General features: G+C 41.6%; 1 protein-coding gene across 2 annotated transcripts; it reads right to left on the bottom strand.

The window, feature by feature from the left end:
• Positions 1 to 32,855: 32,855 nt before the first annotated feature.
• Positions 32,856 to 138,075, bottom strand: KITLG (KIT ligand). Of its 2 annotated transcripts, none has more exons than XM_074941924.1 (10): positions 137,796 to 138,075; positions 107,689 to 107,802; positions 89,019 to 89,081; positions 79,156 to 79,326; positions 76,437 to 76,599; positions 74,262 to 74,345; positions 64,879 to 64,988; positions 59,026 to 59,102; positions 56,133 to 56,213; positions 32,856 to 32,910 (listed from the first exon to the last, which is right to left on the bottom strand). In XM_074941924.1, the coding sequence occupies exons 1-9, from the start codon at positions 137,808 to 137,810 to the stop codon at positions 56,174 to 56,176; spliced, it is 837 nt and encodes a 278-aa protein (XP_074798025.1). In that variant the 5' UTR covers positions 137,811 to 138,075; the 3' UTR covers positions 32,856 to 32,910; positions 56,133 to 56,173. The 2 variants fall into 2 exon arrangements, with proteins under 2 accessions (XP_074798025.1, XP_074798024.1); XM_074941923.1 differs by lacking the exon at positions 32,856 to 32,910 and adding an exon at positions 50,373 to 55,012 and having other exon boundaries at positions 137,796 to 138,074.
• Positions 138,076 to 144,179: the final 6,104 nt, after the last annotated feature.

Here is a 144,179-nt window from a genome sequence, read left to right as displayed (position 1 = left end):
CTAAAACAAAGGTTCTGTATCTGAGACGCAGCCCCATCCTGGGATACCCCTGCACCCCATTTGTGGTAGAACCCACTTGTTCCTCCTTCCTAAATGGTTCTGTGTCCCATCTTAGGACCAGTGGGCCCTAGGTTTTCTGTGCTCCTTAGGCTGATGGCAGCTGTACTCAGCTTGCTGGAGCTAACCCGGATTCTCAATTTGTGGTGCCTTCACCTAGTGGTCAGGTGAATAAATTAATAGGCAGTCCCTATGACCTCTAGGACATTACAAATCAAAAGCAATAGAGGACCAAACAAGTTTAACAGGAACAAACACTTCATTATGGGAAAGGACAGAGTTTAGTCAAAAGCGGGTAAGGATAGGTATTTGAGAGAGGGAAAAGAGGAACCAAGAGGAACAAACATGTTAAATTCCGCAACAATATTAGAGGGACCATCCTTCTAATAATTAAATATAGTCAAAATCCCACGCAGACTACTAAATCAAATAGCTGCTACCCCAGAGTCTGCTCATAGGGTCCCAGGTGGTAGGTGCAAACACTGTTCTTATGTTGGAGCACTATAGGGATGGCTGAAGAGAAATCAGAGACCTAACAAGTGAGGCTGGCAGCTGATTCTTTCCCTCTGAAAATGGAGTTTGAGGGCTCCTTCTCTCCCTCCGGGTCTGGCCTGTGATCATATGAGTAGACGGACTGGCTTCTCTCCCTGCCCAGTGCTTTCAACAGGCAAGCTGTTTCAGAGACAGTTCTTTTACTGCGTAGTTCCGGTTGGCTGGGCTCAGGAAAATGGGGTTGTCTCCCATATTTGGCAGAGAACTACTCAGGAACTGTGTCTCATTCTGTTGCTCTAAGCTGATGCCCCATGGCTGACTCCCTTTCCCCCAAACACTGTACATGTCCAAGTGCAGTGCACGTTTCTGGGCAGCCTCAGATATGTGCAGGCAGTTGAGGGCCACAGTTGGTTGTTCTAGCATGCCTGTTAGACCTCTGGCCCAGTAACTCATCCTTCTTTCCTCTGTCTCAGCCCCCAGCACTGGTTGGGGTCCAAAACACAGGCAGTTCCAGTTTCTGCAGCCTCTGCGCTGCTCTCTGTCTTTATGAGCTGTATATGTCAACCCCCCAAAATAGCATGGGGGCTACAGAGACGTTCTGAAGTCTTTCAAAATATTATGGAGGGCTTGTGTTCTGGAATGTCAAACAAATAACAAGGATAAAGGCTTTCCTGATGGTGGCCTCAAGCCTGTGTTTCTTCAGAGAGTCCTGTGCTTATAACTTTTGCACACGTTGATCCTGATCCTCAGCTGGTGTGAGTCAGCAAAGCTCTTTTGCCTTCAATGGAGCTACACCGTTTTACACCAGCTGAGGATCTGGCTCTTCATTTCATACATACATTTACAAAACTCATTTGTTAACAACAAGGCACCTCGAGATTCTGAGAATTCTCCAGTTGATCCGACAGAAGTGTAAAAACATAACATGTCTGGTATTAATCTGATCCACAGCCCAGTCAAAGAAATGTGCCAAAGGAAATCCCAAACATAAAGGTAGTGTTTGGCTTTTGTCTCACAGCTACTGACATTTTTTGCCTCCTGTTTCTTTTCAAGTGGAGGAGACAGTCAACCCTGACTCACTTAAGATGATTCCCCATGCTGTAAAATATGTAATTTTACTATTACGTTTTAGGATGACCTGACATGTTGCTTTAACATCTCAGGACTATGTAAAATATTGCAAGCCACGCATCTGTACTTTAGAAAAACAACCATCTGATGGAGAATTCTGATGACTATTTCTGAAGTGACTCTTTATTCAGATGGGTTATATGTAGTACAAGAGATAACTTCATGAACACTTCTAGACAAAGGTATAATGCTTTCATTTCTATCTAACTACTCGATGACCAGACAAAATACTTATTCTAATCAGATTAAGGAACCTGCAGTTATCTCCTTTGCTGTAAGAAGTCTATTAATCAAAATGAATAATTAATAGCGTTACCTTCAATTACTGTACTATCCCCTACTAGTCTGAAACACTAAGTTGCCCTCACTTCTATCCTATGTAATCTCATTGAAGTTAATGGGAGTTCTACCTAATGCTATGTCTATACTATGGACCTTACAGCAGCACAGCTGTACCGCTGCAGCTGCACCCCATAAGGTCTCCTGTGTAGTCGCTCTATGCTGGCAAGAGAGAGCTCGTCCATCAGCATAATTAAACCACCCCAATGAGGGGAAGTTGCTATGTCGGTGGGAGAGCATCTCCTGCCAACATAGCGCTGTCTGTACTGGTGCTTTTGTCGGGGAAGCTTATGTCGGCCAGGGGTGTGTTTTTCACATTCCTGACGGACAAAAGTTTTGCCAACAAAAGTGCTAGTGTAGACAAAGCCTAAGAAATGACCACGTGATTGGATCCCTGACCTTTTTGAGCCAAAATGTAGAATCTTTGCCAGTGTAACTAAGGGGGATTTGCAAACTCATCCTCTCTAGTTTGTAAGTATCATTATCAGCTTTTTGGTAAGAAGTCTGTAGCTGAAGTTGTGTAGATGACTTTGCTGTAAACATAATTGAATCAGGATCCCTTCTAAATCAAATAAACATATTACTGGAAAAACAAAGATGAAATAAGCTTAGATTATAGACCAAGAGTGTTTTTTGTAAGCCTCTTGCTAAATATTAGCAACACAATATTTCTACTTTCTACTCTGAACAGTCTCTGTCAACCAGGACAATGCTACAGCTTTGTGATACTTTGAAAATGAGTTACCTGACTCAAACTGTGTGAGCCAGCAATTATGATTAAGATTAGGAGTACTTGTGGCACCTTAGAGACTAACCAATTTATTTGAGCATGAGCTTTCGTGAGCTACAGCTCACTTCATCGGATGCATACTGTGGAAATTGCAGAATACATTATTATATACACAGACACCATGAAACAATACCTCCTCCGACCCCACTCTCCTGCTGGTAATAGCTTATCTAAAGTGATCATCAAGATGGGCCATTTCCAGCACAAATCCAGGTTTTCTCACAATAAATGGACACAAATCAGATGTCAAGAATTATAACATTCATAAGCCAGTCGGAGAACACTTCAATCTCTCTGGTCACGCAATCAGAGACATGAAGGTCGCTATCTTACAATAAAAAAACTTCAAATCCAGAGTCCAGCGAGAAACTGCTGAATTGGAATTCATTTGCAAATTGGATACTATTAATTTAGGCTTAAATAGAGACTAGGAGTGGCTAAGTCATTATGCAAGGTAGCCTATTTCCCCTTGTTTTTTCCCCCCCCCGGCCTGCTGGTTAAACTTGGATTTATGCTGGAAGTGGCCCACCTTGATTGTCATGCACATTGTGGGGAGAGTGGTCAGTTTGGACGAGCTATTGCCAGCAGGAGAGTGAGTTTGTGTGTGTGGGGGGGGGGTAAAAAAACCTGGATTTGTGCTGGAAATGGCCCACCTTGATTTTCATGCACGTTGTAAAGAGAGTGGTCACTTTGGATAGGCTATTACCAGCAGGAGAGTGAGTTTGTGTGTGTGAGTTTTTTTGGGGGGGGTGAGAAAACCTGGATTTGTGCTGGAAATGGCCCACCTTGATTTTCATGCACGTTGTAAGGAGAGTGGTCACTTTGGATAGGCTATTACCAGCAGGAGAGTGAGTTTGTGTGTGTATGGGGGTGGGGGGGTGAGAAAACCTGTATTTGTGCTGGAAATGGCCCACCTTGATTTTCATGCACGTTGTAAGGAGAGTTTGTGTGTGTGGTTTTTGGAGGGGGGTGAGGGGGTGAGAGAACTTGGATTCCTGCAGGAAATGGCCCACCTTGATTATCATACACATTGTGAAGAGAGTGCTCACTTTGGATGGGCTATTACCAGCAAGAGAGTGAGTTTGTCTGTGGGGGGGCGGAGGGTGAGAAAACCTGGATTTGTGCTGGAAATGGCCCATCTTGATGATCACTTTAGATAAGCTATTACCAGCAGGAGAGTGGGGTGGGAGGAGGTATTGTTTCATGGTGTCTGTGTATATAATAATGTATTCTGCAGTTTCCACAGTATGCATCCGATGAAGTGAGCTGTAGCTCACGAAAGCTCATGCTCAAATAAATTGGTTAGTCTCTAAGGTGCCACAAGTACTCCTTTTCTTTTTGCGAATACAGACTAACATGGCTGTTACTCTGAAACCTATGATTAAGATTATTTGTGTAACTAGTCAATGGATAGTTAGTAAAATGATGTGACATTTTTAATTTTCTACCTCTCTCTATCTGGAAGAAAAAACAGCTCTGTTGCTAATACAATTTGGAAAGGAACACACTTTAATTGGTATTTTGCAAGATCAGTCAGATTAGTTTGGAGATTAGTTTATCACTAAATCAATCTCTTAAACCCTGGCTGCTGTCTCTCTGGTAACAGTTCCATCATTTTTGTGCTAGTAAAGGTCCTGCTGCATCCAAATATTCTGCATCTTTTATTGCTGCTTCTTTCCAAAGTACAGCACGAGTAGTACATCAGGACCGTTACATAGAATCAGTGGATACTTGGCCCATAGGCAGTAAACTTGAAAAATCCTGAGTAAGCTGTAGGAGCTAAATAACTGGGCGCAGCATACAGCTGAGCACAGGGTTCGACTCAGTAGAAACCTATTCTATATATCTATGCATCTTTCCAACGTGGGTTGTCTATATTGGTAAATACGATAGGGGAAAATGGATTTCCTGATCTGACTTGACTCCCATCAAATGAAATTATATGACTACAATTATACATGTGTTATCTCTATAAGTTTATGCTAATCCATGTTGGAGATACCTCTTGCAGCTGGGCGCCACCATGTACTTAGTGTTAAAATTAGTACTTACTTTAGCAGCTGAGTTGTGTGACAACAGAGCTCAAAGCTGCAGGAAACTCCTCTAATTTCACTACAAATTCAAACTTGGGCCATTGAAAGTTTTGCTAAAATTCACAAATGCATTGAAATCCGATCACTTCTGTACTGCGTGTGGTTCTGCCAAAGCCTGGTAAACTTTAGTGCTTTCAACTGAGTTTCAGGCTGACACTTTGAATTCATTCAAACACAAAGGGGATGGTGGGCACTACATAGGGTCAAAACTGAAGAAAATATTCCCATGAACCTCTGCAAACTAATACTTTATATTATCTCCTAGTTCTGCTTGGAAATTACAGTAGATCATCTCATCCTCAATTTGTACTTCAGGCTGACAGTGAAGTACATGATAATTTCTTGGGCCTAATGCTACAATCCTCATTCAGTCAACATTCCCATGTTCCCCAGTGGGAATTCTGACTAAGCACAGTATGGCTTGATCCCTTTTTATAGTGTGTTATTACCAGAAGCAGAATATAAAAAGATGAACTGTATTTCACACTTCATTTCCATGACATATTGCTTGGAAAAGGCAGAATAGCATTACTGGCCACAGCTTCAGGCATAACCTACAGGTTTTCACTCCACAGAATGTTATAAAGATGATATAGCCAATTACATTTTATGGTACAGGAGGAAAGCTGCTAACTATGAACATCCTCTAATGCTAAAACATTGTGGAGCTCCTGTTCACAGATATTGGCCTTTGAGGAGTGGGTGTTGTTTAGCATTCCTCCTTGACAATGAAAATAATTTTCTTTATTACCTAGAGGAAAGCAATTTAATATAAAAAAGTGTTTGACACACTATAAATATGAGATACATAAGACCCCCATCTGGATCAGTCTTGCTTTGATTTATTTGTTAGTTACAGCCACAGCAGAAGAAAAAACAATGATTGGTTTGTGTCCTTGGAATAGAGTGGAAATGAGCATATAAATTACCTCAAGAGTTGGGCTGGAAACAGTTTTCCTGTCATTTGCAAATTTTCAAGATTTCAGAAACTGGGCTAGAGAGACTGACTCTATAGTTTGGTGGTCAGGGCACTCACTTCAGACTCAAGCAAAGTAGGGGTTTGAACCTGCATCTCTCACAGCTGTCATGAGTGCCTGTAAGTGTGGTTTCTCACCTCTAGGGCACAGCCTCAAGCCCAGGCATGGCACTGTAGATTATTTAATCTCTTACGCCCCTTTTGGTGGCCACTTCCTCAGCCTCACAATGGCCAGTTCCAGTTAGCATCTTCTCCCAACTCCTTCTCTGGGTCTTCTGTGGCTCAGCTCTCTGGCCAAGACACATAACAGTCAATTCTCCTTCAGGGTTAATAAAGGCCCATCTTAAAGTTCACAGTGTCTACACTTATACTTTTTCTGCCTCTCTCAGTCTCAACCGAAATCTTCTGCTTCCAGGCCTCTGCAGAGATTCCCTTGAACTGCTTCTTCCTCAGCAAGATTCTCCCACTGCTTCCCTTCACCAGGGATGTCAGCAGCTTGCCTCTAAGAATCTCCCTGTTCCTTGTAAGCCCTATGTCAGGCCTCCACCACAGCAACCTACTTTACTCCCTGAGAGTCTCTTTCTCCTGTTGCAGGTCCTAACTGAGGGCTTCCCGCCCTAACAGGAATCTACCTCACATCCAGTGGCTCTTCCCAGAGGAGAACTCCCATTGTTTCTCCCTCTACTGAGTTCCAAGCTCTATTTAAGAAGTACATGTCCTGCTTCACCACCACAGCAAAGTCATGGGCAAGGCTGAGCCCAGCTTGCCTGAAAGGGCCAGCTAGAGTGTAACAATCATAGAATCATAGAAGATTAGGGTTGGAAGAGACCTCAGGAGGTTATCTAGTCCAATCCCCTGCTCAAAGCAGGACCAACACTAACTGAATCATCCCAGCCAGGGCTTTGTCAAGCTGGGCCTTAAAAACCTCTAAGGATGGAGATTCCATCACCTCCCTAGGTAACCCATTCCAGTGCTTCACCACCCTCCTAGTGAAATAGTGTTTCCTAATATCCAACCTAGACCTCCCTACTGCAACTTGAGACCATTACTCCTTGTTCTGTCATCTGCCACCACTGAGAACACCCTAGCTCCATCCTCTTTGGAACCCCCCTTCAGGTAGTTGAAGGCTGCTATCAAATCCCCCCTCACTCTTCTCTTCTGCAGACTAAACAAGCCCAGTTCCCTCAGCATCTCCTCGTAAGTCATGTGCCCCAACCCCCTAATTGTTTTCATTGCCTTCAGCTGGACTCTCTCCAATTTGTACACATCCTTTCAGTAGTGCGGGGCCCAAAACTGGACACAATACTCCAGATGTGGCCTCACCACTGCCGAATAGAGGGGAATAATCACTTCCCTCAATCTGCTGGCAATGCTCCTACTAATACAGCCCAATATGCCGTTAACCTTCTTGGCTACAAGGGCACACTGTTGACACATATCCAGCTTCTCATCCACTGTAATCCTCAGGTCCTTTTCTGCAGAACTGCTGCTTAGCCAGTTGGTCCCCAGTCTGTAGCCATGCATGGGATTCTTCCTTCCTAAGTGCAGGACTTTGCACTTGTCCTTGTTGAAACTCATCAGATTTCTTTTGGCCCAATCCTCCAATTTGTCTAGGTCACTCTGGACCCTATCCCTACCCTCCAGCTTATCTACCTCTCCCCCCATCTTAGTGTCATCTGCGAACTTTCTGAGGGTTCAATCCATCCATCATCTAGATCATTAATAAAGATGTTGAACAAAACTGTCCCCAGGACCGACCCCTGGGGCACTCTGCTTGATACCGGCTGCAACTACACATCAAGCCGTTGATCACTACCCGTTAAGCCCAACAATCTGGCCAGCTTTCTATCCCCCTTATAGTCCATTCATCCAATCCATACTTTTTAAACTTGCTGGCAAGAATACTGTGGGAGATGGTATCAAAAGCTTTGCTAAAGTTAAGATATATCATGTCCACTGCCTTCCCCATATCCACAGAGCCAGTTATCCCATCATAGAAGGCAATCAGGTTGGTCAGGCATGACTTGACCTTGGTGAATCCATGTTGACTCTTCCTGATCACCTTCCTCTCCTCCAAGTGCTTCAAAATGGTTTCCTTGAGGACCTGCTCCATGATTTTTCCAGGCTGACTGGCCTGTAGTTCCCCAGGTTTTCCTTCTTCCCCTTTTTAAAGATGGGCACTATATTTGCGTTTTTCCAGTCGTCCGGGACTTCCCCCAATCCCCACGAGTTTTCAAAGATAATGGCCAATGGCTGTGCAATCACATCAGCCAATTCCCTCAGCACCCTCAGATGCATTAGATCTGGCCCCATGGACTTTTGCATGTCCAGCTTTTCTAAATAGCCCTTAACCTGTTCTTTCACCACTGAGGGCTGCTCACCTCCTCCCCATACTGTGTTGCCCAGGACAGCAGTCTGGGAGCTGACCTTGTCTGTGAAGACCGAGGCAAAAAAAGCATTGAGTACTTCAGCTTTTTTCACATCACCTGTCACTAGATTGCCTCCCCCATTCAGTAAGGGTCCCACGCTTTCCCTGACCTTCTTCTTGTTGCTAACATACCTGTAGAAACCCTTCTTGTTACCCTTCACATCCCTTGCTAGCTGCAACTCTTGCGTTTTGGCTTTCCTGATTACACCCCTGCAAGTCCTAACAATGCCCTAACTAGCAGTCTATTGCTATTCAAGAATGGGGCTCCCTCAATCTCTTCTATTGGAGCTGCTTCACTTTGTATATATAATTAAATATTCATTGGGATAGAGTACACGAATGATTAATTATATAGCCTGCTGATTAGGGCATTTCAGTAGGACATGGGAGATGAAGGGGCTTGAGCCTTGTGAGTACTCTAACCACAAGGGTATTGAATATTTTTGGATAGGATTCTCTCTCTGGTTTTGACCAGAAATTACTTCCCCATAAAAGTTTCATAGAAACATATATCCCCACGAACAATTTTGGTTTCAACGAATTAGCATTTTCTGACCAAAAAAAAAAAAATTGAAAAATTTCAGACCAGCTCTTTATTCCCTCACTCTCCCAATCTGAAGAAATCTTGTATACATTTCAAATTCAAACATTAACTCATGGAAAATATTTTGGCTATAAATGGAAATGCAGTTTGATTGCAATCAAAGTATCATACAATTTAATTTTGTTTGCCATATAATCAAATAATAGAGCAAAACATGCATCAACAATGATTCTTGCACTTTTAAGCTTGTTACAGAAAAACTACCTTACAAATGTTGTAGAGAATTTAAAACCAAACCCCAACTATGGGTAACTCACTGGGAGACAAAAATGTAAATGAAAATAATTAGAACACTTCCAAAAATGCCCTAAACCAGTTTTTATATTCATGCTAAGGTCATGTCCTTAGGACCTGAAGAAGAGCTCTATGTAAGCTCAAAAGCTTATCTCCCTCACCAAGAGAAATTAGTCCAATAAAAGATATTATCTCGTTCACATTGTCTCTCTAATATCCTGAGCCCAACATGGCTACAACAACACTGCATATGCTTTTAGGGTGACATTTTTCAGGACCCTCCAGAACAAGGGGAAAGTGCTGAGGATATCCCCTTTTGATGGTTAAAAAGCTCCCATTTCTAGCCTTGCAGGGCCATGAGATGTGTATAGAGAGGCTATTACTGAAGCAGCATTAATTTTGCCCATCTGAATTCTCAGGCAGGGGTAATTTTGGGGGGGAAATGCAGATTTGCTGGGAGAAGAGAAGGAAAAGAAATTCTTTGGCAATTTTTTCCCCCTCATGGCAGCTACTTGAACTTGCTTAGAGGTTTCAGATGATATGAAGTAAATGCTAGGAGTGATAGATTAATGGGCAGAGGACAGGTGAAGTGATTAATACGATATGATGAATGAATTTATCATAAGGTCCTGCATTTTATTATATGGTTATCATCTCCACCTATGTGGTGTTTGTGTGCAAACCCACATTTGAGTCTGGTTAACTATATATCAAATGACCCACAATACTACAGAGTGAACTTAATCATAGGCTTTTTGAAAAATAAAACACAACTCTCATTATGATATTGACACCATCATACAGGATCTGTGCGATACATACTGTCAGTCAAATACTTTATGCCTAGTCCTGTTGAAATCAATATACTCCATAAAATATGCGGACTGTGCCACATTTTACTTTGAAGTTTAAAATAATAATTTGTCAATGTCACTTTGTATGTAAAGTCAACCCACTTGGTTTTAATAAGCTAAGACATAGTTTAACTCCTTGCATAGGTTCAATGCATTATTATGCCCAAAGTGCAATCCCAGTTGTATTGAAATGGCACGTATAGGGTCTTAGGCCTGGTCTACACTCAATAGTTAGATTGACATAGCTATGTTGCACAGAATTGGGAAAAAGTCACATCACTCGGAGGCGACCTAATCCAGTTTGTAGACATGGCTACACCTGCTTGAGGAGGTGCATTATCTACATCAACAGAAGAACCCCTTCTTTCGCTGTAGGAAGCATCTACACTACAGTGCTACAGCAGCATAGGTGCAGCACTGTAGCTCTGCCACTATACAGCCCATAGTGGAGACATGGCCATATCCTACATATTCCTACACAAACAAAGGACCTTCTTGCAGTGGAACTGTCAGGACAGGAGTTTACAGCAGCTGAGCAGCTGCCCCTCTGCGTATGGAATGAGCGTGGTGGTGTGGCAGGCAGGGTCTGGCAGTAACTCAATGATGCAAAAACATCAGAAGCATCGCTGAACTGAAAATTTTCAGATTCCATTTTTTACAGTCTGCTTCTGGCTATACAAATACACCATCTCTACGCCGCTAAGGATTGCACCTGTGTATTTGAGAGCATCACTGGGCCCGTGTGCCATATGCATAAACTTATAAACTATGCTGTGGAGAGCAAGGAAGGAGTAACTTCCTCTCTAAAAATTACACCTATAGTTTTGTTCCTCCCAACTTCTTTTATCAAGGTCATTAGGTCCTAACAGACCTTAAAGAAGAAGTGTTGTTATAGCCGTGTCAATCCCAAGCTATTAGAGAGACAAGGTGGGTGAGGTAATATCTTTCACTGGACAAATGTCTGTTGGTGAGAGAAACAAGCTTTTGAACTACACACACCAATCTCTTCCTCAGGTCTGGAAAAGTTACGTAAGGCTTGTCTACACTACAAAATTAAGTCGACTTAAGTTAGGTTGACCTACAGCCACTGCAGTAATTAAATCGGCTGTTCATGTCCACACTACCCTCCTTCTGCCGGTGGTGCACATCCTCCCCGGGAGCGCTTGCACCGACTTAAGTGGAACATGGAGAGAGGCTGACAGCATGCGTGGGACTGACCGCTGGAGCCCTGCTACCCCATGCTGACTGCTAGACCTCTGCTGACCTGGGCTGACAGCCAGAGGTGTCAGCTCTGCACAGGGTTGACCACTGGAACCCCACCACGCTGGGGCTGACCGCTGGAGCCCTGCTGTGCTGGGCTGACTCCTGGAGCTGTGCCACCCCAGGCTGACTGCCAGAGCTGTAAAAGGCAGCTGCAGTCGATGTAAGCAACGCAGTGTCTGTGCGTTGACCTAACTACATCAAGCCAAGCGCTACACCTCTCGTGGAGGTGGAGTTATTATGACAGTGTAGTGGGCAAATAATCAGTGGGAGGATCACTGTCGTGTAGATGCTTACAGAGTTAGGTCGAACTCTGTAGTGTAGACCAGGCCTTAGAGTGTCACAGATAAATACAAGATCAAACAGATAGTTTAGCATAAGTGGCAAAGAGTCCTGTGGCACCTTATAGACTAACAGACTTTAAGGGACCATTCAAGATGAAGTGGCCTGTTAACACCCCTGCAGTCACAGGACAAAAAGGGGGCAGGGGCTAGTGGGTTACAGATTGTTGTAAGAAGCCATAAATCCAGTGTCTTTATTGAAACCATGATTTTTAGTGTCTAGCAAAGTTATGAATTTAAGCTCCCAGGCTTGTCTTTTGAAAGCATTGTGCAGGTTTCCTTTGAGGATGGGGACAGATAGGTCAGCTATAGAGTGATGGCTTTGTGAAAAGTGTTCACACACAGGTTTTATGGCATGTTACAACAATATGTAACCCACTAACCCCCATTTTTGTCCTATGACTGCAGGGGGGTTAATGGCCCACTTCATCCTGAATGGTCCTTTACAATATGTGCTAACTATTTATGCTGATAAAGACCCGAGGAAGGCTCTGTGTAGCTCAAAACCTTGTCTCTCTCACCAACAGAAGTTGCTCCAATGAAAGATGTTGCCTAACATACCTTGTCTCTCTTAAGGAGGAAGCAATTTGCAAATGAGTTCATGCATATATACAAAGTATCAGAGGGGTAGCCATTTTAGTCTGTATCCACAAAAACAACGAGGAGTCTGGTGGCACCTTAAAGACTAACAGATTTATTTGGGCATAAGCTTTCATGGGTAAAAACCCAACAAAACCCCTCCTTGTTTTCATGCAAATATAGTGTCATTTTAGCCAGAGGGGTACAATTTGGTTATCTTTCTTAGTTAAATGATTAGAAAAGCTGGGATTTGTGGGGATTACTCTGAATGTCTTAGGAGGCTACAGAAATCTTACACTGATAAATCACAGTGAATACGTTATCTAACAAAATCTGAAAAACTGCTTATGTCATCCAATGGCAACCGCAGCTAGCACTTCTGTAGTTTCAGGAGACAATCTACAGAATCCTAAGGAATCTACATTAGTGCCTCTAGGATTTGGCTAGGCCTTGTGTTCTTTGCAATCTGCTCTGTGGATTGTATACACTTAGTGCCAGTATGTTGATGGATCTTTTGTGAAGCTCTATAAATATTTTCTTACTTTTTGCGCATTATGTTAAACATTACAGGTGGAGAATGATCTTTCTGTGTCTGAACAGCAGTGCTTTGTGAAAGTCCTTATCAGTGAGCCCACATCAAATACATTATGTTTTTTAACTGTTCACCCCATCTAGTGACTTTTAAAGAACATCAGTGAAGAGAATGATTTATCTCATTATTCTCTGTGTGAATAATGGGCATTTATGTTTTGGGGTGGGTAACTTTCCCCAAATCTTCTATTATGGACTGATATAACTAGAACTACTGTTATGCTACATGACAGTTTTATTTATTTTACAATAAATGCGTTGGTCTAAATTTTTAAATTAAAATAAGGCACTAGATTCTATTTCTGTAGAGCCACAAGTACAGGATTTCATAGTGTTATTTCCTAGGGAAGATGTGTGGGAAAAATTGTAATAAATGGGTTCTCACCGTTGTACTATACAGCAGAGCATAAAAAGCAAACAAACAGGGCTTTCCTTTATTTTTGTAAAACTGACAGTTGTTTATAATATTGTTGCTGAATCACTATACATTATTGGTGCTGTCAGTGCATAAGGCATTTGGAAAGATCTGACCATAAACAATGATGCTGTGTTCAGACACACATGACAGAACTATGAAAACTGTCTCTTTAGAGTTTGTTTTCTACATAGTGGAACTCTCAAGTGACATAATACTTATGAATTGTGCCAGTTCATTTCAAAGGATGTACTTTCAAGTTAAGTTGACAACCCTTACTTTTAATCCCCATCCCTTTAAAATGTGAATTTAGGTAGTTCTTTTTGGCTTCAACCTTCCAAAACCAAAATTGTAGTATGAGTAAAATCCCTTCTCCACAAATGACCCTGCAAAAAACTAAAACCAACACTAATCCTTTGCTTTAAGAAAAGTGACATTTAAAAATAAATACTTTGCACTTCTATAGTCATTCCATTTGAGGATTTGAAAGCATTTTCCATTAATTCTCACACCACTAATTTGAGGTATTGTAGGGAAGTACTAATAGATGGAAACAGTGGTGAAAATGGCACATACGGACCTCACATCCCATAATCTCTGCTGGGACTGGAATGGGACTGGAAACCGAATCCAACTCTTTTTCAACTTGAAAAGTCTTTTTATTAACAGACCCCTCCCACCAAATATGAATTACCTTGTTTTCTGAAAAATGCTATATAGAAAAAAGTGACAGTGAGATATGTCTGCGTTGTTTTTTAACTCTATCTTGTTCTATGTGGAAATGTTGAACACTGTGACTGCACAAGCCTTGGCATGCACAAAGACAATCTATTGTAATACATTACAGACAGCTGCCCTACTTGGGAAGCATGCATGACATCTCACTTAAGGACTATCATCTAGATGCAATCACGGGCCCTCAACTTTGATGGGCTTTCAAATACCAATGCATCCCCACATAACACTTTCTACACAGAGCCCACCTGGGGGTGAAGCAAGCGTGAGTGGGGGAGCCTGGAGCGTCTCAGATTGCTCACACGATACGGAGAGGAGACCCTCCTCAAGATCAGAATTTTGCTCTGTGCAGGGGGCTGACGATCACCACAAAGACACAAAGGATTTACAGGAAAGGTTGAGCTGGGGATACTCTGCCTAGCCTGAAGCACTGACAAACCTTAGATCACAAGAACGGTTGAAAGCAGACCAGAGGAAGGTGCGTGTCAGTACTTTTGTTTTCAAAAAACTTAATTCTTAAGTACGTTAAGAGAAATTTCTGTGCTTAAGAAATTCCTTTGTTAAGCCTATGTTCTTTGCTTTCCCACCACCTTATCCCCAAAGGGGTTAAACTAGAAGCCTGGAGCATCCAGAGTGGAAAATTGTTCCTGGTGGAATTCCTCAAGAGCCTCCTTCCCATGGGTTCAGATGATGAAGATGTCATCAATATAGTGCAAGTAGAGTAGGGATGCTAGGGGATGAGAGCTGAGGAAGCATTGTTCTAAGTCAGCCATAAAAATGCTGGCATACTGTGCGGTCATGCGGGTACCCATAGCAGTGTTGCTGACTTGAAGCTGTAAATCGTCCCCAAATCTGAAATAGTTGTGGGTGAGGACAAAGTCACAAAGCTCAGCCACCAGGTCTGCATCTGATGAAGTGAGCTGTAGCTCACGAAAGCTTATGCTCAAATAAAGTTGTTAGTCTCTAAGGTGCCACAAGTACTCCTTTTCTTTTTGCGAATACAGACTAACATGGCTGCTACTCTGAAACAGCTCTGCTGTGACATTATTGGGGATACTGTTCCTGACAGCTTGTAGTCCATCTTTGTGCGGAATGTTGGTGTAGAGGGCTTCTACATCCATAGTGGCCAGGATGGTGTTTTCAGGAAGATCACCAATGGACTATAGTTTCCTCAGGAAGTCAGTGGTGATTCAAAGATAGCTGAGAATGCTGGTAGCATAGGACCTGAGGAGAGAGTCCACATAGCCAGACAATCCTGCTGTCAGGATGCCAATCCCAGAATTTCCAGGTTTATGGATCTTGGGTAGCAGATAGAATACCCCTGGTCGGGGCTTTAGGGGTGTGTCTGTGTAGATTTGTTCCTGTGCTTCTTCAGGGAGTTTCTTGAGCAGATGGTGTAGTTTCTTTTGGTACCCCTCAGTGGGATCAGAGGGTAATGGCCTGTAGAATGTGGAGTCAGAGAGTTGCCGAGCAGCCTCTCGTTCATACTCTAACCTATTCATGATGACTACAGCACCTCCTTTGGCAGCCTTTTTGATTATAATGTCAGAGTTGTTTCTGAGGGTGTGGATGGCATTGTGTTCTGCACATCTGAGGTTACGGGGCAAGTGATGCTGCTTTTTCACAATTTCAGCCCATGCACGTCGGTGGAAACACTCTATGTAGTCTGTTGTTTCGACTGTCAGGAGGATTCCATGCAGAATCCTTCTTGTAGCGTTGGTAGGAAGGTTGCTGTGGGTTAGTGTGCTGTTCGGTGGTGTGGTGGAAATATTCCTTGAGTTGGAGACAGCGAAAGTAGGATTCCAGGTCACCGCAGAACTATATCATGTTTGTGGGGGCGGTGGGGCAGAAGGAGAGGCCCGAGATAGGACAGACTCTTCTGCAGGGCTAAGGGTATAGCTGGATAGATTAACAATATTGTTAGGTGAGTTAAGGGTACCACTGTTGTGGCTCCCTTCTGGTATGTAGTAGTTTAGATAGTTTAGTGTCCTTTTTCCTCTGTAGAGAAGCAAAGTGTGCGTTGTAAATGGCTTGTCTAGTTTTTGTAACGTCCAGCCACGAGGAAGTTTGTCCGCTGAATGGACTCCATCGGGGGGCAAACCAGCAGAGGCTTATTGCAGACAGTCATATGCTTTGAGGATGGTGGTGGGGCATGTCAACTTCAGTAGTCCCATTCAGACCAAAGAAGGTCCTGGGTAGTAACAGTAAGCACAATAACCTAGCCTGAAAAGCAACCACAATAGTCTGAGGTAATAAAGTAAACGCAGTAGTCCTGCTCCAGGCCTACCTTCCCTCAGGGAAGCTCTGGCATCTGTCAGTAGGTTCTGACCCCACTCAGGGAGCTAGCGTGAGAAATCTGCTCTCCTCAACTGACCTAGTTCTCACCAGTGAAGCAAGGCAGAACTGACTGAGTCCAGTGTGGGTTTGGTGCACTCCACATCTCTTTCCCATCCTCTTGCCCCCATTGGCTGCTTTTCACTGTCAGATTCTGGCAAGCCTCCACAAGCAAACTATACTCCGAGATTAGAAAGCCAGTCTTGGTTTTGTAATTTAAATCTTTTTCCCACAATGGTGATTCAATTAAAAGTTACTATCAGGAACCAAGTCAAGGGGAGTCTTGCCTAGAGCATGGAGCAGTAGTCCAGCCTATCAGTTAGAGCTGAATCCAGCCAGGGCTGGGTCCTACAGCAAGGCTACATGTCAGAGTCAAAAGCCAAAATCACAGTCAGAAGGCAGGGCTGGGACAAGCACAACCACAGACAAAGAGCAGTCAATACAACACTGCTACTGAGCTTAAGTATAAGCCTGCTGACTCCTGCAGCCAATCAGGTGTCTCAGTCAATTGGATGGCTTCTGTTAGGGCCAGCTGCACTCCTTTGGTTGCCAGGAGACTGGCTCTGTTGCAGCTGGGCAACTGACAATTAGATTTTCTAGCAGAGAGACAAGGTGAGTGAGGTAATATCTTTTATTGGACCAACTTCAGCTAGTGGAAGGCACAAGCTTTTGAGCGATACAGAGCTTTTCTTCAGTTTGTATTATGTTTAGACAATCCCCAACAGCTAGTTGCCTTGGAAAAGAGCTACCTTATACAGTAACTCCGCACTTAAAGTCCTCCCTGTTAACCTTGTTTCGTTGTTATGCTGCTGATCTATTAGAGAACATGCACGTTTAAAGTTGTGCAATGCTCCCGCATAACGTCGTTTGGCAGCTGCCTGCTTTGTCCACTGCTTGCAGGAAGAGCAGACCTTTGCAGCTAGCTGGTGGGGGCTTGGAACCAGGGTGGACCCGCAGCCCCCCATCAGCTCCCTGTTCCCCTAAGTTCCCTGTGTGACAGCCGCCCAGCAGGCTATCAATTGCTGGCAGTTCAGCTGTCCCTCCCCCCACTGCCATGTGCTGCTCCTGCCCTCTGCCTTGGAGCTGCTCCCAGGAGCCTCCTGCTTGCTGTGCGGGGGGAGGAAAGAGGGGCTAATGTCAGGGTGTCCCCCTCCCCCCTGCTCCTGCCTCCCGCTTACCCCTTCTCCATATAGAACAGGGTGGGGACACAACAGGGCTCAGGATGGAGGGAGCTTGCGGGCCACAGCTGCTGTCTCAACTTCCTGATCTACTTAAAAAGGCAATGTACTTAGAGTGGATGTCAGCATAGTTAAAGTGTCAATGCGCATTTCTCTCTCTCACACGGGATGTGTGTCTCTTTCTCTTTCTGCCATGCTGTCTCCCCTCCCTCCATTCGTGCTGCCTGGTAGAGTGTGAGGCTACATTAACAACAATGTGTTAACCTTTGTGGGCTCAGCCGAATGTTAGTTCATCATTTAGCAGTAAGGCATTCCCTGGGAAATATCCTACCCTCTTCCAGGCTCTAATTTCACCATCTCAACCAAGCTTCACAATCATCATTTCTGTGTACATCAGTGGTTCTCAAAGCCGGTCCGCTGCTTGTTCGGGGAAAGCCCCTGGTGGGCCAGATTGGTTTGTTTACCAGCTGCATCCGCAAGTTCGGCCGATCGTGGCTCCCACTAGCCGCGGTTCACTGCTTCAGGCCAATGCGGGCTGCGGGAAGGGCGGCCAGCATGTCCCTTGTACCGTGCTGCAGCCCCCATTGGCAAACCACAGCCATTGGGAGCCGCAATTGGCTGAGCCTGTGGATGCAGCAGGTAAACAAACCGGTCCGGCCCACCAGGGGTTTTCCCTGAATAAGTGGTGGACCGGCTTTGAGAACCATTGGTGTACAGTATTAAATTGTTTGTTTAAAACTTATACTGTGTGTGTGTATATATATAATATAGTTTTTTGTCTGGTGAAAAAAATTTCCCTAGAACCTAACCCCGCCCCCCCACCATTTACATTAATTCTTATGGGGAAATTGCATTTGCTTAACATCGTTTCGCTTAAAGTCACATTTTTCAGGAACATAACTGCAATGTTAAGAGATGAGTTACTGTAGAATAAAATATAACAGATTATTAGACTCTTTCGATAGAATTTTAAATAGTTTGTAAATAAAATTCTCTAAAAGGGATATATTTCCTTATTCTAGAGACACGATTTTTTCAGGTTTCAGAGTAACAGCCGTGTTAGTCTGTATTCGCAAAAAGAAAAGGAGTACTTGTGGCACCTTAGAGACTAATGAATTTATTTGAGCATAAGCTTTCGTGAGCTACAGCTCACTTCATCGGATGCATATTGTGGAAAAAGATCTTCTACACTTTCCACAGTATGCATCCGATGAAGTGAGCTGTAGCTCACGAAAGCTTATGCTCAAATAAATTCGTTAGTCTCTAAGGTGCCACAAGTACTCCTTTTCTTTTTATGATTTTTTCAATTTTTTAGTGTAATCTTTGTAGAACTCTATTGGTTTCATCACTATTTATTTCTCTGGGCATTTTAAATAGGGATAAGAGAAGCATCTTGAAATGATCTTCTCACCAACACAACTGTTCTTCCAGACTGGCTGATACTGCCATCCCAATTCTTTACTACACGAGCTGGTGCCAGTTATGGGATGGAGCAAAGGCAATTGTGAGAACTTGACACCAAGCTCCCATACTTCCCCAAGAGGAGTGTTCATATCCCACAATGCACTGCAAAAATGTCCTCCAGGGCAGCATACTGAGTCTAGTGGACACTGGGATGCCTACCCACAGTACAGCACATATTTTTCCAATAAAATCTCTTGTGTTGAGGATGCACAGCACCAGCAAAGGCAGACAAGTGTGCACACGCTCTAGAGATATTACAATGTTGGTAGCTGTATTCTGGCAAAAATGTTACTGGTAAAACTTTCTAAAGTTGATATGACCTTTATAACAGGGTGTACATTTTTTCCTTTCATATCTCGAACTAGACAAGTTAGGACAAATTGTTAATTTTATATGCTAAGTGAATTTTTGGAATATGTTGCTTCGGGGCGTTTCCATGCCAAGTTTCATTTAATTAGGACTGATAAGAAACAACTTTGATTATGATGATGCTAAGGAATTTTTATAATGTCAGACAAAAGCTTGTGCAAATTAGTAACTCCAGTACAACCTCTGTATCCTTTCTGATTATAATTGAATGATCCAGTTTGTGAACCAGAAGATCAAGTTTCTGAAAACTTGAATGGGTCAGAAGAAGATATGGTAGCTGAATAAATATGTCTTCAGTAAGAACATATTTATTTGGGGCAGTGGCAGAGGTTTCTTGGGTATTTTTTTGGTCAACTGAAACCCACATTCCAGAATACAAGATATATATTGTATAGAGGTACTCTGTTTTCTTTGGATATCTTCTTAACAATTCCTTAGTAGTTTAGAGGACAATTTGGATGATATGTTGGATATTTATATACTTTCCCTTCTGTTCTCTATAGGGCTATTTTATCAGTTTATAAATACATTGTTATTAATGGAGATCTAAAAAATTATAAAGAGCTAGAGGTGATCAAAAATGTTGACATTTTTATTACAAATTTAGTCAGAATTGTGAACATTTAAAAAGTTTCAACCAGCTCTAAAAATAATAATAACAGGTTATTGTGCTGGAGTGCACATTTTCAACACTGAATAGACAGGAAGAATTAATCATCTGACTTGCATTTGAAGAGACTACAGTAGTATAAGGGGCCTACCATCAATCAAACGTAGGCTCTGCCCCGTATCCATCAGGCCACGCCCATCTGTATCCTTAAGACCCGCCCCCGGGGGTATTACTTCCAGAGTCATGAATGACACATGACCAGAAGCAAAGGGTGTCATGTGACCCCTCTAATAACTCCTCCCACTGCCCTCTACCAGTCAGGATGGGTTTCATCCCCATAGGACTGCCCTGAGAGGAGATTTGACCAATTGGGGTGTTCTGGGGTGGGGTGACTGGGCTGGAAGAGGGCCGTGTGACCCCTCCAAGAATTCCTTCCAGCTCCCTCTACCAATCAGGATGGGTTTCAGCCACAGAGGACCTCCCTGAGAGCAGATTTGACTAATCGAAAGGAGTTCTGGGGCGGGGTAACCCGCCCAGAAGAGGGTCATGTGACCCCTCTAAGAGCTCCCCCTACTGCCCTCTACCAATCAGAGTGCAGCACCGCCCCTGGAAGTCCCAGCGCTGTGCAGAAGAGTCTATTTTGTTCCAAGAATGCATGTTTTAGAAATCGTGGAAACGCTGAGAGGAAACATGGACTTCATCACCTCCGTGAGAACTTCGGACTTTGTTTTCTTTCTGAGGGCCTTCGACCACCCACAAAGGACAAAATGGAAGAATGAACCAGCTCCTGGTAGGGGTCATGGCATCCATTTTCACAGGCAGCTGTAAAAGTTCATGTTAAACCAGGTGATTAATAAAACTTGCTTAAATTTGTCAATATGAACGTGTCCCCTCCATACTCATGTTAGTAAAAGACGGTACAAGTAACAGTCATGTCTATGCAGATGGCTCTGTTAAAGAAAATATATTACACCTCCAGGGAAGTTGGGAGCTTCGATGGGGTGAACCCTCTTTTTCAAGTGGCCAAAAAGCATAGTAAATCTTTAAATAGAAGACAGGTAACAGCTTACCTTTCAGACCAGTACACTTACGCTTTACACAAACCAGTTTGAATACATTTTAAAAGAAACAAGACCATTGTTTCAGATGCACATACGCAATGGCAGGCAGATTTGGTGGATATGCATTCGTTCTCCAAACACAATAGCAGTTTTAAGTACATCTTACCAGTGATAGACACCGTATCCAAATATGCCTGGGCCTTAGGCCTAAAAGATAAGATGAGTGGTGAGGTATCCAAAGCCTTTAAAGCTATTTTCAGTGAAGGTCACGTGCCTCAAAAATTACAAACCGATAGGGGGAAATAATTTTTAAACAAACCTTTAAGCAGAGTGTTAAAGCAGCATGGCATTCACCATTTTGTTACTAATAATGAAGTCAAAGCAGGGGTTATGGAGCAATTTAACAGAACTTTAAAAACTAGGATGTGGAGATATTTTAGAGCCCATAACACCTTTCGCTACATCAAGGTGTTACTGACTTTATAAAGAGTGACAACTGGAGCTTTCACAGAACTATACCTACCAGACCCGCTGATGTTAACCCTTCAAATTCTCTAAAGGTATGGAAACCAGTTTACGGAGATGGTTTTAAAATAAAACCGGTTGTTGCCCCTTTTAGAAAAGGCGACCACATGAAACTATCTAAAACCAAAGGAGCTTTTGAAAAAGGTTATGAACAAATGTTTACCAATGAGATATTCACAGAGGATGAAGCCTTAACCAGGGGTCAGAAACCTGTGTACCAATTAAAAGATTACAAGGGTGAGATAGTTACTCGATCTTTTTATTCTTAAGAATTACAAAAAGTAAACCCAAACGAGACAGGATTTACAGGATTGAAAAAGTTCTAGTGGAGAAAGGAAAAGGGAGAAAAAAGCAGCTACTGGTGAAATGGTTGGGGTGGCCAGATAAGTTTAACAGCTTCTCAACTATGTGACATTTAGACACAAACAAAAACAGTTCCTCCTGCGAAGAGAGAGAGAGAGAAATGAGCGACGGTGGGTTTTACATTACTTTGCCCCGTGTTTTTCCCCAAAACACCATCTCGAACTTTACAATATGTCTAATTAAGCCCTTGGATGTCCTGGCTGTCTGGGAGGTGTGATTAGTTGAAATACAATACCCACACAGCTGGAACACTATCAACAAGACACCCGTTTCAAAATCACCTTTGGAGATATGGAGTGGAGTTTTGACCTACGATGAGGTTATTACTCGTCCATACCTGAATTACTGGATCATATGAACAGTACCATGGCTCATCATCCCGGACTGCCTGAGGTGCTCATGAACTATGACCCTGTGGGTAGAAAAGTTAGACTTAAATCCACCTATTTTACTTATATGTTTTCTACCAGCGGGGAGCTAGCTAACATTCTGGGTTTGGGCCCCAAGTGCAGCATCCAAAACATCCCCTTCTCGGCAGACATCACAGAGGGTTTCAACTCTTTGTATCTATACATGGATATCATAAAACACCAGTTTGCGGGGGACTTTTCATTCCCCTGTTACGCTGCATCCCCATCCAAGGAAGTAACAATGAGTTTGTCACCATCACCTACGATAAACCTCATTACGTCCCTGTCAATAAACACCACATTGACACTATCATCACTGAAATAAAGACAGATCAGAACAGACACGGCTCACTTCGTTTCGGCAAGGTGATCATCAAGCTGCATCTGCGTCCCCGAAGAGAGTGAGGTTTCTAAAAAGCAAAGCGGTATGGTGACCCTAAAAAATTACGGCAACCCCACCGTCTACAGGAACTATTACAAAGCCCAGGCTGGATACCCCTTCCTGGATATCATGGAGCCGCCGTGATGTCCGGGGCTGATATGGGCGGAATATTCCATAGCCTCTTTCAAAAAGCCATACCGCTTTTGAGGAGGGGGCTAGAGATTATTAAACCTCCCGTAAAAACCGCCACTCAAAACATAGCTACCACATCTCCCATGCTGTTCTGGAGAAGGTGGGGAATCCAGCTGCACAGGAGGGATTGGGGCTGATATACATTAAAAGGAGGAAGAGAAATGGGTCCCCCAAAACCCTTTAAAAGAAGGGCTTTGATGCTTAGTGCCGGCCATAAGCAAAAGTCCAAGAGGAAGCCTGGGTGAAAGAGGAGACACTCTCTATCTGGTAAAAGAGATATATTTTAATCAGCATGGCTTTTGTTCACAGCGGGTCTGAAGAGTGCACCAAGTCTGAACTAGACTTGTTCCAAATAGCCCCTATGCAGACCAGCACTGAGAAAAGCATATACATTGAGGTAGTGCCTCTATTGGCCGTTACAGAGGCTGCCCCCATCAACGTTTTTATAGCAGGGAATGGCACAGATTATATGGATTTGAACAACACGCTGTTGTACCTATGTGGCAAGACTGTAAAAAGAGACAGAACTGAACTCACCAGGGACGCCGAAGTGGGCCTGGTGAATTGCCTCTATTTTCAGTCAGTTGGATGTCTCTCAGGGAGACTGCCTCATAAGCCAAAGCAACAACCGTTACCCTTACAGGGCCTTTATAGAATTGGTGCTCAATTACAGTGATGACACCCTCGCCATGCAATTTTCTGCTGGCCTGTTTTACAAAAACACTCCCGGACAACACAAAGAAACAGAACTGGATGGCGGAAATCTAGGGTTTGTGAGGCGGGCAAAGCTGACGGCCCTGAGCAGTACCATAGAGCTGTTGGGTCATCTACACAGCAACCTGTTTTTTCTAGAAAAACTTTTGTTGAACAGAGTGGATGTGAAAATTAAACTGATGCACAGTAAAGACACCTTCTGTTTAATGGGCAGTGCAGCCAAAGGCTTTAAACTGCACATTGTATCAGCATCCCTTTTTGTGAAGAAAGTATGGGTGGCCCTGAATGTCCATATGGGGCATGCAGAGGCCCTGTTTACCACTAATGCTAAATACCCCGTGGGCCATGTGGGAATGAAAGTGTTTAGCGTCCCCATGGGCAGCCGGGCCAGTAACCAGGAGAACCTCTTCTTGGGACAGTTACCCAAAATGCTTGTCCTATGGTTTGTGAATAATGATGCCTTTAACGGAAGTTACGGTAAAAACCCCTTTCATTTTAAACATTGCAATATTAATTTTGTGGTCTAGTATGTGAATGGTGAAGACATACCAACTAAGCCTCTGCAACCAGACTTCGAGGCTGGACGCTGTGTGAGAGAATACATGAATCTGGTACAGACGGCTGGTAAACACATGAAAGATCGTTCTCTGTTAATCGACCATGAGCAGTTTGCACAGGGTTACACCTTGTTTGCCCTTGACCTGTCTCCTGACTAGGAATGCACCAGTCACTATTCCCTGATTAAAACTAGGAACCTGAGAGCAGAAATACATTTTGGGAAGGCTTTGATTATTGTGTATGGGGTTTTTGACAACGTCATAGAGATAAATCGGAGGAGAAACGTTCGTTTGACAACATGTGAATATGGACACCGTGCAGCTCTCACGTTTCTTATCAGCCAACCCTTACACAAAAAAGAATTTCTTAGATGTGTTCCCTTGCGATTGGCTCCCTGGCAGCAAGCTGTCTCAGAGACCCCTAGGTTTTGTGGTCAACACGCATCCGCACAAACAACTGTGTGAACACTGGCTCGCCTTGTATCTGGCAGAGTGTAACCGTGGAGAGTTTTTTGACTCATATGGGCATCCCCAGAACAGCGTTGTTTCCTAGAAGCATTATGAAATTTTTAAACAAAAATGCCACTGACATCATGTTTCACACTACATGATTACAAGACCCCCGCTCCATCACCTGCAGCTATCAGTGCATGTTTTTCTTACATCATCGTAGCAAGGGTTTATCTTTTGACCAGATTTTAAAATTGAATTCTAATGACTTAGTGCAAAATTACCAAATGGTGATGAATTTTGTAAAAAATATAAAATGTAGATACTCGGGCATATCTAGCCTCACTCAAAACATGGTTCAACAAACCCAGATGTGAGTATCTTACAAGATGTTCATAGCCATGTTACCCAATAAAGCACCCCAGGTGAGGGGTTTAAAGACAATTGATGTTTGGTGGGTTTTTGTTCTTTTTAAAAAAACCAACCCAATAACCAATTCAGAAAAAGAACACGTAGATATTAATATTTTTTGAGAAGTATAAAAATGTTTTATTTAAAGCAAAACATTGCCAGTTTTAATTTTCTTTTTAGAACATGAAAAAATTACATACTGATCTTTTAGCCAATTTTTGTTATTTAGACGGCAAAAATCGGGTCAGTGTTTCTCAATCAGCCCCCGTGTCAGCGGCTGAGGCCTTCAGGCATTCCAGAAGATCTCTGGTGGCCGAGTTGCCCATGACGGAAGATGGTACGTTCAGTTCCACCATGGCATTCATAAACACATCCCACCCATTAGGTACATGTCTGCTAGGAACAGAGCGAGTCTGGGTGATGGCCCTGACTAAGTCGAGCATGTTAGAACCGTTAAACACAGAGCCTTTGTTCACAAAAGCCCCTTTATTGTTCCATGAAGAGATATTTTTATCCTGGCCCTGCTTATTTAGCAATACTAATGCATTTTTCTTATAACGCTTATTCACATTATCCAGCACCTCCTGAGCAACAGAGTCTGAGGTCTTTGGTGTTTCTGGGAGTTTGGCAGTCACACTCTGTTCCAGTTCCGGTAGAAAGACCCTTTATCCGCATCGCTCTGCTTCATGTATGTTAGGTACCTTTGAAGCACAGAGCTGTAAAATTTAGCCTTTTCATATTCGGCTAAGTCAGTCCTTTGAAGAACAGACTTCATTTCAGCATCCCGTAAGCGAGTTGTGGTCATTCTGATATTTTCCTCTGCTGGAGGGGGAGCCCTTAATTGCTCCAGCTGGTGGCTGGGCACCAGGTGCATTTTTTTGGCATACTCCATTATCGATTAGTCAAAAGCCCCGTTATCAGAGGGGTAGCAAAACTTAACAGAGGTCCGACAAACCCCCCCAGACTGCTTCACCAGATGCTTCTTTCTTTTAAGTGAAACCCTTTTATTACACAAAGTTTTTATAAGTGTGCATCTCTTTTTCAGCATGTGCACTTGATTCATGCCAAAAGTAGGTTTCCTTTTAAGGTATTGAGTGCTATTTCTGAGATGGCTGCTACTAAATCATCAGAGGCTGAACACAGTATAGCCCTCCTTTGCTGCGGGGATTTCTCTTCACGCAGCTAGACATGTTTTCGGTCAGCAACCCTGGCAGTTAAAAAGGGCCTGCTGATAATTCATCTCTTTTTATACCCGGCTGTTGTTCTTTTCAAAGTATAAACCACCGGCCAGTCTGGAGGGAAAAGACCAGTTCTTAGTCTATAAGCTTCTGGTGTGGAAGCATTTAAATCCACCACCAGGTAGCATACGTTCTTTTGGGAGCATACTCAAAAACTTCTAGAAAGAATTGTGCTTTGCCAGGGTACATTTGCCGAGCAAGCATAGCAATTTGTAATTTATCCCTGTGGGTTTTGAACAAAACCATGTACTTTGTGTTTAGATTAACTGTGCGACTCTTTTTTCCCTGACAAAATATGTTCTGAACTATTACATAATGCTCAGGTTCCTGTGATGCACGTACTTGGTAAAGGCTTTCTTGATTTCATGCTTTCGCAAGAAGAGTTCATGAGATCGTCTACGATAATCATATTTACTTTATTAATAGGAAACAAACGGTCAGTGTCAAAAGCATCGGGCAGCCCCTCCACAAAATTGATAAAGAGATATTTACTGAGCAATTCTTTATACAGAGGTTGCCAGCAACTGTTACACCAAACAATGTTCTCAGGCATAAAAGACAACATTTGGTTGGCATTATCCAACATGTTTTTAATAAAATAACTTTTCCCACAGTTTCTAGGCCCTGCAAGAATTACACAAAAGGGCTGTCTCCACCTTGTATCCATTTTCAAAAGCCATATGGCAGGGTTTTAAACTGTTCTCCAAGGACCCTCTTGTTGCATTTTTTTTTTTGCATTTTTTTAAGGGTCTTTGTCTCTATTTGCCCCTGATTTTTGTTCCTTATGATGGAGGGCTGCTGCACCTCTATCTTTTTTGGGGTGTTCTCTCCCAGGGCCGCACTATAGTCCAGGACTAGATCTTTCAAACTGTCAAAGGTGATCTTTTCACAGTTTGCTACGTTCAGGGTAATCCCTTTGACTTTCATATAGGCCTTTCCTCCTGACAGCTTATACCCATATGTTTTTGGGCCAGCTGACATAAACTCGGTGAGGTGTTGATCTGGTAGGATATCACTTATGAGGTCCTCTATGTCTGAAACCCATCCTAATTGGTAGAGGGCAGTGGGAGGAGTTCTTAGGGGGGTCACACGACCCTTTTCTGGCCTGGTCACCCCCTCCCCAGAACTCCCCCGATTGGTCAAATCTCCTCTCGGGGCAGTCCTATGGGTGGGGGGTGAAACCCATCCTGTTTGGTAGAGGGTGGTGGGAACCCTTGGCTTCCAGTATGTGTCCATCTTGACCCCGGAAGTAATACCCCCAAGGGGTGGGTCTTGGGGTGACAGGTAGGCGGGCCCTGATGAGTCGGGGAGGGGCCTAAGTTTGATTGATGATAGACCCCTTATACTGCTAAGGAGGATAACCAACGGCCAGGTGGGTGCCAAACAAACATCACCAACCATTGTCCAGCAAGGGAACGACAATGCAATGACTCACTTGCATAAAGTGACACCAGGGGAATTGCTTAACGTTGCCTGGGCAATCAGAAATGCCCACCAGACATGCCTGGACTTGTGTTCTCCAAGGACATGGACTAAGGGTATAAAACACAACACAGTGGTCCCATGCTTTGCCTTTTCTCTTCTCCCCACTTATGCTTCAAGAAACAAGGATGCTCAGAAGACTGAAGACTCCAGCAAAAGAGACTGGCCCAGGTTTCAAGGGTGAAACCTGTGTATTATGAACTGTAACATCCAGTGGGGTGAGAAAACTGCTTGATCTAAATACTGCCTAGTGTTTTGCAGGTTTAGGATTTAGATTGTGTGCTTATTTTGTTTTCTTAGGGAAAAAGTTAGAGATAGTTACCAATCACTTATAATCACTTAAAATCTATCATTTGTCATCAATACACTTGTTTTACTGTTTACCTTTACCAGCGAGTTTGCCTAAAGGTTCAGTAAATCTACTCAGCTCACAAAGGCTGGTGCATGTCCACTTTCCACTGATGAAGTGATGAACCAATTAATAAACTTGCATTGCTCAAAAAAGGGTCTTGAGCAGTGCAAGACAATATATTCCTAAGGTACAAGGCTGGGAGCTGGCGGGATTTGGCTGGTGCCTTTCTCCGTGTGATTCATGAATGGCTCTGGGAGCATTCATGCAATCTAGGTGGGTGTGGGGCTCCACATGCGGTTGTACTGAGTGGAACACACCTGGAGGAGTTTGCTGCTTTCCACCAGTAAGGCATTGTGAGAGACGATCCAGAAGAGTGAATAAAGGGGGCATAGCAGTCCCACAGTCCTAGCTTGCACCCTGCGAATCCTGTCTCCTTCCTCCCCTCACCACAGGGACCCGCCCCCTGCTCCTCCTCTTCCTCCCTGAGGCCCCACCCCCTGGTCAGGCTGGAAGCTGGAGCCAGACCATGGTAAGAGCCTGCCAGAGAGCCCAGGCCACTGTGGGGAGTCCCAGACCCTCCACTTGCCCTGTACAGAGTGACAGGGTTTCCAAAAGCATCCCCCAGTCTGTATCCCTGCCCCACATCTTTCCACAGCGGCCCAAGCTCCAAGGGCAGCTCTTACCATAACCCGACTCCAGCTTCTGGCCTGGCTGAGGGCAGGGCCTCAGGGGGAAGAGGAGGATCAGGGGGTGGAGCCACAGAGGAAGAGGAGGAGCAGGGGGCAGGGACAGAGTTCCAGCGCTGGTGGCCCCTCCACTTCTACATAGGTCCCATGGGCCCATGCGTTAATCTGCCACTGTGTATCAGGGATTGTCTACACAGGGAAACTGACCAGTATAGCTATTCAAGAATAGCTTCCTGTGTGGACATTCTATTCCAGAATAAAAGTCACTTTATTATGGAATAATTAGTGTGCTTTGTGATCTTCCTAGTTGTTCTGAAATAAAGTGACTTATTCCAGAATAAAGTGTCCACACAGGGAGCTATTCCAGAATACTTATTGTGAAATAGTTTATTCCTCAAAAATTATTCTGATCAAATTCCTCATTTAGACAAGCCTTAAATTCTCTCATTTTCCTTCCAACAAGGAATTAGCCAGCTCAAGAAGTTCAACCCTTCTTGCTTCTTGGAAGCCAGTAGATTTCTGTACATTGTGACTCCTTTTTTTCTCTCTCCCCTCTCCTTTTTCAGTCTTTCTATTTGTTTTACAGTCTGCATGCACTTTATTCAGTTGTGGAATGGAAACTCAAAACTATCCAAATTTGACTCAAGATATTGAATCCACAATATCTGAGTAGATTCAGAATTAGATGAAACAAATTCACCCATTCCCTATTTGAAGAATGAAGGGTTGAGCGTTGTTCATGCTTTCTATACTGCAGTGTACCACAAGGAAATATGACACCTGAAAAAATGCTAGTCTCTCCTATTTCAGCTTCTGATTCATAGTCTGTCACATATTGGTCACAGATAGCAGAACACTTTGTACTATGTGGGGGCAGGTATAATGGGGAGGCAGGTATAATAGGCCATTGGAGTTAAGCCTCCTCAAACCCAGGCAGTGGCCCTGTCCACACTCCACCCAGAGGCCGTGCCCTCACTCCGCCTCTCTCCCAAAGTCAGCAGGGGCTTGGCTCAGGTCAGCCGGTGGCCCGGGATGGCCTGGCAGGGGGCACGGCGGAGGTTTCAGGGATACTCTGGCTCTGGCGGGCGACAGGAAGGCAGGGTGGGGCGGGACCTAGCCTCCCCGAATGGGCAGTTGACCTGCCACCCATGGCCAAATCAATTAGCTTTTGAAAGGATTTAGCCCTCTTAAATTGCTCAATCTGACAGTGGGATCATAACAAGTACCTTCTAGTCACTCAGTCAGCCAAGATGGAAATCCTGGTTTAGAAAGAAAGAAAGAAAGAAAGAAAGAAAGAAAGAAAGAAAGAAAGAAAGAAAGAAAGAAAGAAAGAAAGAAAGACTAAATGATGCACCTGAGCTAAGCTTTCTTGCCCTTCCACCAGATGGTGGAGCAGTGGTAGTTATCCAATGCAGAGTTTTTATGTAAAGCACCATTTAAACAGGCCTGAAAACTGAAATCAATTACTGAGGTTATTTCAATATCCCAACACTGCAGTGAGGGACTTAGGCCCACAAAATGTGGACAAAGGGGGACACGGATTCCAAAAGGAGTAACAAAATGTAGATATTGTCTCTTCATTGTCCCTCTGTTTCTCCCCCAGTCTTAACTCCTTCCATCCTTATTCCCAAATCTTCCATTGTCTACTTCTATAGCTCCATTGCTTGCTCCATTTAATCTTTCTCTTTCTTAATCGGTCCCTTTCTCTTATCTGACAGCCTTCCCATACAAGAACAGGGCCTATGGGAAACAGATCATCCCAGACTAGAGGTGACAAGTGGGATAGGAGGGAGGGAGGTGTGAACTCTCCCAGTGCCTAGGTTTGGCCACACTCGTTACACTTTCCAGGTGGCCAGCTGCTGAGAAGTGATTGGCTTTAATGAGGCCTGTGATTGGCCTTTGTTCAAGACCTCCTGAGCTGAGAAGTACACATAGCTGTTGAACGCTTCCTCCACTTGGCTGCCTGCCTTCAAGTTACTCCTATATCTGTCTGGGGTCCATGGTAGGTGGCTGGCAGAGGATGAACAAATAAATACAATATAGTTTAGAAAGAGATGGGTAAGTAAGTGTGAAAAATCCCCTCCTTCTTAAACCTGTTTCATTTGCATCTTGTCCTATGAAATGGCAGATTTTTCAGATATACAACCATATCTAGGCATGGCTTAAATTCTGTTGTGGTCAAAAGCAGATTCTAAGATAGTTTGACTGGCCAGTATGGAAGTGGTTAGAAATGTATTCAAAAAGCAGGTCCCATCCTAAGTAGATTGTAAATCCATCAGAAGGGTAGAACATGATTTCTAAATATAGTTCTAACATAATTTGACCATTCTAAGTTGCTCATCCAAGCTATGTTAGAACCTGATCTTGTCACAGTTAAATTTAAACTGGGCTTAAGCATGAGGAAAACTCAGTTATAAAGAGTTTGAAGATGAGCCTTAAAAAATTCAGGTCCCTCCCCAGATCTCAGCTGTTCTACTCCCAGTACTTATTCAACACATTCAGGGATGATTCATAGAGCTTTGTTCTCAAATCTAAAGCCAGATGGCTTAACATCATTTTAGAGTCTAGAACTCAAATATTAATGTTCAGTTTTATTTAAAGACACTTATTCATAAAACTGAAAAATGTAAAATAAAATCTATATGTAAATTTACTGAAGATGATGGAATAATATCCACTGAATAATTTGGGACAGGGTTTTTTTATAGCCTTTTCATTATACAACCACCTTGCAGTGATGGGTAAATAAATTGCAAATATATTTATCAAATAACTTGTTATGTCAGCTTCACAAAGTTTGTATAACATAATCCATTTTCCCCATTATTTGGGCATCACTAGAATTTACTCTTGCACTAGAAATGTAACATTTAAACAGGAATATTCTGTTTTATTAAAAACCCTCACCCTGAAGCCTAATTACATTTCACACATTCCTCTGTCCTTTAAAGAACAAACTATTTAACTCTTGCAGCTGGCCCAGCTAGAGAGCACTGTGGCAATATGGGAGACTGTATTACACTGTTTCATGGAGAATACTAGGGATCCAAGTTTACGGTAATGGTGTAAAGATAGTCTCTGCAAGTAGCAGAGGCTGAGTCATCCTTTATATATTTGTTTCCTCAAGGTAGAAATTTTACATACTGATCTAGTTCTCTGACTATTCAGTATGGCATGATGCTTTCAGTAGAAATGTACAGCTACCTGGTGTGATGGTTACTTAGCTGCCTTCAGATGCACAGCCCTTGTCCCTTTGTATTAGGGAAATGCTGTCCTATCTGAAGACTGTTTATGATAGAAGTCAAATACAAGGTCAGCCATGTGACTGAAGAGGCCTGCAATGACTTTATGGCTGCGAAGAATCCTAAATAGCTATATTTAGTTTCTTTATATTGTACTATAAAAAGAGAACATCTTAATACCGCAATTACTACTTGATGGAAATTGCTGGGTTCTTCTGTTTAATTGTTTGAACATTGACTGAGGAAAGGAAAACAGGAGTGTTGTTGTAATGGGTTGTGGGGCTAAGTTATATGTATAATTAATAAACTCCCCGTCAAGGTTCCTTCCCCACTCTGAACTCTAGGGTACAGATGTGGGGACCTGCATGAAAGACCCCCTAGGCTTATTCTTACCAGCTTAGGTTAAAAACTTCCTCAAGGTACAAACTTTGCCTTGTCCTTGAACCCTATGCTGCCACCACCAAGCGTGTTAAACAAAGAACAGGGAAAGAGCCCACTTGGAGACGTCTTCCCCGCAAAATATCCCCCCAAGCCCTACCCTGCAGTGGGTAAGGGTTGTAGTTTTCAGGGCTGAGTGGTGAACCTACAGGTGTTGGAGGCAGCGGGTGGCGGTAAGAACACGGATGTTGGGGAAAGTGGTTTGGAGGTGACATGGTGGCACAAGGGAAAGAGTTTTGGGACGAGGGCTGCAGGGCGGGGGTGGGCGCAGTAGTGCTCCACCTGCATGGCTACGAACACCTGGATCGAGTCCGCTTGGTGCTCCATGATGCTTATCAGCTGCTCTGTGCTTTGGTGCCAGCGAGCCGCATTCTGCTGGCGGACCCTCCTTTCACTCTCCCGCCACTCCTGCACTTTTTTATTTTCATGAGTTGAATGCTGCATGTCCTCTTTGCTTCTACGTGGCCTCTTCCTGATCCTTTGCAGCCTCTTGGCCATTGATAACACAGATGGCTGAGATCTCAAGGTTGTATCTGTAAAGGCAAAATGCAACACTTAACAGAGGCAGCATTGTTCACACCAGACAGAACAATGATTCCCCCGTACTTAAGGGGAAGCACAGTCTACACAGTAGCATAATTTGCCTGTCCCAAAGCGAGCGCACATAACCTACGGGAGCCCCAAAATGGTGAGTAAGCACAGGGTCAAGCGTGACTGATTGTTTCACAGCTGTAATGTCCTCTGCGTTTCTGTGCCTTGGGGAGAGCCAACAGCGGCAGGGGGCCCCTATACTGAACACTGTTCCCACATTTTCCACAGGAGTTCATCCTGAAAGATATCTTGCTGCTCAGGGTGACCAGGGAAGCAAGGGAGTGTCTTCTACTGCAATGTGGCTTCTGCCCTGGCCCCTATGCAGCTTGCCTGTGTGCAGCAATGGTCCCCCTGCCCCTCACGGCACAGTGGCATGAACAAGTGAGCCTGATTGGGATAAGGACAACAGTGGCTCTCCTGAAAAACCTGCGCAAGCGCATTGCCCAAGTTCTGGATGAGACCTTTGAAGAGATCACTGAGGCCGATTACCACGATGTGAGAGAGCACATCAACGCTCTATTCCGTATCTAGGCATGCATGCAGCCCTAACCCTCCTTGCCCCAAGAGCCTGCACCAAATAACTTCCTTCCCAAAATAAAAGCCGCTTACTGGGAACCTCTTCTGGTTTTTGTCCTTCCCCAAGCACCGGCCACCGCGACTGGCTACCTTTCTCCTGGCTTGAGAACAGCTCCTGGCTGCCTGCATCTAGGGATTCCGGGGTGTCTTTCTCAGCACCCTCGCTCCCGCTTTCCTCCTCCTCCTCCTCCAGCCTTGTTGAACTGGGCTCTGAGGTGTCCCTGGTGGTACTCGGCATGGAGATGGGGTCACCCCCAAGTATCGCGTCCAGCTCTTTGTAGAAATGGCAGGTTGAGGGGGCAGCACCAGAGCGGCTGTTTGCCTCACGGGATTTGTGAGAATGTAGGCATTCCGCAGCTCCTTCACTTTAACCTTGCACTGCAGTGCGTCTTGGTCATGGCCCCTTTCCAGCATGGCTCTTGATATCTGCCCGAAGATATCGAAATTACTGTGGCTGGAGCACAACTGGGACTGGACAGCTTCCTCCCCCCAAACACTGATGAGGTCCAGCACCTCGTCACTGTTCCATACTGCGGATCTCCTGGTGCGTGGAGGCATGGTCACCTGGAAAGATGCGCTGAGAGCACTCCATGCCTGGCTGAGCAAACAGGAAGGGGATTTTTAAAATTCCCAGAGAATTTAAAGGGCAGGTCTGATGGTTGGTCACCTGAGGGCAGGGCAGTAGAGTTCAAAGTGATGACCAGAGTGGCTAGAACAGGCATTGTGGTACACTTCTGGAGGCCAATGACAGTGCAATAACAGACCAGGGTGTCCACACTGGTGCCATGGCGCTCCAGCGGTGGTGCAGCAAACCTTATTCCACTTGCCGAGGTGGAGTACCAGCAGAGTTGTAGCCGTGGAGACAGAGCGCCCTACATGCCTTACCAGTGTGGACAGGGAGTGAGCTAGGGTGCCCGGGGCGCCTTTCTTGCGCTGTAACTCGCAAGTGTAGCCAAGCCCTCAGCCTGTGCATGCGTGTCATCAGAGCAGAGGGAAATGACAGTCCCACATTTCTCTTCCAAACTCCTCAGCAGAAGCAGTCCAGAAATCCCCTTGGACAGCAGCAGTTCCAGTCTTAGCATCAATAGTTGCCCACATCCTCAGCATCCAGAGAGTCTGTAGTCTAGATACAAAGTGGCACAGGCTCTGAGACACAACGCCCCCCAGCAAACAAACCCTAGGCTTGCATTGTTCAGCCGCTGAGCCCACAGGACTGGCTCCAACCACTGCCGTGCAGGATATTCTGTTGTGGATCTTTTTCAGTCTCTCCTGTTGAAGCTGTTCCACTGTGTATAAATAATTAAATATCCATTGGGCCAGATAAGGAGTGAAAAATAATTCTGTAGTCTAGTGGTTAAGGCACTCACCTGAGAGGTGGGAGATCCAAATTAAAATCCCATCTCCACAGTGGGAGTGGTGATGAATTGACATGAACAAGTATCCTAATGAGTGGAATAAATATTATAAGGGAGTTCACCTTTTTCTTGGCTGTTTTGTGTGGGTCTTTCTCAGAAGAAATGGTTTAGGGGCCTAACTCCAGGAGAAGGATAGGGCTTAGGCCACAACCCTCTCCACAGCTTCTGCTGTCAACTAGTTTAGAACATAAGAACGGCCATACTGGGTCAGACCAAAGGTCCATCTAGCCAGTATCCTGTCTTCCAACAGTGGCCAATTGCCACATGCCCCAGAGGGAATGAACAGAACAGGTAACCATCAAGTGATCCATTCCCTGACACTCATTCCCAGCTTCTGGCTAACAGAGGCTAGCGACACCATCCCTGCTCATCCTGGCTAATAGCCATTGATGGACCTATCCTCCATGAATTTATCTAGTTCTTTTTTGAACCCTGTTATAGTCTTGGCCTTCACAACATCCTTTGGTGAAGGGTTCTACAGGTTGACTCTGCGTTGTGTGAAGAAATACTTCCTTTCGTTTGTTTTAAACCTGCTGCCTATTAATTTCATTTGGTGACCCCTAGTTCTTGTGTTATGAGAAGGAGTAAATAGCACTTCCTTATTTACTTTCTCTGCACCAGTCATGATTTTATAGACCTCAATCAAATCCCCCCTTAGTTGTTTCTTTTCCAAGCTGAAAAGTCCCAGACTTATTAATCTCTCCTCATACAGAAGCTGTTCCATAATTCTAATAATTTTTGTTGCCCATTTCTGAACCTTTTCCAATTCAAATATATCTTTATTGAGATGGGGCAACCCTATCTGTACACAGTATTCAAGATGTGGAAGTACCATGGATTTATATAGTCGCAATATGATATCTTCTGTCTTATTATCTATCCCTTTCTTAATGATTCTCAACATTCTGTTCGCTTTTTTGACTGCTGCTGCACATTGAGTGGATGTTTTTAGAGAGCTATCCACAATGACGCCATGATCTCTTTAATGAGTGGTAACAGTTAATTTAGACCCCATCATTTTATATGTATAGTTGGGATTATGTTTTCCAATGTGCATTACTTTGCATATAGCAACACTGAATTTCATCTGCCATTCTGTTGCCAGTCACTCAGTTTTGTTAGATCCTTTTGTAGATCTTTGCAGTCTGCCTGGGACTTAGCTATCTTGAGTAGTTTTGTATCATCTGCAAATTTTGCCACCTCACTGTTTACCCCTTTTTCCAGATCATTTATGAATATGTTGAACAGTACTGGTCCCAGGGGACACCACTATTTACCTCTCTCCATTCTGAACACTGACCATTTATTCCTACCCTTTATTCCCTATCTTTTAACCAGTTACGAATCCATGAGAGGACCTTCCCTCTTATCCCATGACAGCTTACTTTGCTTAAGAGCCTTTGGTGAGGGACCTTGTCAAAGGCTTTCTGGAAATCTAAGTACAATATATCCACTGGATCCCCCTTGTCCACGTGCTTGTTGACCCCCTCAAAGAATTCTAGTACATTGTGAGGCATGATTTCCCTTTACAAAAAACATGTTGACTCTTCCCCAACACATTATGTTTGTCTATGTGTCTGACAGTTTTGTTCTTTAGTATAGTTTCAACCAGTTTGCCCGGTACTGAAGTCAGGCTTAAACCTGCAGATTTTTGTGGATCCCACTTGTAGGTGCCTATTTCTCCCCATGCATTGTATATGGAGCCTAAATGCCTAATTCAGGGCCATGGATTCCATGAGGTGGGTAGGCATTAAAAAGCTAAGCACTGCAATGTTCAGCATTGCAGTGCCTAAGTCTCTTTGTGGAGTTAGCCTAAAAAGTGCCCTGTACTGCCCTCTGCACATGTGCAGATACACAGAGGATTCATCAAAAATCCATGTCTTCTCCCTGCTGCTTCTCTCCCCTCTTCAGACTAAAATAAATCAAATTGTCTCCTACCTTATTATTTCCTACCTTTAAAGAAGAGAGAATATTTTAAAATAGTAAAATGCTCCTACCTCATGGATTTGCAGTGATTAAAGAGAATGAATACAAAGTACACTTTCTTTTTCTATGGGCTCTTTATTGTGTGGATCTTTTCTAACTGGATGCAGACTACTCCCTTCTTTGTGGGTCACTTCATGCTTCCAGCTTTCCACAACGCGATAGGAGTTCTATCACTTTCCAAGTGAGGGCTGAGGATTTTGTTCATTTTTATGTAACTTTGAGTTTGGGAATGACCAAATTTCAATCCATCTCTAAAAGCCAATTTTTGTATCTCCCTGCCCCACTAAAACTCTTATTGTCACCCACTTCCTCAAGCACCTGTTGTCCCCACTCAATCCTCCTTCACCATAGCTTTTCCCTGGCTTTGCCTCTCCCCAAAGGCTATCATTTCTCCACACCTCTTCTGTTCCCATCAGCTTCTGTCAAAGGCCTGGATTGTTTTGTGCTGGGCTGTCAGCTACTTGTAAGCATAAAAGCTTCAAACCATTGAATAGTACAGGTAAATAGGATTTAATATTGCTATACATTTTTAAAAGGTGATATGGTTCAAAGAAAGAACGCTTGACACAGAAAACACAAAAGCAATGTCAACTTAACCATATTGTATCAGAGGACAAGTGAAATGTTTGAGATGTTGAAACAAGTAACTTTATTTATTTTATGTCTTTGAAAACCTATTGATCTAGTGTTAAGTATAGAGACCCTTTAATCCTATTGCAAACACCAACAGGTTCAAGAAAGAACTGCTAACTCATAGATTGTCCTTTCTTTACCAGAAGTTTCAAAGGCCTGCAGCCCAGGATGGGCTTCTGATAAAACACTTTGGGTGGTACTTCTAGAGGTCCAGTAGAAGAAGAGAGCTTCCAGCTGGCTGAAAGTGGAGAAGAACAAATAAATAATCCCACACAGGCTGAAAGTTCAGGATGCTGGAATCTCCCTTCTGTAATAATTAGGAGTAGGCGTTTGCCTGATCCTCAGTATAGTAGATCCCTAGTATAATTGTTTTAGCAGGATTGGTTTTATACCAGCTTAAACCTGCATTACAATCAGGTAAGGGTTATTACTAGAGCTGGCCCAAAATGGTGAACATCTTTGTAAAACATTTTTGAAATTGTGTGGAGAAGGTGAAGTGTTTCAGATTGCCATATTCATCAGCACACACAGCCATGAAGAAAGGTTCCAACAAAAGCTCGAGCTCTGAGGTAAGCAAGCAGATGTCTAACAGCTAGTGAAAACATTTGAGAGACTTCAAAATTCCTAAGAAATAAGGAAAGCACAGCCCTCCCAAGAGCAGGCCAAGCTGACTCTGTCTTTGGCAGTGCTCTCACAGAAGAATTCTCACAGAGACTGATCACCGTGGCACATGTGTGAGCAAATGCTTGCATTGCAGGATGAAGTGCAACTGGTGTGACTTTTCAAAGTTGGAGAATTGATTCAATATCCTCAAGGATGAAAGAAAGGGATTAGAGGAGCATTCAGGGAATCAGTGTTTGCACCAAACCAACCATGATAACTGGCTCAGTCGACAGAAGTAACTACTTAGAAAAATGACACGTTTCAGAGTAACAGCCGTGTTAGTCTGTATTCGCAAAAAGAAAAGGAGTACTTGTGGCACCTTAGAGACTAACCAATTTATTTGAGCATAAGCTTATTTGAGCACGAAAGCTTAAGCTCAAATAAATTGGTTAGTCTCTAAGGTGCCACAAGTACTCCTTTTCTTTTTACTTAGAAAAATGTTTCCCAATTATAATACCATTGTAAAATGCTACCGGGAGTGACTGAAGAATCAAATTTGCTCCTGAAGTGATGGGATGTAAGCAGGAAGAGAAGACCTGGGGGAACTGTTGTTTATCGTGGTAAATCTGGTTTTCAGTCAGCAGCCTCTGAACTACTGCTTATACCTCCCGAGTGTCCTGGAGATGCCATGGTATAGCCTACCAAGCGTCATTTTTGTGCTGGAGTACTGGAGACACATACATGTTGTGTAGATGGGAGGTAAGTATCCCAGCTATACATGCTGGCCTGTTTGCTTGGTCTGTCTTCATTTTATACTCCTTGTTCATGGTAACCTATGGTATCAAGGGCCCTGATTTTCAGAGGTGCTGAACATCCACAATTCCAAAACACGTCTTAAGTAACTGGGAATGTTACATGTACTATGGGAAATAGCGCAGGGAGAATCAATCAAGTACACAGCTCAGTTTAGCAACATATTATGGTGGTTTTGAAAGCAAGTTGTTCCATAATGAAAAAATATTGCTGTTATTGAAGGAATCTTATTTGTAGTCAGAGAAATGCTGGCAGTTGAACAAAGAAAAAGCTATTATCATGTACTCTCCTGGGGGAAATCTGTGTTTTTATTTTATTACTCTTTCTTCAAGCAGAGTCCTCTGTTTCTTGGCATGAGTAGAAATCACACCAAGTAGGCAGAGTACCGTGTTAGCTCAAATATTTTACCGACTTGTCAAGGTGGCTGCCTCTGTTTGCTCTACTGTTGAACTCTTCCCTTATTTGACCACTTTTTTCACATCCAGATCATTTATCAGCAGCTGGAAGTTGAAGGCAGAATGTTCAAAGTGGGAAATGAAATGCAAATTTTTAATAGTGAGGCTAATAAACCAATGGAAAAAATTTCCACATTACATGGCAAATTCTCGAACACATTTTAAAAAAATCAAGCTTGGATATTTAAAAAGTGTGAACAAGATATACTGAGTTCAACCTTAAGTGATGGGCTAGATGCGGCCTAAGCCTTGTCCCTTCCCTGGAGTTAGGTGCCTAAGGTGTTTCTTCCAAGAAAGGTGGTGGCTCATGCCTAAATTCACTCAAAGCAGAGAGGGAGGTGAGGAGAAGAAGACTATCTTATAACTTTTAGCCCAGTAGTCAGGTTACTCACTCAAGCTATAGAAGACAGCAGTTCAAGTCCCTTATATGCATGAAATGAAGAAGGGATTTGAAATTGGATCTCCCACTGCTTAGGTGGGGGCCTTAATAATTACTTGGCTATAGGATCATTCTTATGTTCTGTTTGGCCCAATATATATTTAAGTATTTTTTGCCCAATGGAACAGCTTCAGGAGAGACTGAAAGAGATCCACATGAGAATATCTTACAGTCCAGTGGTCTCTGCCTACTTCTACTCTTCTTGCATTTCTTGCAAAAAAAAAAAAAAAAACCAACCAACCCAACAACAAAAACAACAACCCAGAAAAAACAAAACAAAAAACCCAGTTTAGGCCTAACTCAAAGAGAGGGTTCATGGCTATGAATCCTAGGCAGAGACAGGTACGAGCCTCTGGTCTGGATTTAGGCACCCAAGTCCCTTTGAGTGGCAGGATTTAGGACCAGTCCATCTCCTCAGCATTTCACAGAATCATAGAATCATAGAATATCAGAGTTGGAAGGGACCTCTGGAGGTCATCTAGTCCAACCCCCTGCCCAGAGCAGGACCAATCCCCAACTAAATCATTCCAGCCAGGGCTTTGTCAAGCCTGACCTTAAAAACTTCTAAGGAAAGAGATTCCACCACCTCCCTAGGTAACGCATTCCAGTGTTTCACCACCCTCCTAGTGAAAACGTTTTTCCTAATATCCAACCTAAATCTCCTCCACTGCAACTTGAGACCATTACTCCTTGTTCTGTCATCTGCTATCACTGAGGATAGTCTAGATCCATCCTGTTTGGATCCACCTTTCAGGTAGTTAAAAGCAGCTATCAAATCCCCCCTCATTCTTCTCTTCCGCAGACTAAACAATCCCAGTTCCCTCAGCCTCTCCTCATAAGTCATGTGTTCCAGACCCCTAATCATTTTTGTTGCCCTTCGCTGGACTCTCTCCAATTTTTCCATATCCTTCTTGTAGTGTGGGGCCCCAAACTGGACACAGTACTGCAGATGAGGCCTCACCAATGTCAAATAGAGGGGAACGATCACGTCTCTCGATCTGCTGGCAATGCCCCTACTTATACACCCCAAAATGCCATTGGCCTTCTTGGCAATAAGGGCACACTGTTGACTCATATCCAGCTTCTCGTCCACTGTAGCCCCTAGGTCCTTTTCCGCAGAACTGCTGCCTAGCCATTCGGTCCCTAGTCTGTAGCAGTGCATTGGATGCTTCCGTCCTAAGTGCAGGACTCTGCACTTGTCCTTGTTGAACCTCATCAGATTTCTTTTGGCCCAATCCTCCAATTTGTCTAGGTCCCTCTGTATCCTATCCCTACCCTCCAGCGTATCTACCACTCCTCCCAGTTTAGTGTCATCTGCAGACTTGCTGAGGGTGCAATCCACACCATCCTCCAGATCATTAATGAAGATATTGAACAAAACCGGCCCCAGGACCGACCCTTGGGGCACTCTGCTAGATACCGGCTGCCAACTAGACATGGAGCTATTGATCACTACCCGTTGAGCCCGACAATCTAGCCAACTTTCTACCCACCTTGTAGTGCATCCATCCAGCCCATACTTCTTTAACTTGCTGACAAGAATACTGTGGGAGACCATGTCAAAAGCTTTGCCAAAGTCAAGGAATAACACATCCACTGTTTTCCCTTCATCCACAGAACCAGTTATCTCATCATAGAAGGCAATTAGATTAATCAGGCATGACCTTCCCTTGGTGAATCCATGCTGACTGTTCCTGATCACTTTCCTCTCCTCCAAGTGCTTCAGAATTGATTCCTTGAGGACATGCTCCATGATTTTTCCAGGGACTGAGGTGAGGCTGACTGGCCTGTAGTTCCCAGGATCCTCCTTCTTCACTTTTTTAAAGATTGGCACTATATTAGCCTTTTTCCAGTCTTCTGGGACTTCCCCTGATCACCATGAGTTTTCAAAGATAATGGCCAATGGCTCTGGAATCACATCCGCCAATTCCTTTAGCACTCTCAGATGCAACGCATCTGGCCCCATGGACTTGTGCACGTCCAGCTTTTCTAAATAGTCCCAAACCACTTCTTTCTTCATAGAGGGCTGGCCACCTTCTCCCCATGCTGTGCTGCCCAGTGCAGTAGTCTGGGAGCTGCCCTTGTTCGTGAAGACAGAGGCAAAAAAAGCATTGAGCACATTAGCTTTTTCCACATCCTCTGTCACTAGGTTGCCTCCCTCATTCAGTAAGGGGCCCACACTTTCCATGGCTTTCTTCTTGTTGCCAACATACCTGAAGAAACCCTTCTTGTTACTCTTAACATCTCTTGCTAGCTGCAACTCCAGGTGTGATTTGGCCTTCCTGATTTCACTCCTACATGCCCGAGCATCCCTGGTCATTTATAATCATCCCTGATCATTTGTCCAATCTTCCACTTCTTGTAAGCCTCTTTTTTGTGTTTAAGATCAGCAAGGATTTCACTGTTAAGCCAAGCTGGTCGCCTGCCATATTTACTATTCTTTCTACACATCGGGATGGTTCGTCCCTGTAACCACAATAAGGATTCTTTAAAATACAGCCAGCTCTCCTGGACTCCTTTACCCCTCATGTTATTCTCCCAGGGGATCCTGCCCATCAGTTCCCGGAGGGAGTCAACGTCTGCTTTTCTGAAGTCCAGGGTCCTTATTCTGCTGCTTTCCTTTCTTCCTTGTGTCAGGATCCTGAACTCGACCATCTCATGGTCACTGCCTCCCAGGTTCCCATCCACTTTTGCTTCGTCTACTAATTCTTCCCGGTTTGTGAGCAGCAGGTCAAGAAGAGCTCTGCCCCTAGTTGGTTCCTCCAGCACTTGCACCAGGAAATTGTCCCCTACAGTTTCCAAAAACTTCCTGGATTGTCTGTGCACTGCTGTATTGCTCTCCCAGCAGATACCAGGATGATTGAAGTCACCCATGAGAACCAGGGCGTGCGATCTAGTAGCTTCTGTGAGTTGGCGGAAGAAAGCCTCGTCCACCTCATCCCCCTGGTCCGGTGGTCTAGAGCAGACTCCCACCATGACATCACCCTTGTTGCTCACGCTTCTAAACTTAATCCAAAAAGAAAAGGAGTACTTGTGGCACCTTAGAGACTAACCAATTTATTTGAGCATAAGCTTTCGTGAGCTACAGCTCACTTCATTGGATGCATACTGTGGAAAGTACAGAAGATGTTTTTATACACACAAACCATGAAAAAATGGGTGATTATCACTACAAAAGGTTTTCTCTCCCCCACCCCACTCTCCTGCTGGTAATAGCTTATCTAAAGTGATCACTCTCCTTACAATGTGTATGATAATCAAGGTGGCCATTTCCAGCACAAATCCAGGTTTTCTCCCCCCCCAAGACTCCCCCCCCAAAAAACCACTCTCCTATTGGTAATAGATTATCTAAAGTGATCACTCTCCTTACAATGTGTATGATAATCAAGGTGGGCCATTTCCAGCACAAATCCAGGGTTTAACAAGAACGTCTGAGGAGGCGGGGCAGGGGGGTAGGAAAAAACAAGGGGAAATAGGTTACCTTGCATAATGACTTAGCCACTCCCAGTCTGTATTCAAGCCTAAGTTAATTGTATCCAATTTGCAAATGAATTCCAATTCAGCAGTCTCTCGCTGGAGTCTGGATTTGAAGTTTTTCTGTTGTAATATCGCAACTTTCATGTCTGTAAGCGCGTGACCAGAGAGATTGAAGTGTTCTCCAACTGGTTTATGAATGTTATAATTCTTGACATCTGATTTGTGTCCATTTATTCTTTTACGTAGAGACTGTCCAGTTTGCCCAATGTACATGGCAGAGGGGCATTGCTGGCACATGATGGCATATATCACATTGGTAGATGTGCAGGTGAACGAGCCTCTGATAGTGTGGCTGATGTTATTAGGCCCTGTGATGTGTCCCCTGAATAGATATGTGGGCACAGTTGGCAACGGGCTTTGTTGCAAGGATAGGTTCCTGGGTTAGTGGTTCTGTTGTGTGGTATGTGGTTGCTGGTGAGTATTCGCTTCAGGTTGCGGGGCTGTCTGTAGGCAAGGACTGGCCTGTCTCCCAAGATTTGTGAGAGTGTTGGGTCATCCTTCAGGATAGGTTGTAGATCCTTGATAATGCGTTGGAGGGGTTTTAGTTGGGGGCTGAAGGTGACGGCTAGTAGCGTTCTGTTATTTTCTTTGTTAGGCCTGTCCTGTAGTAGGTGACTTCTGGGAACTCTTCTGGCTCTGTCAATCTGTTTCTTCACTTCTGCAGGTGGGTATTGTAGTTGTAAGAATGCTTGATAGAGATCTTGTAGGTGTTTGTCTCTGTCTGAGGGGTTGGAGCAAATGCGGTTGTATCGCAGAGCTTGGCTGTAGACAATGGATCGTGTGGTGTGGTCAGGGTGAAAGCTGGAGGCATGTAGGTAGGGAGACTCTCAGGTTTTTCTGCAGTTTCTTATTTGAGCTCTGAGCAGTCATACTGCTCCCTTACATACAGTGCAATTCCCCCACCTTTTCTGGCCTCCCTGTCCTTTCTGAAGAGTTTATACCCATCCATGACAGTACTCCAGTCATGCGAGTTATCCCACCAGGTCTCTGTTATTCCAATCACATCATAATTCCCTGACTTTGCCAGGACCTCCAGTTCTCCCTGCTTGTTTACCAGGCTTTGTGCATTTGTATATAGGCACTTGAGATAACCCGCTGATCGCCCCTCATTCTCAGTATGAGGCAGGAACCCTCCCCTCTCACACGCTCCTGCTTGTGCTTCCTCCCGGTATCCCGCTTCCCCACCTACCTCAGGGCTTTGATCTCCTTCCCCGGTGAACCTAGTTTAAAGCCCTCCTCACTAGGTTAGCCAGCCTGCTCGCGAAGATGGTCTTCCCTCTCTTCGTTAGGTGGAGTCCGTCTCTTTCCTATTGACTATCTTAGAGACTCACTGCTCAGCCTACTGGCTTTTGTGGATTCTATTCTTAGACATCTCTCTCTCCCCAGGCTTTGTGTAGGAACCTAGGACCTATCTTGGGTCTGTGGATTCCAGTGTGTGGTAAGGTACCTATAAGTTAGGCATTGCTACATTGAGCATTGTAATGGCTAAATCCCTTTGTGGATCTAGCCCATTGTCACTTCAGTAAACACTGCTGCTGGGCCTGTTTGTCAGTGCTTTACTTTTCCTCCTTCTGATCCCTTAGTTCTATATAGCTAACCTTTATGGTGTTCTTTTCTTCTCAGTCTTCCCACTCCCTGCAGTTCAGTCACACTTCGGCTTATGAGGCCTAACACTCAACTCAATGGCATTTTTCTGTCAATAATGCAATAACTTTTGAAAACCACATCTGACCAATTACACAATTTTGTGGGAATGTTCAATGGGCAGAATCCTATCGTTTTCCCACTGTTTTTGATTTCCACTAATCTGAGTGTTATGCATGGATGGTGGGTATAAAAGGCCTGGGGAGGCTAAATCTGCCCAAACAACTGGCCTGCCACATTTGGAACACACTGCTGCCGAAAGGGGCCCTGACCATGGCCCTGCCCATGGTTCATCCCGAGGCCCCACTCGTCCTCTTCCCCCAAAGTCCTCACCCTTGCTCTGCATCTTCCCGTCCCTGCTCCGCTCGTATGAGGGTCTTGGGGGAGGGGGGGCGAAGAGGAGGAAGCAGTGGGCGGGTGGGTGTCTTGGGGGAGGGGGCTAAGAAGCGTGAGCAGTGGACGGAAGGCCTTGGGGGAAGGGGCAGGTGGGGGCGAGGCGGGGGGGGGAAGGCCTTGGTGGAGGGGGCAAGGAGGTGTGAGCAGCAGGAGCAGGGGGTAGGATTGCCAGGGGTCTGGTTTTCAACCAGAACATGTGGTCAAAAAGGGAACCTGACAGTGTCCAATCAGCACAGCTGACCTGACGCTAAAAGTCCAGTTAGCTTCAGTAATTGGCCTCTGTCCCTGGGGGCAGAAAGAGCAGCAGCTGAGGCTGAAGCCACATGGAGGAGCTGCTCTCTGCTCAGCTGCTGATGCCAGTGGCTGGCTTCTGGACCAGGCTCCAAGAGGGAGGTGCTGCCGCTGCTGGGGGGAGATCCCATCCATCCCCCTTCTGCCCCACCTTGCCCCAGGTGCCCCAAGGGGCCGGGGCTGGGGAGAGGGGTTGGAGGGGCAGCGGGGCGAGGGGGGAGGCTGGCAGAGGAGGTGGGGCTGGCGGAGATGGGGGGGGCATGAGTGATGGAGATGGGGGAGAGAGTGAGCGGGGGCAGGGCTTTGGGGGAAGAGGCGGGGCAGGGGACGGGGAAAGGGCCTTTGGTTTTCAGCAATTAGAAAGTTGGCAACCCTTGTGAGGGTCTTGGGGGAAGAGGCACGAGAAGCGGGCGGGGGGCCTCGGGGGAGGGAGCTGAGCATGGATGGGCCTCGGGACAGGGCCACAGTCCAGGCACGCCCAGCCTCCTCAAACGGAGGAGTCACGCACCGCCCATGGTGTTAGGATTATCCAGGCTCTGGATACAAGAGTGAGGCAGTGACCTCACAGAGGCCCGTGGAAGCCTGGGAGCAGAGTCATTCTGAAGAGAGGAGTGAGGCTTAGGGGGGTCAGAGAACCTCCTCTGCCTGGAGCACCCAATGGGCATTCTGTCGTCCTGTTTTTTTTTGTGGAAATGAGGCTGCTGGAAACTTCTCACCCCTCCCACTCTGGCCAGCACCTTCACCCCCTGGGGATCTTGTCAGCTTGGCGGAGGGGGCAAAGAGGTGTGAGCAGCAGGGGCAGGGGGTAGGATTGCCAGGGGTCTGGTGTTCAACCTCCCCCAGTTTATACTGGGGTTGTGGGTTCTGGCTCGGTGTACAGTTCAGCTTACATAAGCAACAAAGTGTGCAGTCCTTTAGTATTCTTTATTTAAATACATTCCTACATATTTTGCTTCCTCTAAGTTCAACACCCTCTTTAGAGCACTGATTATGTTATAAAATTGTGGTCTGAAAGCACTGCTGGCAGCTTGCAGAGAAATGGTTGGCCACATAGTGCAGATTCTCCACTGTGCTGCCTCCACTCCACCCCAAGCCCTGGTTCTGCAGTTCCCATTGGCAGAGGCAGCACATGGAACTAGGAACGGAGGGAGGGGCATTGCTGTCTCCCTGCCCCGGAGTCCCCCCACAGGTAAGCACCACCCCACACCCCAACCACCAGCCCTGAGCCCCCACGCACCCAAACTCCTGCTGTTGGGGTGCAGGGGGCCCGAGACTGCCCCAGCAGTGGCCGGTGTGCCTGGCCCAGAGGCTGCCTGGGCACACCGGCTGCTGCAGAAGTCATGGGAGGTCACAGAATCTGTGACCAACACGGAGCCTTAGCAATGGTTAATGGAAAGTCAGTTGACAGAACAATCTTGCTATTAAGATGTTGTCCATGTAATGGAAGTTTATGAACTTTAGTTTAGTACTTGCCTAAAGAGGTTTGGTGATTTTTTTCACTTTTCTCTGGGCCATGCATTCAAAATCAAAGGTAGTTTTCTTTTAACCTGGCTAAACCAAAGCACACCTTCCTGTATCCATATTTCTTGGTTTTATGTTTTTGTGGGTATCAGTGATTTTATCTGAAAGCTTAATAAGTTGTAGAATCATTGAAATATAGGGCTGGAAGGGACCTCAAGAAGTCAAGTCCAGACCCCTGTGCTGAGGCAGGACCAAGTTAACCTAAACCATCCCATTTGCATTTGCCTAACCTTGTTCTTAAAAAATCTCCATTGATGGGGATTCCACAACCTCTTTTGGAAGCCTATTCCACTATTTAACTATTCCTATAGTTCGAAAGTTTATCCTAATATATAACCTGAATCGCTTTTGCTGCAGATTTAGCCCGTTACTTCTTGTGGACATGGAGAACAATTGATCACCGTCCTCTTTATAACAGCCCTTAACATATTTAAAAACTGTCATCTGGTCTCCCCTCAGTCTTCTTTTCTCAACATGCCCTGTTTTTTTAATACCTTTTCTCATAGGTTTCATGGATTCCAAGGCCAGTAGGGACCATTCTGATCATGTAGTCTGACCTCCTGTATAACACAGGCCATAGAATTTCCCCCAAATAATCCCTAGAGCTTCTCTGTTAGAAAAACATGCAATCTCCATTTAAATATTGACATGATCCTTGGTGAATTGTTCCGATGATTAATTACTCTCACTGTTAAAAAATTACAGCTTATTTTCACTCTGAATATGTCTTGCTTCAACTTCCAGCCATTGGATTGTGTTATACCTTTCTCTGCTAGATTGAAGAGTGTGTTATTAAATATTTCCCCCCATCCAGCTACTTATAGAATTAAATAACCCCTGGCTGTACTGGAGTGAAGTTGATCAGTCACCTGTCTGATACTTATGGTACAGCATTATAAATAAGTCTAGAAAACATTTGCAAGTTTTACAGTGCCAGAAAATTGTGGAACGGTACGAAACAGGTAGTAATCTATGTCCACGTGCTACAGAGCAATTTAACTACTTCACTGGGATGCTTTTCACCCAAGCTTTGGCAAAGGGGCAACTGCCCAAGAAAGTTTGCAGTATTGTTCTCAGGGAGTCATTCAAGAATTTAGACACTTCCTCTCTGCCTTAGTTGATGCTGTTAATTGGCTTTGTTGTCTACAAAGGTGAAGGTTGTTTCCTGTCTTGTTCATGCTGATGGTATTGTCTAATAGAAGGGTAGTCTAAAATATTTAACTTCAGGAACATGACAGATTAAATAGCCAATGAGTCCTAATAATGATCAGTCACAATATAAGTGATAATAAGGAGAAATTTGTAACATGACATTTTGACACTTGTAATAGTTAAACTGATAAAAGCTACAGGTTGCCTTCCAGCTTCTTAACTTCAATTTGGCATATTTTACTATTCTGAAAAGCACAATACGCAACAAATAAACAAAGAAGCTTCTGTGATCTCAATGGAATATTATTCCATGAGCTCAAGAAATATGTCACATTGTGACAAAAAAAGAAAGATAATTGCCCTGAATTTGGCTGGAAGCCCAAGCCCGGAGAAAATCATGTCTGTATTTTTAATTCCTGTTTTCTTGTCATGGGATTGTGCAGAAAAGGCCACAAATCAGGAGAGCAGTAATTGCTCATGGTAAATGCTCCTGTATTGTGTTGAAATAATCTTTTTGGGAGTATGGTGGAGGCCCTTACTCTTCATACCTCTGGGATTCAGCAGCGCATGTGAATTTCTTTTATGCATTTCACAATCTAAAATTTTGATTGTGTTAGCACATGGCCAGTGCAGCTAGTGGGGAAACTTCAGCTCTTTTAGAATAGTTTTGAATTTTGGAAGAATTTCTACCACCAATAGTTACATGAAAGGGGTAAGAAGCTGGAACTTTATAAGCTGCAGTAAAATGTGAAATCCTGAACCAACCCATCTTCATTAAAAATAAAAATTGTCAATTGTTATCATTCAGGAACTTTCTGCAAAAATATAAAGTAAGTAGTTCCTGCAGAAAACAATTCTATGCTAACATAGACTAAAATGATCTTGGAGCCAGTGGGTCACACTCTCAGCTGGTGTAAATCAGTGTAGCTCCATTTGGCGCTAAACTGTTAAACTACATTGCTGTAATGCAATTCATATTGTTATAGTGCTAAGTGTTACTTTTCTGCTAGCTATAGGCTGGGGACACTACACTAAGTGGCCTTTGATTCTGGGGAGAAATCCTTCCTCTGAGGGAAAGGAACAAAATTTATTTCTTATTCATCTTTGAATATAATATGACTTACATCTTTTTGGAGACCCACAATTATGTAAAATAAAGTACAAAATACAGCAAATAAGGGATTCTCTCAACTCTATAGAACATTTCAGGTTTTAGACTATAAATTACCTCTTTCCAAAAATAGACATTGTAAAACACCTTGCATTCACAATTTTTTTTCCATGGCAATTGAAACCAAAGTAACAGCATTTGACCCAAATGATGAATATCTATATGCAACTTGGAAAGTTACCCTAAGTGGCTGAGATTTGTATTTGTCCTCTTCTGGGCATGTCTACACAGCAACTGAACACCCACAGCTGGCCTGGGTCAGCTGACTAAGGCTCACAGGGCTTGGGCTGTGTGGCTGTAAAATTGTGGTGTAGACGTTCAGGCTGAAGATGGAGCCCAAGCTCTGGGACCCAGTGAGAGGGGAGGACCCCAGAGTCCAGGCTCCAGCCTAAGCCTGAATGTTTACACCACAATTTTACACAATTTACCACAGCCAAAACCCATGAGTCTGAGCCAGCTGACCCAGGCCAGCTGCAGGTGTTTAATTGCTGTGTAGACATACCCTTAAGGAGCTACAATAATTTTTAATCTGAGGTCTGCGTGTAGTGTCCTGAATCACAAATAAAATAGTGTTGGCACTAGAAGCTTGATAATGGGTATAACGTGTCTTAAGACTTCATAGAATTTTATTTCTGAAACATCTGCACATTACTTAATAGAGTCTCCATGCAAAGGGGTCTAGAATACCATTAAATCCATTTAAGAATATGCCAGGATTTATGAGAGATCATGAATATGACTGAGTGAAGACAATGTACTCATATCATGGCAGTGCATAAAATCTTTATTTAGAACAATAAAGTATATGTATATAATGTAATTCCATTTTCAAACCAGTATAAAAAAGGATCAGGGCATACATCTATTTTTAAGAGGACATATATATACACACACATATCACATTTTATAAACCTTGTTGCTTAACCTTTCAGTCAGAATGTAACTATGCAAGATTGTGTTGTCATTTACACCAAAATATACAAACTCTCTCACATGACGCAACCACCAATGTCTGTGCCTCTGTCTCTAAAGAGTCTGAAATCTCTACATCCCAACTATTTGCTAATATAATAGCAACATGCCACTATTACTGTACATCTATTTTAAATACATAGTTGAATCAACTTCGATCTGGAGAAAATTTCTGGATAATTCTTAAATGCAAATCTCATTGAAAATAGCTAGAGTAGTACACTGTTAACTTTTCAAATTAACAGTTGTGTTGTGTGTGCTGAGCAGTTTCACTATTACAAATGGATAGCAACAGAAAATACACAGGTGGTGAAGATCAGAGTCTAGAAAACGTGCAAGTTTAAGATGTTTTTATACATGTCCCATGGAAGAGCACATTAGTTTTTAAAAGCTCTTATAAAATGACTTCATGACTAAATAAGTACCATTAATTTATTCAAGTAAACACATTTCTAAAAGAGCACATTGAATTTTGCAGTATACCATTAGCTGCTTTTTATTCTCACAAAGCTGCTATTAATAGCATGCAAAGTTCAGCTTCTCCCAAGGAAACTTCCAAATGTTTCTTCCTTACAAAATCCACTGAGATCTGAGAATAATTTAGGTTGACCTTAATACAACAAAGGACTCCATTTTAATAAATGGACACTCATTTTCTTATCACAACAAGGCAAGGTCTGACCCTTCCTAAAAATGAAGGATTTTAACATTTATTTGTACTCAGGAATTGCACAACTACTTACAAGATAGCCAAAAGTAATTAAGGGCCTCCTTCTGCCACCATTACTCCCACTGAGTAGCAACTTACTCCAGCAGTGGTCCCAATGATATCAACTGCTTTTTGTAAATTGGCAGATGACTGACACCATGCATGGAGTAAATTCTACACAACAGGTAGCAGAATCAGGCCCTTTATAAAAATTTACATATATATCTTATTAGATTTCCAAATGCCAAACAATCTACCCTATTTAGAAATATTTAAATATATTCAGGTTTGTGATACTCCTCTCAGAAGGCCCAAACACCTGGTAAGTCGGATAAAAATGAAGGAAAAGCCATGAGCTGTCAAATTGATTATCCAGCTCAAATGCTTCACGTGATGCTATTGCACTTTGTGCTAATGGATGTTTCCATTCCAAATGAGAACAATTATGATTGTGTAAACTTTGTGTTGTCAGAAGGATTGTACATGGGAGCTGTTTCAGGGAGATACATGAATGTCATTCAGCCTCAAATTTACCTTGTTCTGTGGCAAAGATGAATGTGTGTGGCATTGTTATAAACCCTGTCTTATAACTAAGCTTTAAGACTGTTACTGTTTAGTAGCATTGCATTTGGAGGCAAATTTTATATCAATTTATAAATGCACTATTCATTGTTATCAAGGGTAAAATGCACTCAACAAAAAACTGTAATTTGAACTTCAAAGCCTAATTTGAGACACATCAAGATGTATTACTCCAAATGCTTCATGTTTTATTACTGTTAATTTTCCTCAAATATTCAGTTCGGAAAAATAGCATCTTTATGAACAATTAAGGTAGTTGAATAAATCGGGTTCTGTTCCATTACAGAAGCTAAGAAAACCGCTATAAGATTCCAAATGCATTCAGTTTTCTTGAGAAAATACTGTAGATTGCAGCAACTGGGAAATGTTTATTGTCTAACATTTTTGTCAAGTGTTCAGTGATATTTGTTGCCATTTATTATGGGCACATTTCCTCTATCTCAACACAACCCAGTAAGGGGCAAGCAGAGCCCTGAATGCGGTTATTTTTTTAATCCTGCTTCTGCAGGACCCACTCTCACCTGCTCCCGCATTGTTTCTTGCATTTTTTATTCCACTCCCACCCTCAAAAACCTTAGATTCTGCAAATCTTGTGTGAGAGAGATTCCCTCCATGCTATTAAAATAAACAAAAACAAACAACAGTCGGTTAACACACACACACACACACACACACAAAATTCAGACAATTTTTAACCACTAAACGAATAAAACAAAGCTTGCTTAAACCATGTGAAAATACTTTTAACTCCTGTTATAATAGACATCAAATCTTTCTAACCCTTGCTTAAATTTAAGCATTAAAACCTTTATTTAAAATAAAAAGAAACTTGCTTTACATTGCTGAAATTCTATTTATGCCAAACTGATGAGATATTTAGTGTTTTCCCACAAATTATGACAGTCTTTTTTTTTTTTTTGCCCACCCAATCCTTCCAGCAACAAAAGACATTTTACCCACTCCTGCTATTATGGCAGCGGGTTCTGCAGGATCCTAGTCCCGCTGCAGGGCTCTAGGTGCAAGTTCTCAAACAAACATTCGGTCATGCTGAGATTCAAAAAGTAGAACTTTTAAAGTAGGCTTCAAATACTAGTCTAAGGGACCAGAAAATACAGGCACATACATTATTGTGTCAGACTAAGCTGCTACAGATGGAGAATTCTACTGCTTGGTTTTCTGTAGTGCTAAAAGTTGCTAAGGGTTTGATTTTTAGAGGTGCTGAACTTCTCCCATTTATTTCAATTGAAGTGGTAGATGCTCCAGCACCTAATGAAAGTCAGGATATTAGGGCTCAATTCTGACTTACACAAAAGCCTCTTTGACCTGCTGTAAGGACAGATCCTCAGCTGGTGTAAATTATCATAGCTCCATTGACTTTAATAGAGCTATGACAGTTTACACCAGCTGAGGATCACTGCTAAAACACTGAAAACTGGACTTAGTATAAATGAAAACTAGACCCTAACGGGCAAATTTTGACCCCACTGAAATCAATAGGAGTTTGCCATTGACTTGCCAAGTTTCCACCCAAAGTGTCTCTACATGTCTGTAATCTCCATCATTGACCATAATACTTTTTGTACATTGTGGCACTCAGATGTCTTCATAATTACTTGACCCTATATATAGCAAATTCCTTTGACATATAGTTCATAGCAGATTAAGGAAATAACTAAAGCATCCATGAGTTCTTTTAAAAGTTTAAATAAAAGTATATCTAAGATATAGTGAGCTTTATGAAGACATTAAAACAAAATATTTCAGACATATTTGAATTAAAACTGTTATTGGGTTAATAGTCAGCTGTTAGGCAGTTTGTCATTTGGGGTGAGACATTCCTACTTTCTGCAGCAGACAACTTTAAAATAGATAAATAAGTAGTGTCCATTTTCTGGAAAGAGCCTGTACAAATGGGATGCATAAAACGCATATTGCAAGTTTCAGTATAGTATTTTTAGTGCCTCCTTAAAAATGCATGCCTGACAAAGTCTTAATTTTTTATCAGTCTTGTTTCTGTAGTCCATGTATTTAATAATAGCAGTAGACACTGAGGACAACCGGAAATAAAGCTTTCATACCTTGACTAGATTTCATCTTAAAAAAAAAAAAGAAAAGAAAAAAAAGAAAAGGAGAATGCCAGATTAAAAAATAAAACATTATTTGTAATTTAAAACACAATACAAATAGCTTTTACTGTATGTCAGCAGTAATTAATACATTCATTCTCAGTATCTTCCACATTTCCTACATCTTATATAAGCCAAGGAATCAGTGGCATGTATCATCAATATTTAGAAAAGGTTTCTTGAGTTTAGTGTTATTTCAGATGTTGAATGCAATTCAAATTCTTTGTTTCCCCTCCCCATTCTATGGCTGGAATTTTAATTGGAGTCTTCACACATCCAACAGTTTCTTCTAATGCTGTCAAAGCTCCATCCTGCTACCGTCACTTCCGCTTTACTTCTTTTTGATCCATTCTTTGCTTCTCCTAAATGGAGACCACCAGCCCAAACAAGTTCTGTGGAGGATTTTTGAGATGGACATACATCCACCTGGCACAAGACAGAGACCACCTCTCATTTTACATATGACCTTTGCTAGATATGAAACCAGTTTCTTAGAAGTGAAAGGCTAGCACACTGGTCCATTGCACCACCTGACTGGCAAGTTTTTTACAACAGTACAGCAGAGTATGTTTTTGTATCCATTTCTGCATTTTCTTTTTCAATTCAGAGTACTCCATTTGTAGGCATCAGGGTAAGTAAGAGGACACAGGATGTAAATTAAAAATACAAACTTCCTTATGACTTTCAAAGATTACATGTATCTGGAGGCATTTGAAAGATGTCTTTTGTTCAGGCCATGTACTTCCTTTGCCAGAATCAGCTGTAAGGACTATACAGTTACAATTCCACACAAGGTAGGTATTTGAATAAAATACAGTCCTGCTCACAGCATACTCTTCTTGATGCTATTCAATTCAGTGTTGGTTTCACAGTAACACACACACACACACTTCGCCCTCATCTCTTTGAATCGATATGGATCCTAGGCAGCAACCAATGCAGACTCAGTCTGTCACTCCAGAAGGAATATGAATATGCTTAAAGTTGCTTCATTTATGAAGCAAACATGGAACTGTTGGCTGCCTGGGGGTGGGGGGGAAAGAAAATTGTATTTTTGCTGGTTTCTCATACTCATTACTAAGTAGTAGAAGCCTAGCAGAGAAATATAATACTTTCTTTATAGAAATAAATAATGAAATACCTTGCATGTACATTCTTTCATCTCAAAGCACATTGCCAAACATTTTTAAAGGGGCCCCAATTGGAGTTAATGTACAATTCCTCTAGCTTCCCAATCCTGGGCACAGAATGCATTTAGACCCTGTTCCTGCATACACACACGAGTAGTCTGTTGAATTTAAAGGGACTGCTCATATGTGTATTTGCAGGATTGTTGTACAATTGCAGTACAGGGAAGCCTTAACAATAGAGCTTTTAAAAAAAAGTTAAAATGAAAAGCAAGCTGGTCTTCTAGAGTAAATTAATTGGTTATGGAAAACATGTAGTCAAAGCAAAATATTTTGGCATTTTCTTTTACGGTATTGTTTGAAAATAAAATCCATGTGCTTTTTTCTCCCACACAACTAGGTGGCCAAGTTAATACCAATATGATACTAATGCTTCATGAATGAAGGTCCTGGATAAATATAGAGTTTGACAATGATGCAGAACAGTCCAATAGCTTAGCAGTATAGTGTTTCATATCTGGAATCACATCGGTATATTCTGTAAATATTCTTCCCCTGTGGAACGTTTTCCCTACTTTCTGTTATTTCCCCCACTCATCTATCGCATTCAGGATAATATATTTATATTATAAACTATTCTGAGACAGCCTGTCACTTCATGATATAGCACTGCAGCTGAAGAGGGACTTGGGGAGTGAGGGTTGGGAATTTTCAATGAAGGGCCTATGACTCTTCAATTGGCTGTCACACCAGTGGAGGAAGTGAGAGCTGTCCCTCATTTTGGGATCTTTGTCTCCCACTGTGATATTGAGAGGGCTGGCTGCAAGTTAAATAACTAAATTCAGAACACAGGATAATTATATGTGCAATAAGACTGTCTTACAAGTAGGCTAAGCTGACTAATACAAAGTTAGCTTTAGATGTGGCTTCACAGAATAGACACCGTAAATTTCAGCTGACAAAATTTATGAAGTTTGTGCTCGGAATCTGTCATACTGCCATGTTTAAGGACTTACCAGTACATGAAAACAGTAACAGTGTTGGAAAAAAGCAACAGTTACACTTGTAAGAGCTCTTTTTCTTTTTGCTGCAACATACTGGAAGACATAAAATAAATTTATTTCCATTGTGCTAAAATTTCCAGGGAATGGTGGCAATTAATGGCTGCATCTGCTAGTTAAAATAAATACATTAACAAGCATCACCACAATGTTTGCGGTCAAAAAGTGTTTGAGCACTAGTAAGTGCTACTTAATTACAGTAGAAGATCAAAACTTTCTTGTGATGGGATGGTAGGAGAAAATATTGTATATGTTTAAAAAGACTTGATGGGGAAAACAGCCAATTTGAATTTTTTGGAGAGGTAGTCTCTTGCATTGAACTGTGTCTCAAATTTTTTTTCATTCTACCTGTGGTGTCAAGGGGAAGATGTTCAGCTTTATTAGTCACTGTACTAAAGTGGGATGAGTTTTTTGTAGCGAATGATATCTATATTAATGTAAGCCTTAATATGTTAACTAATCCTCCATGCATAGGCTGATGTTTATGAATTTGTTAGCCATTCTAAATTGTTTGAACACTCCGAAAATTTCAGTCTTTGGGTTCACAAAGTGTGATTGGTCATCTAAGTCTGTGGAATTGTTTCTTCTCACTGATTGAATAAAAAAAAAAAGTTAAGGAAGAGGGTAAAGATTTCAAGATGAACATACCTACCTGAATATTCACATGAATGTTAAATTTGAAGTTGGTTCATGTGAATTTTCGCAATATTAATCCGTGCTTCATAGCACAGTGAATGGCAAAATCGATTTCCAATTGCTGGTCTCTACATAAATCCAATCATATTTTGGGATTGGCTAGATACCACCCAGCTGCTCCCCTTCCTGTATGGCAGTCTTTCAGCACTGTTTTATCTCATAGGACTGATTATTTCCCCCTTCATTAGCAAATTCCACCTCCCTTGTGGAGTAAGCACAGAAGGAAGAAATAAAGTCATCTGCTGCTATCTACCAACCTCCCCTTACAGCTGTTGCTGCTACCAAAACTCCCCAGGGGAAGAGAGGCCACCATGACCTGCCTTCCCTTTCCCCATACTAAGAAACACTGGAACATCTGGGTCCTTCATTCAAGCAGCAGGAGGGCAGGAAGTTGTGAGGAGTGCACCAGGGCCTCTGTCTGTAACAGAAAGGATAGGAGTACTTGTGGCACCTTAGAGACTAACAAATTTATTTGAGCATAAGCTTTCGCGAGCTACAGCTCACTTCATGGGATGCATGCAGTGGAAAATACAGTGGGGAGATTTTATATACACAGAGAACATGAAACAATGGGTGTTACCATACACACTGTAATGAGAGTGATCAGCTAAGGTGAGCTATTACCAGCAGGAGAGAAAAAAAAAAAAAACCTTTTGTAGTGATAATAAAGGTGGGCCATTTCCATTGTGTAATGACACATCCACTCCCAGTCTTTATTCAAGGCTAATGTAATGGTGTCCAGAGTTTGCAAATTAATTCCAATTCAGCAGTCTCTCATTGAAGTCTGTTTTTGAAGTTTTTTTTGTTGAAGAATTGCAACTTTTAGGTCTGTAATCGAGTGACCAGAGAGATTGAAGTGTTCTCCAACTGGGTTATGGGTGAGGACAAAGCCCGTTGCCAACTGTGTCCACATATCTATTCACGGGACACCATCATAGGGCCTAATCACATCAGCCACACTATCAGAGACTCGTTCATCTGCACATCTACCAATATGATATATTGCATCATGTGCCAGCAATGCCCCTCTGCCATGTACATTGGCCAAACCAGACAGTCTCCGCGTAAAAGAATAAATGGACACAAATTAGACGTCAGGAATTATAACATTCAAAAACCAGTCGGAGAAACTATTTCCCCGTGTTTATTTTCCCCCCTACTGTTCCTCACACATTCTTGTCAACTGCTGGAAATGGCCCACCTTGATTATCACTACAGAAGGTTTTTTTTCCCTCTCCTGCTGGTAATAGCTCACCTTACCTGATCACTCATTACAGTGTGTATGGTAACACCCATTGTTTCACGTTCTCTGTGTATATAAAATCTCCCCACTGTATTTTCCACTGCATGCATCCGATGAAGTGAGCTGTAGCTCATGAAAGCTTATGCTCAAATAAATTTGATAGTCTCTTAGATGCCACAAGTACTCCTTTTCTGTTTGCGGATACAGACTAACACGGCTGCTACTCAGAAAGGAGAGGGGCATCTCTCCTCCCCCAGGGGAAAGCTGACATGCAGACAGTATCTTTTCTCCACCGTCTTCTACTACATAGAGGGAAAATTAATGATGGAAGAAGGGGAAGTTAGTCTGAAGACATGAGCCTTTTCTGTCTCAGTACTGAAAACTAGAGGTGAAGATGAAGGATAATCGTATATGATGAAGCAATGTGATCCCCGGTGGTCTCCCTTGGGCCTACAAGTCTTTCATTTTTAATCTGCTACAGAAGGAATATTAAATCCATCTTACTCCGCAAAAGATCTCCTTGGAAGGGAAGTTGCTACCACAGGAAGCAGATTTTGCCATTTGCTGAGAATTCAGTAGCTGAACTCCCTCCCTTGACATTACAAGTATGGAACTTCTCCCTGGCTTCTGAGTGATTAACCTTACAACAATAATGTTCTCCTAATGGAGTTTTTTTGTATCCAGAAAAAACATATGTACATTTAGAGTAGGAGCACACTTTAAGGGACATACTCTGGGCACAAATTCTATCCAATACATTTTTATGACAAGAATCTTGGTAATATGCACTTTTTTTTTTGTTTCCAAGTGCACCTTTCAGACAGCAAGAGAAACCATTAAGAAACGGAAAAATGATACATCTCATCTTTGAAAAATCAAGTATGTAAAGACTTCAGTGAAGCAAAATACCTTATCTCATTATCCTCTTGACAGTTATTACACTGCGTTGTTTCATCACTTTCTGGTCTGGGTGTGCGATGTGTTTTCTACAAGAAAAGTGCATCAGATATAATTACTGTATAGTGACACTTTAAAAAAACAAAACAAAACAAATGATAATTATTCATTTAAGTCTCCCTTTCTATTTTCAGTATCAATATGTTCTTGTACCAGATAAGCCAAATCTCGCTTTCAGATGCTCACATGCATCCCACTGAAGTCAAGCAGAGTTATGCATGCAAATGTGATAGCAGAATTTATATGTATTTTATATTCAATGAAGTGTTATGTTTTTAACCAAGTACAATACCAGGTTAATAGCTCCTAATTGTTAGAGTGTGAGAACCAGTCCTACAAAACCAACTGGGACTGCTTGTGTGAGCAAGATTACTCCTCTAAAGCTGTGCAGGATTGGAACCTATAGAAACTTAAATGTGATCTACTGTTAAATGTTTTGCTGGGACAGCTATGTCATTAGGAGCGTGATAAAAATCATACCCCTAACTGATGGGGCTATGCTGGCAAAATCCAGTATACAGACACAGTGATGCTGGCAAAAATGTTCTTTTGCCAGTATAGTTTACATAATTTGGGAACTGTTATAATCTATACCAGTAAAATAATTTTGTGCATCTGCTAGGTGGGTTTGCTGATATAACTTTTTGACCAACTTGAATAACCTGGCACTCAGCACCAGTTACAGCCCCTGCTCTACTCCCAGCTGTAGATGGCCTTGCCGGTGCCATCCTCCTTTGGTGCAAATATGATGGGCTTGTGCCAAAGCCCCCCAGTGGGCATGCATCCTCCAATGTCGGCAGGCATATCTGCAATATACCATGACAGTGTATTCAGTTGTAGCGGGGATCTGCAGTAATTCATCAAAATTGCAATCTGGAATGTTGCAACTCTTTACAGGTGTGGTCATCAGGTCACTGTCTCAGGTGAAGTCAATCATCTTGGCATATCAATCACAGGCCTAATGGAAGCAAGGCTGATAGATCATGGAAACCATGAGGTGGAAGATTCTTTATTTCTGTATTCCGGCGGCCCCAACCACTTACATGAGGTAGCACTACTACTGCGAGGCGAGACCATGTCCTCCTTGATAACCTGGATGCCTGTGTCATCTCGATTACTTATTGCACATCTTAAACATCGGCATGGTCACCTCGCTGTCATAGTAGTCTGTGCACCGACAGAGGAATCTGTTGATTCAGTCAAAGGTCATTTCTACAATCAGTTGGAATCTCTAGTACACACCGTCCCTCCACATAATAATCTCATGATCCTGGGAAACCTAAATGCAGTTATTGGCTCCCTGTGAATTGGGCTTGAATGGGTTATTGGTCATTACGGTTCACGTACACCCAATGATAACTCTTGCCGCTTGCTCACATTCTGCGCCTCTCAGAACCTTTCCATTCTTGGGTCATGGTTCAAGTGGTGATGCATATACCAGATGTCATGGATCTCTCACTATGGCATCTCTCAGAAGTAGTTGGATGACATCATCCCACGTGTGACAGGTGTCTCTTCACCTCCTGTAGAGTATTTGGTGGTGCAGAATATGCTATGAACACAGACCACCACCTAGTGGTTGCCCGCATGGCACTGACTCTCCGACAAGCAGGTAAGCCCTCTGTGATGATGAAGAAATTTGACATTGATGCACTTCTCCATGTGCCGGTTTAGCCAACAGGTTTTGCAGCGACATCAGCAATAGATTCTCTTCTTTAGCTGACCTGCCAGACAATATCAAGGTTGCCTGGTCTCTGCTCACCTCCATCCTCCACCAATCTGCTAAGCCGACAATTAGCTATAGGTAGGATGACCGTATTTCCCTATGCTGAATATGGGACACCTCGTAAAATTACTCGCCCACTGAGTTCAACGGCAATCAATCAGAACTATGCAGTACAAATGTTCAAATTAACATCAAGTTGCTTGTGCCCATTAAAAAGAAATGCTGCATAGCTGGATTCTTTTAATTTACCTTCTTATCTCTAAGGCTTTAGGGTTCACACAGGAAGAGGTGACACCCCCCCCCCACACACACACATCTCTCTTTCACACACAGGGGGAGTGACTGACCTGAGCCTCCCTTCCTGGTGCTCCCCACCCTCCATGCCTGGCTGGGCCCCCCGGAATGGACCAGCCTCTCCTGGTACCTGTAGCCGCATCTTCCTGAGGCGGCATGGGGGTGGGGGGCACACAGGGTCACATGCTCCCCCACCCCAGATTTCTGCCTGGGTTCACACCAGAATGTGGCCAGCAGCAGCCTTTCAGCACTGTGCTGGGGGAGGGATGACCTGGTCCGTGTCTTTGCAGAGCTCATCTCTTCTTTTCTCCTCCCCTCCCTCCCCCATGTGGCTGGAAGCAGCTTGTCTCTTCCTGCCCACAGAATGTCGAAAGGCAGCTAACACCTCCAGGTTGCTGCTGGCCACTGACATAACCCAGCTGCCTCCTGTCCCACGGGCTACAGTGCAGGCAGGAAAAGGTTAAGCCCCAAGGATGCACAGCGCTCCAGTGCCCAGGGAACCTGACTGTCCCCTGACTGCAGGGGCTTCAGCGAATACGGCCAGAGAGGTGGCTCATCAGGGGAGGGTGCCTAGGGGACAGAGCAGCCCCACGCTTCCTGGGGGTAAGACCTAGGCGGGGGGGGGGGGGGAGGTGAAGAGGGTGCTAAAATCCTGCCTCGGGGGGCTGCTGTGGAGCCTGCAGATTTGGGGCACGAACAGTCTGGAAATTGCTTCCCCCCGCCCCTCCAGAGCTTAGCTGAGAGGTGGAGAGGCTTCTCCATACCAGCGCTGTGTGGGGCTTTGACACATGCAGGGCTTTCGTCCTCCTGGTCAGCGCCCCAGGCTGAAGGGTCTTGGGCTTTCTCAGAGTGCCTGCCCAACCAGAGGCAATGGGGGAAGGAAGGAGCCTGCCAGTCAGGCTGTTGGTGAGCTGAGTGCTCCCACCATGGGCTGGTTCTCTGCACAGTGCTGGGAGTGAGACACACCCTGCCTGGGGGGGGTGGGGGGGGTTGGAGCAGCAGCAGAGCTGGTGGTTGAAGGGGCAAAGCAGTGAGAGGACAGCAAGAGGGGAAGCACGTAAAGAGTCAATAGTGGGCAGCAGAGACGACATGTAACCAGCCACTGCCTGGCACCTGCCCACACTCACCAGCCACCACAGTTTACAGCACAGAGCCAGTACTGGCCGGAAACAGCATGTGGGGTGGTGTCCTGGGGGCTGCGCTGACGGACCAGCAGGGGGAGCCCGCACATTGCAGCCCCGCACATTGCGGCTTTGCCCCGCTCCCAGCCTTGCACATTCACCCCCCCAATGTCGGCCAGTGGACCGCTCCACTCACCGCTGGTGGGCGAGCAGCTAGCGAGCATGGAACCAGCCAGCAGCAGAACCCACCAGTACTGATGGGTGGGGGACAGAAAATATGGGACAATTTGCCTGTTTTCTAAAAAGTCAGGACACCTGCAGGAGGGCTTAAATACGGGACTGTCCCTTTAAAAGTGGGATATCTAGCTATAGGCACTCAGCACGCTGACTCTGGCTATCAGAGCAGGCCTTCCAGACAATCAAATTGAAGGCCACAGCCCGCCAGCATGGCAATAAGCACACTTGTAATCAGCTGAAGCGAAAGTTTAACACCCTGTCACACTGCAATCGTGAGGCATATTATAACCAAGTGGCGGATGATGTCTCCCCTGACTAAGCCCAATTCAACTTAAAGCTGGCATTCTGTGCAATCCGCAACCTCAGTGGTCAAGAGGTAATCGCTACAAACGGCATCCTGAGGGACAGCCAAAGCCACCCATGTAAATCGGATGATGACATCCTCTCACGCTGTATGGAACATTTTCACAGCACCCTGAACCACCCTCCAGCTGCTGCTTGTTTAGAGCTAGGCAATCTGGCAACCACTGTGGTTTCGGACTGAGACACTTGCACCAATGTTGGATGAAGTGAAGAATGCCATCTGTAAACTGAAAAACGGACACGCAGCCAGCGCTGATGGCATCCCCCCAGAGATGCTAAAATGTGCTATTGACCCTGTAGCAGAATCACTTCTGGCCATCTTTTCTCTGGTGTGGAGATGTGGAACCTTGCCAGCTACCTGGAAGGACAGTATTGTGATCTCACTTTTGTAAGGGCAAGGGACCGTGCAGTGAATGTAAGAGCTACAGGCTGATCATCTTGTTGTCCATGCCAGGGAACGTGTGTATGTTCTGCTGGTGCATTTGGAGCCCCTGCTACATCAGAAGCATTGCCCCCAACAGTCAGGCTTTACGAGGAACGGGTCCACAATAGACACCATTTTGGCCCTCTGCTTGTTGTCGGAGCTACACCACGACTTCAAGAAGCCCACGCACATCACGCGTATTGATCTTAAGGCTGCATTTGATTCAGCTGACCAAGTCAGACTATGGAAGGCCTTAAAAGGTGTACGTGTTCCTACCACTCTGCTGGACTTGATCAGAGAGCTGCATAATGGAACCACTGCCAATGTACATCTGGGGAATTGGATGTTGGCACCTTTTAAATCAGTATCTGGTGTCAGGCAGGGCTGCGTCTTGACCCTGCACTCTTTTGTCAGGCAATGGATTTCATAATGCAACATTCCATCAGGTCAACAGGCAATAAGCTTGGTGATCTCTTGCTCTCAGACTCTGACTATGCTGATGACGTTGTTCTTCTAGAACAGAGCCCCAACAGGTTTTACGAGGCACTCCAGAAAATGGAAAAAAGTTCGCTAAGGTTGCCTTCCATGTTTCATGGTCAAAGACAAAGCTGCAAAATCTAGGACCAGGTCCACCAATCTCTTTGAATAATGAAACTGTCGAAGCTGTCTCCAGCTTTTGCTATTTGGGTTCTATACTCACTAGTTCCTCCAACTCTCACACAGAGGTTCTCCATTGGATTGGTATTGCAGCACTTGCCATGTGTCGTTTACTACAAATATGGAATCAAGATCATCTCAGGATGACCACCAAATTCAGGATCTATTGGAGCTGTATCCTCTCCGTACTGTTGTACGGCTGTGAAACATGGACAGTATGCTACTCAGACTGGGCAAAGCTGGAGGCTTTCCACAAAAAAATGCCAATGTCGTATATTGGGAATAAAGTGGAATGACTTCATTGTCTACAGACTACTGGAACCATTGTCCACAGACAGTGTCTTATGCTTTTCAAACATATCGCAAGAATGCCATAAGATGTTACAACAAATGAAGTTCTCAGCGTGGCTTGTAATATCTGGGATAAAATTCCACCAATGAGGGGTGGAGACAGCCCAGAGGAAGCCCCCTTGTTACATGGGTTCATCAAGTCTGTTCTGATGTTGGACTCTTGGGCCATCAAGCCCTTGTGGCCGCACAGGAACAGACCAAAAAGGGCTAACAATTGCTACTGCTGACTATTCAGCTAAGTGTTGAAGAAGAGTAAACCCTTTCTAGTGCAGACAAGACCTCAATAAATGGAAAAGCACTGCCACATCAAGACATAAATTGGGACAACTGGAAAGTTGTGGGAATTCTAGTTCCTAAATTTCAGGCCTAGAGTTATTGTGTTAGCACACCAACAGGCATTTTTTTTATTAGTATTATTAATTAATTATTATTATTATTAATTATTAGGAAGGAAGGGCAGGAGTGAGTTAGGAATTAAAAACAGAGATTCACTGATTATATATGTTTGAGAGTTACATAATTCAGTGAAGTTCAAATGATATGCCCCTAGTTTTTAAAATCAGGATACTTGTTTGCTTAGGGATAAAATGTAACCGCTCTCTGCCTACCCAGGTAAGTTTGAAATTTCTCACCTTCCAGCAGATGGCTCCCAAAGTAAAGCCGATAAGAAGAGAAAACAATGACGGCAATGCTATGCTTATCCCTTTCAGGCTGGGGCTGCTAATGAAGTCGAGTGCCTCTTCTGTAATTAAAAGCAGGGTAAGTGAAGACAGATTTTATGGAAAAAACTTATCTTCAGAGCAGCATTGTTAACAATAGCTAATTTATGCACATAAAATGACAGCTCTCAGCATCCCAAGTAACTGAGATAAATACTTCCTTCAAAGTTTTTTTTGGTTGGTTGGTTTTTTTGTTGGCGGTGATATTCATGCCAAAAACTTACAGGAAATTTGAAGTGAGCTGTAGCTCACGAACGCTTATGCTCAAATAAATTTGTTAGTCTCTAAGGTGCTACAAGTACTCCTTTTCTTTTTGAGGAACTTTTTTGTTGCTATTGCACAAGTCCTATCCTTCATGCACACAAGCAATTTCCACTGATCTCAGCAGGAGTTATGTGTAGGCTGAGGCCAGAATTTGGACCCTTGGTTAGTTAGTTAAGGCAGGATATGAAAAATCCTGTGGGGGCAGCCTAGGATTCCACCTTCTAAACTGCAAATTGAGCTACAGGACACTTGATTTAAACAGCTTTAACCTAGCTTTACTTAGTATCAGGATCTGCAGCTCAAATGGTGCATTATCAGGATACACTGAAAACCTTAGACTGAGTATTGGAAAAGAAATGCTGTGGTTAGATAACAATAATATGCAGTTTATAAAATATAAGTCCTGTGTTTAATCATGATTCTGATCAAGACTGAACTCTACTAGAACCCTGCAGGTGTGTAAATACTAAAGGGAAATTTTAATCAAGCAGAACAGATACCCGATTATTACATTACTGAAAGAGGAGATATTCTCTGGAGAAAGAAAGACAGGTAGATGCAGCAGACACAGTTATGTGGAACAGAGTGGGAACACTGAACACAGAACCAACTGGTTAATCTGCGGTCTGTGGCGGTTTTCCCGCCAAAGAATTTGCAGTTTCTGCTAGCTTAGTCTTCCAGTAAGTCTCTACTTACTCCCTGTGCACATCTTTTATCAAGCCCTCCCACAATTCAGAGTTTATGTAAGAATCTGGATTTGGGATGGGTTTGCTGATGTGCATTTCAGAGATTTAGGGCCATGACTCAACTAATAACTTAACCTCATATCTAGTACTAGACCTGAGGCGGTTTGGAACCAGAACTAGACCTCTTGAATACACATGAAAATAATTCATATTGCTGATTATACACAGATCTTATTTTTAGAAGTAATTCCAACATCATTCTTGTGGTTTACTCAGGAAGAATGCAGACTTGCTTCTGCCCAGGGAAAGAAATCCGTATTTTGTTCATTAGCCATATTTCCTTCTTGGACACTTTACAGTTATACAACTAGAGTATATAACTACCCAAAGCTATGGGCATTCCCATTTGTAAAAACCTTACTCTTTTGACAAAGTTCCTCCACTGCCTTGGTGGGTCCTGCGCTTACTGGCGGATTTGCTCGCCTCAGAGATTCACAGCAGCCCTCAGTTTGGTCACTTTTGCTAGTGGCCAAACCTGCCATTCACTCAGCTAACCTCATCACTGGCCAGCATGAGGAAAGGGAGGAGAACAATTCCCACAGTCTCTGCTGACCCACCTAGTGGGTCAGGGGATAGGCCAGGGACCTTCCCCTTTGGTGGGACCCACAGTTCAGGTCACCTCCTCTTGTCTCAAATATGGAGTTGAGGGGGGATGGGGAACCCAGGCCTGCCCTCTACTCCAGGTTCCAGCCTAGGGCCCTGTGGATTGCAACTGTCTACAGTGTCTCTTGTAACAGCTACATGACAGCTCAACTTCCCCATAGCCTCCTCCCAACACCTTCTTTATCCTCACTGCAAGATCTTCCTCCTGAAGCCTGATCATGCCTATACTCCTCAGTCCTCCAACAGCATGCCTTCTCACTCCTTGCACCCCCTCCCCTAACTGATGGGAGATCCTTTTTAACCAGGTGTCCTGATTAGTCTGCCTGCCATAATTGATTCTAGTATGTTCTTAATTGGCTCCAGGTGTCTTAATTTGCTTGCCTGTCTTCATTGGTTCTAGCAGGTTCTTGATTGCTCTAGTGCAGCCCCTGCTCTGGTCACTCAGGGAACAGAACACTATTCATCTAGTGGCCAGTATATTTGCCTTCTACCAAACTCCTGTACCCCACTGGTCTGGGTCTGTCACACTCTGTATACTCCAGGAAAAATGAATAATCTTCCAAAGGAAGGTATGTATGTTGTTGCAGATCTCAGAGAGCAGAGAAGTTATTTGATAACATGTTACCTTAGTTACCATATATAACCTACTACAAATTCTCCACCTACTCTACAATGCCAGTCTCAGCACGCAAGGGCAAGTGTGTAGACTTTTACGTAAAACACTTTTAACAAAAGTTATTCAAAGTATTCAGCTAGATACACATATCTAGTTAATTGCTACATTGTCACATTTGTTAATGTACATATTTCAACAAGTCTTTGGACCATAAACTAGCTTGACTTAAAATTAGACACTACTGATTGGAAAGTCTCATTTCTGATAAGAAGGCCTCAACATTCAGTTTTGCCTTCATTTAGCATTGACACAAACTTGAAAGGAATACTCAATTAGGTTTGTACCTGGGGAGGCAGGGCATATGGGACACCGTCTTCTAAATACATGTCAGGTCATGAAAAATTTTAACTCTTTTTTGTAAATTTGTTTAAGATCATTTTGCGTTTATAGAAGGTGGTGGCTTGAGAGACCGAAACTAGTCATGGCAGATTTGATCATGTCCTATTTATTTCTGGTAATGTCTGCAGAGGGGTAGGTACTTCCAAAAACAAAATGTAAAACCCTACTACATGATCCCTGCCCCTCCTGGAGAGAAGACGTGGGGAATTGGTACAATATATGCAATTAGGTTCAGATGTTTATATTCGAAATAGATTATATTTACACTGTTCCCATAGGGCTCCTCAAGCTTCTCAGTTGGTTCGTTTTCTGTTGGAATCACAGCACAGATAGGTTTTTAAGAGGGAATCTATGCCAAAGAAGTTAGTGGCCTTACAGATGTACTCAGGAAGAGTGTTCAGTTGATAGGGGATGCTATGGAGGAAAGCAAAAGCATTTGTGTGGGAAGCTGACAAAGCTCAAATCTTGTCCAACTTCACTTTGAAAAAATGTTCTGCCTCATTTTACTTCCTTACAATAGAAATTTCAAACCCAAAATATGGTAAGAGTCACCCAAACAACACTTGAGTTTCAGCAGGTTTTGGGCAACACCCACCCTCCATTTAAAAATTCCTAACAGGCTCAGACTCCCACAGTCTACTGATATTTTGTGGTGTGGAAATGTCTAATGATCTGCCTTTCTCCCTGTTTTTAGTGTTTCTAGGGGCAGTCAGCTGATCATTCTCGCCAAACTGGAGAGGAAGGGAGCTTTTCCTCACTCATTAAAGAGAATCTGGGAGCAGGCTCCTCCTCTGAGGAGCCAGGTTTACCTTTTATTAGTGAGTACATCTGGGAGCTGCTCTATGGCAGAGTGCAATGGTCAGCAAACTGAAAATAGTATATGTTGTAAATTTCGTGGACACTCAGGAAGAGTTACAAGCTATTTCTGGAACCTGACAGCTTGCAACCTCTGCAGGGGGCCTCTGTAGCATCATGAACAATAATTGGTTTTTCAAAATACTTGGCTAATTTCCATGAAATAAGCTGTTTGTTCCACTGAACTTAAAAAAAAAAGTCAGAGATGCATCACTGATCACACAAGATCCAGGCACTGTAGTTATTGGCCTCTGGTAGCTTACAATCTCTGTTGACAAAGCTATCTGAACTGGTAAATACATCTTACACCATGTATGTAGGTTCAGCAAGAAATTACAATTCAAGCCAGACATTACGTTTTGTTGCCATATCTGTCTCAAAGGGATTTGCGCTAGATATCTACTCATCTCCAAAGTAATTATCACACTATTTTATCACTTCAACTTCAATATTTCCCACCTGTTCGGTAAATCTTTTGTAATTAAAAAGAAGGGGTCAAAGAAATGGAATGCAATATGAGTTTCATGAACTGGAAACAAAGCAGGTTAATGCCTTTTGAAGATATTTGTTAAATAATATTTTCTTAATTAAAAAGATCCAAATTCTACCTGGAAAAACTTAGGGATTGTTACGGATACACACAGGGCATGCCTGGGTATTCTTTGAGCTGCACAGTACTGAAGAAATGAGTCAAACCCTTGCAAAGAAACAGCAGGCAAAATGGCAGAATGCAGCACTGAACTTTCCATGAAAGTACAAACAGCACTACTGAGCTAGAAGTGAAAAATAAGTAAAAGTCAGACTTTTTGAATTTTAAACAGGGGAACAAGAGGCTACCCAACCTGGATAACGAGACTAACTTTGACTATTCATCTTGGTTTAATCTGTTGAAAGAACAGGCATCATTAGGACTCAAGGCACCAACCCTGCAACTTTTTCTGTGTTGAAGACCCTTATTGGACTTCACTGGGACTCTGCATAGCACAGCAGTCCACCTATGCAGAACAAACCGCAAGAATGCGACCAAAATCATTACTTAGAATTTAAAAATAGGATAGGGTACAGTAACTCCTCACTTAACATCCTCCTGCTTAACGTTGTTTCAAAGTTACATCACTGCTCAATTAGTGAACATGCTCGTTCAAAGTTGTGTAATGCTCCCTTATAACATCGTTTGGCTGCCTGCTCTGTCCACTGCATGTCAGATTTTGTGGAAGAGCAGGCAAGACTTTACAAGGGAGCATTGCACAAGTTCCTCTTCTCCGCCTCCTCCCCCTCCCTCCCAGTGCTTCCCCCACCACCAAACAGCTGTTCAGTAGCACTTAGGACTTTCTGGGAGGGAGGGGGAGGAGCGAGGAAGCACTGCATCTCCACTCCTCCCCCACCCTCCCAGAAAGTCCTAAGCACCGCCAAACAGTTTGTTTGTTTGGCGGCGCTTAGGACTTTCTGGGGGCGGAGGGAGAAGGAGCATGGATGCAGTATGCTCCGGAGAGGAGGTGGAGTGGGAGTGGGAAGAGGTGGGCCTGGAGTGGAGTGGGTACAGGAAGAGGTGGGCCTGGAGCATCCCCTGGCAAAGTTGGCGCCTGTTCTTCTCCGGGTAAGCTGCCACTGCTCCTGCGAAGGTGCTTCCTAGCGTCCTTGCCTGTAGCTGGCTGTGCCTGTGTGGGGTAAGCCATGGGCACTTCCCAACCACCGGACAGTACATAGTGCCTTTTGTCTGCCCCCCCAAAAGTTCCTTGGAACCTAACTCCCCGTATTTACATTAAATCTTATGGGAAAATTGGATTTGTTTAACATCGTTTCACTTAAAGTTGCATTTTTCAGGAACATAACTACAACGTTAAGTGAGGAGTTACTGTATAAAAACGGAAAGGTGAAACACCAGACAGAAGAAGCTGTCAGTTGTTTTCAGTAGAGAAATCATGTTAGTGAGGGGAAAAAATTGGTTTGGAACATGTGACAGCTCCGTATTCAATATCATATGATTGGTACTGCACTACTGCCATCAAGACAAAATGAGAATGGAATCAGTCCTTCCAGTGGCTTCCAGTTTACTATTCAGTTGGTTTGGGTAGGATTTTGTCAGAAAAGGGGAAAGGAGGTGAGATTAAACAGACTGACAAGCTGTTTTTCCCTGTTTTCTTGTTATGGGAACTACTCAGGACATGCTGCTCTATTTTTGCAATTTTATTTCATTTTATTAAAATGTCCAGAGATCCTCAGGCATGACTGTTGAAATAAACATCCATTCAAACTGTAAAAAGTTTAATATCATTTCCTTATAATATATGCAGAATTCTATATTACAATCATCCTTTTTCAACGGGCTTTTATAATACATTTCAGATTTTCACTATACGCTCTTTGGAATTCAAAGCAGTTACAAAGTCATCTTTTCCTGTGAACAGATTCATTAACAATGCAGTATTCATCATTTGTCAGACATTCATCTGGGAGGATATAATTGTAAACAGAGGTTCTATAAACATGAATCCAAAAATAATTACTTTCAATGTTTAATTTAAAAAATTACCACAGATGGAGATCAAAATTTTGGCCATTTTTTTCCCCAACTAAATAATTTTAATGGAAACGGTTTGCTGTTTTTTGACAACCTCTCCTTATGGGTGTTTCACTGTACAAAGTTTGAATACAAGGAACCTTTAGATTAAGTTGTGGGTGTGAATATTTTGATCAGTCCTTTAAAAGGTGTAAAACTTTAGTTTTAGTAACCTCCCCAAATGGATTGCTAAATTCATTTTCAGAGATGCCTCTCATATTGAGTTTTGTGGGGGAAATTAATTATGGGTCCAGTTTTCTGGGCCCAAATATCGAAAGGCTCAAGTAATATCATTCATGAATCTAAATACCTGATTATGCCCACAAAATGATTCTCAATTTTAACTTGTGGGCAATGAATGGTATGTCAGACTGATAGCTAAATGCCTATTTTACATTTCTTTCTACCCTTGATCTTCACTTCCTGTTTGAAACTTCGGTTTGAAGGTGCTGGTTTGAAAACAGTAAACACAGTAAACAGTAAAACACAGATTTAATCTGAGTCTAAACTACCTGCAGCTCCAGAGTCTCAGTCACAAATAGTGTATTTTCTGCCCCTTGTGGTAGTCACTGGTACTTAGGTATGGTGTGAGGAGTCCTGATCTTGGCTGCATTGCCTGGCATCAATCCCATGGTCACTGTGCTGGTCCAGGCTCCTGTTTTGGGTGTAGGCTGCTCCTCCAGCTGTGCCCCGGCCTGCTTCTGGGCTGATCCCATAGCCCTGGGCACAGGATGCATTTGGGCCTACTCCCCCCAGCAGCCACAGCAAAAAACTGAACCTGTTCAGGCCCCAACTATGTGTGTGCTCTCTCTAGCCCTACCCCTGTCCCAGCTGATTGGCTTTGGGCTAACCTCGTGTCCCCACTTGAGCAGAGCTCAGCTCCTGTCCTGGAGTGACATTCGTCTCTCTTCCAAAGAGAGGTGGTCTGGCTGCTGGAAGTCAGGGATAGGATTTTGTCCCAATCCTACTTAACTGCAGATCTAGGGAATGAAGGCTCTACACAATGGGTTTGTCTACAGTTGGAGCTAGGGTTTTGATTCCCAGGCTGAGGAGACATGCATACCTGGCGGAGGAATAGCTCAGTGGTTTGAGCATTTGCATGCTAAATCCAGGGTTGTGAGTTCAATCCTTAAGGGGGGCCATTTAGGGATCTGGGGGAAAAAATGGGGATTGGTCCTGCTTTGAGCAGGGGGTTGGACTAGATGACCTCCTGAGGTCCCTTCCAACCCTGATATTCTATGATTCTACGCTATCACAGAATGCGCTAGCAGCTAAAAATAGAGCATAGACATGAGTGGCAGGAGGAGCTAGCCATCTGATTGTGTCTCTGGTGTCTGGGATGGAACTGTACTCAGGGCAGCGAGTTCCTTCCATCACTTGTGCTGCAGCAGCTACACTTCTATTTTTAGTCAGTTAGCTCAATGAGAACTAGTGCAGACGTGTCTCCTCGAGCTGGGAATTACACTTGAAGTGCAGACCTACCCTAAATCTCCCCCAAACACACCTCCTAAAGAGACAGCAACAGGGCAGGGAGAGCCTAATATCTGAAAGTGGCAATGGTGGGTGAGGGTGAGAATCTTCTGGAAACTAGGTTTCAGAGTAGCAGCCGTGTTCGTCTGTATTCACAAAAAGAAAAGGAGTACTTGTGGCACCTTAGAGACTAACAAATTTATTTGAGCATAAGCTTTCGTGAGCTACAGCTCACTTCATCGGTTGCATCCGATGAAGTGAGCTGTAGCTCACGAAAGCTTATGCTCAAATAAATTTGTTAGTCTCTAAGGTGCCACAAGTACTCCTTTTCTTTCTGGAAACTAGGGGCTGGTGTGCAGAGCCACAAGCCAAGCAGGGAGCAGAAATGTAGGCAGCCAAGAGTCAGGTTGCATAAGGGCCCCTAGTGAGCCGGGGGGAAGTGCCTTTTCTTAGTAACTTCTCCTGTCTCGTGGCCAGGAGTTGCTTTCTTGCCCATCAGCAAGGCAGGCTGCCACAGGCTTCTCTCTCCCTGTGCCTTCCTCAGCAGGAGCAGCACCATTCATCCCAGTATACCACATATTTAGTCACCCCAGGTACATGGGAAGTATATGGAAAGAGCTGAAAAGAGACATACAGCATGGCACAGCTGTTGGTGCAGAAAGAGCTAGGGAAATAATACTGTTACAACCTGGGATGCTGGCAAGAAAGTAGTAGTTACTAATGGAGAGTTACTTTTGTTCCCCAGTGTAAACTCCTTCCCATTTCCAGTCTCACTGCAGTTCCTGCAAATACCTGATGACTTTTCTTTTCATTCCAATGCAGCAGTCGGCAGATTCAGTGATGTTCCCAATGCCTTCCACAGATAATTTATTAGGGCAGAAGATGGGAAACCTCTTTCTCTCCTACAGGCAGGACACTGAAATCAGGGCTCTGGATGTCCACCCAGGTACTGCTCTAACTTCTGCTACAAATATTAGAGCAACACCTCAGTCTCCATCAGGCTCTGACAGACCCCTCACTCTCCGGAGGTAAGAAATCAAACGCTTGATTTAAATAACATACTAAGAGTTCGTTGGTTTTGTGTTAATCTCCTCAGCTCAGGTCTAAAATTTATTTTAAGTTGCTGTAAAGACTAAAAAACACCCTCTAAGTCTGCAGTAATTTTAACTAAGTTAAACTACAGAACATCTACATTTAAATATGTGTAACTTCACCCCTTAAAAATACACCCATTAAACTGGGAGTTGTACAAAGATTGGGAAGACGGGGAAAATGAGTCCATCTGAACGTGGCCTATTAGAATATGCTGTATCCAAATCACTAGTTCAGTATTATCAAAATTGACATAGTAAAGCAACAGTGTTAGTGTCATGATGCCAATTTAAGAAAACTTCAGTAGTAGTTTGGAACGGTTTTATTTTCTGTCCATTAAAATTAAATGTTGGGGAAGGCATGTTGGTTGAGGTCACATGGTTTGTGAGTCTTAAAGGCACTAAAAAATCAGAGTGCAGAGATTTGCATTCTGTCATTTTTGAAAGTCACCCCATAGTTGTAATTGTATGGCATCCCTGGAGTCTGACTGAATCAGGTCATTTCATTTTGGTGTAATTACAGATAATACGATGTACCATCAGACATTATAATGATCCAATTGCTTTGCATGATTAAGGCTGCTTTCCTCTAAGTGCTCATAAAAAAAAAGTGTTAAATGGAAATATACATATATCAGTTCATATACATATATCATATCAGTCCATTATATATATATATAATTTGTACTTACTGTTATTGTCACTGCTATCATTCCTAAGGGAGCTGGCAGCAACAGGAGGTAACAAAAATGGTTTTGTTACACTGACTCTTGGATCTAAATAGAAAATGAGTGTCAGTATTATGCAACTTAAAATACAGTTCCCCTTACGTAAGGCACTTGGCAAGAGGGCTACTCTGATCGGTTAACATACGATATTAGATTATGGCTATAGGGGCTGGATCCACAAAGGTATTAAGGCACCTAAACCCCAGATTTAGGTGCTTAAATCCCATTTTAGGTGTCACTGTGATTCACTAAACCCTTGCCTGGCTGCTGCCTTACCCTGTAGCACCTAAACACACTTGGCACCTAAGTTTTTGAAGTAAGAGTTCCCTAGGTAACTAAGTTTCTGCTTCTGGGCTTGCACACTGCTGCCTTGATTAAGCACCTGGATGGCTATCTCCCCCGAGGAGCCTGATCTAGTAGGTATGCTCAGCGGCCAACTACTGGATTGGGTCCCATTCAAAATCTGTCTGGACGAGGAGGCGGCGGTAGTGACCTTATAATATTTAGTCCACTGGTTAGAGCACTCACTTGGGATGTGGGAAACCGAGGTTCCATTTCACCTCCTCACATACAGGGGGAGAGAGAGGTTTTGAACAGCAATGTCCTATCCAAGGCTGGCTTTATGGAGGAAGACTGCCCAGAGCATTGTGGTCAAGAGGCAAGGAGTGGGGCAGCCCTGGGGTGCAAGGCCATGGAAGGGAGCTTGAGGCAATGGGGGGAAGGGGCAAGGCAGTGGGTCAAGGGTGCAGTGAGGGGCTGGGTAGTGGGCTGGGGGAGGCAGCAGGGGTCAGGGGCAATGGGAACCCTACCCACTTCCATATCTTCCACCTCTCAGGAAAGTGCTGTAATCACTGAGAATCATGGAAGAGCCCTGTTCAAATCCTTTCTCCGCCTCTGCCTGAGGGTGGAATTGAACCTGCATGTCTCTCACATCCCAGATGAATACTCTAATGACTAAAAGTTACAGTGTGGGCACCAACACCTCGGGCTACTTTGCATGGAGTGAGGCAGGTGCCTAATTCATTCTCACAAGAAACAACCTAGGCGCCAAAGCCACCTACTCCAGGTGAGGGGTTCCCAGTTATGGATCACTAGCAGAGATATGTGCCTAAGTCCATGAAAGGGGCAGGGTTTAGGACACACCCCGCTTGTTAGCATCTCCCATTGGTTATTGTATACAGCTCCTTCCTACTGACTTTTGAGGGTCCTATTCTTAGGCGCCTGTCTCTCCCCATTCATTGTATAGGGAGCCTAGTAGCAAACTCGGGCTTTGTAGATTGCATTGTTGTTCCTGTGATTTTCTAGGTGTCTAAAAATGTTAGGTGTTGCAACACTTCAGCCTCTGTGTGTATCCAGGCCTAAAGTACTTCCAGTTCTTATTGGTGTAACTGTGCAACTGGATATGTTGCCCTAATTAAAACAATTAATTAAGAATCATCACTGTGGCAACAAAATTTAAGAAATTCAAAACATCCATTCATTAAGGACTGCAATGGGCACAAGCATATGAAACCACAGTAATCTAACCTGAGCTTGTTAAAGACTCTATATCATAAATCCATGATACCCTTTAGTGGGAATGGGCCAAATTCAGAGATGATTTTCAACTGGTGCTATTTACACTTCGTTCCAGACACTCAGCCTATAAACTATGCCACCTTAAATTCCTTTAGACCTGCTTACCAATGCTTAACCTATACCACCTTACATATCGCCTCTGAATTGGCCCAGTATCCACAAAGACATTTTCAAAAAGATCAAACTGTCACAGTTAAGAAAAAGTCAAGTGCAAAATAAAATGCAGCACTAAGAACATTGTAAAAGAACAACCCAGGATATTTTTGTTGATGTGAAAACAATCTGAGCACATACACTGAAATAACCGTAGGCTGTGTTAATAAACGATGGTATGTAATGATGTCAGTTTTGCTATCAGGCTTAGTTCTATAGTATTAGCAGTGGCACTTCAGCCTTGGCATTATTAGTCGCTGCCACAGATAGTAAAAAACATGAAGCTAATTGATCAGATCCTCAGACGCTCTGAACTGACATAACTTTATTGACTTCAAAGGAGATACACCAATTTACACCAGTTGAGGATCTGGCTCAACAAAAATGGGAACAATTTTATGATCTTACTGTTCTCTGGTGTTTCTGTTGTTGACGGCAGAACACAGTCACTATGATCCGATGTTTCTGCAAAATCCTTGTAGACTTCAATGGTGCTGTTAAAGTACCTAAAGAATTCTTCAGGAATGAACCTGCCTTCTTCATAAAGATGAAGATTTTCTTTTCTAAAATTCTAGGGGAAAAAATACAGAATTCTATTTTTTAAAAGTCCAGACAAATACTCATTTTGGTAAATCTGGCCTAAGAGATAGACAATGGGTACTTTACCAAGGAATACCAACAGGTGACACAGAAATTAAGTTAACATTTAAGATGCAGAGTTCTGCTTTACTTCAGGAGATCTCAACCTTAAAAATACCAAAAGCTCTGATCCCAAGATTTTGAATTAATTTATTTCACTTTGCAAAGTTAGCACTGTTAATCCACTCTCGAAAAATTGTCACAAAAATGTACAGCCTAGGCTTGAAATCTCCTCACCCATCTTACCCTAATGATGGGGGAAAAAAACAACCACCCATGAGATTTTAATTCTTAATTTTAAAAAAAGTTGTTTGTTCCTGGGTGTGTGGAATTTTATAAGGCTTTGCTTGACCATTATAATGTGAAACAGGAACACAATACATTCAGCGTTACCAGCATAAGTGTTTTGGATATTGAAACAAGTAACTGTGGTCCAAGTTCCACTATTGGTGTCAGCCTGCCTCTCTGGAGTGCATCTAAAAATAAGAAAGGGACTCCATAATTGTGAAGCCTGATGGATAATATGTTGTGCCAAACTAACTAAAGACTCTGAGATCCATGTTAATGCTATTTTTTTAAACCTACCCTTATCTTTAATGACAGCTGTTACTTATTCCAGCAATTCAAGTTTGGCCAGGGGCTAGTTTTTGGTCCTAATAAGTGTGGCAGGGACAAGAGCATCTTTAAGTCATGCACCAAGAAAACTTCCTAGTGGGTAGTTCTTCAGTTTGTTTTCTTTTTCTTGTTACAAGGATAGATCTACGTTCATTCTTCTTCCAGGAAACAAAATTACCTAGTAGTTCCTTCAAATTACAGAGATTACTATCCTCATTTCCATTTAGCTAAAAGTCTTTCTTTTAAGACAAAGATTTTAAGTAAAATCACATTTAATTTAAAAAAAAAAGTATCTTGTACCAGCAGACCATGGCAAATTCATAGATTGAATTTGCTGAGATAGATACATTTGGGTGTGTGCTAAAGGACAAAATTAGGATTGTAATGGAAAGGTAACTAAAACCCTAACATGCAATCATCATCACAGCAACTAAATAATGCACCTGACTGCAGGTCAGGAGATCAGGTTCTACTCTGAGGTTTGCCATAGACTTGCTGTATGATACTGGGCAAGTCAATTCACTTCTCTGTGCATCTGTTTCTCTCTGTAAAATGGAAATAATTGCACTTGCCCACCTTTGTAAGTGGTTTAAGATCTACTGATGGAAGGTAACTATAGGGTGAAATCCTTGACTTCAATAGGGCCTGGATCTCACACTTAGTACTTTTAATTAAGTAATTATTAACAAAACCATTTACTCATACACAGAGTACTCAAAGCTGGGCAATGTTACTCAGAATGCAATTAGATATATCAGGGCTTACACATAAAAGTTATTAACAAAAATAAGTCTTTTATTACTCTCATTCCTAATAAGGCTAGAATCAGACTCCTGGAGTGAGATTCCTGGAGCACTTCCAGCAACTACTGGAATCAGGGAGGTCCACTATCATGTATAATTGTCCTTGGTTAAAGGTCCATTAATTCAATATGAAGGTTTCTGAAATTGACTGATTAATATAATCTTACTAGTTTATCACAGTCTTTTTCAGATTTTTTAGATTGAAATTAGTAATTATGCTCAGGATTCCAGTGTAAGTTAGATGCAAAATGATTCATGCTTGTTTGATATAGACCAGTTTGATTTACCTTGAGAATGAGAGTTAAATGTTTGGACTATGCACTGACAACATATTGAATATATCTGTCTATTTGGTCATCCTATACGTTTTAATCCCTCTGAGGCTTTTTAAGTGATTATACCTAAAGCTAAGATTTTGTCAGGGATATTTTTAGCAAAAAAGGCACAGACAGGTCATGGACAATAAACAAAAATTCACAGAAGCCTGTGATCTGTACGTGATTTTACTAAAAATATCCATAACAAAATGGGAAGGGAGAAGGATAGGGTAGGATCCAACACACAACGCTGCTGGGGCTCTAAGGTCCCCACGCTGCCCATGGCAGCGGCGGCAGAGCCGCTGCAGGGGCCCCAGCTTGGAGCCTGGAGGGGACCCTATGACCCGCAGTGGCCTGGAACTCCTCTCAGAGCATCCCACTGCGCTGGCGGCTGGGAGCTGCAGGTCCTGGCTGACAGCTCCAGCTCTGCTGCCCCAGGGCTGATGTCACAGAGGTCTCTGGAAGTCACAGATTCCATGACTTTGTGATCTCCGTGACAAAATCCTAGCCTTATCTTATACCTTTTCTCTCACTTGATGTAGCCAATAGCTAACATCTCTCCATTGTACTCAGTACATCTTTAAAGGGGAAGTAGTAGTTGCATTGAACAGGAATTGAAACAAAGAATATAGAACCTAAAGTAGCCTTGGTTGTAGGGTTGTTTTCTTTTTTTGTACGTCATGTACTCTGCTACAAAAATTCAGATATAATTGTGCAGTATAAAGGGGAAAATGCTCTCTTTGAGAAGATTACCTTATTTTTCTCAGAATCTAGACATGACATAATATCATTGATTATCCTGGTGAGATTATTGATGATTGAATAGTTGCTTAAAACATCAGACATATCTGAAAATTTTTGCAGAAGATTATGCAGACTCTTTGAAAACTCAGGCACCATCAAATGTAACCAACAGTGATTAGGCTGTCAGGGAAGATAAAAAAGAAGAGAGGCAGATTAAACACCACACTTAACCAATTTTTGCATAAGTAACACAGAGTGTAAAAGTAGATTAAATTGTTCCTTCCAATTTGCATCATCTTGCACTTGTCTAAATTGAAATTCAACTAACATTATGTTGCCTGCTGTTCTCTTGAGTCCTTTTGGTGCATCTTACAATCCTCCTTGATCTTGGCTGACTTAATTATGTTCTCTGCAAAGTTGTCGGCATAATGTTACCCCTTCTTCCAGTTTGGGAATAAATGTCAAACTTCAGTTTGAGCATCTGATCTGCGGGCTACTCCAGTATTACCTCTTTCCATGCCGAAACTGGCCATTTATTCCGACTCTTTCGTATCATACCAACTTTTGTTTTTTTAATGACTATTTCTTGGACAATTGTTTTCCAGACAATCTTCAAAATACTCCTCATCTTCATTTCACTACTGTTGCTACCCTACACTTATATAGCACCTTAAATCCAGGAGGATCTTTGAGTTAAGGTTCTGTTCTGAAAAATAAGTTTCTAAACTTGGCATTATGGGATTCCATGATTGTTTTCTTAATTTCTGAGCAACTCTGCATAGTTTACAAGAAACTGCTTTCCCCTCCAGTCTTTTTTTACTAAATGCCAGCCCTACAAATTCACCCTGGGTATGAAAGTCAACCTGAGGTTTTTCCTTCTCATGTATCCTTACCAATAAAAAGAATTAAGAGGCCAAGTTATGACCTCAATTACACCTGTGCAGTGACATGGTCTTCAAATCATGCCCCAAGTGATACCTGTGCAACCACAAGTCAGTGGGTTTGCACAGATTTAGCTCATTGCTTCTGCATTGGAACCTAGTAAATCATTCTGTTGATGTACAGGAAGTAATAAAATACAGCACACTTTTACTTAGCTATGTTGGCTCAGCAGGACTAACATGAGTAAAAAAGGAGAGAAAACCTAAGTCATTATGCCTAAATATACACAGGCAGTAGATCTGTTCAATAAGAAGGGGCCAGATTTATATACTGACAACTTTATATATAGAAATCTCTTCACAACAAGCTGTGCCTTCACCACACAATGCTCTATTACACATTGTAGGAAAGATTTTTAAAAAGTGAAGAATAATGTAGATATCAGTACCGTAAGTAAAACACTGGAATTTGTCTAGTACACTAAGCTATTATCCCAGCTCTTGAGAAAGTTGCCATGGCATCTTTAGTGACAAGTGGTCAAGATTTTGTTTTGCATCTCATATGGAAGATATGCCTTCAGTAGCACAGTGCCTGTCTCTAACACTTCTTGCAGTTCTTCCATCCAAATACTGACATGCCTGGGTTTTCTTCACCTTGTGAGATTGATCACAATACTAAGTATTAAATTTGGTATTCCTTATATGTGCCAAAATTTCATGTTGTGTTCAGTCAGCATCACTTGGAGCTGAATGCTTTTCTAGTCTAGTTTACCTCCTATTCATTACCATTTATGGACAAAGTTCACCTTTCTGCATTTTTATGGGGGAGAGACATGCATACCTTCTAAGACTAAATAAACTATTGAGCAATCTTCATGTTTAGTGAACAGGTTCACATTTACAGTTTAGCTTTACCTTACAGTCTTCACTAACTTTGTCATTTTTGTGTAAAAGAAACCATAAAGCAGTATTACAGTATTTAGCATTACAGTATTACCTCCTGATATGAGTCCCCATGCGAGGATGTAACAAGCAGTATGTAATGTTGTTGTGTTGGCCCCAGGGTATTAGACAAGGTGGGTGAGGAAATATCTTTTATTGGACGAGCTTCTGTTGGTGAGAGGAGTTTTGAGCTTACACAGAGCTCTTCCTTCAGGTCTGGGAATGGGAAGTGTGTAACGAACAGTGACATTTTGGGCATTGTGCAATTGACAGTGCCTGGCCCTGCCTCTCCGCTCCTTTTGTATAGGAGCACTAACCGGAGGGCATTAGAAAGAGCAAAGAGTAGAAGCCTTGTTGACCTTTATTCTGTAGTAGGGACAGGTCTGATACTGTGCCCTTCCACACAGCCCTAATGGCCCAGACAGCTCATCACCTGCACTGACTCTGCTACCACTAGAGCAGCACTACAAGCAATATCTTGTAATGTAGAATACCAAATTCTGTGCTTCCAGCGTGATTCTAATTTGTTGCCCTTTCTGCTCAGTAAGTTAGATCTCTAGGAGAGTCATGAAGGGCTCTGACTTATAATGCTGTCAGCAGACTGATGATATTCAGCTCTAAATTTCCTTCTCATCAGAGTCAAGCTGTGCACTTTCCTTGCTTTCTCAGTAGGGAAAGATCAAAGATAGGGATGAGAATAAGCTGGCTGAAGTGTGTTCAAAAGCACAGATGTGATAATAGTTGACAGAGAGAAATAGTTAATGGAACTGAGAAATTTACCACTGCTCCATCTGTACTAGTTATTTCTGCCCCCGACAAAGAGATTTACATCTCTGGGTACTTTTTACCTGACTGCTCTTATGCTCCCAGGAAGTAGCAGTAGAAGCTTTTATCTTTCTGCATTTAGCTAAGAGATTGTAGTTTCTTTTCATTGGTTCAGACCTTGCCTTTTACCTCCAGGTTAGACTTCTGCAATGCACTTTATTTGGATCTACTCTGAGAGCTACTCAGCTAGTGCATAATGCAAGAACCCTTCTGCTTAATGGAGTTGGTCAGCTTGAACACGTTAGATGCACTGTGCTGGCTTCCCATCTGCTTTCTATGCAATTTACCTTTCTACTTTTAATCTATAAAGCTTTGGAGCTGCTACAATAGATACCATTTCCCACTTCATGCACCATACAAAGTGTCTGATAAAGTAAGGCACTTTCCTCAGTCCCTAGATGTGCACTTTTCAGGACTGAAAGCAGAACATTTGCTGGAGAGGCTCCAGCTATGGGTTTCTTTGCTTGCAGGAATCTGTCAGAACCCAAATCAAAGGGCATTTATTCAGCCAACCCTTTGCCAAAAGTCTCTAAATTGAGGCATTGTCTCTTCCTATTTGTGTCTTGGTGAGTTAGTATTGCTGCTCATTGTGAATACATATGGATGTTAGTTTTTAGATGTGATGCAGCCAGATGCCATGGCAATGAAAGCACTGTACTTAATGAAATACATTGTACAGCCAAAGTTTGCATGTTTTATAGCCACCAATTCCTAAAGGCAATACTGCTGAAAGGAAACTTGTTGGGCCAAAACAAAACACCATTACATCTAAACTATATTTAACTAATCAATGTAGGATGCAAACTGGACTAACAATCAGATTACTACCTATTATAGGCTGTCATAGTATTATATGATGTTTTGGTGATTACAAAAGTCACATTCTTGTTCACTTTATAAACCAGGGAATCAGGATGGATAAAAATCAATATTTTTCCAATTAAAAAAAAATCAGATTAAAAAAAAATAAATACAGTTCTTTTAAATAAACCTATTTAAAATTAAATGTGAAATTTACAAATTATTTAAGACCTAAATTTAATTTATTAAAACTTTGCATTAAATGAAAAATAATATTAAGCAGTATATGTTTTCTGCAAAGTTTTAGAGAAACTCAGAGCACTAAATTTGTGGAAGCCATTGGTTAAGAACCTGAAACTACAGTTTGCTGAAGTGTTAAACCAGTTTTCTAACAGCAGTAGCCTCTTCTGCAGATACAGAGAGAATATTTTCTTCAATTCAGTTCATTAAAAGTAAAAACCAACAGGAGTTGAAAAAGCAGGAAACCTTGTTTTCTTCTTCCAATCTATGAATAAAACTGGGTATGAGAGGATGAGATCTACTAGCTCTAAAATCATGAAGGAACCAGTGACCAGAAACAATGAGTTCAATTCATGAACTCTATTTTTTACTTCATTTAATAAATCAGTTTTAAATGACAAACATGTTTTGATAATGTTTTTGATTTTTTTTTTAATGCATCCAGCACCTTTAAGGTAGTTTTTGTTAACTTTTTTTAAATGCTATTTTGTGCATTTTAATGGAATTTGAATTTCCAAATAGAGCTTGACACAAATCACAAGTAAAAAACAAAGAAATCCTAGTAAATAATAAATGCATTGTTCACTATTTTGTAACTTAAATAAAAATTGTAAAAATTAACGATCTGAATAAATGTAAATTAAGCTGTATAATTGTTAAATATATATAGATAGCAAAAAAAAAGCACCTAATTTAGGGTAAATGAACAAGTTTTAATGGTTACCAATTAATATCTTATCCTCTCTTTAGCAAAGTTACTGAAAAGTACAAATGTAAAACATGATTAAAATCAGTGATTTAAATCACTTTCATATAAAACAATCCGTCCTGCAGGGCATTAAAGAAAACTTTCTGGTCTGAATTAATCTTAAAACTCTTCAGTTACAGACAGAGTAATAAGATCTTAAATTGAATGTTTAAAAAACCTTAGAGTATTGATTTTTTTTAAATACATATTTCATGAGAGGTACCAGATGGGATGAACTGGAAACTAATAGAGAAAACAGTGCAAATAGTGATAATGTTCACTTCCCACATAGTTCTGTCAGTTTACCTCACTGATCTGGAAGGATAAGAGGCTAGAATTGAGTCTAACTTTTGCACTTTTAAAGACCACCCCGATGTAAATCTTTGAGACATGGAAGATAGATATCAAATATCTGTGATTTGAAAGAGTGTTATGTGCAGCTACAGCAGCCTGTTACTATTTCCTTGTTTTTGGATGACTGCTGTTTGGGACTCATCAAAAATTGTAATCTATAATATATATTAGACCATATAGGATTCAGAAAGGACTCACAATAACAAATGATGCAAAGAAAATATTTTGTTCAGCTGAGTTTAATTAGCCTAAGATATCAGGTATAATTTGCACTCCTTGAGGTTAACTTGGGATTTTTGGTTCGTGCAAACCTCCAAGCTTCAATAGAACTCATAACCATCTATTCTGCCCTAGTGCAACACTGATGCCACACACATTGAGGATGGGCACGGGGCGTTCAAAAATCAAAAGACAGACTATTGTATTTTTGGGGTATTAAACCCCCCCCCCCAAACAAACAAAAGAACCAAAACAAAAGCCCCCAAGCCCTCATGGATTGTTGAGCAAGTCGCATGATTTTTTGATCTCCTGAGATTGGCAATAATGAGAATTTACTGAACTATGTCCACTGTGCATGATTTTGGTTTTCATAATGAAAATTTCACACAGCTCTAGTTACAAGTATGATAGCCAACAACGTTACTTTTTACATCTATTGAATAATACACAGCTAATACAGGACTATAGCAGGGTTCAAAAAAGAGCTAGATAAGTTCAAGAAAGATAGGTCCATCAATGGCTATTAGCCAGGATGGGCGGGGATGGTGTCCCTAGCCTCTGTTTGCCAGAGGCTGGGAATGAGCGACAGGGGATGGATCAGTTGATGATTGCCTGTTCTGTTCATTCCCTCTGGGGCACCTGGCATTGGCCACTATCAGAGGAGAGGCTACTGGGCTAGATGGACCTTTGGTCTGACCCAGTATGGCCGTTCTTATGTTCTATTTATATATTATATAATGTGCACAGTTATTTAGAGACTTGAGACTTTAAGGCCAGAAGGGACTATCATGATCATCTACTCTGACCTTGTGCACATTGCAGGCCACAGAACCTCACACACCCACTCCTGTAATAGACCCCTAACCTCTGGCTGAGTTACTGAAGTCCTCAAATCTTGATTTAAAGAATTCTAATTATAGAAAATCCATCATTTACTCTCATTCAAACCAGCAACTGACCCATGCCCCACACTGCAGAGGAGGGCAAATCCCCTCCTCCTTAGGGTCTCTCCCAATCTGACCTGGGCGGAAATTCTCTCCTGACCCCAAATATGGGGACCAGTTAGACACTGGGCATGTGGGCAAAACCCATCAGCCAGACACCTGGTAAAGAATTCTCTATAGTAACGCAGAGCTCTTCCCCTTCTGTCCCATCACCGGCCGCGGGGAATACCTGCTACTAGCAGTCACAGATCGGTTACATTGTAAACAGTTTCATATCATACCCTCTACAAATTTAACAAGCTCAATCTTGAAGACAGTTAGGTTTTTTCTCCCCAGAACTTCACTCCTCTGATTATTAGAAATCTTTAATCAATTTCAAGCCTAAACTTACTGATGGCCAGATTATAGACATTTGTTCTTGTGTCAACTTGTTCCTTAACTTAAATACCAGGGAGGAAGAGGAATTATTTATCTCTGATGTATTTATAGACAATTATATCTTCCCTCAGCCTTCATTTTGTTAGTCTAAACAAGCTGATTACATTAAGACTCCTCCTGTAAAGCAGGTTCTCCAATCCTCAGATCATTCTACTAGCCCTTCTCTCCACTTGTTCGTTTGAATTCATCTTTCTTAATTGCACACAGTATTTAAGACGAATCTCACCAGTGCCTTGTATAATGGTTCTAACACTTCCCTGTCTCTACTGAAATACCTCACCGGGTGCATCCAAGGATTGCATTAGTCTTCTACACACCCACATCAAATTGATGGCTCATAGATTTGGGTGTATTGGTCGATCACAGAACGACTTTCTCCTCCTTGGTCACTTCCAACTGATACATCCCCAGTTTATAACAAAAAACCTTGCACTTTGCACTGTTACATTTCTATTTCTATTACTCTGGTTTTCAAGGTAATCCAAATAGTCTTGTATGATATTCCAGTCCTGCTCCATATTGGCAATACTTCCCAACGTTGTGTCATCCACAAATTTTATTAGCACACTCCCACTTCTCATGCCAATGTCATTAACAAAAACATTGAATAAGATTTGACCCAAGACTGATCCTTGAGGAATTCCAGTAGTAACCTCCCTCCAGCGTGACAGTTCTCCTTTCAGCATGACCCATTATAGCCTCCCCTTTAATCAGTTCCTTACCCTCCTTTTGATTCTCATATTAATCCCCCTCTTCTCCAATTTAATTAATAATTTCCCACATGGAACTCTATCAAATACTTTACTGAAATCCAAGAAGTTTAAACCTACTGCGTTTTTCTTTGGGTAGAAAATTGATTATCTTCTCAAAGGAAGAGATCAGATTGGGCTGACAATCTACCTTTTGTAAAAATATGTTGTATTCCCCCCCCCCCCCAATTACCATTTACTTCTATATCACTAACTACTCTCTCTTTCACAATTTGTTCTAAGACCTTGCATACAATTCAGGTCAAACTAACAGGGTCTATAGTTTCCTGGATCACCTTTGTTCCCTTTCCTAAATAGAGGTACTGTATTTGCAATTCTCCAGTCAGAATATGACCCCCGAGTTTACAGATGATTAAAAATCCTTGCTATTGGGCTTAAATTCATTTGTGTGTTCCTTTAATATTCTTGGATGGAGATTATCCAGGCCCTGCAATTGGGTTCAATTACTCTGTTTGAGTTTGACTTCTACCTCGGATGTGGTAATTTCTACTTCCATATCCTTGCTCCCATTAGTCACCCTGTCATGGAACCCAAGCTCCTCATTACCCTTACTAAAAACTGAGGCAAAATACTCATTTAGGTGTCGGTCCATACCTAAATTATCTTTAATTTCAGCCCCATCATCAGTGCTTAGTGGTCCTCCTTCTTTCCTTGTTTTCTTTTTATTTATATGGCTAAAGAACCTGTCAATATTGGTTTAATTTCCTTTGCAAGGTCCAGCTCTGCAGGTCTCTTGGTAGCTCTCACTTTTTCCTGATGCTTTCTGATCTCCAACAGGTGGCTTTCCATGCTGATCTCTCTCTTCTTCCACTCCTTGCAGGTCTTCTGCTTTCTCTTAATAAGCAGTCTGCAATGTTTGTTCATCCAGTTTGGTTTGCAACCATTACCTACATTTTTTTTCACCTTGCTTGAGATTCAAGCTTCAAATAGCTTCTGTAACTTTCACTTAAAGTAATTTCAAGACTTCTCCACATTCAGATCCTGGAGTTCTTCAGTCCAGTCCACTTCCCTAAATCTGTATTTTTTTTAAAAGTTTGCCCTTTTGAAATCAAGGATCCTAGTTGCAGAGGTATTTGTTTATTTTTTCATTTAGTTTAAAAATGAATTAATTCATCACTCAAATCAAAGTTGTTCTTTACAACCAGTTCTTCTACGAGGTCTTTGCTTCTTACCAATACTACATTTAAAATGGCGTCACCTCTTGTTGGTTCAGTGACTATCTGGTGAAGAAATCTGTCAGCTATCAGATCCAGGAATATCTGACCCTACCTTTGTGAGTAGTCCTTATTCTCTGATATATAGCTGGGAAATGAAAGCCTCATAATCATACAATTCCCAGTAGTATTTATCTCATTAAAAACATTAAAGAGGTCTCTATCCATATCCAGATCAGATCCTGGGGGTCTGTAGCAGACCCCAAGCACTATTCTATTGGAGCCTCAGTTACCTTTGTTCCCCAAAGTGATTTTGTCCAACAGATTCTGTTTTATACATCACTTCCAATTTCTTAATAATCTACCTTGTCATTAATATACTATGGACTCCTCCCCCTGTACCTTTATTTCTGTCTTTCCTGGACAGCACAGCCTTCAATTTCTGTATTCCAGTCATGACTATTATTCCACCATACATATTTCTGTTATCCCTATAATATTCGGTTTCACTTCCTGCAACAGTAGTTCTATTTCCTCTTTTTTGTTACCCAGGCTCCTTGCATTGGTGCACAGACATCTTAGTTGTTTCTGCTTAGCTTCATCCAGATCTCTTGCCTAATTAGGTACAATCATTTTACTGCCAGTATTGCCTACGTGACCGCCGTTACTGTCAGTGGTACTTATGCTATCGTTCCTCTTGTTGTTCATTCTCCTATCCTCTCTTGTTCCTTTCTGCATTGCTAGATCTTCTTTTAATGCAAGTAATGGCTTAGATCATATGGTCATTGGGCTATCATTAGCCAGGCATTAGTTTGGTATATTGCTCAAAGTAATTTACACTTTTGGCACTTCTTCCACTCTAAAGATGTCTACACCAGGGCTTTCTCAAATCATTATATTTATTTTTTAAAATTTTGAGCTTATGTCAGTGTAGCAATCTTTCAAATGTAATCCTTCATAAAATGAATTTGAGGGAAACTTTAAAACCAGAACTAATATCAGATCACCCAAAGGCAATATTTGCAAGTATGTATTCTTTAGATCATCACATGATTTGTAAAGTTTTTAAAAAGTATATTTTAAGAGTGGTTATAAACTACAGTATTATGCAGGAAAAAGAGTGATGCAAATCATTATGTGAGTGAAATACAATATTGTCCTAATCCCTCAGAAGCTTCATTAAGGAAATAGTTACTGAAACTATCAGTCTCTGTATGTTTGTTTTTTTTTAGCAGCCTCTTACGTACATATTGTGGACATGCTAATAAAGCACATGCTCTTGCCACAAAACATTGTACAGTGTCTTCTCCAACATAAATAAAAACAAGTTATTTATCCAAATAAATAATATGTTCCCCATTCCCACTCAATAAAGTGGATAATGATTGAAAACTGACTATTTCCCAAAGAAAAGGTCTAAAAAATTGAGTTTTTGCAAGATTTCTGTAATTAGCAAGATTTTATGTGACTGAAGCACTGATGTCCGAGACACATAGAGCTGCAGCCATCATTGCCTGGCTATTTTATTGGGATTGATTTCAAGTGATTGTACATACCAGAGTATCCATCTTCTGAACATACCTAAGGGTTATCCTATAATCATTTGGAAGATTTCCAACCTAGAACAAACAAACAAAGAGGTAATAAAGAATATATTAGTGTTTTGGTAAGAAAATGAAGGCTTTATTTTAGTCACTGTAGTTAATATACATTTTATAAAGTAATTAACACAATTTCTAGAAATTACTGATCAGTTGCAAATAACTTAAGTCCGTGTTTAGGGATTGTGTACATAAGAGTGGCTATACTGTGTCAGACCAAAGATTCATCTAGCCCAGTATCCTGTCTTCTGACAGTGGCCAATGCCAGGTGCTTCAGAGGGAATCAACAGAAGAGGTAATCATCAAATGATCTGTTTCCTGTTGCCCATTCCCAGCTTCTGGAAAACAGAGGTTAGGGACACCATCTCTACCCATCTCGGTTAATAACCATTGATGGAGCTATCCTTTTTGAATTTATCTAGTTCTTTTTTGAACCCTGTTAGTGTCTTGGCTTTCAGAAAATCCTCTGGAAAAGAGTTCCACAGGTTGACTGTGCATTAGGTAAAAAAAAATACTTCCTTTTGTTTGTTTTAAACCTGCTGCCTGTTAATTTCATTTGGTGACCCCTGGTCTGCTTTTCCATTATCTCCCTACTCTTCACAGACCCATGTTGACCTTATTCACAGTGGTCATCTCAAGGCAGAATCTAAGATGGTAATACTGTCAAAGAGCAGACAGTTTAAGACTCAGGCTTCAAGGTGAGAATGGACCATTATGATCTAGTCTGACTTCCTGCATATTGCAGGCCACAGAACCTCATTCACTCCTGAAATAGACCGCTAACCTCTCTCCGAGTTTCTGAAGTCCTCAAATCATGTTTTAAAGACTTCACCATGCATCCGATTAAGTGAACTGTAGCTCATGAAAGCTTATGCTCAAATAAATTTGTTAGTCTCTAAGGTGCCACAAGTACTCCTTTTCTTTTTGCGGATACAGACTAACACAGCTGCTACTCTGAAACCTGTCATTATGCAAGGCACTGAATTTAGCCGTATGGAGTGGAAATCTATCAACTTCATGAAAAAACTCCTACAGATACAGACAGACATCAGCTTCCTTTCCAAATGCAAACAGATGGACATCATACCAAAAGGATTGAAGGTAAAAAATCCATTACAATCGACATACCACACAGACTATGCTGACAGCTTGTGCCACACACTCTCAAAGAAGCTGCGGAACCACCTGATCAACATCCTCTACAGCAAACAGGGAAAGATTAAGAATGAGCTCTCAAAACTGGATTAAAAAACAACCTTCCACACAAGCTTCCTCGTAGCTGGACTTTACAAAAACTAGATAAGGTATGCATCCGATGAAGTGAGCTGTAGCTCACGAAAGCTTATGCTCAAATAAATTTGTTAGTCTCTAAGGTGCCAAAAGTACTCCTTTTCTTTTTACGGATACAGACTAACATGACTGCTACTCTGAAACCTGTCACCATTTACACTAGTTTAAACATGTAAGTGACCAGTGCCCCATGCTGCAGGGCAAGGTGAAAACTCCACAGGGTCTCTGCCAATCTGACCCAGGGAAAATTCTTTCCTGACCCCAAATATGGTGATCAGTTAGACCCTGAGCATGTGGGCCAGATCCGCCAGGCAGATAACTGGGAAAGAATTATCTGTAGTAACTCAGTGCCCTCCCCATCTGGTGTCCTGTCTCCAGCAGTTGGGGATTTTTGCTACTGGCAAAAGTCTCCAATGGGCCACATGCCATTATAGGCAATCTCATCATCTCATCCCCTCCATAAACTTATCAACCTCAGTCTTGAAGCCAGTTAGGTTTTTCCCCCCATTGCTCCCCTTGAAAGGCTGTTGCAGAACTTCATTTCTCTGATGGTTAGAAACCTTTGCCTAATTTCAAGCCTTTCAAGCTTTTTTCATGGCCACATCACATTGACAACTCATTGTCATTGTGTGATCAACCAATATATGCAGGTCTTTCTCTTCCTCTGATAAGTCCCCATCTTATAGCAAAAATTCTTCTTGTTAGTCCCTGAATGCACTTTGCACTATTAAATTTTATCCCATTTCTATTACTCCAGTTTACAAGGTCATCCAGATCTTCTTGTATGATATTCCGGCCCTCCTCTGTATTGGCTATACATCCCAACTTTCATCTGCAAACTTTATTAGCACCCTCTCACTTTTTGTGCCAAGGTTATTTAATAAAAATGTTAAAGAAGATTTGTCCAAAGACCGATCCCTGAGGTACTCCACTAGTAACCTCCCTCTAGCCTGACAGTTCACCTTTCAGTATGACCCGTCATAGTCATCCCTTTAACCAATTCCGTATCCACCTGTCAATTCTCATATCAATCCCCATCTTCTCTAGTTTAACTAATCATTTCCCATGTGGAACTGTATCAAAGGCCTTACTGAAATCCAAGAAGATTAGGTCTGCTGCATTTCCTTTCTCTAAAAAAAAATATCAGTCATCTTCTCAAAGAAAAAGATCATGTTGGTATGGCACAATATATCTTTTGTAAGACTATGTTGCATTTTATCCCATTTACTGTCCACATCTGTCGTTAACTACTTCCTCTTTCAAAATATGTTCCAAGACCTTGCATACAATTGAGGTCAAACAGGTCTGTAGTTTCCTGGACTACTTTTTTCCCTTTTCTAAATATAGGTACTATATTTGCAATTCTCCCGTGATAGGGTACCACCCTCAAGATTACAGATTGATTAAAAATCCTTGCTATTGGGCTTGCAATTTCATGTGCCAATTCCTTTAATATTCTTGGATGAAAATTATCCAGGCTCCCTAATTTAGTCCCATTAAGCTGTTTGAGTTTGCTTTCCACCTTGGATGAGGTAATTTATACCTCCATATCTTCGTTGCCATTAGTTACCTTGCCACTACCCCTAAGCTCTTTATTAGCCTCATTTAAAAACTGAGGGACAGTATGTGTTTAGGTGTTGGGCCATGCTTAGATTATCTTTAATCTCCATTTTATCCTCAGTGCTTAGGGGTCCCACTTCTTCTTTCCTTGTCTTCTATTTATATGGCTATAGAATGTTTTACTATTGGTCTTAATTCTCTTTGCAAGGTTCAACTCTGCTTGGCTTTTGGCAGTTCTCTCTTTATACCTACACTTTGACTGCCAAGAGGTAGCTTTCCTTGCTGATCCCTCCTATCTTCCATTCCTTGTAGGCTTTGTACTTTCTCTTAATCACCTATTTGAGATGCTTGCTCATCCAGCTTGGTGTGCAACCTTTGCCTATGAATTTTTTCCCCTTGCTTGGGATGCAGGTTTCAGATAGCTTCTGCAACTTTCACATAAGGTAATTCCAAGCATCCTCCACATTCATATCCTTGTCCAGTCCACTTCCTTAACTAATTCCCTTCATTTTTTAAAGTTAGCTCTTTTGAAACAGGGACGCTTGTTGCAGATCTGTTTTTGTTTATCCTTCCACTTAGTTTAAATTGAATTCACTCATGATCGCTCGAACGAAGATTGTCCTTTAGAACCAGTTCTTCTATGAGGTCCTCATTACTCACCAATACCAAATCTAAAATGGTGTCACCTCTTGTTCATTCAGCAACTATTTGTTGAAGAAATCCGTCAGCTATCACATCCAGGAATATCTGGCCCTACTATTATTAGCACTTGTCCTCCAATCTATATCTGGTCAAGGAGCACACAAGGATCATAAGGCCATTGGGGAAAAACTAAATGAATGCTTTGCATCGGTCTTCATGGCTGAGGATGTGAGGGAGATTCCCAAACCTGAGCCATTCTTTTTAAATGATAAATCTGAGGAACTGTCCCAGATTGAGGTGTCATTAGAGGAGGTTTTGGAACAAATTGATAAACTAAACCGTAATAAATCACAAGGACCAGATGGTATTCACCCAAAAGTTCTGAAGGAATTCAAATGCGAAATTGCACAACTAATAACTCTGGTTTGTAACCTATCATTTAAATCAGATTCTGTACCAAATGGCTGGAGGATAGCTAATTTGACACCAATTTTTAAAAACGGCTCCAGAGGCGATCCTAGCAACTACAGGCCAGTAAGCCTGACTTCAGTATCGGATAAACTGGTTGAAACTATAGTAAAGAACAAAACTGTCAGACACAAATTAACATAATGTGTTCGGGAAGAGTCAACATGTGTTTTGTAAAGGGAAATCATGCCTCACCAATTCACTAGAAGGGGAACAAGGGGGTCAACAAGCATGTGGACAAGGGAAATCCAGTGGATATAGTGTACTTAGATTTTCAGAAAGACTGACAAGCTCCCCTAACAAAGGCTCTTAAGCAAAGCAAGCTGTCATGGGATATGTCAGGGAAGGTCATCTCCATGGATCAGTAACTGATTAAAAGATAGGAAACAAAGGGTAGGAATAAATGGTCAGTTTTCAGAATGGAGAGAGAAATAGTGGTATCCCCCAGGGGTCTGTACGGGGACCAGTCCTATTCAACATATTCATAAATGATCTGAAAAAAAGGGTAAATAGTGAGGTGCCAAAATCTGCGGATGATACAAAACTACTCAAGATAGTTAAGTTCCCGGCAGACTGCAAAGAGCTACAAAAGGACCTCACAAAACTGGGTGACTGGGCAACAAAATGGCAGATGAAATTCAATGTTGATAAATGCAAAGTAATGCACATTGGAAAACATAATCCCAACTATACATATAAAATGATGGGATCTAAATTAGCTGTTACCACTCAAGAAAGAGGTCTTGGAGTCATTGTGGATAGTTCTCTGAAAACATCCACTCATTGTGCAGCAGCAGTCAAAAAAGCTAACAATGTTGAGAATCATTAAGAAAGGGATAGATAATAAGACAGAAAATATCAAATTGCCTCTATATAAATCCATAGTACGCCCACATCTTGAATACTGCATGCAGATGTGGTGCATCAAAAAAGTTATATTGGAATTGGAAAAGATACAGAAGAGGGCAACAAAAATGATTAGGGATATGGAACAGCTTCTGTATGAGGAGAGATTAATAAGAGTGGGACTTTTCAGCTTTGAAAAGAGACTACTAAGAGGGGATATGATAGAGGTTTACAAAATCATGACTGGTATGGAGAAAGTAAATAAGGAAGTGTTATTTACTGCTTCTCATAACACAAGAACTAGGGGTCCCCAAATGACATTAACAGGCAGCAGGTTTAAAACAAATAAAAGGAAGTATTTTTTCACACAACGCACAGTCAACCTGTGGAACTCCTTGCCAGAGGATGTTGTGAAGGCCAAGACTATAACAGGGTTAAAAAAAGAACTAGATAAGTTCATGGAGGATAGGTCCATCAATGGCTATTAACCGGGATGGCAGGGATGGTGTCCCTAGCCTCTGTTTTCCAGAAGCTGGGAATGGGTGACAGGAAATGGATCACTTGCTGATTACCTGTTCTGTTCATTCCCTCTGGGGCACCTGAGGCATTGGTCACTGTTGGAAGACAGGATACTGGGCTAGATGGACCTTTGGTCTGATCCAATATGGTCGTTCTTATGTTGTTCTTGAAATGAAGGCCCCATAATCACACAATTCCAAGTAGTATTTATTTGATTAAAAGAGGTCTCTATCCATATCCAAATTGGATCTTGGTAGTCGAAAATGCACCCCAAGCACTATGTCAGAGGAACCTCTAATAGCTTTCTTCCCCTAAGTGATTTTGGCCCAAACAGACTTTGTCTAATCCATTCCATCACTTCTAATTTCTTTGCCATCTACCTCATCATCAATATACAATGCTACTCCACCATCTTTTGCTACTCCACCATCTGTCTTTCTTGAACAACACATATCCTTCAATACCTGTACTCCAGTCATGACTAATATTCCACCATATTTCTGTTATCCCTAGAATATGTGGTTTCACTTCCTGCAGAAGTAGTTCTAGTTCCTCCATTTTGTTACCCAGGCTCCTTGCATTGGTGTACAAACATCTTAACTTGTCTTTGCCCACATTCCTCATCCGATTTGGTACAGGAATTCTACTGTCAGTATCACCTGACTGGTATCAGCACTATCCTTCAGAAGAGTCTGAGTTATTAGTTAATGGAGGAGTATGTTTACATTTCCATATTTTAACTGAACTTCTGGAAATATCTGAAATCTATATGTGGAAAGTGAAACAGTCATTCTTTAAGTAACATGTAATGTCCCAAACAGGTAGACCCTGGATGAGAAATTTTCCTGGGGGGGGGGGGGAACCAGTTAAAAAAACCCTAAACAAGCAATTGCCTGCATCCTGCTCACTAATGCTCAAGTTCAGCAAAGCAGGTTTATTTTTGAGCATGTGTTTCAAGCCATTAAGTCTATTGGATGTAAACACCTGCTTAAGTGCTTTAACTGTGGCCTAAACATTGTTCAGAAAAGCATCCCCAGTTCTTGTGAACAAGGGACATTCTGTTATGGGCACTTTTACTTAGAAAAGTTTCCTTTTCTGAGTGCTGCTGTAGCAATACCACTTAATTTCCCACACTCTCACTCATTGAATCATTTGCACTAGCAACCACTCTAACTATATACAAAATTTCAAAGCAGTCACTGTATACACATAGTTCTGGTCAGCTGCAATACTTATGCCTAAATAAGTTCAAAATGTTATTGCATTCATATCATGGGGTGAACCATGAGACTCTCACTTTGATGACCTCCATCATTCTCCTAAAGGGGGTTAAAAAGGTCATATTATATAAGAATATGTGCATGAATAGTCACCTTCATGCCCTTATATATTTATATAATTTGACCCTTATATAATCTGTATAGTTTATGACTGATTTTTACTTTTTTTGCACATGCACCTTCCAAAAGTAGAGGTTGAAAAGGTGTCACTGAATTCACCATGCGTATTTCTATATCTATTGCCCTTTGCTTCTTGATTCTGAGGTGCTGACTCAGTAGAAAGTAGAACTTTAGAAAAATACTGTTGCAGTATATTTGCCCTTGATTTATTTTTAAAGAAAATGTTGGTACTTTTATTTCCTCTTTAAATTGGCTTATTTAATCTGAACCCCCTCCCACTCATTTTTTTTGCAATCTTATGCTTTCCTTTCCAATAGCACACCCACACATTATGCCACATTAACAGATATTCTGATTGCCTTTCCAGTTTATTTGCTATGTTCAGGGATGCAGCATTTTAAACAGCAAAGACACTGAAGACACTTCTGCTGGCGCAAAATTCCCCATACATAATCTACAGGGATTTGATACTTAGCACTGTCAGCAATAGTATATTATTTTAAGAAAGGTCAGTTCAAGATTAAATTTGTTCCACGTCAATGAACACTACAAGAACGGACATGCATTATGTATACAGTCTACTTTACTGGCACAAAGCCTGTCAAGCACTTTTCATGCACAGTTAAAAAAAATAAAGGCCAAGATTACAGATTTACTGAGAATTAACTTCCTTAAACCCCCTAGAGATACCAGATTATCATTAGACATTTTTCTCTATGATCGATTGTAGAATTTGTAACTAAAAAAAGGGAATTTGGGGATGGCCAAATCAGAGCATACATTCTCACTCTGACCAGAAAGAGCTTTTACTAAGATGTATTTATTAAACATCCTAGGCCAGATCTTTCACAGGTCTAAAATGGCATAGCACAGTTGAAGCCAATGGAGCTATGTTCTGGCCCAGGCTGGCATGGTACTTTACAGATATATGGGAAGATGAGCTCCCTGCTAAAATAGAGTAAGATATGTCTATCAAATTATTAATTCCATTTTGTATTATGTATTGAACATCTGTCTAAACTTGCCTAAGGCAAGCCTATGGAATTGCATTCCAGACAGCTGCCCTGTCTCGGAAAGGTGTTTGATACCTCACTGAAAGACTGTCAATGAGGAGCGAGCAACTTGATTGCCCCTGAACTGCTGACCCACTCCCAAGAGACGTTTTTAAAAAAACACACAGGGATCCAAAGGCAGGGTGAGCATGATTGGCGGAGGGGCTGGAGCATCCCAGTGGAGCACATCCCAAGGAAACTGAGCCCTGGTCTATACTACAAAATTACTTCGGTACAACTATGTCTTTCAGGGATGTGAATAATCCACACCCCTGAGCAACACAGGTCAGTATAACTAAGCACCAGTGTAGACATAGCTACTGCCTCTCCCGTCGGCTTACAGCATCTTCACCAGAAGCGCTACAGTGACGCAGCTGCATCGGTGCAGCTACCTTGCTGTAAATTTGTAGTGTAGACCTACCCTGAGATAGATCTTAACTAAGAGCGGGGTGTTGCTCTGGCAGGTGTGTGGTAGGGGGAAGGCAACTATCATCACATGTAAGGAGGACTTTGACTTTGGCTAGCTTGAAATGGTGACAAACCTCAGACTCAGAGAAGGAATGAGATCAGACCGGGGGCCGGAGGGGGGGTGCATTTCAAGATTTGTGTTGTGTAACACTCAAGTGCTTTTAAAAGTACTCACTGGTTAAGAAACTCCTTTACTAAGCTTGTGTTCCTTGCTTTCCTGCCATGTTGTCCCCGAAGGAGTTAAACTAGAAGCCCAGAATGGTGGAGCTCTAGGGGTGCATGTGAAAGTTATTGGAGGATGCAGGAGACTCAGGCAGATTTTGAGATATAAGGTGACTGGGCAGCAGCACCGCACATCCGAAAGGAGGACAGTAGGCAAGAGGTCTGAGTGTGTCCTAGGGACCCAGAGCTAGGCCAAACCGAGTTGGCTTCTAAGCACAGCAATGGGGGTCAGCTCACTATAGATTAGTGGCCATACACTGGATACAGGACCAGGTTGTAATACCTGCCCCAAGTTTCCTATTTATAAAAATGAAGCAAGTAAAGACACCATCCGTTGGCAGTTGTGATGGACACTATCAGGTCACATAGGGAGTCTCAAAATTCAGTTGAATGCTGTCAAGAATGACACGCAAAAAGTTGACTTTAAAAATATAGTTTAAAAAAAAATAGGAAAAAGGGATGAATCCCCATAGAAATGCTTCACAAGTGATACAAATTCCAGTACCCTGCCCTTACCACACAGAGCAGAAAAACAGAGTACTGTACAAGAACGATGGAATGTTATGTGCATCTCTGCAATGAAATGATCCAATATTAGAGCTTTGGTTTTGAGAAGTCCTTTTATCATGAGCTATTTTGAGAATTTTGAAGTCAAAGAAAAAGAAAACTGTGAACGGAACTAAATGGCAACTTTTTACACATCTGATAATTACATAGTACCTATTGCATTTCTCTGTAAATTCACACTTCTATAGTTTAGACATATCTACACTGTTCCTCAGTGATTTCAACTGACAGTGCTGATACTGCAGAACCATCTTCCAAGAATTTTTATCACCTCATACTGCAAGTATACCTGAAAACCCAGCTGTTGTTTTCTAGTGGCCACATAGATTATCAAGAGCAGCAGTCTTACTGCTCATACTTAAGGGTGGTTGTTGTTCATGGCAAAAATTAAAAGTGTGACATTTCCTTTTTAAATAAAACAGAAGTCAAAACACACCACAGTTTAAGTTGATTTTATATTAGAAAAGTATTAAATAGCCATTAGCCATAGTTTAAAAGCAGAAAGAGATCACAAATCACCAAATGTAAACATGAACATTTTAATAAAACTCTAGCTAATGTATCTTGTTTGATAAAGTATATTATCCATTCCAAAAACAATTAAAACCATTTTAAAACTTGTCACTCCCCCACAATCCACTACTTGGGACTGGATTTAAAGCAAAATGTGTATATATTTATGGTAGTCCTGCTGAGCAGGAAGTTGGCTGGACTGACAACTATGACTCCTTACAAAGGCCTGAAAAAAATCATTTTTTCCCCACAGAAGTTATGGCTGTGATAAGCAAACAGCTAAGTTCAATATGCTAGCATTCTGAGCTTTGTTTTCTGCTTTTTAATCCTACTCTAGTTTAGACACTCCTGTACCACCCCTTTAAGTTGGCAGAAACCATGCTGTCCACTTGTGCTGGAAGCCTCCTTTCCAGAAGGTCAACCTTCTCATATTAATTTATTTCCATAACTAAATTTATCAAAATCTACAGGAAAATAAAGTGAGATCTAGCTCTGTTACTAAATTATCAGACTAATGAATTTATGCTCTGCAGTGGTATTGCTTTAGGCAAGAAAATGGAATAAACAACATTGTGATTCAAGTTCATTTTGGGAAAGAACTTCAAAGTTTTTCATCTTGGGACTCATTAGAAGGCTAAAGTGATTTTATAACAAGTTCTAAATGAGAAACATGTATTAGCTGCTTAGATCCAGTTTTAAAATTACTTTAATTTAAAAAAATTAATTGTTTGCAAATGACTGGCCCATAAAATTGGGAAGTATAGCTCATACATTTCCATGATTCTTTGTGCAAAAAACTCAAAGGAAACACACTAACTTTGTTGAAATAATGTTAATAATATAACACAGGAAATTCAGGGTTTAGGGGAGGGATCAGCAAACTTTGGCATGCCGCCCGTCAGGGAAATCCGCTGGCGGGCCAGTACGGTTTGTTTACCTGCAGCATCCACAGGTTCGGCTGATCGCAGCTTCCACTGGCTGTGGTTCGCTATTCCAGGCCAATAGGGGCTGTGGGAAGCGGCGTGGGCTGAGGGATATGCTGGCCACCGCTTTCCGCAGTCCCCATTGGCCTGGAACGGCAAACCACGGCCAGTGGGAGCTGCGATCAGCCGAACCCGTGGACACTGCAGGTAAACAAACCGCCCCGGCCCGCCAGCAGATTTCCCTGATGGGCCGCATGCCAAAGGTTGCCGATCCCTGGTTTACGGTGAAACTCCTTTGATGGATAATCCTGATGCACGTGGAGTATATTTTGCAATACAAGGCATTTATAGATCACCCACTGTTTGTACACGTTGGAAACATCTTGGAATAAGAATGATGCAAAAAAGAATTCAGCTCAAGCTCTAGAATTGGGGTGATTGTTTGTCAGAGGTCAGTGAAGTCACCAGTTCCAGAATTTCCCGTTTTTAGAGCACCCTGTCTTGCTGTCTGGGTCCCTTGCAAATACCAGAAATGCTGCCTGAGCCCTCTGCAGAGAGCTCAAGAGCTGCCTCTGCTTCCTAACTATCTGGGACACAGAAGCCCAAGTCAGTGAGGGGGATGCGGGGCGGGAGTACATATAATTTTGTAAAGATCATAGAGGAGTCAAGAATCCTTGGTGAAATTTTGATCCCACTGAAGTCCATGAGAGTTTTGCCATGGACTTCAGTGGGCCCAGGATTTAACCCTTTGATTTTATTAAAGTTTGTTATGACTCATCTGACTATTTTTGGAGGGGCAAAATTCTGTGACAAGTGACCAGCCTTATATATAAGATGTTAATCTCTGTAAAAAGCCAAGAACTTTAGTTTCTTTGTGAATTTCCAAGACACATTTCCTTGACCTTTGAGAAATCCTTAGATATTATGCGAACAGTCTCATGGCGCATTATAAATGATTTCATCTGCAGCCCTGTTAATCAAAAAGGCAAAAATGAAATAGTTTCAGTAACCTTAATATTACTTGTAATCACAGAACAATATACTGTACCACACTAAGGATTTATAATAGGGCAGTCCTAACAAAATTAGTTTAATGAATGAGAATAGTTTAAGTCCAGGGTATCAAATTAATTTGTCTCAGATTGTCAAATTCCATTTTTTTCAGTCCACGGGGTAAGGTATACGTTTAGGATTTTAATATTCAGAATTCACTGAAGAACAACCCACAGACATCAAAGCAAGGTTTTCAGAAAGATAAAAGGTAAAATAGGTCATTGAAGTAGTAACTTAGTCATCATTTGATCAGTACCTTATTGTCTCATTCAATGGGAAAATATGCTCCCCTTTAGGACACCATTTCTGCCCTTTGTTTCTATTCCTACCCCATCCTCCTTGCTTTCCTGCCTTTGGATCTCTGCTCCTTGCTTCCTTCTGCATTTCCTTCCCTAGAGCAGCTTTTACTTTCCACCCCCTGGGGCTTTATTCCTGCCACCTTCTGCATTCTAGCTGCAAAAATGATCAGCAATGAAATAGTTAATGTGGACATTTTTAAAACCTCATCATTAGACTTAAAATAACATCCCAATTAAATTAATGTTAGCTGGGAAGTTCACACTTTTCAGAGTTTATGGCTGTCTCAAGATTCAGGAAGACAATACTAGATTAGTTATACTATTCTCACTCATGAGGACTTAGGACATCTCTACAGTATAAACTTAAGTCAGCCTATTTTAGGTTGACTTACAGTAACCGCAGTAATTACTGCACTGATTCATATCCACACTGCCCTTCTGTCGGTGATTCGTGTCCTGAGCAGGAGCACTTCCACAGACTTAAGTGGGACAGTTTGGGGGGCAGAAAGCCAGGGCTCAGCTCTGAATGCAGCTCCCTGCCAGGAGCCTGGCTCCCCGCCGGAAATGGGGCAGCTGCACCAGGCTTCTCAGCTCCCCACCAGGAACAGGGCAGCCGCAATGGGCTTCTTGGCTCCCTGTCAGGAATGGGGCAGCCGCATTTGACTCTGGGTGCAGAGCTCCCTGCTGGGTGCAGCCATGCTCCCAGTGGGGAACCAAGAGCCAAGAGGAGCAGGGGGCAGCTGAGCTCCCAGCGGGAGATCCGTGACCAGAGTCTAGTCAACTGCTGTGCTCCTGGCGGGGAGCCGGGAGCCTGGGCACAGAGAGCCCAGGTGGCAGCCTGAGCTGGGATCCTGGATGGAGCCCAGCTTGGAGCGGAGAAAGAGCAGCAGCCCGGCTGGGGAGCCAGCTTTCTTTTCAATTTCACAACTCCAGCAGAGCCGTGAAATTGATGAAAGGCAGTCAACAGATGTAAGTAACGCAGTGTCTATAGGGACACTGTGTTGCCCTAACTACACCAACGTAAGCCCTACACCTCTTGTGAAGGTGGAGTTATGACGGTGTAGTAGGGCACTTACATTGGTGGGAGCAAGGCTGTAGTGCGTACAATGACATAATTAGATTGACGTAAGCTGCCTTACATTGACCCAACGCTGTAAGCTGCCTTACATCAACCAGGCCTCAGAAACATTTTTTTAAATATGAAAGCTCAGATGCTGCAGAGTCTGAAAACTCCATGCAGAGCTCATAAATATATCAAATAGAAAAAACAGAGTCCGTAGGTGAGGTGTTTGAAGCCACTTGTTTAAATGGTTGGAGTCTTGTAAATACCAGATATTACTTGTGCCTCCAACTGTCTAAAGAAAAACTTTTTAAATAGGTAGAATACATAAGACAAGAAAATGTAAGATTTATATTCCTAACAGAAGGAGCCTTTTATTCTATTTGTGCTGTATAATGACCTTGATGAAAATTTTATTGAGACCTGGAGGTGGCATTTGACCATCATAGAAAGTACACTCAGCAGGTTCTCAATTCTGGAGATTTAGCACCTTTTTTCTAAAAAGGTCAGTGTGATAGCTCTGTTGACTTGCTTTTGAAAAAAAAAAAATCATCATAGCAACAGTGACACAACTACTATTGACAGGTGCTGCAATTAGTTTTGTAACATGGAATATTTGCTCCACGAACAGAGTGCATTTCCCTTAAGATGCCTTAATACAAAAAAATAAAAGCCCAGATGATTGGCAGTGTAGAAAGAATGCGCTCTAAAAAAAAAATTACTTCTATAGCCATGAAATTATGGCTTCCAAATGCCCTTAAAAAAGGGCTGACTGAACCGGTTCTAATACCCACTTCTCCTCCCACGGATTAAATTTTGAATATTACATTAAAATTGTCACTCAAATCTCAGAGAAAACTTTATTTAAATAAAAAGATTAAAAGTTCTGTAGATAAGATTTCACTAAAAAGAAACCACTTTTTGCTCATTTAAATTCTGTGCTTTTTAGGAGCATTTTATAGAGTATTTCTTTATGTTGCAATACTAGATTATAGCGACTTCAGAATATATATAAATCAGAAGAATCACTATCTATTTAGACAAATATATAATTTCTGTAATCTTTATAATTTCTAAATCTCTTTTGACTTGAGCCTGCTGTCACTGAAGTCAATGGTGATATATGCCCACTGACCTCAGTATATTACAGGAACTAGTTCTTTCAAATCCTAAATTCTGGTAAATGTTCCCCATGCAAATATTTATAGACTAAAAAAAGGGGGGGGGGGTTTAATTCTGCTCTGATATGCTAGTGTAAATCCAGACTAACACCACTGAAACCAATACTTGCATCACTTTATTACAGCAAAATGTGATCCTCAGTCTATTACTCAATATAAACTTGATTATGGTCCAACATTCCGCATAGTCAGAAATTACAGGAAGTTCCTCATTCCTTACTTTGATAGTAGAGTGCTGGCCTATAGCATATATACTAAAATGCTGATTTCCAAACTGCATGCTATATTTTTATGTTAATAGAATAAAATATGGTTTAATAGTCTAGAACAATGTTTTATAGAACAACAGCCAAGCTCAAGGCACTTTATACATGCATTTTGACTCCCTTTACACCTGAGCAACTCCATTGTCTTCCAAATTATTAGTACTAAATCTTTATGTATCGGTAATGCCCAAAGACCGCATTTGGGACTCGGTCCCCATTATGCTGGTCTCTTTACAAACACAGAAAAGACTGAATCCCTGCCCAGAAGGGTTTAGAATCTAACAGAAGTTTATGAACAGTACAGGATGGGGAAGCAACATACAAGCAAATTAATCCGGGGAAGAACTGGCACATCTTAGTTACATTTGTATTCCATCTAATTGAGGTAGAGGTTGGGAGTAGGAAAAAGAAAGGAGAAGAGGAATAGTCATAGTTCATCACCTGCCTAGCCATGATGATCATTTGTAGTCATCATAGCAGAGATAAGTCTTAGGGCGAGAGTAGAAGGAAGAGAAGAGAGCTTGTTTAGATTTTAACAGGGCATTTTTACCACGCATAAGGGGCAGCATGAAAGAAACCATGGAGATGATTATGGGAGAAACTGACTGGTGGGTAGTAAAGTCTGAGAATGCTGGCAGAGCAAAGGCAGGGGTTGACATCACGATAGGTTATTAGAACAAATAGGCTGGGTGGGGTTAAGTTATGAAGGGCTCTAGGCAAAGCCAACAAGTGTATATTTGATTTGGAGATGAAGGTGAGTCAGGTGAGAGACTCCAGGAGGGAACTGATGTGGTCAGGACATTAACCCAAGATTATTTTAGCAGCAGAATTCTGAATAGACTTGAGCAGAGAGATTTCAGTAGTTAAGGCCAGGAAAGAAGAGGTTGCAGTAGTCAAGGTGTGACATGAGGGCTTGGATGAGAGCTTGGGCTGTGTGAACATAGAGGGGAAAAATACAGATTATAGAGGTGCTATGTTAGGAAAAAATGGCAAGATTTATGGCCTGAATATAAGGATTCAGTGAGAGGACAGAGTCAAAGATGACATCCAGGCAATGTTCTCCACAGTGAGTGAGAATAAAGGGGAGAGGAGAGGGTTTGGCGGGTGGGAGAAATCAAGAACTCAGTTTTGGCCATATTGAGTTTAATTTGATGTCTGGACATTCATGATGAGAGGTGAGAACGACAGGTCAAGATACTAGACTGGATGATGTAAGATGACTTACAAATCAACCTCTGTACGGAGGCGCTATCAGCATAAAGACAAACTGAGTTACATTAAATGTAAGGTTTCAGAGTAGCAGCCATGTTAGTCTGTATTTGCAAAAAGAAAAAGGAGTACTTCTGGCACCTTAGAGACTAACAAATTTAACTATCAGTAAGTGTAACTAAAGGTAGAATTTGGCCCTTGTACACAAACAGTAAAGTAACTCAAGGCAAAACAGATATAATTGTGCATTTAGCATTAGCTCCTGTGGCATCCCTGGAACTATAGTCTGTTTTAGTGAGAAAGGAACAGTTAAGGTATATAATGTGGAACTTTGAAACAAGTTCCTTGGGTTAATGGAGAAATAAGGCAAATCTATACCACCAGAACTGAAACTCACTATGTAGACTTCTAGCACAATGGGTCCCTGCTCCATATCTGGGGGCTTCTAGGTGCTTCAGCAATAAAAATAATAAACAACAGACTTTATTATGCTCCCCATTTACACGATTGATCCTTGTAACTCAATCTCCTGCAACCAGTGATAACCAGAGGCGTTTTTCATTTCAATTCAGATATTTTGCTTTGAAGTGCATAAATGTTGCCAAAATGCTTAAAGTTAAAAGATTTATATATTTTAAATGATGCCCAAACTGAATGTTTGATCACTTAACTCTTTGGAGTATCTACATTTGTATGCATTAATGATACACTATCTCTAGATCATAAAATGTTAATGAATATAAAAGAAATGCAACAAATCAACATAAAAGCTCATGTTTCCAAATACACTGCTATCATTTCACTACCCAGCCATTTCCAAAATAAAGGCAATACCTCCTTTGAATTTGAGTATTAAAAGGTTTCTTTGGAGGGGAAGGGAATAGCATTTATGAAGAGCATTTAATCCTGACATCCTGAAATTAGTAGCACAACTTTCATTGCCTTCAGTGGAGCCATGATTTCATCCATAGTCCATTGTTACAGAAACCTGAAAACCCTGCCAGTTTTGAAGTATTCTGTGTACTGTACTTTGCTATTGCTGTAGTCTGAACAATCAGTGCTCGATATGAATTACTCTCCACCCTTGTATACAGGTGTGTTTGACGCATCAGGGGTCAATTTAGCAGGTCTAGTGAAGATCCACTAAATCGACGGCAGAGCGCTCTACAGTCGACTCCATACTCCAGCTCTCCGAGAAGAGTAATGTAAGTCTCCCATAGACACAGCACAGCGAAGACACCACGGTAAGTTGACCTAAGCTACATCAACTCCGGTTATGTTATTCACATAGCTGGAATAGCGTAACTTAGGTCAACTTACCCCGGTAGTGTTGACAAGACCTTAGGCTCTAAAACCACTGTAGTTTAAGACCCATAATACATAGCCTCCCTATGCCATTCCCAGTGACAAGCTCTCAATAGTGTAGTATACTTAAAAGGGCACCATCAACTTGTAATAGTCTAATTTTTAAAAAGAGTTAAAGTAGTTTAAGGTACAACACCTATCTCCAAGTCCTGCTCCCAATTTTTGTGGTTTTATAGTGATGACTTGTGTGTGAAACACTCACATAAACTGACCATACAGGGGAGAGAGAATACACAAGTAAGTGAACTGGAAAAAATAGAAAAAATTTCCCTTCTAGTCTCTGTATTACTCCCAGGCCTATATTCTGCTCACCACACGGGCACAGTCATCTGCCACATGGATCCACCTGCAGGGTCTAGCCCTTAGGTGCTAGCTCTTGTAATGGATGTAGGTAACAAAATTCATATAGGAGTGAAGTTTTTTAAGGTAATCATCCTATTAAGATGAGCTATCACAGGAAAACAGTGTGAATGCTCATATTGCATGCAAATGTATTGCTCCCTATGTTTACGTTTTATTCAGTTTTAAGCCATATATTGTTAAATTGGAAGAGCTAACAGATTTATTCCATCTGAAAATATGACAATTCATAAAAATTGGTGATGATCTTTTTTCAGAATAGTTTGTCCTTTATTTAGCTAACCCTCATAATCAGTTCTGTTATTTAAAGTTACTCTTACAACATTTGAGGAAACAAAACAGAATGTTCTTCAAACAGAAACTATTATCCTGAATGAACATTTAAATAATTTGGAATTAAGCTGAAGGGTACTGCGGTGAAGCACTAAGTGTTTGAGAAGGAACACAGAAAACAAACTGAGGAATTAGGAGAATACACTGTGTGCCTGATGGACATGAGAACTGCCCAAATTAAACAGGATAAGGACATCTGAGATGTGCTGGCACTAAATGCAAGCAACATAACACTGAAGTCTAGAAACTGAAGTCTTTAATGCAAACTTAACAATGATCTTGCAACCATTTCACCACATCAGAGCAACAATTTGGGCTGAAGGGAGGTTCTAGATGATAGGGCTTGTTAGGGGATATTTACTGCTGAACACTTAAGAGCTATGGACCAGATCCTCAGCTGCTCGAAATCAGCATAGTTCCAGTCAATGAACTACACCAATAGAGCTGCACCAGATGAAACCAGTCAAGGATAAGGCCTTATATCTATACTTAGCTGAACATTGCACTCATGTGATTAACAGTTAAGAAATATTTTTTTATGTTTAATTGAATTTAATTCTAATAAACAGGTGCCAGTCTGACAACCCTGAAGAATGAAGTCCTATTAAACACAAACTGGTACAAAAGGATAGTACAAGTTATCCTACATGATCACTCTTCCCTATTCTGCTTCAGTTGTGACCTGGATCAAATCTAAGGGTAAAGAGGGAATCCTTATTGAAACTATCTGCTAAGCCTGCTAACAAAAGCATCTAATGTAAAGGTGTTTTTTTTAATTATGTGAATATTGTAGAAACTGGGCCAATACCAACAATTTATTTCAGGTGGGCCAAATATCCTTCAGTTCTAAACACTTTTGGTTACCAGTCTGGTTTACCATTCTGGTCTCAGTTATCCAAAAGGTATTAAAATATTTACCTTAATCTCTTTTAAGGAGAGATTTTCAATCTCTCCTTAAAACTTAGGTGTCCTTACTTCCTTCAATTGTTTAATATTTTAAGAAGAGGATTTTTTTTAAAAGTCACTTACCAGTTTTGTAATGTCATTCACATCATCTGTCACTGGATTCCCACAGGGACTTTGGGCTTTGACAAGAGGATTAAGTAGGAGCAGTTGAAGATAAAAGCAAGTGATAATCCAAGTCTATATAAAAAGAGAATATTGATCTGATAAACGTCTTCAAAATCATACTGATTACAGACAGTAACATGTGAAAACCAAGATGATTTCAAAACATTGCCTTGGCTATAAAGATGGGAAGAAAAGACTACTGGCCTCATTGTTTAAACTTTTGTTTTTAAACAAGGATGACAGTAGCTCTTTATGGTAGTACAGTGGCTTTCGTGCTTCAAGAACACACACGAACAAAAACTTTGATTGTGATAGTTAAAGTTTAACAAAATTAGCAGCATAATCAGGTTATTGCTCACTTGTCAGAACTTTTCATTAAATGTCATCCCTGATCATTAAAATGTATGTACAGTATATTCCATTCCAGCAGATAAATTCCAGTAATAACTAGCCATACTAGAACTGAAATCTCTAGAAAACACTCCTATGGAAGTCAAAATGCAGCAAAACATAATACACCTTCATATATACTCAATAATTACATATATGTTCATCTAAAGTGCAGAAAATATGCGTAATACTGACCAGTTTCAAAAAGGAAAAAACTATGAACATGTTAACTGAGAAGTTAGCATTTAGCATGGAAAAAATAGACAAAAAATATTGCTTTAAGTGACAAACAGATTTTTGTGCAACAGTATCTTAAACAGATTCTTGTGTGACAGAATCAAGTGTTTTGGCAATAGTGGCTTTCATATGTGAAGATTAGATGCAACATCTTCAACAGGCCAGTAAACAACCTGGATACTAAGCCTACTATAGAGTCAGCCAGAGTTTACTTTATTCACCGTCCACATGGCAGGGGTCATATGAAATACACTTAAATGATTAGACTTTTTCCAGGAAGGATGTGCTTAGAAAGTATTAACGAGAAAATTGTTTCTCAGCCATCAGATCTTTCTTTTGCACAGCTTGATTCCCTATGCAAACTTATTCAACATTAAATGCAGTTGCTGGAAGGAATGGTTGGACTTCATGGACTCAAACAACACTGATAACGCCAGTACCATTCAGATAACTGTCTGCAATGTGCAGATGGATGAGGAGGAGCAGATTGATGTTAAACCCTAGCAAGACAAAAGGTGATACAGACTGGCAGAAGGAAACACTCTGAAAAGGTTACATCCATGGTATAGACTCCACCAGTTGGAGACACAATCATACCACATCAAGTCAACATGCAGCTTAGGAGTACTTCTGGACCCTTCATCAACGGTGAGCTCTCATGCGGCAGTGTCCATACAATACTTTATCCTCTCCAGCTGGCTAGAAGACTGTCACAGCAAGGCAGAGGACTACTGGCTTCAGTAGTACATGCCTTTGTTCCCTCCCATCTGTAATACATCAATGCAATATACCTAGCTTTGAGAGACTCAGCCCTGAGGAAACTCCCAACTGGTGCAGAATGCAGCAAATTGCATCTTCAGCAACACCTGTGATAAGCAAATCATCCCAGTACTCTGTTCATGCTGCTGGCTTCCTGTAGAACACCATGACAAGTTTAAGCTGTAGATCTTTATTTTCAGTGTGCTATATGATCTGAGCTCAGAACTCAAAAGACTGCCTCAAACTCTGGGACTTTGCTGTTAACAACTTCACTCCTGGCACAATTGTCTATCTAGTCACAGACAAAGGCAAGGGCAAAAACTGTTTGTAAGGGCAAAACCTATTTGTGCAGGAGACTGAACCTCCATTGGGACTGTGGAACTTGTTCCTCCAGGAACTAAGATTTCCCTCAAACCTTTCCACTTTCTAGCCCAAATGAAAAGCTCATTTCTTCTTTCAGCCTTTTGTTCAAACAGTATAGAGCACATTAGCTTAAAAAAAATCCAAAACATGAAAACTTTCTCTAGGGAGCTGAATAGGGAGGTGAATATGAGAGATATTAAGCACCAATTTACTTCATTATTGGAAGGCACTCAGATACCATGGTGAAGATGCGTGCAATATAAGAATCTAAACAGAACAGATCATAATGGCAACTATTTTATAAACAGCTGTTAAAATCAATCATCCTAGCTTTCAAGTGAACATTAACTGACCATTCATTCATGGGCAGCAAGGGAACCCCCCCTTTGGGAAGGCTCCCTCCCTCCGTGTTAAATTAGGCGCCTAACTACCTCTGAAGTGCTGGACTTGGCCGCACCCTTCTCCAACATTTCCTACTGGCTAGCTCAAGCTGCTCCCTGCTCTGCTTGCTAGCTTCTGTGAATCCCTTTTTTAGGCACATCTCTCTCCCTGTCCATTGTATAGGGAGCCTAGTCACCAAACCTGGGCAGGTTGAGGAGTCTACCATGTGCTTAAAAGTTGGGTATTGCAACACTCATTGTTGCCACACCTAAGTCTCTTTGAGGACGTAGCCCTTTCCCTCTTTGTGCTTCAGTTTCCCCATCTGTAATATGGGGATAAGGATACTAATCTTCTTTGTAAAGCACATTGAGATCTACTGATGAAAAATGCTATATAAGAGCTAGGCATTATGTTTCCTATGAGTGAGAATTATCTTGCCTCCAAAACTGAAGAACTTGGAGGAAAATGAGGAGAGCCTCTGATTCTCTCTCAACAGGGCTGTTCCTGTGGATTTTTCCCATGGGACAGCAGGATATGGCACCAGATTGTAATTTAAAAAATGCAGTAAATATGATAACACTGCAAACAGGCAATAGGTGGCATTTGGCTTCAAAATGCACCTCTTCTACTCTCAAAGTAAAAGGGCCAATTCTACTCTCAGAGTTACACTAGTACAATGCCCATTGCAGTTACCAAGAGCTTTACACATGAAAACTAATCCTGAATAAGGTAGGGTGTGACTTTAAAATTAATTATTCCTGATTAAGTCCATGTGTCAATACTCCCTATCCTGGAATAAGAGTGGTGTAAACTAAATTAGCTGAATACACTTAAGACAAAGAATAGCTAATAAGAAACAATCTCTATGTAGACAAACTAAGATTCAGGGCTGTTTCCAAACACGTTCTTTGGAGAGGCAGACTGTTGAAGTATTGTTTTATGTACTCACCTGCTCACTGCACCAAATTCTGTTCTGCTTTACATATAACAATGAGTCATACCAGTGTATTAAGGGAAGAATTTCACCTCACATGTCTAATGAGCAGGGAAGTAACTGAATCCTTATATAGAAGGTGTTTTGCTATCCCAAGTGCCAAGCAGACCTGAACCAAATTAGCAGCTCCAATAAAAGTAGTATCACATGTTAGACAACAAACTGGACTTTGAGACCTCTTGTTAGTTACTGTACTTCATATGGTAATACTTTAAAGGTGTAGGCCATACATAAATTTTGAGAACAACAAAAATAACTTTACTCATATGCAACAGTTAAAATATACAATTATATACCTAATGTAAGTAATCAGATAGAAAGTTGTGGTTCATTTATAACTTTTATAAAATACATATGCTTTGTGGATTTTGAAGTATCAAATGAAAGTTTTCTTGTCCATTTATTTCCTATTGTAAGTGATCTGGGAAGTTTAAACCTAATCCCATCCCACAGCAGCTGAGAAGCTGCAAAACTATTGCTGCTCTGAACAAGTTATCAAAATACTTTGATTATTTATATGTACATATTGATATCACATGTGCATATGCACACACACACACACACACACACACACACACACGACTGCATAGACTAGAGAGCTAAAGGATATTTGTGTTATGTGCTCTTCGTCTGGAGCCAACTTTCTAGTTTCATCAATACGAGTTTTGTTAAATCGAGGATGGCATAACATGAGCCACGGTGAACTGTCACGCTGTCTGGAGTGCCTCACAACTGTGAGTGCCTACCTCAGGGCAAACCATCAGAAAACAGGGCAGACACCCCAAACTGGTGATGTGTTCTATAATTAGATTTCACCAAGCCAGTAAGAAATGTGAACTCCTGGATCACTGTAACAGTCTTACTATAGAGTCCCCTTGACTCTCCAGTCTAAATTACCACGCAGACAAAATGGATTTAGTGATGAATGGTCAGGTTGCTCCCAGTCCTAAGAGACGAGTCACTTGCCCCCACATCAACTGGTACCCTAGCTCTTACACCAAAGACAATTCTGTAGCCAATCCTGTAATAAACTATCTAAAGGTTTATTAACCAGGAAAAAAGGAATAAGCATTATTTACAGGTTAAAGCAAGCAAACATACACACACAAATGAGTTATCATCTAAATCCTAAGAGTGACAGAGCTGTATCTATCAATTCAAAATGTCATTGAGGGCAGACCTAGGGGTAACCCCTGGGGATCTCTGCCTCAGAGTGTCTGGCCCTGTCAGAGTTCAAACAGCCAAAAAAGATGGAAATTTTTCCTATGACTTATTTCCTTCACTCAGCTTCCAAATCCATAGGACGAGCTTCCTTGCACATAGAATTTCCAAGATGAGATAGGGCCATTAACCTATCCTTTATATTGAGGTATTTGTTGATGGCCCATCTGATTTTGACAGTGCTTCTGGATGGGTGGGGGTGGGGGAAGGACGATTCCCTTACCTGGGTTTTCGAAGTTATAAAGCAAAATTTACATATTTTCTTATAGCATGGAATACAGACATTGCAAGTGAGATTAATGCATGCAGAAACTTACAAGCATTTCATAGAGTCTAAACGCTACATACATTCATATACGAGAAATACCTATTGTTAGCAAAATTAACATACAGGTGAACTGGTCTGGTCTCCAGCTATGAGTTTGTTAGTTCTTCGCTAACGTTTGCAGTCTTGACAAGAGCGGCATCTGGCCTGCCAGCATCAATCAAGGATAGCATAACATGAGCCATTGTGAACTTCACAAATTTATAAAAAGTGTTTCCAGCTTTACATTTAAACAGGTATAAAGAAAGGTACTGGTACAGTACATTTTAATGTATACTGGAAAAGCTTACAGGTTTCCACACACAGTCTGAGGGTGATACTTTCAAAGCAGGGCATGGGATTGAGCCACACATATTCGACTAAAATCAAAAGTAACTTAAGATGTGTGACAAATCACCTGCACTACTTGCAGAATCTCCACTTGCCTGCTTAGTAAGCTACATGGCACCTGTTGACAATTTCATAGTGGAAAGAATGCCACAGGAATAAATGACAGGTGTGTATGTCAGGAGAAGCATGAATAAATACCACAAACTGTCTGGAAAAAATGTTTTCTTAACTACAATTTTTTGCCAGAAAAATATTCTGAAAGGACAAACATATACATCAAAGAAAACCACTTTCAACATTGCTCCCTCCCTTGCTTTCTTTTGCGCATGGTTAGCTAGCCTCGCCCTATTTTTATTTTATGAATAGGGGGTGTACTCATCTATTCCCTTATTCTGAAGCCTGCTGAATTATGAAAATGTAAACAATGCCAGGAAAAGGGGAGAGGCTGAAACTGGACTAGGAGAGATTAGCTCAGAGCAAATTTCAAGAATGGATAATTTGATTGCTCTCAGGCTATAAAGTATCTGCATTTTCAACTAGTCTACAGTATTTGAGAGACTTGGCTAAAGGTCTAAAGTGCAGCAGACTTCCGTCTCACAGTGTAACATATGAGTTACGCTGATTAATGTGTAGCAATTTCATAAGGGGAAAAAAATTAGGGGAACACTAAAGTTTAAAAAAAACAACACCACCACACTAGAAAGCTTGGATATTTTCCAAAAGTCTAGCTTGTAGTGATAGCGTGGTTCCAACTGTAACTATAGAGAAGCTGTTGCTGCTCAGTAATAAATTACTTACAAGGAAAAGAGGTAGCAACCACCTGGCAAGGCAAAAGAAGCCAGATAAAAATAGCAACAAAATAAAAATACAGAGAGCTGCTGTTCTACATTACAAAATTTCATAGTGTTCAAACAAAGGCCACATCTACACTAGCACTTATGTTGGCAAAACTTATATTACTCAGGGGTGTGAGGAAAAAAAGCCACACACCCCTGAACGACATAAGTTTCTTTGGCATTAGCGTTCATGTGAACAGCTTCTCTTGCCAACATAGCTACCACTGCTGGTTGAGGTGGTTTTATTAAGTCATCCAAATGGGATGAGTGTGGTGGATAGGTAATCTGTTTACCCCAAAGCAGAAAAGGGTAAGAAACCCAATCTCAGTCTAAAAAACAAAATGAGGGACTTTGGAACACTGCAGTGGGAACCACTGGTTTAACCAATTTAGAGTAAGCTCCTGAGACTGTGTATTCTGTAGAGAAGGAGCCATATTTGATATCCTAACTCCTGCCCTTCAAGCACTGCTCCACACCAGTGGTTGAACTGCATTGACAATATTATGTAGATGCGGGGTCCTACACCATTTCTCCTTCCCAGGATCCCAAAACCATCAAAGTTCCTTGCAGCAAAGCATACAGTTCTCCAGAGTCAATACAGGCCACAAATGATTGAGAGACTGGAATCATAGCAATAAGTTGCAAGTTGTTTGGCACAGTGAATGTGTGCCAGGTGCTTAATCGGGGCTTCTCCCATCTTCTCACCCATCCAGATTCACCAGCAAACACAGGACTACTTCAAGCGTCCACGGTCTCCTGAAGCACCGCTACCTTACACCAGAGCAGAACCATGTCTTTGTCTAGTGAGATGTAGGAAAGAAGAGGCAGAAGCTGCAGTAAGTCTGGGTAAGAGTAGGGAGGTGGCAAGGCAGGAGCAGGACAGCTACAGAATCAGCAGGAAGGAGCAAGCTCCTCCTTGCCTCCGCTCCTGATGAGCCTTAACAATTGTGGGATTTTACAAGTTTTTTATTTTCTCAAGAAAGGGATGCAACCTAATAAATACCCCTTGTGACCCACTTCCAGGACATCCCCAGTCATCTGATAAATCCTTCTGTAGACCATGCTTACTGCAGAAAATGTGAATTACTTATACTGAAGTAATTTCTTTAACTAAGGAAATTATAATCAGCCTTGAAGACTTAAAAAAAAAAAAAAGGAAGATGAAGATGCTTATTTGATAGAACCCTTTCCTAATTCCACTGTATTCAGTAAGCACATGTATCCTTAAATCCTCTGTTATTGCTGATTTCAAAAGCAAATACACACTTCCACAGCAACTGATACTGCTTTTATTTTGGTATATTTTAACGTGGGTGGGGAGTGCAGATAAGGATAACAAAACAGATTTAAATAATTCATCATAAAATAATAAGATTTATTTAGAACTCTGACAAATAGCAGGACTACAGAAGTATTCATTAAGCTGTGTCATCTTGTTATGGTACTCACATGCATTCTGTAAACAAACACACGTAAATATTTCACAAGTTACTTTTATATCCATAGTATCTTTGGGTGATATCTAAAATAGTTAACACACAAATATATTTAATGTTTGTGTGTGGTGGTGGTGGGAATTAGTCAACTAATGTTACAAATTTAAGAGTGGGAGGGGTGTAACTAATCTGTATCTAATTTTAGTTCAGAAGGCTCTTTCGCCTATACTAGTTGTTTTAGCCTTATGTAGCTTTCTTCCTCGGACTTCCCATAAACTTCACATCCACATAAAAACTGTTCCCTCTATCCTTGTCGAATCTCACTCATTTTCCTTTGGAAGATTTCGGAGGTGCTTAGGAGGGTTAATGGGAGAGGACAAAAGCAGTGTATTTTGAATGGTTTATCTGTTTGGCAATGTGACGTTGGAGTGGAACTTGCCAGAATCCACTAGCTGAACGTAGTGAGGAAAATAGTGTTGCCCCAATGAACTTGGTGATTATGGGGCTTAGTCTCCTCTCAATTACACTTGTAGTAAATCAGGAGTAACGAATTTCAAGTCAATGCATTACAATAGTCTAAAAATAGTTAAGTGGAAATAGAAAATGACATATTCCATTGTGGAATACCTTTCCCTCTTCACTGCTCCAATTAGCTTCTCTACGTCTATACAGATAGAGACATCCCCCCTTCCACCCTGACCTTTCCCCATAATGGGCATCATAGCGACACATCGCTCTGTCAGTGGAACAACACTGTATTGCACCTTTCATCTTCTCCACATAGTTCAGGATCTCAGGATAATCACTGTGCTCTTCTGCACTTCCAGGTTCACGTCATGCTGCCTCAGTAGAACTGCTGCGGCATGCTACACTTTCTGCTCCCCTTGACAGATGCAGCAGCAGTGGGCAGCACCAGCCAATCTGTTACTGCTGCACTTAGTAATATACAGAATTGTACCTGTGCACTGCAGTACAGTGTATGTGTCTCTAGTGGCATATAAGATTTACTATTATAATACATCATGCACAAGATTGAGTTTAGCTTGAAATAGAGAGAATTTTCAATAGTCTAGTAATTTTTCATTAAATTTATTACAATACAATGTTTTTGCTCAGTTTAATTTGTCATTTTTCTGTAGGGATACGAATACAAAATATTAGACTGTCCTCTACAAAAACACTGTTGCCAAAAACACTCCGTCCGCTCTTTAATCTTGCATGCCAATCTGTGATGCAGGCAGTTTCCTTGTGTCCCTTAATGTGCTTTGGATGACAGCCAGTAAGCTTAGCTTTCAAACACTGGGAAACTTAGTTACCAAGAAACAGGTACTTCGGCCTGGATGCTGGTCTCTTGAGGTCATGTTAACTATATCCATTTAAATATTTACTGATTTTAATCCATCAAATAGCATTCTGATTCTGTTAGGTACTAAGAGTTCTTTGAGTCTCCTCTGCACATTCCTACTCTTGGGATGCACCAACCAGTGCAGCAATGACTGTGGAATCTTCTGGTAGCAGGGCCTGTTAGAGTGCTCACACATCCTTCCCATCCCTATGCCCAGTATACGATCACATTCTGAGGGCAAGGCATTAGAAGGGGGCTTGTGTCTGTTGTCCGCTCAGTTCCTTCCAAATGCAGCAGTGAAAGGATGTGAACCTCTCCGGATCTCCCAGCTCCATAGCTAGAGTGCCATTTTACCTTTTAGACTAGTTATCATTAGGAAGTTTTATAGTTCGTTTTTAGGATAGTTCAGATTAGCATTTTAGCTTTAAGTAGGAATACCTACCGGTACCGACATGGCACAAAGCAGCATGGGTTTAAGAGATGCATGTTGTGCCCAGGTGTGTTCCCAGCATCTGAGGTCCATGTTCACTGCCTGAAAGGCCTAAATGAGACTCATTCTCTGGCATGTTGTGCTATCTGCAGCACATGTACTCCTCGAGCCCGGAAGGAGAGACAGAACAGACTTCAGACCCTTCTGTTACAAGAGGCCTCGTCAGTCAAGTCTCTGTGATGCAATAATTTTAATAGATGCAAAAGGAAGGACAGGAGACCTGAATTGGCTCCGGGCACTTGTGGATCCAAGAATGTATCACTTGTGGCACCTTAGAGACTAACAAGTTTATTGGAGCATAAGCTTTCATGAGCTACAGCTCACTTCATCCGATGAAGTGAGCTGTAGCTCACGAAAGCTTATGCTCAAATAAATTGGTTAGTCTCTAAGGTGCCACAAGTACTCCTTTTCTTTTTGCGGATACAGACTAACACGGCTGCTACTCTGAAACCTGTCAAGAAAGTATCAGTTATGAAAACTCTGGCCTTGGCACAAAGCTCCAGTTCCAAGACAACTGAGCTTCCAGTAGCCAAATCCTCTGATCTGGCACCAAAACTATTATGGTCATTGGAACCAGTACCAGATAGAGACCCCAAGGATCCGGACAACTGACTGGAGCCAACTACAGTACCTAATTTGCAAAGCACTATATTATCTAACAACACACTGACTTTTTTGGTTAGGTAATAATAGAACATGGATGCCCTCTGGCTATATCAGCTGTAGTTGTAACTTTACAAAAAGCAATGGATAAGATGCTAGGCATCACCCAGTGATGTAAACACTAGGCTTGGATCCACAAAGGTACCTAAGCACCTAACCTCCAGTTTTAGGCACCCAAGTCCCATTTTTAGGCACCACTGCGATCCATAAAACCCCCGCTCAGCTGCTGCCTCACTCTGTAGGCACCTAAACTCATTTGCCCCTAAATTTTTGCAGCAAAAGTTCCCTTGGTGCCTATGTTTTTACCACTGTGGCCCAAAACATTGCCTATGCTAAAAAACTCTGTAACCACGATTCACCTCATAGAATCACAGAAGTTGTAGTGTGTCATCTCTACAGACTTTCATCGCTGTTTCTCCTGAAAATGAAAAATGCCCACCTCCTGTTTCCCATTATTGCCACCAGTGGAGCTGCACTGGTGATAAATTACTGCGATGAAATTTGCTAGTGAAGACACAGCTAGTGCAAGAGCATTTGCATCATCTTGTGTAACTAGAATTGCTTTCCTGCTTAAGCCTTTGTTGACCTAATAGCTCAAACATTCAAATCTTAGTAAGCAAAAAAATGCCCACCCTTTGCCAGCTGTGAATGTGAAGAGGAAAAGTTTTACAGGACAATGATTCTAGTCTTCCATAGCCAGTCTAAGATGGCAAAAAAGCTTTGTAAAAGAACCCTGATTAGACAGCATTGAGCTTGCAAAGTAGAATGCCTTGTGTTCAGCCATTCAAGGTCATTATTTATAGCCACTTGCTACACAATTCCCTTCGTGAAACCTGTTGGACAGGAGGCTAAGTACCCTGAAGCCAGCCAATTTAAAAAACAAGCACATTATGGATAACTGAAGTTATGGATGTTTGCAACAAAAATCTAAAGCCACATGGAACTCTTCTGGCTTCGAGTTTTGGTACTCACTTGAAAGCCAGAGATACTATATAGTTAAAAGATGTGGGAAAGACCATGAAAATTTTAATCAAGTTGAACTGATTTGCAATTTAGTCAAAATAATGCAAAACTTACGTTCTCAGTTATACTCTGCAACTTTCTATAGAACTGTAGCTAGTCAAGTGAAACTCAGCAGGTTTGACAGAGTTTTACTCAGATTTTTCGGGGTTGTTTAAACCCAAGACTTGGGAGTGTACCAACCCACAATGTTTCAAAACCAACAGAAATGTTTGAATGAGCCTCTGAGAAGTGATACTGCCAAGTTTTACATCGCACTATGGAGAAGATGGACTACTAACCTTTAAGACTTCAATGTATTTTGATTCTTTCCTTTTTTCGTTTCATAATATCCAACCATTTACACTACATGCTAGGTGTGCACTAAGTAATAGTGTTTCATGCAAAATTAAGCTCAGCTGCTTCCAAATGAACCAAATGAAAGCAAAATAGGATTTGTAACTTAATTTTCTGGCTGAACAGACAGATCCTTTTAATTATTTCAGATTTTGAATTAATTATCAATATTACATATTTGATAGAAGAAAACTAGGCAATAGTTGTACTTGCTGTACGTAACTTTAGTTCTCAAATAGCCTTTTATGTGTTGTATAATTTAGGTCAATGTTCCTATGAAGAGGGAGAGCTACAGGAGACAATTTAGTCTGTTTATGGTTTATTAGGATAACAGTATGAAGATAGAAGTATAAACGATTTTCCATTTTTATTGATATTATAATGTGCTTGCCTTTAACAGTCTGGGAAACGAGTATTTAGCTGAAGTGATAGATGAGAGTAATCTCAGATGCCATAAAGCTAGAGCATGCAGACAAGCACAGAAATCCAGGTAATTGGCACTTGAAGGTAAGGCTAATCGTCAAATCTTACTAGCAAGAATACAAGTGCTGGACTGGCAGTAAGCCCCTTATCTCAGTGCCTGGAGCTGCCAATAAATTATGCCATGTTTTACCGCAGTTTAGCTTGTATGTTAGGAAGAATGGCTCAACTGCAATTTTTAAAAAAGTTTCCTGTCTAAAAATTATATTTTCGTTCAGAACAAAACCTACTCCCCAGCCATGCCAACTATTTATACCACCACACCACAGAAAGAAAGAAACAAACACTTTTGTTCAGGGGAAATTTACTAATTTGTACCATACCATTCTGTATTTCAGCAGACTGGACTAAACTGTTTAAGACCTTTATAGAAAAGATTACTTTTCAAAGAAGTATCAATTCTTTTCCTCCTGAAGAAAGCAAACTGGTAGAACAGCTCTTTGGGGGAATTTAAAACATTGTGCAAATTGGCACAGAATGGTAAATTTAAAAAGGACAATAGGAAATGGGTGGGGATGGGACAAATCAGAAAAAGTCCCTGTTACATGAGAAGCCACTTACTGTTTTATTTCATTAGCTAGAGGGCAGCCCATTTAGCTCAATTGCCCATTCAGTATCCCAGAAGGAGAATACATATCTTTTTTCAAAAGATTTTTTAAAAATTGTATTTCCCCCAAATGTTATTTTAAAGAGTTGTATGTGTGAACATTTCCCAGGGATGTACCATGAAGTATTTCCTTTTCTTTAAATGGTTGACCCTAAACAAGCTGTCAGTGTCATGTTAGAAGTGTGGGAGCTATATCGTGGGGTTTTATTTATTTATTTTACACACACTTTAAATTGAACTTTCACTGTCAAACCTCAGATTTATTTTAAACTTTAATAGATCAGACTGAAATGTTATTGTAAGGGTTTTCCCTGCCTCACACCAAACACTGAATTGCTACTGATGGTAATTTTTGAAGAGGGTAGTATATGAAACTGATCTTAGAATTATAGGACAAATCTCATTTATGCAATTAAGGCAAGTAGGATCAGGAACATAAGAATTGCTATACCCATTACCAGTCTGCTCCTGGTTGGTATCCTTTGCTTCAGAGAAAGGTGCAAGAAACCCAGTAACTGACAGTTATAGACTAACCTGCCCATAGGGGAAAATTTCATCCTGACTCCATGAGTTAGAGGTTACCTTATGTCCTGAAAAATGAAGGATTAGATTCCTTCTATTAAAAAAAAAAAAAAAGAAAGAAAGAGAGAGAGAGATCTAACGTAACTATCGATATTTTCATTATCTAATAAACATGCAATTATTTTTAGATTTCTTCTAAGCCGCATGTCATAGGAGAACTATGCAGTATTATAGCCATGTCAGTCCCAGGATATTAGAGAGACAAGGTGGGTGACACAATATCTTTTATTGGACCAACTTCTGTTGGTGAGAGAGACAAGCTTCTGAGCTACACAGAGCTCTTCCTCAGGTCTGAGAAAGGTACTAAGAGTGTCACAGCTAAATACAAAAATGAACAGATAGTTTAGCATAAGTAGCTAGCACATATTCTAAGGGAACATTCCGGGTGAAATGGCTTATTAACACCCCTGTAGTCATAGGACAAAAAGGAGGAATAGTGGGTTACAGATCAGTTCGTTGTAATAAGCTGTAAATCCAGTGTCTGTTCAGTCTCCGATTTGTAGGCCTTGTCTACACTACAGAGTTTTGTCAATGCAAGTTACTCTGACAAAAAGCCACTGCTATAATTAAATCTCTGTTGCATGCAGGTGGAAGCAACCAATCCTGAGGCAGAATCTGACCAGTACACAAGCAGGGAGAGGGGGACAGCCCAACATCAGCTCCCACCTCCCTCCCTGGTTCTGCATAGCACAGTACAGCACCAGTCTCTTTCCCCTACCCCAACCCACCCAGCAGCAGCCTGCCCTGCCTGCTGCTGTATTCCTAGTGCCTGGGAGAGCAGGATTCCGTGTTAATGTTTTGATTTTGCGATTCCCTCCGAGTTCTCCCACAGCTTCCCCTCCCCACAGACCAAGGAGATCACCTCCTCCTCCTTCCGTAGTTCAGCCAGGAGTGCATTTGTTGTCGGGACTTGCCATCCTCAGCTGAGCAATTTCAAAAACTTCCTGTGTCTTTGAAAGAGGAGGGGTGCATGCGTAGCTGTGTAGCTGGATGCAGGCCAGTGGAGTTCAGAACAGTGAGAGGAGCGAGTGGTCACGGGGGGGAATTGTGGGATAACTCTTGTAGCCCAGTTACAGCGACGTAATGAACGCAGTGTCTACACTGATGCTTTGTCGATCTAACTTTGCTCTACCCCTCGTCAAGATGGTTTTATTTTGTTGGCAAAGCAGGAGAGTTTTGTTGGCAGCAGGAGCATTGGAGTGTGTACCCCTCCACTGTTTTATCCATAAAAGCTGCCTTTTGCAGACAAAAAAAATGTGTAGTTGTAGACAAGGCCTTAGTGTCTAGCAAAGTTATGAATTTGAGCATACAGGCTTGTCTTTTGAAAGTGTTGTGCAGGTTTCCTTTGAGTAAGAGGACAGATTGATCACTCTATTTCTGACCTTTTGTGAAAAATATTCACCCACAAGTGATACGGTGTTTTTGACTGATTTTCCTATGCGAGTTCATTCAAGAGTGTAGTGATTGTCTGGTTCCACCCACAAAGTTGTTATTGGAGCATTTAGTGTTGTGATAGGCATGTGTCGGACCCACGGATCTCGAAAGATGTGTTGTTGGGTGTGTTAATCATTGCAGCAGTGGAGATGTGTCTTCAGGTTTTGCATCTGTTGTTCTGGCAGGGTCTGATGGCTCTTTGAGTTGGTGTGTCCTGGTCTGTGGGGAGCTTGCTTCTGATGATGAGCTTGGAGAGGTTGTGGGACTGTTTGAAGGCCAGAAGAGGGGGTTCAAGAAAGATTTCTTTCAGGATAGGGTCCCCATCAAATATAGGTTGTAGTTGTTTAATGGTACCCCTTATGGGTTTCAGTGTGGGTTAGTAGGTAACACCTAGGGGTGTGCGGTTGGAAGGGGTTTTATTGAATCAGATTGTCTCAAGGTATTTGAGTGTCCCACTCCACAATGCAATCTATTTCTCTTTTGGAGTGTCCTTGTTCGGTGAAAGCGGTTTTAAGTGTTACCGTGTATATCTGAGACTCTCTCTTCGGAGCATATTCTGGGGTATCTGAGTGCCTGGCTGTAGATAACAGATTTCTTGGTGTGTTTGTGTTAGTTACTGGATCTATAAAGATAGGTGTGGTGCTCCATTGATTTCTTGTATATAGTTGTCTGTAGAGTTCCGTTGCTGAAGCTGATTGTGGTGTCCAGGAAGTTGATGCGAGTGTGAGTGTGTTCCAGAGAGAGTTTAATGGATAGGTGGTGGTTGTTGAAATTGTGATGGAAATCTATGAGGGAGTTTATGTTGTCTGTCCAGATGATGAAAATATCATTGATGTATCTCAGGTATATCTTTGGTTTTGTGGTGCATTTATCCAGAAACCACAAAACAATAAGAAAAGTATTAACTATTTTAAATTTGCTATCTTTCACTTTCTTTGAATGTTCTTTTGTTATTGGATTAAAACAGATTGTTCTTGTATAAAGAGAATGGCCAATTTACACTCAATGTATTGCTTTTGTCTACTTCTATTCTATAATTTCACTACTTAGTTACCTTACTAGATTCTTTTGAAGGACTTTACCAAAGTCTTTTGAAAAATCCAAATTAGTTTTCAGCAGTTTCTCCTTATTAACTATTTTCTTGATATACTTAAATAATTCTAGTACATTAGGGACACATTATTTTCTTTTCAAGAAGCTGTGCTTGTTTATTTCCATAACTGATTCTTATTGTACTCTCTCCCATGTTCCTTCCATTAACTGTGATACAAATTGAGCAAGATTTATTGGTAATACAACAATAGCAAAAAAAGTATAACGTTTTTAAAAAAGCATAGCCCATATTCCATGAATCTATAGACAAGGATCATTATCATGAAGATTATTAAATTGTTTAACAAACCATGAATGGGGTCACAAACCAAGATAACCCATTTTTACTAACGGCTTGTCTTCACTGCAAGGTTAACTCAAGTTATAACTCAAGTGATGCTCCTTACTCAAGTACTGTCCACACATGAAATCCATTAATCCAAGCGTGGTGGTACATTTAACTTGGAGTTGGGTGACTCGTCAGGAGGCTTAGGCTAAACCTGGAGCTAGCACAACTCCTCAGTTGCCAATACGATCACTCTGTAGTGTGGCCACAGGCTACTTCCACTAAAGGTAGTTAGTTATCCAGTGCCTTCCTACAATTCCCTTCACATGTCTAGAAAGGACAGACAAGTTCTCCAACAATTAATTTGGAAAGAATTCATGGAAAGAACCCCGGGGAAGACCCCAAATGTTTTAGTGCCAAACAGAAGTGAGTACAGCACCAGTGCAGACACTGCAGCTCAAGTGTTATTTCGCAGTCTGGTTTTTCTTCCTTGAGCTAGGCAAACTTGACAAAAGCAATCTGAGTATAGATAGCTTGAGTTAACTCTGCAGTAAAGACAAATAATTTTGAGTAAAGCTAAGGATAAGAATTGTAGAGCAGACATACTGAAATAGGAGTTCAGCTCCAAGTCCGAGTCTCTCACTTTGCTGCTTGATGTGGCTACAGAAACATGTAGCTGCTCCTTTTCTCAGCTCCATGTTTTTAGTGCATCTATCTTTATGCCATTCTAGAGCATTAACACGACAGCAACTTGAGTTTGGTAAGTAACTAAGAAAGGAGGTGCATGGTCATCACAATTTTTATCAAGAGTAAAAAAAACCTGCAAAAATTGGCATTTTTCTTCAAATTTTACCAATGTTTTTTACTTGTTCTGTATACACAGAAGGTAATAGATATACTGATCTAACTTTTACTGATCTAACTTCTTATAAGGTTTCCATCTAATCGGATGTATTCATATCACACCTTGAAAGAACAGCTACCAGATGTACTGAAGTCAGTTCTCTGACCTACCCTTGTTACAGACCCACTGGTGTAAAACCCAGGCTAGAAATCTTGTTTTAACAGTACCTTTCCATGTTGTAAGGTGGCCTACCATGGGACTATTGAGCCCTGGTTCCCACAATTCAACTATAATTGCCTTTTTAGAACAAGTGCCTTGCAAAAACATGCAGTTTCCTTGGCTCCCATGAATAGCCTTAGAGAGAGCCTATGCTGTAGTATAAAAGGCTGGTGCAAACCTACTGAGATGCATTGAATATATGAATGTAATGCACTTTTCAATGTACATGCTGTAAGATTTCAAAAGCTGATACTAAGATATTTTCATTAGGAAATAATTTCTAGTTGCATTTACTCAACTGCAAGATGGTAAATGCCATAAGAAAAAATAATTTTCCTGGTTCTAAACTTATGATTTTTCCAACTATTCTGAATTAAGGAGTGCTTGCTGCATTGGAAACCTTTGTGTTAAGAAGAGGTTACAGTGAGTCAACCTGTTCAGTGCTGATGTGAAGTTTCACACTGTGACATTTACTTAGCACAGTTTAGTAATTTAAGTATATAGACAGGTTTCAGAGTAGCAGCCGTGTTAGTCTGTATCCACAAAAAGAACAGGAGTACTTGTGGCACCTTAGAGACTAACAAATTTATTAGAGCATAAGCTTTCGTGGGCTACAGCCCACTTCATCGGATGCATAGAATGGATTGAATCTATTTCCCCATGTTAAGTAACCTCACACCTTCTTGTCAACTGTCTACATGGGCCATCTTGATTATCACTACAAAAGTTTTTTTCTCCTGCTGATAATAGCTCATCTTAATTAATTAGCCTCTTACAGTTTGTATGTCAACTTCCACCTTCTCTGTATGTGTGTGTATATATCTATCTATCTTCTTACTATATGTTCTATTCTATGCATCCGATGAAGTGGGCTGTAGCCCACGAAAGCTTATGCTCTAATAAATGTTAGTCTCTAAGGTGCCACAAGTACTCCTGTTCTTTTTAAACATATAGAGCATTCAGCTTTAGGTTGGATATTGTTCTTGGATGGTGGCATACCAAGTTAGGAGTGTTTGGATCCCTGCAGTAATAGAAATAAATCGGTAAGCTATGAATTGGATTAAGTTTACATACGTGTCAGGACCATTTGTAAAAATCCCGTCCCCCAACCCTGTTTTAGTGGGGAGGACATTTATTTGGACTGCGAGGAGAAAGCACGGTCTCCAGAAGGGAAGTGGAAGGAAGAGCCCATGCCCAGAAAATGCCTCCTCCCAGTCTCTTTGGATCAGGGGCATGTTGCTGGTTGGACCAAAAAAGGGGTTAAGTCGCTCCCAGAGGGAAGGGAGAAGAGCACATGCCAGAGCCTGGCCATGCTCCCTCCCCCTCCTCAGCTTCTACGCAACTGATTGGCCGGCCAACCAGAGGGGATAGCTGATTAGTTTAAATTGGTGGTGGAGGTGGGGAAGCCACTTAAGCCTCTTGCCTCTTCAGCTGCCCTGCCTTCCCTCCCTGTAGTGTAGGGAGAGAGTTGCATTTCCAAGATGCTTCGGATCTGATCTATAGACAAGCATGTTTTTGGGGATCAGAGAGGATTTTTTCCCATTGGACCAAGTTACTGGTGATCCGGTGGGTTTTCACCTTTCTCACTGCATTGTGGAGGTGCAGCTGGGGTAAGGAAGGATATGATTTAGAAGTCTGATATTAAGAGATAACATAGGAATGTATAGTTTGTCATTACTTGCAGCCAGCGTCCAATGTGGATAAAGGCTAAAAAGGCCAGCTCCCAGAGGTAAATAAAACGCAAGATTTTTGCTGACGGTCTGGGAGCCTACAGGAAAGGCCTGAAGTCTTTGCAGATTGAGCTCCCCCATTGGTTCTCTCTACCTACTTTGAAGGAGGGGGGAGAGGAGGAGAGGACTTTGAATTGAGCTGAATCCTGGGGGTAGGCTGAGGGTTTTACTCTGAGTTATCAGTTATAAATTCGGAGCCCTGTAATCCCAAATTGGACTCAGTTAAATGCCTGATATGTGTGATGGGGTGGGTATATCGCCCCTACCTAATGATAATAAAGTTGCAGCCTGTCACTTAAAATCCATTCCAGTGTCTGTCTTTTATTCACCTCTGTGTCCTGTGCATAGTCAGAAATGTTCAGAAGTATAGGCTGCAGTCTGGTTACTACTGGTAAGTTTCCAAGACATCACTAGAGCTAGTTTGTGAGAAGAGATTTTAAAGAATATGGTGAGGAAAAGTTAGCCTTGGGAAAATAAGCAATTAACTCTAGTAGATTCAACCATAGTGTGAAAAAAAAATGAATCCATCGTTTGTAGAATCTCTGAGCTTCACTGTATAACATACAGCAGGATGATACAATACTCTTAGAAGACTTTTGTGTTTCGTTAGCAAATGATTGACTCTTTGGAATGTAGTATGCGGTATTATGTAAAAAATAAAGATAAGAAATAAGTCAGCTACTGAAATAGCATCCAGATACTATGTAATGAGCACAATATAAGTGCACTAAATAATACATTATTTATTACGCACATGGTTCTGTAATGTGCAGTGTTCTACAAAACATAGGAATCATTCCTGCCCTGAAGAGCTTAATTTTACACAGGAAAGACAACAATTCTGTTGATGTACATATTGAGAGTTCATTGATAAGGAAATCAGCATAGGAGCAATTCATGGAATTGGGATTGAAAGGAGGAATTTGAAGGAGAGAAAGTCATTGGCAGACTACTGCAAGTATAGTAGGCAGCACAAATAAAGGCATAAAGCTAAGAGTGAGAGGAAGTGAAGAGAATAATAAAGAGTATTTGCCAGAAGAGGTGCAGAGATGCAAGTGAAGATGAGAAACTTGTACTGGATGTGGTAGAAGCCAGAGAAAGGATTCAAGAAAGCTGGGGGTGATAGTGTAGGAACAGCAAGAGAGGAAAATAATTTTTGTAATGGCTTTTTTGTGTAAATGGATAGGGAGATGGCAGGAAGAAGAATGTTCTAGCAATTGAATGAGAGATGATCAATCTGAGACAAAGGCTTACACCATGGGGATAGAGGAGAATGAAGGAATTTTAGTGATATTATAAAAGAAAAAAGCAAAAGGAGCTAGTAATAGACAAGATATGCTGGGAAAAGACGAGAATTGCTAGCAGTTGCTAAATACAAGATTAACTATGATTGGAGGGCCCAGTCTTGCTCTCATTGAAGACAACTGCAAGAGTTTCATGGGCTAATTGAATCAAGATTGGAGCTTCAGTGTCCAGCATTATATCAATTTGGAAACAGCCAGTCAACAATGTTTGGGACTAATCATGGTATAGCCAGGTTAAAAACCTCTGAGCTTTAATGGCTAGAAGTCAAACCTGGGGCATGTTATTTTATTGTGATTAGGACAGGACCAAACCAAATATAAATATGCTCCGTTTAAAAGCATAGACAGGCTTTGGCCCACATATCCTTGACCATAAAAGAGCCAAGCATGCATATACAAGAAAACACTATTTTTATGACTCCATTAGATTTGGGTCTAATTTGTGCTGGCAGTTTTTGTGCTGGAGAAAGGACTGCTATATATCACTCAAATTTAATCATTTGAAATAGGTAGCAATTCTGAAGGTTAGGGATACTATTTGTCTCTCTAAAATTGTCCAAACCTAGGAATTCTGTCCAGTATTACGTATTGGAAGCTTAGATATTACCCAGAGGAGAGTGCCAAGTAGCATTATACAAGTTTTCTAAATTAAATTGGTTGCCTATTGTTTATAATCCCACATGACTCAAACTTGAATTTAAAAAAAAAAAAAAAAATCTGTCCGCTTGCACTTCAGTTCAAATGGGAGTGGACATCCAGATCTGTAACTGTTTAAAAAGGATTGGTGAATAAACTTGCATTAAATAATGGCATAACTGAATTCATGACACAAACCATCCTTTACTTTACAATTAGTGACTGGGGAATGGAATTTAAGGCATAGAAAAAATAAACCATTCACATGTTTCAATTTTAGCTCCTGTGAGTTTCCAAGCACCTCTCTTCACCTGTTGAATTACTTTGAAGATATGCAGCACATTATTAATTTAAATAGACCAAACCTGACCCATCAATGTTACCACAGTCCATTAAAGTTAGGCCATAAAAGTCAGCGTTAGTTATCATGACATCTTAGTCCTATTTTAAACATAAACATGAGCTCTGCACAAGTCACAAACATACACACACACACGGAAATTTCCATACTCATGGCACCTACAGTTTGAAACATTGGGCCTGATGCACCAGTGCATTATTCCTGTTTTACACTAGTGTAATTCCCTCCTATTTGTACTTGAACTACTGTCACAAAGTGGTTTGTGACACAATTTGTGTAGAGTTTGTAATGCAGGTGTCCCCAGTTTGGTACCCATGGGTGCCATGGTGCCTGCAGGAGCATTTTTGTGCGCCCGCAGGACACCCCGCCGCCAAAATGCTGCTGAGAAGCGTTGCAACGCTTCTTTCCAATGCAGCAAGCACTCCTTAATTCAGAATAGTTGGAAAAATCGTAAGTGGAGAAGCAAAAAAGATTACCTGAAATATATGCCAAAAATAAAATCGGTATCAGTTCTTTGACAATGACATCTTCAGAAGTGAAAGATATTGCTACTGAACAGTAATGTAAAGGCAGGCAATAAATAATGGCCCAGCATCCTGCTTTCTTGTGTTTCTCCATGTGAGAGTCTCTTTAGGGATGACCCATTGCAGGAAAATCTCTGTCAGACAGGCTTATCTCATATACTTTAAAAGGCTCTTCACTGAGCCACAGGATTGTAAAATTCAAGGGTATGGAGATCCTTTCTTCATACCTCAAAAAATGGTTCACGTGAAGGCAGTGATCTAACACCCTTTGAAATTTTTATTAGGGCTGTCAATTAATCACAGTTAACTCATATGATTAACTCAAAAAATTATTTTCAGTTTTAATCACACTGTTAAACAACAGAATACCAATTGAAATTTATTAAATATTTGGATGTTTTTCTACATTTTCAAATATATTGATTTCAGTTACAACACAGAATATAAAGTGTACTGTGCTCACTTTATATTATTTTTATTACAAACATTTGCACTGTAAAAATGATAAACAAGAGAAACAGTACTTTTCAGTTCATCTCATACAAGTACTGTAGTGCAATCTCTTTATCCTGAAAGTGCAACTTACAAATGTAGATTTTTTGTTACATAACTGCACTCAAAAACAAAACAATGCAAAACTTTAGAGTCCACAAGTCCACTCAGTCCTGCTTCTCGTTCAGCCAAACGCTAAGACAAACAAGTTTGTTTCCATTTACGGGAGATAATGCTGCCCACTTTTTATTTACAACGTCACCAGAAAGTGAGAACAGGCATTCGAATGGGACTTTTGTAGCTGGCGTTGCAAGGTATGTATGTGCCAGATATGCTCAACATTCATATGTCCCTTCATGTTTCGGACACCATTCCAGAGGACATGCTTCCATGCTGATGATGCTCATTAAAAAAAAAAGTGTTAATTAAATTTGTGACTGAACTCCTTGAAGGAGAATTGTATGGCTCTGGCTCTATTTTACCCGCATTCTGCCATATATTTCATGTTATAGTAGTCTCAGATGAGGACTCAGCACATGTTCATTTTAAGAGCACTTTCACTGCAGATTTGACAAAACACAAAGAAGACACCAATGTGAGATTTTCTAAAGATAGCTACAGCACTCAACCCAAGATTTAAGAATCTGAAGTGCCTTCCAAAATATCAGAGGGATGAGGTGTGGAGCATGCTTTCAGAAGTCTTAAAAGAGCAACACTCTGATGTGGAAACTACAGAACCTGAACCACCAAAAAAGAAAATCAACCTTCTGCTGGTGGCATCTGACTCAGATGATGAAAATGAACATGCGTTCGTCCGCTCTGCTTTGGATCGTTATCGAGCAGAACCTGTAATTGGCATGGACGCATGTCCTCTGGAATGGTGGTTGAAGCATGAAGGGACATATGAATCTTTAGCGCAACTTGCATGTAAATATCTTGCGACGCCGGCTACAACCGTGCCATGTGAACACCCATTCTCACTTTCAGGTAACATTGTAAACAAGAAGTGGGCAGCATTATCTCCTGCAAATGTAAACAAACTTGTTTGTCTGAGCAACTGGCTGAACAAGAAATAGGACTGAGTGGACTTGTAGCATCTAAAGCAATGGTGGGCAACCTGCGGCCCACTGGCCACACATGGCCTGTCAGGGTAATCTCCTGGAGGGCCACGAGGCAGTTTGTTTACATTGACCATCCGCAGACACGGCCGCCCGCAGCTTCAATTGGCCGGGAATGGCGAATCACGGTCACTGCAGATAGTCAATGTAAAGAAACTGTCCCGTGGCCCGCCAGTGGATTACCCTGATGAAACGCATGAGACCCATGGGCCACAGGTTGCCCACCACTGGTCTAAAGTTTTATATTGTTTTATTTTTGAATGTCGTTATTTTTTGTACTTAATTCTACATTTATAAGTTCAACTTTCGTGATAAAGTGATTGCACTACAGTACTTGTATTAGGTGAATTGAAAAATACTATTTCTTTTGTTTTTTACAGTGCAAATATTTGTAATAAAAAATAAACATAAAGTGAGCATTGTACACTTTGTATTCCATGTTATTATTGAAATCAATATATTTGAAAATGTAGAAAACATCCAAAAATATTTAAATAAATGGTATTCTGTTATTGTTTAACAGTGCGTTTAATGGTGTGATTAATCGTGATTAATTTTTTTAATTTCGAGATTAATTTTTTAAATTGCGCAATTAATCACAGTTAATTTTTTTAATCACTTGACAGCCCTAATTTTTATAAGGATATAAGTTGTAGAGAACTTCAAACTTTCACAAACAGCGAGATCTATAAGCCCACAATTGGAAGAATAATTTCTGGAGAGGACACTGGGTATTGATCTGGGTCCATTCTCCTAATAAGAGAGCAATATAACAAGTAAGGAATGTTGGAGGCAAGAGGTGAGATTGTAAAATAAAGGGAGCTAGAAAAATTCACAAACTAATCAGATAATTAGATAAGCATCTATTACAAGTTTCCAAACCTTTAGAGATATCCATCATTAACACCAGTTATATACATTTCAATTAAATATATATATGGGGAAGTTACTATGTTAGGTCACATTATTTAAAAACAATTAAAATTATATTTGGAAGAAACAGTATGTTCTTTAGGCAACACATTTAAATTACTGTTCGATTAAATTGTAACAGAAAACTCTCAAATTAAAAAAATAAGTCATAGGTCTAACATATCTAAATTATTTGAGACAAATTCTGCTACCCTTACTCACGATGTGCAATATCTTACTAAAAATCACTGAGACTACTCTTGGAGTGAAGTACTACTAGATGTGAGTAAGGGTGGCGAAATCAGGCCCTTAATTTGAATCAAGTTAAAAAATACAACATTTTAACCATTCCGGTGTATGCAACATTAACTTAATAAGTAAGAGGTCTTTTTCATATTGAAGAAACTACAGGAGTTTCCTCAATAGTGGGGAAAGATGGTTCAATGTTTGGGGCGCTAGCCTGTAATCCAGGAGATAAGGGTTTAATTCCCTGCTCCACTGCATACCCTGTGTGATTCACTTAGGCTCCCATTTTAGAGATAAGTAATTGACTTTCAATGAGACTTAAGAGCCTAAGTGCCTAAGTCACTACTGAAAATGGGATTACACTGTTAAGTCACTTAGGTCTTGCAATGCCTATCCGATGAAGTGAGCTGTAGCTCACGAAAGCTCATGCTCAAATAAACTGGTTAGTCTCTAAGGTGCCACAAGTACTCCTTTTCTTTTTTCTTTTTACGAATACAGACTAACACGGCTGTTACTCTGAAACTTTACAATTCTGGGCCTTAGTCTCTCTGTAACTCAGTTTCCCATGTGTAATATAATAATAGTATTTCCATCCCTCACAGGACCTTGTGAGGATCCATACAGTAAAAGATTATAAAGTGCTCAGATACTACAGTGATGATTGCTCATTAACAGGGTTAAAATCTGGTCAGTCTTGCACTGTCGATAGAACAAAAACCACATTCCTGATCTATGCTACAGTCTTGACTTCAGCAGGTAGAATGATCTGGCAACACAGTTTAGTCATAGAATCATAGAATATCAGAGTTGGAAGGGACCTCAGAAGGTCATCTAGTCCAACCCCCTGCTCAAAGCAGGACCAATCCCCAATTTTTGGCCCAGATCCCTAAATGGCCCCTTCAAGGATTGAACTCACAACCCTGGGTTTAACAGGCCAATGCTCAAACCACTGAGCTATCCCTCCCCCTCTCCCCTCTGTATGCATTTCCAAGTATGAACTTTGCTTTAATTATGTCAGGAGACTCAAGTAGCTTCTGAAAAGTAGATGGGGTCAGAGAGAAGGGGCCAAATCTTATAGTTCTTGCATGTCCAGAAACTGCGAGGAAACACTTAGGAGCTGCCAGGAAAAATAAAATTCTGGATCAAATATTTTTGATTAAAACACTTGACTCAGAATTTTATTTTTTCCTGGCAGCTCCTAAGTGTATTATGTTTTCCATGTGCATTCTTAAACAGATAAACATCTGATAATATTTACACTCTGCTAATAATAATTAAAACCTCCCACCACAATCAATATATGCTGTATACAAGAATTTATTTACTACATTAAATGTGTGTTCATATATTAAAAACTCACAAAATAAAAATTCATGAATACAATTAAATACACTGCCGCGGCTCAGATAATTACCAGCAAATAAAATTCAAAAAAGTGAACCTTCCTCTCTCCATTCATGTTATATTCTTCCATCTCCCTCATCCCAAATCCCAGGAAAAACAGATCGGTTTGCAGTGTATTTGGAAGGTTAACTAATCTGGTGTTTGGCATACCAAAGACCAAATATAGAATAAACTCTTCCATTTTCATCTGTCAGCTCCCACACCACTCAAATGGAATTGCGTAGAGGGATATTTTTCATGCTTTGCTTTAAATAAATGGGTGCTATGTTTACATGCTACATACTTAGCATTGCCCTCTCTAAGAGAAAGTGAACATTTTGCCAACACTAAACTTTCGCACCATACAGTGATTACATGAGCCAGTGTACCATTAAGCCACATAACATCAAACTGATAGGACAGCGGTAACTTTAGCTAGCATCTAAATTTTAATTTGTTGAACAAGAGGACAACATGAATTTCAGTAATAAAGTCAGACTTACATGTCAGAAGTAGATTATTGGGACATATTTCATATTATACAAGAAATTGCCCCCTATGCTGGATCACATATTACAGGCACACAAACCCATGGACATGAAATGCAAGCAGGCAGAGCAAATCATCATATTAATATCCAAAAGCACCCCCAAAAAGACAGCAGTCTTTTAGACCATCCCACAGATGTTTCTTCATCAACCTTCCTTCAGAGTGTTCATGGTGCATTGTTCACAACAAACTAGGTAAACTGGTCTTCTAGAGACAGAATCAAAACTAGATGGGGAGGGAACCCTATCTGGACTATCAGCTCAGTTCTTTGAGGACTGGTTATGGTATGGCATCCTCCTAGCTCCTAGACATTCTTGTTCTGTCTCCCAAGCAGAACTTGTGGAGATCCATACTTTACTTCTGTGGACCTCAAATGGCCTGCAGTGTATAGTTCTCTTTCTCCTCTTGAACAACTGTGCAGGGCAGGAGAGACTGAGCAAAAGTTCAGCCTTTGTTTGTTGGGAATGCCTCTGAATGCTCTCACAATGTATTGTTTTGCACTGGATCCATATTTTCCTTTTTTTTGTTTTTGCTTTTTAGCATGCTATTATGCAGGATAGAAATATATAATTTGCTTCTCCGCTTTCTGCCAGCTTCCTTCTTATATAGTTTGATTGTACTTCATACTAATACACAGGCTTCCTCTCCAGTGGCAAAGAATGTAGTAAAGCTAGGACTGTCCCTTGAACGGAGCCCAGAAGGTCATTAACCACTGGCAATGAATGCACCCATTCAACAGTGAAAAGCTTCATTTTGCCTTAAGCTCTTTTCCACTACTAAGGTCTCCAAGAGGTTGTGTCTAGCCTGATGCTGCAGGTCAAAATTCTGAAACATTTAGCCATTTCAATAGTGGTGCCACTATCACTAGCTCCAGTTTTTCTAGTTAGCTCTGTGTGATGATCCCTTTCTGTACTGTTTCTTAAATGAATTTGAACCAATTTAGATTATCCTTTAATTAAACAAAGAATAAGAAAGTCAAGAGATTTACTAAATATTCTAGTAAACTGTATTATAGCATCATTACTCACCATATTTCCTCACATTTAAAAGGTTGTCTTGCTATAAGTGATATTTTGTTTGTTTTAATATTAGTATGCAATAGAATATAGACTCACTTCCAGTATTAATGTTTAATTACTAAGGGCATAATCCTGCAAATCCTCTCATGAGAGTAATCCTTCAATTAGATTACTTCAATAGGACTATTCACATAGTAAAAATTTGCAGGATTGGACCCTAAACGTTAAATCATATGTTAAAAAGAGAATTACTATCATCATTTTTTGACATAGCCAGGAGCTGTTGGTGCGTTTAAAAAAGATTTTTTTTTAACCAAAATGCAGAGTTTTTGAAGAAGTAGTTTCAGCATTTAAATTATTGATGAACCAATTCTTTGCAATATCTCTAATTTTGTCAGGTCACGGACTATATGACTGCTGCAAATAAAATGATAAACTTGATCATGTTCTGTTGTACCAAGTTTAGTTTTTAATAGCACATTTTTTTCCACTGTCCATCAGCACTTTACTTGTAGTCGTATCCCTCAACTAGCCCCTTATCTGAAATAGTTAAACACCTTATCTTGTATAACATTATCTTAAACGTAAGAAACCAAGATTTTTTCTTCTATTAAAGTAGTTTTTCAAGGCAGTTTGATCCTGCCCAGCTTGACCTTTCTTAACACAGATCTAGCGAACAACTTCCTTCCCAGCCTTCCAATCCCCCTCCTTTTCTCTGCAGCAATCATAAGGGATATTTATGTAAAAAAGGAGTAACAAGGCAACACTAACTCACTTCTCTGCAATTCCACTATTTGGTTAAACATCCCATTTTTGTATCTGTTATTAGTTTTCTTTCTCTGCATGTAGAAATCGATATTTGTAGTGAACAAATCTTTCAGCTTACAGTTCCCTCTGCTTTGATCTCTTCAGGATGATTATTGGTTTGCTTTTGTCCTCCTGTCTGTTTGCTAACCTATCACCTTAGATAACAGGTTGAATTCAGAAAAGAACACAAAATCTCTGCAGGATGCAAATTATTGTGTGGTTTGGTGGCTTGTTAGGGGGAGGGGGAGCACAACTGCTTGAAGGCTGACAAGTTGCTGCACAGCAGTGACAGAAGCAGTTCCACAAAATTAAACCACAATTTGAAAACCCCGCAGCTAAGCCATATGCTATGCCTTCCTTCTTTTCCTAGCTGAATGGGTGGGATCCATTATGCCTGCTTTGCTCTGTATTTGTGAATTTGGAAAAATGTTTTGATATTTAAAAAAGTTGAACATTTCCTTTCACTAGGACTGTAAGTTACTTTACCATAATTCTTAACTACTTCCTGAACAATTTCATTCTCTTCCGCATAAACAAGTTTAAAAGTAAGCTGGTATGGGTTAGCACAACATGCTGGCTCTCTTCCGGCATCCAACCCATTTTAAACAAAAGTATAAACAAAGATTATAGCAAAGCAACACTAGTGAATAATATGTTCACTGCTGCATTGTTTGCTCACAAGCTTTGAAACAATAGTTTGGAGGTGTCAGCCACCCCCATTCAGCTCAAGTGAATGTTGGACATGACAATTTACAAAGTTGATGATTTTAGTATAAACACGTGGTTAGATTTCACTGAAATTAAAGATGGAAAAGATTAATTAGTGCTGACACCTAGAGCTACTGCAGGGAAGTTCCCTACACAATATATTTTCTACGGCCATCTCCGGGCCAGTTTTAAACATTCCAAGTGATGGGGGCTTCCTTTTCCACCACTTCTCTTGGGAGACTATTAGCCACTTAGTAGATCACAGGTAGGAAATTTTTCCTGATTTTTTTCAGCGAGAATTTTTTAATTTTTATTTTAAGTGTAGCCCATTAGTCCTAGATGTACACCAAGACTCTAAATGATCTATCAGGGAAAGGGACCACGTGTATGCAGCAGTCACCCAGAGAGAAGAGAGTAGCAAAGTGGGTGGGGAGACTCCAGAAAAGGAGAAAGGGGAACCAGCAGTCACCAGAAGGGTAGCAGCTGCTCGCCAAAGAGAGCAGTGAGAGTAGGGCATGAGTTCCACTATTCCTTCCCCCTCTCCAACAGCAGGATCTTCTGAGGTACCCTTGGCTCTCTCTGATGTCAGTGGGAGTTGAGGGTACTCAGCACCTTGCAGGATCCGGCCCTAAACTCTTGCCTTTAACAAACAGTTTCTGGTGATTTTTAAATTAGATTATTTTCCTGCTGCCTTCTGACCAACCGTGCCTTCCCTCATCCCCTTTTAAAAATGTAAACAGTACAGTAATTGTAATCTCACATAGAATTTGGAGAAATAATGGCACATACTCCACCAAATGTACAGAGCAATTCTTTATTACTGGGGTGGGAAAGGGCAAGGGGAAGAATGCCAAATAGCCATCTAAAATGTATCTGACATGCTATATAGTACAAGCTACTTGAATGAAGCTAGTGACCATATGTAACTTATTTATTGAGGTCATTTTCCCAGCTGACTTCTGAGAACTGTTATGATTAGATCTTTACTTCAGACCTTTCTTGGAACTTTTCCACAAATTGCTTGGTATATGGGACAATGCTAGTAGGAAGGAATTCTTCAAGCCCCCGACCCCAGTAAAATAGCAATGTTATTATTAATCATTGGAACCGATCTGCCCTTGCAAGGCGTCCAGAACCTCCCGCCTCCTATGCTAGCGCTGTCTCGCGTTAGTGACAGCTGAAACTGAAGCAGCCAACCTGCTGAGGCTTAGGTGGTGGAAAAGGGGTTTACATTTCTATTCCACCCAAATCCATGTGTCAGAAGCTAGGAGTCTCTCCAATTACCCAGACTTTAATAAACTACGCCCTTTAATACTCCAGAGCCTGAAGCAGATCTTACCGGACAGCAGCTGGTCTAACCTAAAGCCATTTACACAGGCAGGTAAGGCAAGCTGGCTCCCAAACCACCTCTAGCCCCTGCATCTTGAACGCTTTTCTTTGCGTGCATCTGGCCAGTGAACAGATTCGTCCCCAGCATGCAACATGATTATGATGATGATTTTTAGAAAAGTTCCCACTGAGCGGTGCGCCTCCTTCAGCTCTGCATCCCCCCCCAGCACCTCGGACGCTCCCTGCCTCCTGACGTGCGCGGGGTCTATGTACTCACTTGTGTCTTCTTCATAAGGAAAGACAGCGCTGCAATCCAGCCCAGCCGGCCGCGTGCAGTCTCCGTTCAGCGGCACTGTGGCTCCAGCATAGTGCAGCGGCGGATAGTCCACGCATTGGGGTTGCCCAGAGCGAGCGCCCACTCTCTCCCCGTCCCCTTGGCTCGCAAGCCGCGCTGCTCGCTGTCTCCACGGCGTGAGGAGAGCCACTGACTGAGGCCGGAGCCGGCGCGGGGCCAGCTTTTTTATAGCGCCGCCGTGTCTCCGGCAGCAGGCGCAGTAAGAGCCGCGGCAGCCTCTGAGTTGGGGCGAGACACGCCTTTCCCCTCCCTCTCCTCCCACAGCCTCCGGGAATGGGGAGCAGAGGCAGCGCCAACAGGGAGCGAAGTTTAACACGTTAACAAGCCGGGCTTGCCCGCTCCCACCACAGGCGGGAAATCCGACCTCCCCTTGGGGGCAGCCGACCCTGCTGCTCCGTGCCCTGGGGAGAGCTGGGCCGGCTCGCAGGCTGCCCCCGGGGAGCGTGTGCCAAGCCTCTGGAAGCAGCACCTCGGGAAGCAAAGCTGGGGGCGGCGGCTCGTCCCGCTCTCCCCTGAGCTGTCGCCCGCCCGAAGCCCCACCATGGTGCTGGCGCAGGCCAAGTAAGAGAGAGAGACTCAGGCATATGGGGCATGGGGAGTGGGGGTTGGGTTTAATTCCCAGACCTAGGTGCTGGCTTGATGTGCTTGTTATACCAATAACATAAAAACCAGCAGGATCTTATTAAAGAGGAAAAGGCAAAATACCACATTTATTGCGAATACAGAAAGAATCATAGTAAGCAGTTAGTTATAGCTATAACATTCCATTCAATCTCATATTTATTCACACATTCATTCATACAAACACACACTCACAGGTTCTGCAAGGTTATTATCATAGTTACCAGCCTTAGAGTTGCTCATGCCAAGCCACTGGCCAGGTGGCCTGGACATGAGGAGGGAGCAGGGCCTTGTCAGATGCTCATCTGATGCTCCTGGAAGTTGGTTTGCAGAATCAGACCCCAAAGTTCTCACTTTCTAGAGTCCATTTTTATCGGAATTTCTTCCTAAGCCAGTCTATGGGAATTGCTTCATCATGCTGCTGCTGAATCAATCAGCAGATGGCACATTCCTGATGGCTCTGTGCTGCCAGATGTTATCTTGTTCTTTGGTTCTCCCGTTCTTGAGGCTGTTGGGTGGATTCCAGTCTGCCCTCCGGGGGTCCTCTGGTTATTTCCACTTGACACCTTCTTCAGCCGATGGACACTGGATTCTTAGGCTGGCACCTCCCTGATCATTCAGTTGTTAGCCACACCAAGCATCCATCCACATACATCTTCTATCTCTATTTTAATCACAATTGTTAACAAAGCGAGATGAATACAACAAAAGGGCAGGGAGTCTCTGGGTGCTGTTTCTATTGTTACAGAGTATTGCTTTGAGTCTTTCTCTATGTGAGTAGTTGTTGTTACAAAGAATTGCTCTGAGAGCAGACTCTGTCTTAGAATTAGCAGCTTGCAAGTTTCACACAGAGAGGGAGAGAAACAGTACCAAAAACCAAGAGACCTCTTAAATAGTAATACCCTGGAATTTAAACTATGGGGAATAAAACTCATTTGTGATTTTAGTACAGAACTTCTTTAATATGATCCAACATGCTTTCCATCCTGTTCAGGGTTTATAGTTTGGTTCAGTGGCTCTCAGCACCCCCACTATCCAAATTATTCCAGCCCCTATGTTCCAGCAGTGGGTGTGTACTGTTGTGCTGTGCTTGGTGCAGACCAAAGTCAGTGCAGGGTGCTGACAGATCAGAGTGGGAGCCTTTTACATCCACTTTTGCACACAGGGTTTGGGGGCAACGATAAACAGGGTCTTTACTACACTCTGGCAGTCGCCATGTGGCTTATTGGTGCTGAGAAGCTGTTACAAGTTAGTATAAATTAGAGCAACCCTAAGGCTCTAAGGCTTAAATCATGCTGTCGGCTGAAGCAGCCCCAGGCAGCCCTGAGGAGTGAGAGAGTGCAAAGATCGCTTATAGTCATAGTTGCCCTCTTTCCTCCCTTGCCTCAGTGGTGCTAAGAAGAGTTCCATTTCAGCCAAGGGGTCAGGCAAAAGAAGGGGAAAATAATATACCTGCATCTTGAGAAATAGTTGCCAGTGCTTCTTCCTTAAGGTCGTAGCATAGCATGTAACCTTAAAACCCATGAACTGCACACTTGTAAAAAATTTAAAAAAAGAATTAAAAACCCTGGGGATTTGGTACAGAGAAATCTAGCACTAAGACCTTGTAGAGAACTGCAAAGAAAAAATAATTAGAAAGGACAAACTTTTGGATTGTGGTGTTACTGTATTTCTACACAGGAAAAAACAATTCTTGTATGTGGAGTTCCAGAAGCCAGAGAAGGAGAGAAACAAAGGCTATAAGATCCTTAGCTGTCACTTCTGGAAATGGCGAGTTTGTGAGCTTCAGCTATGGTATTGTATCAGATGCACAGCAGACAGGTGAATGAGCTAAGATTGACTAGAGTGACATGGTGAGAGGAACAAACAACCTAGAAGTGCATGTTGCAAGCCGGGAAGTTGGAAGAGTGGAAGGCAGGAAAATTACTGCATTTCACAGATGTAGGACAGAAGAAAGGGAGTAATTAAGATGACCTGAATGACCTTTGAGTGTTAGATTAGCTCTTACTATAGTAGTTTTGTTCTTTTTGAAACACTTAGGGAGAAATTCTGGCCCCATTGAAGTTGACAGGAGTTTTGCCATTAACTTCCATGTGGGCAGGATTTCAGTTTTTAAGGGTATGTCTACACTTTGAGTTGGGGATGTAAGTCCCAGCTTGAGGAGACATATCCATACTAGCTCTGATCAACCTAGTACACTAAAAATAGTGTGTAGCTGTGGCACAATGAGTAGCGATGGGCTAGCCCATCTGAGACCCTAGACATGTACTCGGGGTAGCTAGCTCATCTCGCCACTCATGCTGTCATGGTTACACCATCAGCTTAAAATGTAGACATACCCAAGGAAAAAGAGAGAGAGAGAGAGAGAGAGAGAGAGAGAGAGAGAGAGAGAGAATGTGTGTGTGACTGTGCAGGAAATGTTTCAGGAGAGATTTACTCAGATGTTGCTCCCATTGAAACCAATTAAAGCTCCATCAGTATATCAGAGGGCATAATTTAGTTTTTAGAACAAGAGGTTGGGATTAAAAAACAAAAGTGTGGTGAAGACACCACTCTCCAAGATTTCAGTGTAAACAACATAGATCTCTCACACAAAACATATAACACCTCCTCCCTTCTAAATTAATCAAGATGTTTCTCTTACCTGGCAGGGTTGTTTCAAAATACCTGGGAGGCACTGGGATAGTATGGTGTTACCTGCCTTACAGTGATAAACTCAAGTTGCCCAGTCTATTAAACATAATGAAGAGAAGGGTAAGGGGTGACTTGATTACAATCTATAAGTATCTACATGGGAACAAATATTTAATAATGGGCTCATTAATCTAGCAGAGATGGTATAATATGATCCACTGGCTGAAAGCTGAAGCTAGACAAGTTCGGAGTGGAAATAAGGCATACATTTTTTAACAGAGAAAGTATTTCAACGGTAAGAACAGTTTGCCATGCATCATGGTGGATTCTCCATCACTGACCATTTTTAGATCAAGATTAGAGGTTTTTCAAAAAGAGATGCTCTAGGAATTATTTCGGGGAAGTTCTATGGCCTGTGTTATCACAATGGTCTCTTCTGGCCTTGGAAAGTATGAGTCTATGATGATGGGGACCTTGTCAGTACCTAGATAGAGCTACTAAAGGAGGAGAAACCATGAACTACCATGTTGCAGTGGAGTCATCCACATGCTCCCAGGTGATTCTGAGCTGACAAGGTTAGGAAAAACATGTTCTGCTGTACTGTATTTATTTTGTCTGCCTTCCGCATCTTGTGGTTCAGGCACTGGTCTGGAACTCAGGAGAACTCTATCTATTCCACAAACTCCCTGTGTAACTTTTGTTTCCCATCTGAAAAGTATTGCAAGGATACATTCATTAATGTTCGTGCAGCTTCCCTGAGCACTGTGGTGACGGGAGCTATATAAGTACCCAGATAGAGCTATGAAAATTAGGGCTACTCAGCTCTGTCAGGAAGTCATTTCAAAAGCAGCCCAAGAGAAGCAGTTGACAATATGTGTAAAGACCAATCCCGCCCACAGGGAGAAGGGCAGATCTTTCCCACTTAGAATTTTTGTGGGCCAAATTTTCTATGGGTGTAAATTCAAACCTTGCCCTTTGGAGACAACTGGCCAAACTTTGCTTCCACACCAGCTTTACAGCTCTATAACAACATTGATTTTGTGCACTGGGGGTGGGGGGGAATGGGATTCTAGATTTAGACAGGGGGTAGTGAGGACCTAGTGGTCCTAGGGCCTCTCCCCTTGCACTGTTGCCCTCCTGTCCTTGTCACTTCTCACCACTCCATCCCTTCTGCCTTTTAGAAAGATATATTTAGTCAAAAACAAGTTACTGGGTTCAATACAGTTGTAACTGGGTGAAATTTAAAGGACTGTGATATACTGCAGGGCAGACTAGATGATGTCATGGCCCCTTCTGTCCTTAAACTCTATGAACCTATGAATGCATTTACATTATGAAACTATAAGAAAAAACTTAAATCAGCTGTGTTTTCTTTGACCCAGACCTCCACTGTGTAGGAAAAATGAAATGTGATACTAACTGTCATCTATTTGTGAGTGAGCAGCATGATACTCCTCATTAAAGCTGGGTAGGTTAACCATAATGATTACCTTATAACACGTTATCAGATTTCAATCTTGTTCTTTTGTCCCCTGCAGAACTCGTTTTTCAGAACAGACTCTTAATGGACATAGCATACATGGACACCATCTGGGTTAAGGTAAGCAACCCCTAAACAATTCTTCAGCCTCACAATTTCTGGATCCCCAATTCAACTATCTGAAATTCATTACTCTCATTGTGGGATTGCAGATTTGGGGACCAGGAATATAGGATTTTTTTCATCTTGAAATCCTGGGATTGTCAGTGCAGTAGTTTTAAGGTTGTGGCAAGCTGTGGGTATTTAGGATTGTAATCCTTAAGTGTTTGTAAAATAACATATATGCTAATATTTGTTTGGCTAGGTAGCCAGGCACCTTGGCAGCTGAAGTGCAGCAGTCTACACTTTTCCATTTTGATATTTAATTTTCACTTAACCATTATAATAATTGTAAGAGTCACTATAATTGTCTATTCACGCTTTATTCAGATCTCCCTGGGGGAAAATCAGTACTAAAGACAATGTAAAGTAATGTCATTTTTCTTCTTGTTTTGTGAAGGCAAAAGTGGAGAGGTAAAGCAAAATTTTTCAGTGAACACTTTGCTAATAGTTCATGTCATGCTATCTGATAAAAAAACAAATTCCTGAAGTGGCCAAAGGGCTATACTAAGAAACTGGAAATCAGTGAAGAAGTTGAATGTTCCAGAATGATACCATGGTGTGAAAAGTCTTGAAAAAAAACCACTCTTCAAAATCTGAAGCCTTTCTTCTGTTGAGTAGATCTAATCTCCATATCTGTTGAGTAGATTAATCTCTATATCTAGGAACAAAGAGTGTAGGCCATACTGAGCCTTAGGCTACACTATAATCTTATGTTGGTATAACTATGTCACTGAGGGGTTTTGAAATCCACACCCCTGAGCAACATAATCATATCAGATTACCCCCCCCCAATCACCCTGGTGTAGGCAGAGCTATGTCGACAGGAAGGTTTCTCCTATCAACATAACTGCTGCCTCTTCAGGAGGTGGAGTGTCTATGCCAATGGGAGAAGCTTTCACATTAGCGTAGGTAGTGTCTTCACTAAGCGCTACAGTGGAGCAGCCACACCGATGGAGCTACAGCACTGTAAATGTAGACAAGCCCTTGCACTACGGGGGACATTATCCTGGGAAGCAGTGACTCTGAAAAGGATTTGGAGGTCATGGTGGATCATCAGCTGACCATGACCTTGCAGTGTGATGGTGTGCCCCAAAGAACTAATGCAATCCTTAGTTACAAAAACAGGAGAATCTTGAGTTTGAGTAGAGAGGTTATTTTGCCTCTATATTTGGCACTGGTGCAACCACTCCTGGAATACTGTGTCCAGTTCTGGTGACCACAATTCAAGAAGGATGTTGAAAAATAGGAGAAGATTCAGAGAAGAGCCACTATAATGCTTAAAGTATTAGAAAACCTGCCTTATAGTGATAGACTCAAGAAACCAGTCTATTTAGCTTAAGATAGAGAAGGTTAAGGGGTGACCTTACAATCTCTAAGTACCTATATAGGAACCTATATTCTTCAGTCTA

This window comes from Natator depressus, chromosome 1, assembly GCF_965152275.1.
Source record: "Natator depressus isolate rNatDep1 chromosome 1, rNatDep2.hap1, whole genome shotgun sequence".
Classification (NCBI taxonomy): domain Eukaryota; kingdom Metazoa; phylum Chordata; order Testudines; family Cheloniidae; genus Natator; species Natator depressus.
This window is presented reverse-complemented; position numbering and strand designations above follow the sequence as displayed.

Excerpts from the sequence above, each read along its gene's own strand:
- KITLG (XM_074941924.1), bottom strand. Across the intron at positions 59,103-64,878 it reads TGGGAGCCATCTGCTGGAAG|AAAACACATCGCACACCCAG; the intron begins GTGAGAAATTTC and ends CTTTTCTTGTAG. Across the intron at positions 56,214-59,025 it reads CAAGAGGATAATGAGATAAG|TATGTTGCAGCAAAAAGAAA; the intron begins GTATTTTGCTTC and ends TATGTCTTCCAG.